Source organism: Bos mutus, chromosome 4 (genome assembly GCF_027580195.1).
Source record: "Bos mutus isolate GX-2022 chromosome 4, NWIPB_WYAK_1.1, whole genome shotgun sequence".
Lineage (NCBI taxonomy): Eukaryota > Metazoa > Chordata > Mammalia > Artiodactyla > Bovidae > Bos > Bos mutus.
The window spans coordinates 50,122,510-50,258,933 of record NC_091620.1 but is presented as its reverse complement, the minus strand read 5'-3'; the positions used below and the strand labels follow the sequence as shown (position 1 = coordinate 50,258,933).

General features: G+C 50.8%; 11 protein-coding genes and 3 long non-coding RNA genes across 22 annotated transcripts; 11 read left to right on the top strand and 3 right to left on the bottom strand.

The window, feature by feature from the left end:
* The first annotated feature begins 15,692 nt into the window (after nucleotides 1-15,692).
* Nucleotides 15,693-17,578, top strand: HOXA13 (homeobox A13). The gene is made up of 2 exons (XM_005903679.2): nucleotides 15,693-16,614; nucleotides 17,334-17,578. The coding sequence occupies exons 1-2, from the start codon at nucleotides 15,693-15,695 to the stop codon at nucleotides 17,576-17,578; spliced, it is 1,167 nt and encodes a 388-aa protein (XP_005903741.2).
* Nucleotides 17,579-30,540: 12,962 nt separating this feature from the next.
* HOXA11 (homeobox A11) lies at nucleotides 30,541-34,210 on the top strand. The gene is made up of 2 exons (XM_070368791.1): nucleotides 30,541-31,336; nucleotides 32,753-34,210. The coding sequence occupies exons 1-2, from the start codon at nucleotides 30,616-30,618 to the stop codon at nucleotides 32,983-32,985; spliced, it is 954 nt and encodes a 317-aa protein (XP_070224892.1). The 5' UTR covers nucleotides 30,541-30,615; the 3' UTR covers nucleotides 32,986-34,210.
* Nucleotides 34,211-41,593: 7,383 nt separating this feature from the next.
* Nucleotides 41,594-44,214, top strand: HOXA10 (homeobox A10). The gene is made up of 2 exons (XM_070369465.1): nucleotides 41,594-42,560; nucleotides 43,764-44,214. Exons 1-2 carry the CDS (start codon nucleotides 41,594-41,596, stop codon nucleotides 44,201-44,203), a joined length of 1,407 nt encoding a protein of 468 aa, XP_070225566.1. The 3' UTR covers nucleotides 44,204-44,214.
* Nucleotides 44,215-46,562: 2,348 nt separating this feature from the next.
* Nucleotides 46,563-53,463, top strand: HOXA9 (homeobox A9). The gene is made up of 2 exons (XM_070369466.1): nucleotides 46,563-50,995; nucleotides 52,074-53,463. Exons 1-2 carry the CDS (start codon nucleotides 50,416-50,418, stop codon nucleotides 52,310-52,312), a joined length of 819 nt encoding a protein of 272 aa, XP_070225567.1. The 5' UTR covers nucleotides 46,563-50,415; the 3' UTR covers nucleotides 52,313-53,463.
* Nucleotides 53,464-54,842: 1,379 nt separating this feature from the next.
* On the top strand, nucleotides 54,843-61,239 carry HOXA7 (homeobox A7). Its single transcript, XM_005903682.2, is given in 5 exon segments — nucleotides 54,843-55,400; nucleotides 58,537-58,828; nucleotides 59,075-59,662; nucleotides 60,630-60,946; nucleotides 60,948-61,239. Coding segments are annotated over 3 exon segments (717 nt in total). The 5' UTR covers nucleotides 54,843-55,400; nucleotides 58,537-58,828; nucleotides 59,075-59,283; the 3' UTR covers nucleotides 60,969-61,239.
* A 758-nt stretch (nucleotides 61,240-61,997) lies between these two features.
* On the bottom strand, nucleotides 61,998-65,642 carry LOC138987614 (uncharacterized). Of its 2 annotated transcripts, none has more exons than XR_011463993.1 (3): nucleotides 65,572-65,642; nucleotides 64,125-64,233; nucleotides 61,998-63,556 (listed from the first exon to the last, which is right to left on the bottom strand). It is a non-coding gene; the product is annotated as an uncharacterized lncRNA (long non-coding RNA). The 2 variants fall into 2 exon arrangements; XR_011463994.1 differs by lacking the exon at nucleotides 65,572-65,642 and adding an exon at nucleotides 64,662-64,864.
* HOXA6 (homeobox A6) lies at nucleotides 64,888-70,181 on the top strand. Its single transcript, XM_005903684.3, has 2 exons — nucleotides 64,888-68,546; nucleotides 69,922-70,181. Exons 1-2 carry the CDS (start codon nucleotides 68,105-68,107, stop codon nucleotides 70,179-70,181), a joined length of 702 nt encoding a protein of 233 aa, XP_005903746.1. The 5' UTR covers nucleotides 64,888-68,104.
* Nucleotides 70,182-72,225: 2,044 nt separating this feature from the next.
* On the top strand, nucleotides 72,226-84,860 carry HOXA5 (homeobox A5). 2 transcript variants are annotated; one of them, XR_011463991.1, is made up of 4 exons: nucleotides 72,226-72,790; nucleotides 73,795-74,106; nucleotides 75,682-75,785; nucleotides 84,335-84,860. XR_011463991.1 is itself a non-coding variant. In XM_070369463.1 (2 exons), exons 1-2 carry the CDS (start codon nucleotides 72,229-72,231, stop codon nucleotides 74,043-74,045), a joined length of 813 nt encoding a protein of 270 aa, XP_070225564.1. In that variant the 5' UTR covers nucleotides 72,226-72,228; the 3' UTR covers nucleotides 74,046-74,829. The 2 variants fall into 2 exon arrangements, 1 of the variants encoding a protein (XP_070225564.1); XM_070369463.1 differs by lacking the exons at nucleotides 75,682-75,785; nucleotides 84,335-84,860 and having other exon boundaries at nucleotides 73,795-74,829.
* Nucleotides 75,768-107,211, top strand: HOXA3 (homeobox A3). Of its 5 annotated transcripts, none has more exons than XM_070369458.1 (4): nucleotides 75,768-75,785; nucleotides 93,185-93,267; nucleotides 104,326-104,971; nucleotides 106,395-107,211. In XM_070369458.1, exons 3-4 carry the CDS (start codon nucleotides 104,446-104,448, stop codon nucleotides 107,195-107,197), a joined length of 1,329 nt encoding a protein of 442 aa, XP_070225559.1. In that variant the 5' UTR covers nucleotides 75,768-75,785; nucleotides 93,185-93,267; nucleotides 104,326-104,445; the 3' UTR covers nucleotides 107,198-107,211. The 5 variants fall into 5 exon arrangements, with proteins under 5 accessions (XP_070225559.1, XP_070225558.1, XP_070225561.1 ...); XM_070369457.1 differs by lacking the exon at nucleotides 75,768-75,785 and adding an exon at nucleotides 88,904-88,959; XM_070369460.1 differs by lacking the exons at nucleotides 75,768-75,785; nucleotides 93,185-93,267 and adding an exon at nucleotides 93,940-96,508.
* Nucleotides 85,031-87,323, top strand: HOXA4 (homeobox A4). The gene is made up of 2 exons (XM_005903683.3): nucleotides 85,031-85,722; nucleotides 86,275-87,323. Exons 1-2 carry the CDS (start codon nucleotides 85,107-85,109, stop codon nucleotides 86,619-86,621), a joined length of 963 nt encoding a protein of 320 aa, XP_005903745.3. The 5' UTR covers nucleotides 85,031-85,106; the 3' UTR covers nucleotides 86,622-87,323.
* LOC138987613 (uncharacterized) lies at nucleotides 93,620-101,301 on the bottom strand. The gene is made up of 2 exons (XR_011463992.1): nucleotides 101,166-101,301; nucleotides 93,620-93,915 (listed from the first exon to the last, which is right to left on the bottom strand). It is a non-coding gene; the product is annotated as an uncharacterized lncRNA (long non-coding RNA).
* Nucleotides 107,212-111,657: 4,446 nt separating the features above from the next.
* HOXA2 (homeobox A2) lies at nucleotides 111,658-114,963 on the top strand. 2 transcript variants are annotated; one of them, XM_070369462.1, is made up of 3 exons: nucleotides 111,658-112,008; nucleotides 112,757-112,973; nucleotides 113,609-114,963. In XM_070369462.1, exons 1-3 carry the CDS (start codon nucleotides 111,997-111,999, stop codon nucleotides 114,346-114,348), a joined length of 969 nt encoding a protein of 322 aa, XP_070225563.1. In that variant the 5' UTR covers nucleotides 111,658-111,996; the 3' UTR covers nucleotides 114,349-114,963. The 2 variants fall into 2 exon arrangements, with proteins under 2 accessions (XP_070225563.1, XP_005903747.1); XM_005903685.3 differs by having other exon boundaries at nucleotides 111,658-112,973.
* On the bottom strand, nucleotides 114,953-118,932 carry LOC106701232 (uncharacterized). The gene is made up of 2 exons (XR_001351719.2): nucleotides 118,692-118,932; nucleotides 114,953-115,311 (listed from the first exon to the last, which is right to left on the bottom strand). It is a non-coding gene; the product is annotated as an uncharacterized lncRNA (long non-coding RNA).
* A 114-nt stretch (nucleotides 118,933-119,046) lies between these two features.
* Nucleotides 119,047-121,841, top strand: HOXA1 (homeobox A1). Of its 2 annotated transcripts, XM_005903687.2 has the most exons (3): nucleotides 119,047-119,513; nucleotides 119,717-119,811; nucleotides 120,327-120,463. In XM_005903687.2, exons 1-2 carry the CDS (start codon nucleotides 119,166-119,168, stop codon nucleotides 119,774-119,776), a joined length of 408 nt encoding a protein of 135 aa, XP_005903749.1. In that variant the 5' UTR covers nucleotides 119,047-119,165; the 3' UTR covers nucleotides 119,777-119,811; nucleotides 120,327-120,463. The 2 variants fall into 2 exon arrangements, with proteins under 2 accessions (XP_005903749.1, XP_005903748.1); XM_005903686.2 differs by having other exon boundaries at nucleotides 119,047-119,811; nucleotides 120,327-121,841.
* The last annotated feature ends 14,583 nt before the right edge of the window (nucleotides 121,842-136,424 follow it).

The window sequence follows — 136,424 nt, the reverse complement described above, 5'->3', positions numbered from 1 at the left end:
AAGAAAGAAAGAAACCCTCAGTTTCATGTGAGAGAAAGAAAAATTACATTCAAGAGAGCAGAACAGGACATGTGCCCTCCTTCTTCTGTAAGCACTGATTTTGGACTAAGGAAATCAGCAGAAACCATGGCTTTTCCCCTCCCTGTTCCCTTCTGCTTGCAAAATTCCTGCTTAGCTTCTCAGGCAACCAGGAACCTCTGGGTTAGAAGATGGCATTTTTAGGCTCTCCAGGTCACAACCTTGTGGGACACTGAACGTGGTTAAGTTTGTAGGGTTTTTTTTTTCGAGGGTGGGGGAATAGGTTGTGACCACTTCTGGAGTCTCTGAGGTCTGAACCACCAGTGAGAGACCCCTCCTCAAACTTCCCAGTCTCTCCATCTCATCCAAGTAGGGTCTGGGAGCAAAGTCACTTGTACCTGGAGGTCTGACCCTCTTGAGTGGAGTAAATATAGGAGAGAGCAAGGGAGACACAGGAAGAACAAGGAGAGTCTGAAAGCTTCTGTGAAAGCGTCTATCTGCACCTCCTGCCAGGTTCTTGCTGTCCCCAAATTTCTAGCTGTTGCATCACTAACCAAGTCTGGGAGTCTTGACGACTTTATTATGTGGAGGCATCCAAGTCATGGAGTTTATTTTGGGGTTGCAGCCACTCAGGACCCCCACTAGGCTTTTCTTCTCCCTTCCATCTCCCTTAGCAAGAGCCTGTACCCTCAAGGGAGAGGTGGGAAGCTCACACCTTGCCCAATATTGGGAGATCTAAGGACCCAAACCCCTGAGCTCAAGTAAGTGCAGCCCAAAGGGATTCCTCTTGGATGATGCATTTGAAGCAAAAGGAAATCATGTATGTCTCCTGGGTTTTGTTTTTCTTCTCTGTGTATTTCCCCCCATGGGATTACATCATCCTTCCAGATCCTTCCACACCCGCCTATTCTCCATGCCCCGGGGCTGCGGGGCAGCAGCGCTGCCAGGTCTTAGAAAATACACGCTGGATCCTACACGGATTTTCTAACGTGTCCCATAAGATGGACTGAACGCCCAATATTTTCGTTTTGTTTTAAATCAGCGGCCAAAAATGAGTTTCAAAATCTGGTTTCCGAAGGAGAAATGAGAGGACACAAGCCCGAGGTTGAATGTTGCACTAACCGAGCCGGGACCCAGTGATTCCCATAGGGTGTCTGCCGGCCTCCAGCAAAAGAGGAGCCTCCTGCAGCCGCCCCCGCCCGCCTCCCAAAAGGCCGCTCTTCAGGGGTTTCCGGGGATCGCGCTGCCAGAGGTGCACCCAAGCCCTGGCACTCTGGCCAGAGCCGCTCCTGTTGCTCCACACGGCGGCCTTGTTTTTGTCCTAAAAGCCTGAGCTGAAATAGAAAGCTGGGGAATCGAGGCTGTGGTTGCCTTGCACATGTGCGCCTTGGTCCCTCAGGGGGCCGGTCCCCGTCCTGGACTGCAGTCCCTTGTGCTGGTCACTCACACTCGGCTGGCGGAGCCGCCTACTGGATATGGGGACCGAGATGTACGTGTCGCGCGGTGGGAGGTGCCAGCACAAGCCCTGTACCAATTTCCCGGAGAGCCCTGGCGCCACCGGGCCGGGTGGGGATGGGGGCGCGGACGTGCCGGCCCGGGAGGGGGCTCCCCCATCCCAGCTGTTCTCTTGGCCCCGCAGCACCCGGGACCCAAAATAGCCAGTTCACGCCGGGTCAGCCCGATGAGAGCCGAACCCGCACCGCTCCCCAGCAAGGGATAACGGGCCCAGGGCCTCTGCCCAGCGGTCACATTTCCACACGGAGCAGTCTCGCAGGGGTGTTGCGGGTGCGCGGATCGCGGCCTGATGGGAAGATGCGGAGAGTGCGGATGAGACCCGAACGGCCGGGAAGAGAGGCAGCGCTCGCTCCTGCCCAAGCTGGGGGCTGTCCGCGGCCGCCAGGGTTCCAGGCCACCAGCCCAGCCCCCTCCGGCTGCTAGGCCCGCGCGCCAGGCCCGGCCTCCAAGGGCCCCGGGCTCCGTACACCCGCGCGGGCCGCTCCGGGCGCTCCTCGGCCGGCGCCTTCTCTCTGGCGCGCCCCTGAACTTGGCACAGAAGTCGCCGCCCAATAGACACTTCGAACAATACGGGAGAAAAAGAAAGAACGAAAGAAAGAAACCACTTTGCCGGCATAAACGCTACGAGGCACTCTCCAAGTTTTCCTGGCTTCTCGTAAAGGTGGCTGAGGCCGTTTACAGTAAGAGCAGAATAATGTTTGCGACTGTACGACATAATTATCTCCAGACTTGCCTCTCCCCCGCTCCCAGCTAGGGTTTTCACCAGCGAAAGCGGCTAATGCATTTGCACACATTAAACATCTTGAACGCATAATTACAGGCTGCAGACAGCCTGAACAATAAAATATCTCGGCTCGATATTTTTGGAAGCCTTTTGCGACTATGCCTGGAATAAATAACGACCGCTTTCTATGTCCTCAGCCATCTAAACTGCAGCCACCGTAATTTTAGAGCACCCCCACCCCATCCCTTCTGGTGCTTTTGAGAAAAGGTGCCTGAGGTGAGTGGGGGTCTGTGTATGGGAAGGAGGGTGCAGCCTCCTGGAGAGGTGTCCCGCAATGAGGGAGGGCTCCCAGGGCTCTGTGCCTGGACAGGGGTGACTGGAATAGGGAGAAGAAAATAGGTTCCCAGCCGGAGGCCACCTTCCTCATTTGAGGGATGTAAGTGGGGCCCTCTAGGCCTTACAGCCTCTGGACACTGCTCTCGCCATCCTTTTCCTCTTCAGAGGCTAAACATTTTGGAGAAGGAGCTGATTATCACCTCCCCCATCTCGCAACCATCCTGAGAAGGGTGTCTTTAGATGGGACTGGTTACTGTTACCTGAGAAATCTGCTGGAAAAGAGCTCCCTATTGAAGCAGCAAGATTGGGAGGAGGAAGCTGGGAGTGGTTATTTTCTCGCACCGAGGCCAGGGACGCTCTAGCTTCCCTTGAGTCTTACTTGCTGTGTCTGTAAAATGGAGATGATTATAATAACCACGGGACCTACTTCACAGGTTGTTATGAGGAAGCACTTAAAATTTTTTTATTGCCATATAACTTACATATATAGTGAAGCATAAAAATCTTAAGCACCCAGCTCACTGAATTTTTATATGTGTATATAGTTGTATAACTACTACCCAGATCAAGATACAGAGAATTACTAACCCCCAAAAGGCTCCATGAAGAAGCACTTTTAAAACTAACTTTAGTCAGCGATAACATTATTGTCTCTAACTCAAGAAGTCAACACCCTGGTCAAGTATGTGGAGCCTGTTGACCCTCAGCAACAAAAATTGACAAACCAAATATACACAGAAAGGATATTTACTATTCACACCATGGTTAAGGGCTGTGAGAATCTCTGAACTGAAGGAGCATGGATGGGTTTTTGTCTACAAACCCCCAGGCACACGGAGATTTGGGGGAAAATTGAAGATAAGACTTCAGTCCGTTTTGAGACCATGGGGTTCTCCTGTTGCTATGTGCAGCTGGGACTTTATATCCTGGGCTGGTATGCTCAATTCCAGGTTAGGGCAAGCCCAGCAGAGAAAGGCCTGAGAATCCCTCCCAAGGGATAGGAATCTGATTCCTATAAGGGTAAGGTCTAAGTTTTGGGGTGTCTTATTTCAGTGTCTCCTCTGAGTACAAATCTAGGTTGATATGTGGAGGGAATTTCCTACAGACATGTTTGGCCGTGAGATGAACAGGGCACCCTGTTTCCTGACAAGTGCTATCCCACTGGCTAACACATGAAATTGGTACAAATTGCAAACAATACAAGAGAATTTACAGCAAAAAATGAATTCACCATCTGACCCTCTGACCCCCAGTTTACTCCATAGGAAGCTGCTGTTATTGGTGGCTTGACTATCCTTCCAGCTCTTATTACATACACACCTCCTTTTTTAAACCACACTGGTAGCCCTCAATATGCATGCTGCCCTGGCCTTGGATTTTTTTCCCTAAGTAACTGTCCAAGACAATTCTCGATGACACATGTATTGGTTCAGAAAGTTATGTTCAGCCCTGGTGACTCAACCCAGCTGACATTCATGCTAACCTTGTGTGGCCTGGCACGGGGGAAGGGTCATTATAGCCTGGATTCTAGATCCTGACATACCTCTAAAGGACTTGGCAACCTGCAAAACAGTCAGCTAACTTGGCTCACCACCCATCATTAGCAGCAACCCCAATCACTCCTTGAGTGACCAGAACCATGCTGGGGGAAATAGTTAAGGCACTGACCATGACTTTTGATCTACAACTATTCTCTGGAGTCAGGGGAAATTGGAAGTGCCTCTTGGAATTTTTAACTATTTTGTCTAATAGCTGTAAAAACTGTGCTCCCGTCATTAGCCCACCCTGGGTGTCTGCCTCAATCGATCCTATTTCCTCAGTCCTCCTTGGGGCCCAGTAGGATGGCTCTCATCCTGGCCCTCACCCAGGCCTGAGCAGAGGGAGGAGGGCACAGTGGGACCTCAGCCCCAAACCTTGGACCCCACAATGTCTGCCAGAAGACATCGGAGGAAACGCATTTACCACCTGGGCGACCTTGACGGCAGCCGATTAAACTTTAATCCGGGGTGTGTCCTCAACCTTGCCGTGTCATTTAAACACATCAAAGGTCATAAAAGGATTCCAATGCCATGAGCGGGTCCAACGCGGGCCTGCAGGGAGTCAGCGTTTAATTCTGATGGATTTCCACAGCCAGGATTGGGAGCACGGGGCATGGCAGGGGGCCATAAGAAAGAAAGAAAAAGGTTTGCTTTCCCAGCGGAACTCCAGACTTCAAAAAGCGGCGGGGGAAACCGAGTCTCGGGCTGGGGAACAGACAGAGCCCTACAATTCCGATTAACTGGGAAGACATCTAGTGGGAAGAGGTCGCAACTGCAGCGATGTCTCTCGAGCATCCTCGGCCTCTGCCTGCCGCGGTCCTGACTACTGTTTAATTGTGAGGGTGGGAGGACGGAAAAGAGAAGACCCTTTCTCCCTGGCCGTGCCTTCGAAGCAGGCGACTATCTCAAAGTTTTCCAGTCAGGGCAGAAATCCCACTGAGTGCCGAGACACTATTTCTACCTCGGAGAGGACAGGTCCAGCTCTCACTGGCTTTCCAGTCTCCAGGTTCTGGTCCTAATCAGCCAACTGAGGCCACTTGGACCCAGGTTCCTCTGATTTTCATTCAACCCTTACTAGGGATCCTGAACCCAGAGCCAATAGAGTGGTGAACTGCACGTGTGGGTTCTCCTCCAGTGTACTGAGTGACTCTGGGAACCACAGACAGCGGCAGAATTCATGGGAGGCAGATCCCCTGAAGGCCATCCCACCCAGTTACCTGTTTTGAGCTCTCATCACCCTCAACACCTGCTGGTGGTGGCCAGGCACACTGCAAAACTGAGGAGCCCGGCTGCCCAGGTGCACAGCCAGATACAGTGTGTTCTCACCACATCTGTGTGGTGGAGCCATTGCACCTTGCTCCATCTTCTTCTTCTTGCCCAGACTGTCTCATTTCTATGGAGGACCTGGTGCCTTTAAGGACCCTGGGAGAATGAACCACACTATGAGTGCCATCTCTTATATTAGCTCTCCCAGCTGCACCAGTGCCTCTCCCTAACGTGGATGTGGGCAGAAAGACAGGCAGATCCTGGGCAGGCCTCCTCCTCAGAGATGCCAATTACAGCTTCTCTGTTGGCAGCTTCACCTGTTTAAATCAGGGTCTTCTCCTCGGGCCCTCATGGCTGACCACTTTAGCTGGATCTAAGTTTCCCTTTTGTTCCACTGATTGTGGCACACATCATCTAAGAATCACTAGGGAGGAGGAGCCTCAGGATACTTTCCAATGATACAGAAGGACAAAGCATGTGTATGTGTCACATTTCTATGTGTGAATCCTGGGACTTCATGGATCCACTGATAGACTTTCCAGGCCCTCTGGGGTGGGGCCTGAGAGGACAGTGATGATGCTGAGAGTTGCCCTCAATAGGAAGACCCCATCTTATGCTCATTCCAGGGCTGTTAGAAATGGCCTCCTCCCTCCTTTTGCCCATCAAGTTGCCTTCTCCAAACTCAGTCGTGTCCAACTCTTTGTGACCCCAGGGACTATACAGTCCATGGAATTCTCCAGGCCAGAATACTGGAGGGGGTAGCCTTTTCCCTTCTCCAGAGGATCTTCTCAACCCAGGGATCGAAGCCAGGTCTCCCATATTGCAGGTGGATTCTTTACCAGCTGAGCCACAAGGGAAGCCCAAGAATACTGGAGTGGGTAGCCTATCCCTTCTCCAGCCAATCCTCCAGACCCAGGGATCGAACCAGAGTCTCCTGCATTGCAGGCAGATTTTTTTTTTTATCAACTGATCTATCAGGGAAGCCCAGCTTACTATACTCCAGGGCTTAACCACTCCCTGATTCTCACAGGAGGGCTTAGGGAACCCTGTTCTTTTTTGTGTTACCCTACGCCCCCCACCAAATGAAAGTAACTAGAAACAGTGGATGATACCATCATAGGCAAATGCTTTGAAGCCCTTTACCAAGGTGTTAGCCAGCCCTGTCACACACTGAAGTGCATCTTCTTCCCTGAAGTGCATCCCCAAAGTAGTATAAGAGGTATGGTTCTTTCTGCCTTCTCCTCTTCATACCTCTTAGCTGGGTGAATCTTATTCCTCAGTAGAGAATCCCTTAGGTTTTATTGAAACTGATACAGACCATTAGAGCAGTGGTGAGTGGAGTGAGGTTTAGGGGGAAGGACTGCTGATATAACCAGCCTTAACTTTAGGGAATGAAAAACTGAGACTTGGATCCTGTAGAAAATGAACTTAGGATCCAAGGGCCTGAAACAATCTGGGTTCCATGCAAGCTCTACCAGCTAATGTGTGTGCTTGGAACAGAGCTGACCCTTTACTCCCTGCACCTACATGAACAATTCAGGCAGCCCCCCTCCCAGCCCACCTGGCTAAGTCAGCACTAGACCCATGGCTGGATCCCACAGCCCCAGCTAGCCCGCTTTGCTCTGCTCCCAGCTCAGACCCGCAGGGATGTCTATTCCTCTGGGTGACAAACGAGTCTGTTTGCTCTCAGTGACATCAAATTACTTTGCACCAGCCAAGGGTCCCATGACCCGACATAACCCCACATTAGGTCCTAGAAATGTAAAGAAATATGGCCTTTTTAAAAGTAACTGAGAGCACGTAATTGCTAGCAGGCTCCGGAGGTTGTCCCAAGTATGGCTCAAGTCCTATGACGGGGCAGCGGAGACCAGCCAGAATTCCTTGCTTGGGCTCCCTATGGTCAGAAGGTTATGCCCACATTTAACTCTGGACTCTAATCAGTTTTAGAAAGCTCAGATTATTTTTGTGAAGTTAAAGAAATTGCAGGGAGACTTGCAACCTAAGCATCTTTTCCACACCAGTGGCTATCGAGGTGGGGTGTGTGTGGGGGGGGGAGTGGGTGTCGGGGGAAGTCAGGCTTCCACAGAGAACCGGTTTCTGTGGAGCTTTAAAAACACGGGCCTGACTTGGGCGGCCATGGCTTGACTTTTTGATGAGAATTATGGTTTCCTTGGAGAAGGAAATGGTGATCTACTCCAGTATTCTTGCCTGGGGAATCCCATGGACAGAGTCTGAGCCTGGTGGACTACAGTCCGTGGGGTCGCAAAGAGTCGGACATGACTTAGCGACTGAGCACACAAACACACATGGTTTCCCTACTTTTTATTTTGCACCCTCCTATCTCCCCTTTCCTCTGTCTCCTGGCTTTGCTGCAGTAGCTTTCTTCCCTTCTCCCCCTTCCTCTGAATCTTCCCATTTCTGCAGTCTCCACCCTGACCCTGGCCGGAACGTTAACCCCCATGTTGAACTCCATCCTAGAATCAGGAGATCAGGGAGCCCTGAAGAAGCTGCCCAGTAGACCTGGCAGGGATTGGTCTTGCTAATGACCTTCAGGCTGCAGGAAAGGGACTCGATGTCAGTGTCCCCAGGGGCTTCTGCTAGCTGTAGTTGGGGTTGTCAGAAAGTTATATAAAAATCTGTGCACATAATTTCTTCTCTTGTTTAATTTACACATCCCTGATGAGTTTACCCAAATAGTTCTTTTCTAATGTAATGAGGAGTTGTTTTAGCATACATTAACATTTTAGCATCTATTATTAGCATAAAAATATCCCCGAGTAAAAGTGTCCCAGATATTTAACAACTCCTCAAAAAGCATTAAGGAGCCATAAACACTCCAAATGCAAAATAACCCAATACTCTGCCACAGAAAGGGTGACTGATATCCACTGAGAAAAGTAGGATTAGAATTTATTAAGTAACTGGTTGGTGCAGGATTTTCAGATTCAACGGTTTGCTGGTTTCCATTTTTACCTTCTTGCTTTCTAAAATTGCCAACTCTTTAAGTTAAATCATGTTTCAGAGGAGGATCACGTGCATTGTCAATTAGACCACCAAATTAAAACAAAGCAAGCTACGACACCACTAGTACTTCTTTTTAAAAAATATTTTACTGTTGAGATTTTTATAAAATACACAGAATTGAATTTCTTCTTGAAAACTGTGGTTACTGCGATGATGTATCAACCCAGAAAACCTTTCCCTTAATCATTAGAAATCGTTCTTTGCTTTCTAAAAGGGGAGGAGGTGTGTTGAAATGAGAAATGGTTATTTGCCCAATAAGAAGGAAATATATGTCAATTGAGGACATAGAAAGGACGGAGGCATGGTTTTTATCTCTCCCCCAAATCCTGATGCAGCAGTAGAAATCTTCAATTAAAAGATGACATGCTTATGGAAAAGGGTAACAAGTGTCTACATACGCATTTTTGATGAAGAGACATAAAAATTCAGGCGAGATGCCACACTCCTTCTTTATCTAGATTTCTCTCTGGTGGACCCTCAAGTTCTTTCTAGATTGTAATCAGAACAATTCAAGTTCAAACACACTGACCCCTTACCCTCAGACATAGGAAGGATTCCTTTTGTTAAGTAATTTTGTTCAACTTGAAATTTATTTTCAAAATCCTATGTTGGGAGTGGAATGATGTGATGTCAGGGATTTACTTTAAAATACTCCAGGAGAAAGAAAAGAGTGGAAGTGAACAGTGAAACATGAAAGACAAAATGATAATAGGGGTTGAAACTTAGAGTTGGGTATATAGGGGTTCATTGTACTTTTCTGTGTGTTTGGAAAATTCCATAATAAAAGTTTTTTTTTTAATGTGTTAGGCAAAGGTGGAAAAATTATCCCTGCCAGGGGGCTCAAATAAAAACGTAGTCCATCGGGTAGCACCTGGAGTTACCCTTTTAATCTTCGTTTTTCAAGAATGGTAAACGACCTTGCTCCCTTTTTCATTTCTCGGGAATCAGCCCGCCATCCCCACGCTTTCTTTCCGGCAATCTTCCTTTCTCAACCCATAAACTGAGCATCCAAACCCGAGGTTGGGGGCTGATTAATGGAGCTTCCGTACTCAGCTCCTCTGAACAGAGTGTAAATACCCATAAAAACTAATATCAAAAGTTTTTATTGAGCTGCTTCGTTTCCCTGAGCGTTGGGCCGAGCGGGGCCAGAGCAGCGGGACAAAGGAGCAGCAGCTGAGCCACAAGAAATGTCGGCGTTTTTGGTTGGCTTGGCGCGGCCCCCAGAGCCAGCCGGAGTTTCTGGGGAGAACATCCAAACCAGGTAAATGCCAATCGGGGGCTTGCCTTCCCCTGGGGACAGGTGTATTTGGAAAACGGCGGCGGGTAAAGGAATGGTGAGTGGATGGAAAAATCAGCAAAGGTAGGGAGACGCCAGCCACCCCGAAATATGTCACCAGACTGGTCTGACAGGGTGAACTATTCTTCCTCAGGACTTGGTAGGATGCCTGTGTTTCACCCACAGGACGTTGGATGTCCGTGTTCACTGATGGCGTGAATCTGTGAGTGCCTTATGAGGCACACGCATCCTTATGATTACCGCATATCACTTGCCTGTAAAAGTCTGATCACACCTCTCTGTTCTAAGTTCCCCTTTCTCTTGGCCGCGCTAGTGAGTTTCATCCCTTCCTTAGTTGACTGCGTTAAGAATTTGCATCCCGGGTCAGGGACCTGGGAGTCTTTGGGGAGGAACGAACTCCCGTGGGCCCAGGCCGCGTGGCCGCTGGTCGTCTGCACCGGTTTCTCGGCGAGAAAGCTGGGGGCTCCGCGGGGCCAGGTTTACTGTCCAAGCCCCTGTTTCCTTCAAACGTTCGAATGTCTTCAGTGTATTTGTTGACATAATGAATCCACAGCCCCCCCACCCCCCCGCAAGAGCCGATTTCCTGTTTTGTTGTGGGGCCTGAGTGAGCATCGAGCGAGGAAGGGGGTGGGGGCCGGCGGGTGGGACTTCTCTTGGGCTGTGGCAGGGCCGTACGGACAGCGTCGGGACGGAGATCTCTCGCCTCTTTCACGCCCGCCGCAACCTCCCGGGATTCCTCGGCCGTTCTGCGCTCTCCCAGCGGCCCGGCAGGGTGACGGCGAGCTCACTCCCCTGGTGGCGTGAGTCCCGGAGTCCGCCAGCCAGCTGAGGACAGCGCGAAGGCGCTTCCTCCCTGCGAGGAGCGCTTCTCCGGGTTCCCTCTGCTTCTAGCGCAGGCTTCGGTCCTTTAAGCCGAGGCTGAGTTTCCAGGTCCAGTCAAGAGCCGGGCAGCGGCGGCAGCGTCGGGGGCAGGCAGCACTCAACCTCATCGTCACCCAGGCCACCGCCACTGGCGGAATCACCCACCCATCCTGAGCCCGAAGGCGGCGGGTCTCAGAGGCGAGAACTCCACCTTCACTCCCAAGTTTGCACCAATCTTGCGGAGTCTGGGCGCCGCTGGCTGGCTGGCGCTGTGCAGAGGGTCCTCAAGGGAGCTTGGGAGACTCGGGACTAATTGTTCTAAAACGGGGATGGCGCCCCTCTCCCTGCTCAGGGACTTTCTGTGAGAACTAGGAAAGGGCAGTGCGGGAAGTGGGGTCCTTCCTGACGCTCTGGTCACTGGTGGCCTTGAAGGTCTGGTACCAGAAAGAACCCACCAGGCAGAGCTGCTGCCTCCAAAACCTTACTCTCCTCAAAATTCACAGGATGAGGGCATTTTCAAGACAAAGTAGGGGTCTTTGTGGATTTTCTTAGACCTTGCACACCCTCCCATTTTCACCATGTTAGCGTTTGGTCACCATAATGCCAAGTGACTTCCCACAGCCAGACACTGTTCCTATCACCTTGGGCCTTGTGCTGCCTTATTCATGTGTCAAATACAAAAAACAAACAAAATACACAAACAAAAAAACCCTAAAGCTTGAGCAAGTGACTCAGGACATGCTATTTCTTTGCCTAGTGGCCAGCATTGGCCCAAATTTCTTGAAAACCTACCCTTTCTCCTTAAGTAAGAGTTCAGCTTCCACAAAACCCACCATGAACAAAGTTGTCCCTCACCTGCATCCCAAAATGTCCAGTTGACTACAGTATTGAAAGTGCTGTCCTGTTCAAGTGTTTTTCCTTTTCTCTCTTTCTCTCTTAGCTAGCCTCAGCTCCTCAGCCCTTTCCCATTCTCTAGGTCTTTCTTCCTTTGCCATTATCTCTGAGCCCCATATCCCTCGTGCCCTGGGAGAGAGAGGGTTAAGATATTCTGCAAATGCAGCTCGTAAAGCTGCTTGGATACATTAGAAACACATGAATATCCTGAAATACAAAGTGTCTTTAAAACCAACCCAGGAATGTTTATCCTAATGCTGGATGGATGCAGAGAAATAGTGCCAGAGAGCAGTGCTGACAGCCTCCTCCAAGTTAAAGTGAGAGCAGGTAAATTTCATTTGCTAGTGAAAATCAAACTCGATTAAAACCTGGGTTTCCCTTTGTCCTCTTCTCTTCCAACCCTGGGAACCCAGGGCTTCATGGCCAGGCTGGCAGTGAGTACCCCCCATCACACCTCCCCCAAAATAACACCCAGCCAGGGTATTTTTCTTCGGCTCCAGAGCAACCAAAACCCCTCAGGGCACCCCAGCCTGCCCTAGAAGGTCTGAAGCCATGTCTGCCAAGGGGCTGGTAAGAGAAAGGATCTGGCAACTTCTGGAACAAAAGCTGCTGGCCTCTGATCTTGCCATTGCTGCCCGCTGAGGGCCCCTCTAAAGGAAAGCAGGGAACATGGGGCAAAACCCACCTCCACTCTGCCACCCTCTTGCTCAATGGGCCATGAATCTGCTGTTTACAGAACCCAATGGGTGCCATGGCTTCCCAGCCTAGCCTACAAAGGGTCTGAAGATAAAAACTGTCATTGCCAGGATTCAAGTTGAGGCATCTCCCCGCAATCCCACAGGAATTTCTGAGCCTGGTAGATGCCCACCCCCCCCAAAAAAAAAAGCAGAGGGACAGTTCAGAGGGTCTGGCCCAAGAGCTGGGCAGGCAAGGGAGTCTTGACCTTGCCATTGGAAAGAGTCTGTGCTTGCTTCCCAGAAGGCTCTCCAGTTCTTCACTGCCCTCCGACCTTTCCTTTTCCAGCAAGCTGGTTTAGTGGCTGCCTGGAGGACTAAGAGGCTAAGAAACAATACTGGGAACTTACAATGCATCTCTTAGGTCCCTCAGCAATGGACAAGAAGAGGGAGAGAAAGAGGTTTTCTTCAAAGTAAGAAGAAATTCTGGAAAACCAAAATTATTCACAGAGTTAATCCAAATTCTGTAAACCATCTCCACTAGATATAACTCAATATCTAACGGGACCTGCAGACTTTTAAAAACAGTGAAGGCATGCCAGGACATCACTAAGTTGTCTGGTAGAAAAATCACTTCATGTAGATTGAGATCTAAGACAAGAAGGAAACAGGCAGGCTGCCTCCCTGTAAGTAATCACATCTCAAGAGTTTTCAAAAGTTGATACAGATATTTAGAAAAAAAAATATCCCCATAACCTGATCACTAAAGATCCACCTCAAAGCGCAATAAATAATTCAGGCCTGCCTGAAGCCCTTCCTTAGCGGGGTCACCAAGCTTGGGTAGCAAAACCTAATTCGAGATGCAACCCAAAGTCTTCCCCTCGGTGCCGTCCCTCCCAGACAAACCTGCTTGGGGCTCCTCAGCAGACAAAATGAAATCTTATCTCACCATTTTTGGTGAGGAGGGACCCAGTTGGCTTTGGCAGTCTGTGGAGCTGGGGCCCTTCCTCTGCATTCAGGGCTTGGTCTCCGGCGAATTGGGGAGAGTGAGGGAAGAATGTGGAGCTGGCCTTGGCCGCGGTGTGCACCGGCAGGCAGCTGCGCCATGCCATGACCAGAGGTGAGCTGGCACAGGCGCCAGCTGGTGGGGGCTCTCGGAGCAGTGTTTTCGTTTTTCCGGGTCTGGCTAGAAAACAGAAGAGGCACGAAGCTCGGGCCAAGAGCAGGGCGGAGGCAGAGAAGAAGAGTCTGTAAACACTGCCCCCAAAACTCCGAGAAGGCAGTAAAACAAAAACAAAAACAAACCTGGGTAACCAAACGGAACCAGAAACAGGAGGAATTCTAAAGGAAAAAGGAATCAGGAGTGAGGGGAGGTGGGCGGTATTCCTTGAGAAGCGTACGGAGTCTCCAGGCTTGCAGGGCAGTTCTCACCATGGCTAGACTGCAACTTTCAACTTGACCTTGGCCTCCAGCCGTGTCTGACCTGTATGTAAAACAGCCCTCAAGTCCTTGGGAACTGGGGCCTCAAACCCTACCCTGTCTCTTTGTCATCATGAGTTTTACAATGCCACTTGGAGGAAGGAAGGGGGGTGAACGGGCCGGAAAGTAACACAAAAATCAAGTCCCTACAGGGGCTGGTTCTTTAGGCTGCAAATGGCCAAGTCAGGGAAGAGGTAAACTGGGGGCAAATCAATATTTACCCGGAGCTACTAAAAAGGCAGGAGGGAAAGGGCACACTGGCTATGTGTATGGTAGGGAGTGGGGGTCATAGAAGGTTTTATTGGGCAACACTTACATTGGTCCGGACAAACCGGGGATCAGGGTGGATAAAAGCCGGAGCTCAGCCTCCTTGGTTCGGACACTTCAGGAAGACCAGAAACTTTAGAGAGCGCACTAGGGTGGGGATGTTCACAGTGCCTTGAGCTTAGGACTGAGTCTGCAAGCTGAAACAGGAGGCAGGTCCAAGCCTGGCTGCTCACCAGTCTGCCTGGGATGGGAGTCCAGCACTCTTCCCAACCCTCATGTCCCGATACAATGCACCCACTTTCACTTTGAACGCAAGTCCCCTTTCTGGGTATCTGAGCAACTCACAACATTCACAATCGGAGATGGAAGTATATGATCCCAAAGGCACAGGACCCCAGAATTTCTCACCGAAATGTGGCGGCCGCTTGGCTCTTCCAGCATCAACACCCCACTGTGCTCTCAGGAAAGGGCTGCATTTCCCAGGCACAGAGGGCAAAAGGCTTCTTCAGCTGGTTCATGTACAGAGGAGGGCCAGGCATCCTCTCTGCCGGCTGGAGTCTGTGCTCTTCCCCAGTACTACCTGGGGAAGCTGGGGAGGGAGATGTGAAATGGCCCCAAAGAGTCTCTTTCTCTTGTCCCAAAACAGAGTGTGATAGAGAATGCCCAGGTGCCTGGAGAATCAGCTCCGGCCCAGGCTCTGTGAAGCCTCATTAAACCCCAGGAGAGAGTCCCAACTCAGCACCCAGCTGGGGCCTGTTCCTCTTAAACTCCTTCCAAGACAGGCCAGACTGTTTGGAGACAAGGGAGCACTGAAAAACGATGCTCAGAAATGGGTCTCTCCATCTCAAAGCTTCTGGAGGAAGAAGAGTTGCTACTGGGACAAAGTGAGGAACAAAGTCTGCATATAAACGTGTGAGTGTGGCACCAAAGTACACTTGGCTGTGTATGCGCTTATGTTCGTGTGTGATTGTGATGGGTCGTCCTGAGCCTATGGGCCTAAGGGCGAGTCTAGGAGATTGCCCACCAACACTGTGGACAGAGAAGGGGAGAAAGCTTCTACATGCAGTCCGAGCTTTCCAGTGTAATGTCCTGGGACTCATGAGCCAGGCGCATCCGCAAATGCCCCACCACGGCTCCCCGGAAAGAGCCAAATCGCGAAGCTGTCGAAGCCGACAGCCGAAAGCGCAAGTGTCGGTGCAGGCGTCTCGCCGCAGAAAGGGGTGCGGATACCTGTAAAGAAAACGGCGCCAGAGGCCCCAGGAAACACCCAGCCTGGTCTACGGCGCGATACTTTACCGTCCCCAGATGGCCGCAGATTTACCTGACCTGTCCCCACCGCCTCAGGTCGTCACCCAACATCTCGCCCTGTCCCCTCCCCGCCGTACGCCGCTCCGAGCCCCACTGGGAGACGGGAAGGGAAAGCGAACTGCGAGGAGGTCGCCGTTGCCTCCCCTCCCCGCCCGCCATGTCCTTCGCCCCCACCCTACCGCACCCCCCGCCTCTCCCCTGGGTGAATGGTGCGCGGCCGCGCTGCGGGCGCTGGCGCTGAGGACGGCGCGGGCGGCGGTGGGGACGGCGAGTGTACAGGGCAGAGCCGGGCTTGGAGCCGCCCGCTTTGCATACGCCGTGGGCGGAGCGGGAGGAAGGGGGGGCCGGGCCAATGGGCGGCCGCCTGGCGCGACCCCGCGGGGCGCGATCCGCCCCCCTCGCTCGGGCCCCGGCCCCGCGCCGCGCGCTCTTCACTTCTTGGGGGCTTTTTAAAACAGCGCCACTGGGGTCTTCTCCATGCGGCTCATGCTATGACAGCCTCCGTGCTCCTCCACCCCCGCTGGATCGAGCCCACCGTCATGTTTCTCTACGACAACGGCGGCGGCCTGGTGGCCGACGAGCTCAACAAGAACATGGAAGGGGCGGCGGCGGCGGCGGCGGCGGCGGCAGCGGCGGCGGCTGCTGGGGCCGGGGGCGGGGGCTTCCCCCACCCGGCGGCTGCGGCCGCGGGGGGCAACTTCTCGGTGGCGGCGGCGGCCGCGGCGGCGGCGGCGGCCGCGGCCAACCAGTGCCGCAACCTGATGGCGCACCCGGCGCCCCTGGCGCCCGGCGCCGCGGCCGCCTACAGCAGCGCGCGCCGGGAGGCGCCCCCGTCGGCCGCCGCCGCCGCTGCCGCCGCCGCCGCCGCTGCAGCAGCTGCGGCGGCGGCGTCGTCCTCAGGAGGACCGGGCCCCGCGGGCCCAGCAGGCGCCGAGGCCGCCAAGCAGTGCAGTCCCTGCTCGGCGGCGGCGCAGAGCTCGTCGGGGCCCGCAGCGCTGCCCTACGGCTATTTCGGCAGCGGCTACTATCCTTGCGCGCGCATGGGCCCGCACCCCAACGCCATCAAGTCGTGCGCGCAGCCCGCCTCGGCCGCCGCCGCCGCTGCCTTCGCGGACAAGTACATGGACACCGCCGGCCCCGCGGCCGAGGAGTTCAGCTCCCGCGCTAAGGAGTTCGCCTTCTACCACCAGGGCTACGCACCCGGGCCTTACCACCACCACCAGCCCGTGCCTGGCTACCTGGATATGCCGGTGGTGCCGGGCCTCGGGGGCCCCGGCGAGTCGCGCCACGAGCCCCTGGGTCTTCCCATGGAAAGCTACCAGCCCTGGGCGCTGCCCAACGGCTGGAACGGCCAAATGTACTGCCCCAAAGAGCAGGCGCAGCCTCCCCACCTCTGGAAGTCCACTCTGCCCGGTAAATGGCGCCCCCTTCTCAGCCCCGGTCCTCCGGTTCCGCCCCAGCTTCTCCTCCGCTCGCTCCTGGGTCACCCTCGTGCCCCTCTGCTCTCTCCCTGGCCTGTCCTAGTGGTGCTGCACCCCTGGGAGCCCGACCCTGGCAGGCTGGCTCTACCCTCACTGCCCTGGAGTTGGGCTGGTCCTGGCTCTCCCTGGGTGAGGGATGGCTGGGAAGAAGCTCGTGCGGACCCTCGCTGGCTTCCTTCGCCCTCTGCGCTCCGCCCTCGCCAGCCCCTGACATGGACTTTAAGGATGGGAAATTGACCTGGAAATGGTTTATCAAATTGCCCGTATTCATTCTCTCAAAAATGTCTTCAGTGTAGAAGCATCAAGTGTTGGGGCTTTGGCGACATAGAAAGGAATCAGGAATGGAAGTGTTGTCCCCTGAGCCTGGAGGCTAAGATTTGAGCCGCTGGGCCAGGAGATCAAGCGAAGCCCCGCCGCTGTGCGGGCAGAGTGGCCCAGGCTGGGGTAGTAATTGGATTTCGGCGATTTCATTTCAGTGCAGAACTTCCCATCCTCCCCACTGACCCTCCAGGTTTTGGCAGAAGGGCTGGATTGTACAGCGGTGGCAAAAGGCAGCCAGGCACTGCAAGGCGGTGGCTCAGAGAAAGCTGTCGCCTGTGTCCTGGCCTGGATCCGATCCCTCTTTAACTTGCCTTCTTCCCTATCTTCCAGACGTGGTCTCGCATCCTTCAGACGCCAGCTCCTACAGGCGGGGGAGAAAGAAGCGTGTCCCTTACACCAAAGTCCAATTAAAAGAACTCGAACGGGAATACGCTACAAACAAATTCATTACCAAGGACAAACGGAGGCGGATATCAGCCACGACGAATCTCTCGGAGCGACAGGTTACAATCTGGTTCCAGAACAGGAGGGTCAAAGAGAAAAAAGTTATCAACAAACTCAAGACCACTAGTTAATGGATTAAAAGTGGAGCTAAAGGGCAACTTGAAGAAATGCTTCAGAACTCGTTGCTTTGCTCAGATAATGGTTATAATGCTAATAATAATTGAAGAATGGGAAAGAGAAAGAGAGACACTGGCATTTTGCTTTTCTAAGGGGGATCTCTTTCTCCTGTGGAATCTACAACTCTTTTAAAACTTAAAGAAATGGTAAAGACTGCCAGTTCTCCCGCCAACTCCGACAGACCATTAAATGACAAACTCTAGAGTCAAACATCAGCCCCCCAAATACGCAATTTCAGATAAGTTTACCCTTTTACTGAAATCTTGTAAGTATTTATGTGACCGTTGTATTTTAGGACACTATGTTATGTGATAATGATCAATGATCGGAAAGTTGGTTACAAATGCAAGAGGCTGTTGTAAACATCTGCTTGTCTTCTGGGTCACCATTACCATCCCCTTTGCATGTTAAGTGACTGCTCAGGTAAATCTTAGTGAAATTCCTACCATTGTTGTATATTCTGCAAAACACGTCATGTATAGATTTAGAAAGGAAAGGAGAAGAAGGTACTGAAATAATGATCTTGGACTATTTACTATGAAGGGGCAAAGGGAGAGAAAGTTCTTCTGAGGATCGAGGATCGTTTGTCTTGGGAGTAAATACAACCATCGGAGTGAGCCTTTGAGGCCATAGGAGAACCCCGGGTTGGGAATGTCCTTCTGATAATAATTTTTAATTGCTTATGACAAGTTCTTTTTTGTGACATTTGGACAATATTTTCTGCCCCAATATAATCTACTTTTCAAAGGATTTGATACATTTAAAAATATTTAAAGCATCAGATAATTCACAGAATTCACTTTATGTCAGATCTTCTGAGAGGTCCCACCCTAACATGGTGGCCTTTGGTTTGAATACAATTAATGTTTCACGTAAATTGATATTTCCCAATATTTACAAACATTGGCTAGAGAAATAATTTTTTTTTTATTTTTAGAAAACTCAAAATGGAAATCCATTCCCCTAAAACATTTAGATGTTTACATTCTATATGTTTGATCTGTTAAGGGATTAGTATTTTTTCCTTGTTTGTTTATGTTATGAGACTGCATTAGAAAGTTTAGGGGTTCATCTTCACAGCACATTTTTAATCAAGCAGTTATTTCAACCAGCACATTCATTTTGTTCATATTCACTATAAAATGCTATCTTGTAAATAAAGACATTCAGCACACTGTGAAAATGTATTTGTGCACCTGCTTTTCAAATATTTCTACTAAAAATAATAGTTTAAAAAAGCCTTAGACCTGTAGATAGTTGATATAGTGGTATTAATTATGTTAATAAAATAGACACTGTCATTAAAATCTGAAGGAAATAGTCATTATTTTCCTATGCTAAGCATGCACTTCACAGAAAGAAAAGGAGCCGGTGGTTTGTCCTATACAAACCAAGGACCATTCTTTTCTATTATTATTCAGCTTTTTTTTTGCTACAAACTTTTTAAGCAAAGGGAGAAATCCCTCACAACTAAAATCCTAAAAATTTAGATAAGTGCTTTAAGAAGGTTAAAGTGTCAGGTATTCTGAAAAGAAGAGAAAAGAAAGGAGGAGGAGATAGTATAAATTCCCAGGCTCCCTGTGGAAAATGAAAACCAGTTGTTTAGTATCAGTGATGCCCAGGCTGTCGTATTTTAAAATCTGCTGTTGGGTCTGCATGTATCTGAAAGGGCAGGTTTTGATATTTGTTGAAATGACAGGACTAGGAAAGGCCTTAAACCTTGACCTTGATGAAAAAAGACAATTTGTGACCTTGACTTTTGACAGCTCATGAATTGGCCTCAGCTGGATTAGTAGATCAAGGGCGCCACCTCGCGTTGACAAGCTTCCTTGTAATTCTTCAGCTTCAAGGGAATCAAAAGGTCTTACCTCCTTGACTCCTTGTTTTAGAGATTTGGTACTCATTTCTTTGGCACCAGATGGAGCAAATTTGAATATATGTAAGTTATACATGTGCCTGTATATATGTGAATATATATCATATGTGTATACATGTATACATTTGCATATTACTGCTTGTGTGTGCTTGTATATATATTTGTAGAATCTGTACAGATAGAGTATCGTTAATTACTGATGACCCAAGATGGTGTAATTTAAGGTGATTTGAGTGTTGAGGTCCAAAATGTACCTTATATGATGAAGTTTTGCTCCTTTTCTTTAATGGCCGAGTTTGATTTGTATTCATAGCAGCTTCCCCTGCATCAGATTTCTGCAGATCTGCTTTAAAGCTGTACATTTTTGTTACAGTCTAAGAGGTGTTCTTAAATAACCTTTCTTTCTTGGCCCTCACCCTCCAAGGTGGTCTACCATCCTAACTAGAGCTGTAAGGGATCTATACGGTAAATAAAAAGTTTTAGATGCCTTGCTAACTCTAGAGCTCTAGAGTTACATTTCAGAAATTCAAAGAAACTCACCTCTTAAGAGGTCAGTATGGAGAGCTTAAAGATCTCATATCTATAAAATGACCATAATATGGATGCAGAAGGAGAGTTATCCTGGATAGCTCCGCGTCGAGTGCTGTGCCTGGGTGGTGTGCAATCTTATACTGATGTTTTCTAAGCTGCCATTTGATTTATGGAAGAAATATATACATTTAATATTAACAACCACCATCAAAACTATACTGACAATAACAATCATATTTACTACTTATTGACCCCTAATGACACATTGGATGCTGTATGTAGACTCATAACTAATACATATGTATGTTTCTATATTTAATATACACATAAGGTGATGTTTTTGTCAAAAACATGCTATGCTGCGCATATATGCATTGAAATGTTGGTGGAACCAAGATCTTTAGGATGCAAAATTTTGAGATGAGGTGAATTTTATCTTTATGTTAAGACGAAAGTAATTGTGAACTGAGTAATCTTATTCATCATTTTATGGAAAATAATATCAGTTGATAACAAAGTTGGCTGACGCCGACAGAAACCTCTCCAACCTGAAGACTTAGAACTCCTTTATAGATGGAGAATTATAAAAAGAATCTCTAAAGCTGTCTAAAAACAGCATGGTCTTGAAACGTACACATGGAATGGTCTTGTGAAGTGCAATCTAGTTTTGCTGCCCTGAGGATTTTCACTCCACTTGTGGGAACAAATGAAAATGGTGCTTCAAGTCAACCTCCCCACATCTTGTTCTACAGCACTCCGTTTCTAAACGAGCTGCCACCAAGCCAAAGTAACAACTTTCTCCCAAAATGTTTAAAGTGGTGGAAAATCCCCTCAAAGCTGGATCAAACTGTGTGTTTACGAACAGCTCCAAAGGGGACTCTTCTGTTGATGGGGGATATTTTTCTTTAGATGTAAGAAATATTCTGAGCCTCAGGCCTAGGAAGAAGGCCAACAGCAGCTCTGCAGCAGGAATACCACCCTTTTCACAAGCCATCGCCACTGCAGGAACTCTGGGTAAAGTAGTTTTCTTTTTTTTCTCCCTTCAGTTTTTGAAATTAATGACAGAAGATATTTCAGAGGTTGTTTTTCTCTTTCTCTCTTTTCTGAAACAGTTATTGATAATGTTGATTTTACCTTTTACTTAAAATTATCATGGATCTACCAGATAACCTGAAGTAAGCATGGAGTGTGATGGTTCCCTAATACCCAAATAGCAATTAATCTAAACCTTTAGAAAATAGACATCCAGGAGGATGCCAGCCACCATATAGGAATAATAATGCCAGACACTGGGATAGTGTTGTTGAATCCCTGATTCAAGTATATTTCTTTTCCCCAAAAGGGATACCCTTTCAGAGTAAGAAATTATAATATGGAAACAGCTACACACCATTTCCATCTATCAAATTAACAATGATTTTTAATCCTGTAATGGACTGTCATGTTACCATTTTTTAAAATTGTAAATATGGGACTTAAAAAAAACTACTCTTTCCATCTGCTCTTAATACTGTCAAATTTATTAAGGTATTTTAAGTGGATGATTGTAAAGTGCCACTTTGCTTTTCACTACTATTTATGCCTGATACAGAGCTTAAGCCATCTATTTAAACTGGTTTTCTTTTTTTAACAGAAAACTAAAATTTTCAAGAAAGGGTGAGAATTATTCTTTTTAAAAATTCAACCTATTTGAGATATTTTCTTGAAACTTCGCGAGGCAGCGAAATTCAGCTGAGGATGATAACATATGTGTGCGGGTAGCTAATGACAGATTTCACCGTATAATATATGTGCGGATTACATCCTGCTGAGTGTGTTTGGAGGGTTTGGTGAGGGTGCGGGTTCTCGCTCCCGTCTGCGAATTCCCGAGTTTCTTTTGTAGCGGAGACGGAGCCTGCCCGGGACTGCTAAGCCCCAGACCGGGTGGGTTCAGAGGCGCCCTTCCGGATTTGCGAACTTCTATGGAGGAGACGCTAGGGGCTCGCTGATTTATGCGCATTCTTTTAAAGTTGATCGAATGCGTGTCAGCAGCCCAAGACCTGGAGAATCAGAGAAATGTGCAGCAAGTTGCTCACATCCCATTTTTCATAAGCAGAGATGTAGCGTTATCCAAGAGGCCTGGGGAGATTTATGCTTCGGTTTAGGACACGCACAAAAAAATTAAGTTTTCATCCGCCAGGCCGCCGTGTAAATAACAGCCGGCTTCATTCTTTATGAAAATACCCACTTACTGATCGGCTGCTTCAATCCTAGCGCATCTACCTAGCGCCCGACCAATGTCTGAAAGGTGTTTGCTATTTTTAATTTGATTTTCAAGGGAAGGGGAAAAAAAAAAAAAGGCTGGCACAGAAAAACTCCGTGGAAGCAGCCAAGGCCTCGCCACAGTTGATTTCATTTCTGCCTGGCTCCGTCGCGCCGCCGAAGAGCTGGATCTACCGGGAAGCGGTCATCACGGCGAGGCCTTGGGGATGTGCGAACCTTGGCGAGCAGTCGCGCAGTGGCGCGGGGGCCGCCCCCTACCCCTCAGGGACCGAGGACGCGCGGGAGAGGCGCCGCAGCGGACCCGGGAAGCCACCCGATGCCGCGCCCCTCGTGGGCCGAGAAGGCTCAGAATTCTCCGCGCGTCGCTAGGAACACTCTCCTCAAAATGGAGGCGCAAAGCTTTAGAGAGCCTGCCTCTCCCAGACGGCCAGTGGCCGGAGGGGGCGTGCATCGGGACGCTAGCCGAGGTCAAGGCCCAGGCCCCCCAGTCCCGCGCGGCGCCCCGCAGCTGCAGGCTGACGTCACCGCCGCCCGCGCGGGCCTTCGCGGGTCTCGCTGGGCGTTATTTGATGCGGACAAACCGAGTCCAACGAAAGTCTTGGTGCGGGTCCCTCTTCTCCGCTCCCGCCCCTAACTCCCCACGAGAATAATCGGGTATTTAATCTCTCCCGGTCTTAATTCTTGGCAGCGTGGAAGGTGGTTTGCAACGGGAAATAAAACTTGACAGGAGCATTTGCTCTAAAAGGGGTTCTGAGACGGGCTTAAAAGAAACCGTGTTTTTCTCCACCAAATACTTCCGCTTTCTGAGCCCCGGCCTGATGGGTGGGGTGGGATCCGAGGGAACCCAGAGCGGGCCGGGCAGGTTGCGGACCCAGGCGGCCTAATTCGGGTCTCCCGCCCCGGGGCCGGAAAGCAGGCTCGGCCTCACTGCGCCGGGTGCCTCGGCCGCGCTGGACTCGGCTGTAGGTCCGGGGCCGCCCGCAGTCCGAGGCCAGGACGGGGCGCATGGGAGGTTGGCACGGGCAGGGGTCCGACTGGCATGCAGAGTAGTACCCTGGCTCTGGCTGAGGGCGGCTGGGGCTAAGGGAGAGAAGAGGGCGCTGGGGTGGGAGGCGGTGGAGGGGGTTGGACTTAGACCGCTCGACTTAAGCTCCGAGCCTTTTGGCTCACGGGAGATAGGGACAAGAGCTCGCGAAGGCGATGGAGAGACCACTGCTGGGGGCTTTGTTCTGGCTGCGGATCTGAGGACAATGCACAAAATGGAGGGGGAAACCGGGTTGAGGGGCATGCGTGGGTGTCTGGGCTGCTATTGGGTGGGAGAGGTTGGAAACCTCAGAACCCCCCTCCTGTCAGCTTAGAGAGCGCTCTCCTCTCGCGCCATCGCCGTCTCCACGGCCAGGGCCGGTCGCCGCGAGAAGGCACAGGACACGCAACCGGCCGGCTGCAAGCGGGTTCTGATAACCGGAGATCGCGGACTGGAGGTAGCACTTTCCTGGTGATCAACTCCTTCGCCTCCAGCCATATTGAAGCGGAGTTCGCACAGCCAGAGGTGGCCCAGGCTCTGTTCCCGTCGAGTCCCGAAGAACTGAGCCCGCGGAGGCCTAGCCGGGGTGAGAGGCAAAACCTGCAAGCTCAGTAGAGTGGATGCGGCTGGATCTGAGTTCTGACCTCTGCGAGAGACAGGGAACCTGGCAGGGGCCACCAGGCCCGGTGGGCGGAGAATAGGATGGGGTAGCAAGGAGCCTGCTGGGAGCCTCTCCTGAGGCCCCTGAGGCCAGGTCTGCCCCCTCAGTACATGGCAGGCCTTTGGTGAGAACTTGCATGTGCTTCTTCTCCTGCCTAAAATATGGGCCACGAAGTGAGGTGCACTCTGCCAAAGGTAAAACTCTCTGACTCCCAGCCCGACCCCCCACAATCCCTTCACTGTGCTGAGGAGGGTGGGGGTCCCTTCCCTCTGTCCATTGCCTGCTTGCAGCAGGTCATGACTTCAGGCCTAGTGGTCAGTCACTTAAATCTGGTCCTCCTCTGAGCTTATTGCTCCAGATGAATCAAAGAGGCCTTGTAAATGACTGATTTTGTCTTTTTTTCACAGCATATAGAAAAGCAGGGCTTTATCCCTAGGGCTGCATGTGTGGAGCAGGGTCTTCAGGGGACAGTAGGCAGAAGGATTGTCTGTGAATAGGTACCATCACAGAACTGAGTATTAGGGCCCTTGGGGGAAGACTCCTAGGGCAGAGTTTGAGGAGGCAGGGGCTAGCTCTTCTCCAGCCTGGAATATGAGCCATGGATTCAGGCTGAGTAGAACCAGAGGAGCCTGGGGGAACTTCCCTCAGTGGTAGCTGAAGCTTGGGGTATAGGAGCTTCCTGTGAGCCACAGCGATCAAGACTAAGACACGCTCCCACCCCCACCCCAGGACCAGAGCTGGCCTTTGGGTTGGGCTGCCCTCTGCCTTTTGTCCTCTTTATTACAGATACACTTGGCTGGGGAAACCCCGTTTGGGGCGAAGTTGCAGGGAGAATGGAAGGCCGACACTGAGAACCAGGGCTTTGCCCTTCAGCCCCCACCCCCTCATCTGTTCCCACTCAGTAGGGGAAAAAAATCTTTAATGAGTCCACAACAATAAAAATAAAAATAGTTCTTCTCAAAGGAAGTAACCCTCTTTCTCCCATCACTTTGGGACACACTAAACTAAATAGTAACCAGATTGCTTGGTTGTCTGAGACCCTCTGCTAAACCTGATGCCTCAGTAGCCACGGGAAGGATGTGGACTTCTTCAGATGTTTAAGGACCTTGGAGATTTAAACTGTGAGTCAGAAAAGAGTCAACTGTAAGTTCAAGTTCAAGGCATTACCTGTTCCTGTGCTTTAGGGAAGGGACGAAGAGCTTGGGGGAGGGGGGAACAGGTGCCTCTCCCAGCCAAGGAGATAAATTAACCCCCGCATCCATAGTGATAGAAGGAGGTCTCTTGATATTTTATTGAAGCCTCAGTGTCTCCTCTAGAGGGTGTCTTGAAATGTGATAAGTTGGCCATGATCTGCCAATAGACCATTTCTTAAGAACAAATTCTAGGAGATCTCCTGGGTTTTACCAAGAAAGACAGATGTGCCTCCAGGGTATTTCCCACTTGGACACAGAAAGCCCTCAAATGGGGACCTGGCCTCCAACCCTGTGAAGGGCTTGATAGCCATTTTCATCCTGGGTCCTCCAGCTGGCTCTTGCACCTGTGTGCAGTGTGCAAGGGTTGCCACAGTCATTGCTATGGTTTTCTAGAAACAGGTGTGACATTTGGGAACAGAGGACAGTAGGGGCTCAGGTCAGAACTAAAAAAAAAAAAAGGTACCTTATGTGATCCACAAACAAACAGAGATCTTTGGGAGTGAATTTTGGTCTGTCAGGTGGGCCTTGCCCCCTCCCAGGCCAGCTGCCATCCAAGATTGCCAGGCCTAGAAAATCAGGAGCTGAGTTCCAAGAAGAGAAGAAGGGACTGTTGATGAGAGAGGAAGGGAGAGAAAAAGAGCCTGGTAGGGCCTTGGAATAGAATGTTCAGAAGAAGGAGGTGAGAGGTCCAATTCAGACCCCTGGTGGAGGCCTGAACTGGGAGAAGAGTCAGGAACCTAACCAGCTTCCAGAGAACCTGTGTTTTCTGAACCGAGTGCCCTCCAGTGGCACCTCAGCTCTGGCTCAGCATAGGGGAAGTATCAGAAGAGGCTAGAGGCCACAGAAAGGGAGACTTGGCTGGAAAGGGGCAGGGCAGGTGACTGGCAAGCAGGAGCCGCAGAGAGATAGAAACAGACGATGGTTAGAGAGGAAATGGAGTGAGCGGGCAGTCTGCTGTTGGCATTCATTTTAAGGGGTATGCACTGAGCAGTCTGAGGGCTGCCAGTGCAGGTGCTGAGACTTTGCATTCTCAGATTCAGGGACAATGAGCCACTGCCAGAGTCCAAATCAGCCCCAAAGAGAGAAGGCAACGTAGGAGCATGATCAGTTAGGGATGAGAGGCCCAGAGTCTGGAGGCACTCCCTGCCCCCCAGTTCTATCCTCCCTTGAGTGAACAGTTAGGCTGCCTATCAAGTCATGGTCCTTTCTGCTCATCTCCCTTGAATGACTATGCTGGAAATGATTCTCTGCCCACCCCCCCAACACACATGCACACACAGGATAACTCCGGTGAAAAGGCTCACTTTGCCCTGGTGCGCACTGACCATGCCAAGGCTACCCAGCTGCTTCCCAGGCCCCTCGGCTGCAAGAAGAAGGGGAGGCGGCAGTGCTGGGTAGATGCACCTGGACACACTTTATTCCCATATCCCGCCTGGGAAGAGGCGTGGAGTGGAGTGCAGAGCTCAAGAATCCCCAGCAAGGCACGCACTCAGCCCGCCTGCCGAGGAAGGTCTGGGAGGCGTTGCAGAATCCCCCAATCCCTGACTTTTAGGGCCAAATCAAATGAAGTTTGGAAAGACTTGGTCTGCTCTGCTGAGCAAAGTGCCTCGTTAGCCGTTTCCGCCTGACGAGGCTGGCTCGGGCGCCAGCCTTCTCCTGTCCGGGTGGCCATCTCCAAATGCTGCACTGGGAGTGACGGGCCGGCCCTGCTAGGGCTGCCTAGACCTTGAAGTTTGGAAAAACAAGAAGAGATTGAAATGGCTCCCTCCCTTCTCCGCAGACACACACGCACCGTCAGGCTGCCGCCACTTCCTGCCTTTGTTTTTCTTCCTCCAAAACATTTTCGGCCTCTCACATTAGCTGCCATGGGGCTCCGGGTTGACGATAAAAGGAAATACACGCTGAAGAGTGTCCTGCACTGTGGAGCTTCTGAGAAAGAACAGCTCGTGGGAAATCAGTCTCCAGGGCCAATGTCACAGCCGTGCCCATCTTGGACTCCTCAAAAAAAAAAAAAAAAATACAACTCGCACTTGGCCTTCCAGGGCGGACTTATACCCCATCGGGTGTTCTCTCGAGCCGGGTGGGCTCAACTTGGCTGTTGGGCCTCCTGCAAAGTGGAAGAGTCAATTAGGCTCAGAGCAAAGTTAAAACCAAGGACCCAAAGCTCTGCCTCCCCAAGGTTTGGTCTGATCCTCAGAGCTGCGCCCACCTCCGAACACCTCCCCCCCAAAAACATTCACAGCATGAGTATATTCCAGGCCAGAGGGGCAGAAGCAGGCAAAGCTGGGAACCGTGGACAGCATTGGGGTTCTGAGCACCCTCTCCTGTCCCTGCTGCAGAACTAAAAAGCATTCACCGCTCCAGGCAGTTTCCCTTCTTCTGGCATCAAAAGCTTTAATTCTCAACTATCTTCACAGCAGCGCCCCCACTTGCCCCCTTCCAGGCTGCAAGACCCTACCTGCACCCCGTTTCAGTTCTGCCAGCGGCTCCCAGAGCACCTTCCCTACCCCCTGCCTGTCCTCGGGAATTCGCCATTGTCTCCTGCAGACACCCATGGGATCCAGACTGACCAGCACCCTCTCAGCTCGGCTCTCAAGAAAGTGGGAGGCACTGGTTCTGTGGAAGAGAAAGTCCCTATACCGACTTTTCTGCGATGACCCCCGCCCTCCCTGGCATCAAGGGGAAAACTGATCTAATTGGGAGAGGGGCTTGCAGCCAGGGTTGATAGCCTGGCGTCCCCCGCTGGCGGGCCACCGCAGCCGGTCTGCTCAGGCACAAGCTGAAGTTGACTGCCAACACTGCTATAAAACCCCAGGTCTGTCTAGAACTGTTTTCGGTTCTCCTAGACGCCCCCGGGCTCAATTATAGTCTTAAAAGCCCTAATACAAGTGCAAGAATTTGTTTGCCTTCACCCAGGGGCGGGGCAAGCCCCGCAGTGGTGGCGCCTTTGTTATGGCAAAGTCACTGAAACCCCTCAAGCATTCCTTTTGTTCGAGGGTCGGGGTGGCGGGGACTGGGTGGGCTGCTGGGAGAGAGTTGGAAAGAGCCAAAATCAGCCTGGGAATGACTTAAACACTGCTGTTTGAAAACCTCTCCTTCTCCCTTTTATATTCAGTCTTCAAGAAAGAAATGCTGTAGAGAAATAAATATTTTGCCTTGTTGGTCACCGATGGAAATAGAAGTTTTTTTTTTTTGCTGCAGGGCAATCCTGCAACTGTGATTCCCGGCTTTAGGAGGTCTCAAGCTACCCTTCCCAAACAACCTTCTTTCCCACCAGAGCTTCTCACTCACACTGATACTGCCCTCTGCACAAGCCACTGTGGACAAATATGTCAAGCTGAAGATGCACAAATAATTTTAAGTTCAGCTCTCAGGGATTCAAGGGGCATGGAAGTTCTTGCAGCAAATCCTGAATAAAGAGTTCATTAAACCAATGTGTCCCAGTAGTTTGATTTGTGATACGCAACCCCTGTAAAGGAGAGGGGTAGGAGCCACATAAACATGAATGCTAATAAATTAGTTTACTCCACTACAGAGTAATTACCTGATATTATTGATATTTACAGCGGGTATTCAAATGCAATGGTGGCCATCATTTGGAGAAAATACATAATGAGAAATTTCTTTTCCAGTGCAATACATGATTAGATTTGTTATTGAGTCAGTTACAGTCAGCTCAGCAATAAATAAATAAATCGATGTTGACACTTAAATACCAAAGATCTTAGAATTTATACTCTAAATCTCCCCAAGATATATAAATACCTTCAGCTATTTCCTGGATGGGGAAAGGGAAAAGGTTATCCTTTTTCATTTTTCAACTTTCCTTCAGCGGCATCCAGTTCCTTCCAAGAAGATAGATGTGGGGAGGCCTCAGAGCTGGGCCCCTCCCAGCTCTTGGCCCTGCCTGGCTGCTCTATGCCCTCCTCTTCTGCTTCTCCCGAATATTGTTCATTCAGTCCTGAAGGATGGCAAGCAGTTTTCACCATCTCAAGTTTCTGTCTTTCCTCTTCCCAAGAAACCTAGACTCATCCTAGCCGCCATGACCTCTGTATCTTTAGTTCAGACCTAGCCTTTTCAAAGCGTTCTTTTCATCCAAGGTGCTGGGAGTTTCGGAAGGACATCTCTTTTCTTTGGCATTGTGTCCCTTCCGTGGGATGAGTTGCAGGAAAGGCCTCGGTCCTTTTGAGTTTCTGCCCTGCACATCCCTGGCCCTCAAGCTTTGCAGAGGAAAGGAGGCGCGTTACCTCTTTCTCAGCCACGGCTCCCGGGCCCTCGCCCCCTGCTCATTGCCCCCAACTCTCCCTGCAGCTCTGGAGCTCAGATGTGGGCTCCGGAAAGGTGCAGCATACCCAGGAGTAGTCTCCTCGGATGTCAGCGCCTGTGAAGCCGCCCAAGGCTCGCCTCAACCGCATGGTTTCCCGAGTCCTCAGCTCCGGAAGACCCGGAGGGCGGATCAGTGCGCAGCGGCGCAGCCCCCGCGTCTCTGGCTCTGTTGAGTCCCTCCGAACCCCGGCAGACAGCGAGAAGGAGCGGGTTTCTTCAAGGGCAGGGCGTGGGGGTGAGGAGGCCGGCAGGGAGAATGAAAGGGAGGTGGATCCCGGGTGAGACGAAGGCCCTTCCGGGACCTGCGGATCCCTGACAAACCGCGGGGGAAGCCGCCCTGGTTGTTGGCGGTTTAGGGACGGAAGGCACTAAAGCGCTTCGGAAGTGACCATGAATGCGAGCGTGTAATCAAGTCACCGTGCAAATCGGGCAAGCCACGAGGCAGTCACATCCACGGCTGCGAACCCTGGCCCCGAAGGGGGTCCAGCCAGGATCGGAGGCAGAGGTGGTTTCCAGAGCAAGCCTGTGGGAGGGGGACAGCGCAGAAGGAGGTGCGAACGCGAGCCTCCTGGCGGATAGATTCCAAGACCACGCACGGGCCACGCAGCGACGAGCTCCCACCCGGCCACCCCCAGCCTGTGGCATCCCTCACCCAGGGAGAGGTGGGTGGCAGTTGAGCTCTCTCACCGCCCTCGGCGCACTCAAGGGCCAGCACCGTGCAGCTGAGCTCAAGCAATTGGCACGGGGTAGCACCCAGCCTCGCCGCGCGCCGGGAGGCCCCCCAGCCAACATGAGTTACACCGGCGATTACGTGCTTTCGGTGAGAACACCGAGTGACGATCTGTTGCTTCCCCTGAGGTGGCTACAAAGAAAGGAAGCCGGGGAGGGAGGGGGGGAAAAAAGGAAAGGGGAAAAAAAAAAAAAAAAACCGGACTCGCTCGCAGCTTGTCAATTTCAACATCGGGTCACATGACCAGCACCTCCCTGCTAAGGATGGGGATAGATTTCCACGTCAGCTTACGTCTCCAAATTTCTACTTCACGGATCCGCTTCAAAGAGGCAGCTGCAGTGGAGAATCATGTTAAGCTCGGCTACTGCGGAGAGCCCAAGGTAGCCCAATGATGGATTTTGATGAGCGTGGTCCCTGCTCCTCTAACATGTATTTGCCAAGTTGTACTTACTACGTCTCGGGTCCAGATTTCTCCAGCCTCCCTTCTTTTCTACCCCAGACCCCGTCTTCGCGCCCAATGACATACTCCTACTCTTCCAACCTGCCCCAGGTCCAACCCGTGCGCGAAGTGACCTTCAGAGAATACGCCATTGAGCCCGCCACTAAATGGCACCCCCGCGGCAATCTGGCCCACTGCTACTCCGCGGAGGAGCTCGTGCACAGAGACTGCCTTCAGGCGCCCAGCGCGGCCGGCGTGCCTGGCGACGTTCTGGCCAAGAGCTCGGCCAACGTCTACCACCACCCCACCCCCGCCGTCTCGTCCAATTTCTATAGCACCGTGGGCAGGAACGGCGTCCTGCCGCAGGCTTTCGACCAGTTTTTCGAGACGGCCTACGGCACCCCGGAAAACCTCGCCTCCTCCGACTACCCCGGGGACAAGAGCGCCGAGAAGGGGCCCCCGGCGGCCGCGGCGACCTCCGCGGCGGCGGCGGCGGCGGCGGCGGCAGCGGCCACGGGCACGCCGGCAACTTCAAGTTCGGACAGCGGCGCTGGCGGCTGCCGGGAGGCGGCGGCGGCGGCGGAGGAAAAGGAGCGGCGGCGGCGCCCCGAGAGCAGCAGCAGCCCCGAGTCGTCTTCCGGCCACACTGAGGACAAGGCCGGCGGCTCCAGTACGTATAAAAGGCAGCGCGCCCTGCGCTTTATGAAAGGGGAGTTGGAAATCTAGCGCAGCACCGCTGTTAAATTTTTATATGCTGTTTTATAAGCATATAAGGTTTATGAAGGGCCTTTAGGTTTCCCCCCAACAAAACTTTGTTATAAAAGGCGGGATCACGTGGCGAGTGCTGAAATTGGCCGTGAAATACCCACCGGCCAAGGCATGCCTACAAAAAAAACCCCAAAAAAACAAAAAACCTCCCTTTTCCCCTTTTTTTCCCTTCTCGGCTCCCAAGCCCAGCAGCTCGACCCCGCTCGGGGCCAGCTTGGGGCTGGGGAGCCGGAGGTGGGCGCCTGTAAATTCTCCCTGCAAGGGTTCGGGAGCCTTTGATAGCGAGGTAATCCGGAGATTTTTATAAAAGCCATGTGTTGCGCCGGGACTCCAGTCCCGGCCGGGATTCAAAGGCATTGCTGTTTAACGATGGCTCTAGGAGCGTGTTTAACAGATAAAATAGCCCGCTTAGCTCGAGCAATATATTAAAAGAAACAAATTAACCCAAAGTTGGCCTTTTTGTCCAAAGGAAGCCATTTTCCTTGGGCGCAGTGGCAATTACGTGTGCTGCCTTCTGTCCGACTGCATGTTACAATTGTTATTCAATCTGTCAAAAGCGGGTTTTTTCTTTACTTCTGGTGGCGTTTTATTGAAAGGGGTGCAAATCGAGCCTGCCCGCAGCTCTGGGAAACCCCTCTGTCCTCCAGCCTATCGGGGACAGCACCCCAGCCCTGCCAGAGCACCAGGATGGCTGGGTGGCCTTGGTCCTTAGGGAAGGCCCGGGGTAGGGGGCTTCCGCCACCCGCTCCCCACCCCGCGGAAGCCAGGGGGCTGGCCGGGGAGGCAGGAGCTGATGACCAGGACTTAGGCTGACAAAGACCCGGCAGCTGCCCCCAGATGTTAACGAGGGCCGAGTCCCGCCGAAGCCGGTAAAGTCTGGGGCTGGGGCCGCCTTTACTGCCTCGGGACTCGGCCGCCCAGGTGCTGGAAGGTGAAATGGTCGCGGGCGGCTGTTTGTTTAGTCTGGCCGGGCTGGAGGCAGCCAGCAACCCCCACTCGCTGCTTTGAAAGCGGTTTCCGCGGCACTAACTCGCCTGTTGCAGTGAGGAACCCTCCTTTCTGCTCCGGAGCAGAGTAAGCAGCTTCCCTGGGGGCCTATCTAGGGAGCTGGCTTTTATCCGGAGCTGAGCCTCCTCCCGCAGCCTCTCCCCCAGCCGGCAGTAAGAGCCTGAAGGCAGGGACCTAGTCGGGGGACCTTGCTTGGGCTTGAGGCAGGGCTTCCATTCCCTGAGGCCAGCCCTTTCCCTTCACTTGGGGCTCTGGGATGGATTGCAACCGTCACACCTGGCTCACTCCCTGCCTCTTTCGGCCTTCACAGGTGGCCAACGAACCCGAAAGAAGCGCTGCCCCTACACCAAGTACCAGATCCGGGAGCTAGAGCGCGAGTTCTTCTTCAGTGTGTACATCAACAAAGAGAAACGCCTGCAACTATCCCGCATGCTCAACCTCACCGACCGTCAGGTCAAAATCTGGTTTCAGAACAGAAGAATGAAGGAAAAAAAAATTAACAGAGACCGTTTACAGTACTACTCGGCCAATCCGCTTCTCTAAAGGCTCCAGCCAGCAGGACCTGGGTGGGGGGCTTCATACACAGGAGATTATATGCAGATTTTGCCCTTGACAAGGTCAAGGCACATGGTGACTTTTCAAGAAAGGAGATGTGCAAGAGAGGAAAGGCAATACATGGAGACAGCCTGGAAGGAGGTTGCCCGGTGGTGGTTAAGATTTCTAATGATTCAGAGAGTTGTGCATCAACGAGAATGAATGGTTTAGGGCCTCTGGTGGTTCACCTTTGAAGACTGCTAGAGCTATGGGCTGGGTGTGGTCTCCATCAGGGACTGGGCCCCCTTCCTGGCCCCCCAGGGAAAATGATCCCAACCCAGGACCCTTCACATGAAGCCTGGTCACCTCTAGGACCCCTGTGTCAAGATCGCCATACCCAATTCAGTTTGGGAAAAGGAGCAGAAGGAAAGGGGAGGATTCCTAGATGTCTGGATCGGGGCTGCTTTCCAAAGCTAATGTGAAAAATGACTGGATTAAGAGGTCGATGCAAGGTGGGAGAGAGCTGTTGATCCTTGAGGGGAAAACTAATCTACCATCCCAGGTGGCATCACTGGCTCTCCACTCTTCCTAGCCACTCACCGAACTGTCCTAGGCCCGAGCTTCTAGCAGTCGACTGCCTTCTGCAACCCACCTAGTTTTTCCTACCGACGAGGGTCTTCGTCTGGCCTGCCACTTTGGGCCTAAAGCCTGGTGGCAGAGCAGACCATTCCCTGAGGTGGAAGACATCAAAAAGCCCAGAGGCTGCACCCAGGCCGCTGGTCCCCGGATCCCTGCAGGAAATGCCTGTGGAGTGCGGCAATTTGGCAAAGTCTATGCCACACTTAATTCAAGCTTGGATTTGCTCAGTGAAGCGGTGGGCCTGGCCAGCAGTCCCCAGCTATGAGGGGCTTGAGTCCCCCAAACACCCAGTTTCCACGCCGCACTCTGCCCTTCGCCACCCCAGAACTGAGCTTGGAAGCTTTCGGTGACCTTCCAAGAGCTCAAGAGTGATTTGGAATTATTTTAAAAGATAAATATTATATTATATATATATATTTCCCTGCAAGAACCAAAGTGAATTTTAAAAGATGCAATGTAGAGGGGGGAAAAAGATGATGAAGAGAATATTTAAAGGCTCTATCTGTTTACAGTGTTCCACGGTTAAACTCACTCACTGCTAAAAATATTTGAATGTACGCTTCATACAGGGATGGTGTTCAAAAGACTTGTAAATAAAGGAACCATAACCTATTTTGTTTGATTTTTTTTTTTTTTTTTTTGCCATTAGTTGATTGCCTTTGGGGTATTGGAGGGGATGGGACAGGTGTTGGGAATGGTCTTTTTAATTTTTTTGCAATATTTGAAAAGCATTAGGGAGATACTCTGAGGTAGTTCAGCCAGTCAGGGTCTGGGGACCTCAGCTGAGAAAGGTAGACACCCTCCCATTAAATCTCCTCTGCCTCCCCGTGTGAAGAAGTGTCTGGTGGCTCTGCGTGTAAAGGGAGTAATGCCCTGTCCTCCGTTTTAGCCCACCGCGTAAGTTGCAGCATGTATATAGGCAACAGGGCACAAGGAAAATAAAGACTGTGGAAACTTGAGTATTGGGTCCTGGTGTGACATTCCTCTCCCTACTCGCCTTTTACTGCCAAATGTCACCCCCACCCCCAACACCACTACCCCCCTTAGGAAAGAGGCAAGTTACTAGGCCCCTGAGGAGGTGGGGAGGTGGCTTATTCAGGGTTTAACTCCATTAGAAGCCAGGCTTAGGAAGTCAAGGTGAATGGCCAGGTCCTTTGGGGAAGTGGAGTCTCAGGAATGGGGTATCCCAGGGCCTGGAATATGGGGCTTCATCCCCTCAGACTGACCCAGCCCTGGGAGAAAGTCTTGGGACTTGAGGTGGCCAATGGGTCTGATCCCAGGCTGGCCTCACTCATCTCCAGACTAGAAGGCCTGAAGTGGAAACACTCTAGGGTGCCCTGGGGAGCCCTTCAGCAAGGGGGGGACTGGTCTGGGTACAAAGAGCAGACTCACAGGAGTATCTAAGGGCACTTTCTCCCCAGCTCCCAGCTGAGACTGCCTTTTCCCTTTGGGGAAAGAAAGATGCTGGTTTTCTTTGTTTCCTGCCTTTGAACTTCTGCCTTAAATTTGGACATCACCCATAACCTTGAGGGGCAGGGTGAAAGGCCAGTGCCTTTTGTTTGTCCACCCCACCCCCACCCCACCCTCCACCCCCCATCCCACCCACCCCCACTGCCCCCCACCCAACCCCACCCCACCCCATCCCATCCCACCCCATCCCATTCTCTCTCCCTAGCCACCCAGGCAGGATCAGAGAGAGCTGCAGAGGGGATGGAATTTGGAGAGAGGCCCCATGCCCCAGACCCCCACTTTGTTTATTTGTTTGTGTGTTTGTCTAACTGGCGCGACTGGGGAAATCAAGCTCAAAGGGGAATGGGACAGACCCCGAGATGAATGTCTAGGTTGATAGACAGACACACAGAGGTGAACAAGGACTCTCCTGCGGGGCAGGGAGGGAGCGGACAGGGAAGCCTAGGATTTAAGGAAAGACTTCCTTTGGGACGGTTAAAGATTAACCAGTCTCACAAGTTGCTAGGGAGAGTCTAGCCAGGAGGACTGTTCGAGGGCGGGCGGCGGCGAGCGGGCGCGGGTTTGATTTCTGAGCCCTATAAAAGCCCATCCTCCGATGGCTGTGACAATGTGGTCGTAAACCCGTCCGGGGCCGGCCAATTTGCATATTTGGAATGCGCCGCTATAAACCCGGCTGGGGTTTTGCAGCAATTTCTTAGATGTAAAAATGAGATCTCTTTAGCAGCGGGCTGGGCACATTCTCTCCTTCTTGTCTCTGCCTTGAGACTACTCTCCTCTCCCGGCTGCGGGCCGGAGTTTGGGCCGGGTCTAGGCGCTCGGTCGCCACGAGATGGCGCACTTCCGATCAATGTCAAAGCCGCCGGGGAGCGGGGAACCCCAGCGCGATTCTTGGCCTTTGTTCGCTTCTGATTCTAAGAGCAGCACGTTACTTTATTTCACTTGTCCCGCTCTCCTCCGTATCAAAAAAAAAGGGGGGGCTCACCTTCAAGAAGTGGTTGGTGTTGTAATTTAAAGCAGCGCGCCTTCTCTAGGCCTCGCAGGCGTCGCGGCGCGGAGAAGCCAGCTGTCCCTTGGCAGTGATTTCGGAAATGTGTCAAGGTAAGAGGCCACAAGTTTAGCAATTTCAATCTGGCTGTGGCGGGAGCGGGGCCAGGTATCTGAGCAGGGCTGGGGAAAGTGGCTGGGTGTGTGAGCTCGGGGTGACGCTATAGGCGCTCAACTCACCCCACCCCCCTTCTCCCATCGCTCCCTAAGGTTGGAAAGCAGGGGAGGCCCCAGTGGAGAAGTTGACGGTTTTAACTCCCTGCGCCAGCATTTCACTTGAGGCGATCTTTAGATTTTGTAGAAATACTCAGAACGGGATGAACCAGGGATGGGGAGCATCCTCCTGGCTGTGCTGGCATACCGGCTTATGGTGGTTAAAAAAAGGGGGGGGGGGGAGGAGATGGCGGGACTGGGGAAAACAGAGTTTCTCCTCGAAACAATGAAGTGGTCAGCGACTGTGGTCACTGGGGCAGGCTTATTCCCTGGGGCAGAAGTCAGGGAAGTAGCTGATTTCCTACTAGATGCGTTCTCTAGGTTTGTCCAACAGACTGGAGGTAATCTTTGTTTCGAAAAAGGCCAATTCGGAGAAGTCGCATTATATTTTTGAGGCTGCCAGAGAAACCTGTGTTGCTTATTTTGACTGTACTGCTATAAACCTGGCTGGAGGTTTGCAGCAATTTCTTAGATGTAAAAATGAGATATTTTGCATATTCTGCAAACATGCAAAAATTGTATTGGTAAATACCTATACATTTCCCCAAGGCTAGCAGTGAGGATAAACTCTGATCAAACAATCTCTCCATCAGAATTGTCATAAAACAAGTTTAAAATAATCATGTCACTTACATTTCGGAAGCCAAACTCAAATTCCCTATTTTTCTATATTTAAATTTTTCATTCCAGTGTCTTTTCATTAGTTTCTTGAAATGGTTATTTTCTTTTTACAAATATACTGTGCATGGGTGAGTGGGGTGGGGAGAACCTCAGAGAAAGTAGATGCTACCGTGTATGAGTGTATAATTTTGCCGATCACAGTCACCAGTCTTTGTTGAGTATGGTCTCTCAAACTCTGCCAGAGTAAAGCAAGAAGTGGGCGCCCAGACAGTGCTCTTTGCAGCCTGAGCCTTTCCTAATATCGTTTCCAGGCCAGAGGCAGTTTATGATGGACAAAACTGAGGATACTGCAATTGAGGGGTGTATGTGAGGCGTGTACGAAAAAAGTCTCCAACACTTCCCCCATCAGGAGAGAAGGGCCAGTTCAGTGGTTGGATTTAGAAAAAACTTTTAAGCAGGTTGCTTAGGGATAGACTGATTCTAAGAAGACACATCAAATACTGTATCCCTGAAAATGTTGACATTCTTAAAGACGAATGGGAGAATCAGGTCTTTGCTCCTTCCAAAATTTAAACTATGCTGTAAATACATGAATTGAAAAAGTCCAGAATTTTTGTTAAAGCCGAATATGTCAAAGTAGCATTTATTTCCCTCTCCGGGGCTGCATCTCCAACTCCACAGCCGATCAGATAATACTGCGCCCAGAAAGCACTGAGAGCAACCTCCAGATACGAATTGTTTACTGGCTATCTCAATCTCAGTACCTGGTATTCTTTGTAAGAATTTTTTTTGTAATAACAGTTTATTATTTCTCGTAGTTTGCAAGGGCCTACTCGTAGGAGAGGGAATGCACTATTTGGTAAACTGCAGGGTAATTCTCAACAGAGGGCTTATTTCACTAGCCTGGCATTTACTTCAGCTCCATAGCTGAATGGGGTGTAATGAACCAGGTAGAAATGAGCAATATTTACTCCTAAATAAAACGTGGGCCCCGGCAACTGCACAGGCCTGGTTGAAGCAGGCAGACACTTGAGAGTTTTAGGTCAAAGGCATTCTGACCACCAAGAGAGAAATTCGGCAGCTGGGAAAGAGGAGGAAAGAGAGAAAAAGAAGGCAAATGGGTGAGAGGGAGACACTGTCCAGAAGCCGACCACTGAATTGCTTTTCTTAATTTCTTGGGGGTGGGGAACCCTGGGAAAGCTGAGATGATCAATAAATGGAATATTTTATTGAGGAAGCTAACACCTCGGTGTTACAGTCTGGGGAGTGTGGAGCCTTGGGGGCGGTCGGGGATGCTGGGAGCTCCGAGACTAACTGAGAAGGTAGCAGGCATTTGACTTGAGCTTCTGCTGTGTGGATATCTTCTTGTCCAAACCAGCGGGGCAAGCCAGTCTGTGTCCCAGGTGCACCCATGGGCTCTCCATTCACTCTCACTCTCGGCTCAGCAGTGGAGGGAGAGTGGCAGACCTGGGCCAGAGAGAAGATCCCACACTGGCTTATGTATTCTGTTTTGGTTTTTTCCAAGCAAGAAACAGCACAAACTCAACATCCCATTTGGCTTATTAGAAGGGGGTAAAAGATGCTAGGGAGAAACATCCAACTCTCCCCAAAGGTCTCTGAAGACCCAAGTGCCAATGCCATGGTCTGTGAGCTCACAGCCGGCTTTCCACCTTCTCTACTCTTCAGCTGCGGTGGCCTTATCATAACAGACACGGCACCAAACTGATATTTGTAACCTTGGTTGGAGCGTGCATGCTCTTGGATCCCATTCAGCCTAGAAGGCCATTTGGCCACCCTACAGAGCTCTGACTAGACGGGGCCTGAGCTGTCTACGGCCCGGAACCCAGCTTGTCTTACCAGTCAAACTGGCAGGGCTACTGAATTCCCAGAGTCTTGGAACATTCTGGAGAGGCCAAGGAAAAGGCTTTGAGGGGCGGAAGGGGGGGGGTGTCTGTGAATTCCCTGAAAATGACTGGGTCAAATTGTGGGAATGCACAGATTTGCATTTTTCACAGGGTAAGTCGGAACATGCCCTTAGATTTACCAAAGGGGGTCCAACTTTCAAAAATATTGAGAAAGACAAGTTTAGATCATTGTCTTTCACTTTATTTTATTTAGCCTCCACTATCTTAAGCATTTTTCTCCTGTGGCCACTGGCCCTTCTGAACCTGTGGCCTGGGAAGATGCTTTCTGCATCAGTTTAACTGAAAAAGCACCCAGTCCTGGCCCACTTGCCTGCTGGGGCTCATTCTTCTCAAGGGACCCTCTCCTATGCTCGGAACCTACTTCCGCCTGGGCAGAAATTTCCTGATAGGCATGAACAGTACTAAGGGGCAAAGCCCCCTTCTTAGCCAGTCCTTGGCTTTGTGGCATTTCCCAGTAGCACTGCTGAACACAACAGTCCCAGTCAGTTTCACTCTCCTGACAAGCTGGGTAAGGACCAAGCTCATCTGGGGAAAGGTCCTAAGCTGCCTTACTTTCAAACTTCTGGTCCTCAAGTTCGTTGACCTCATGGGCCTAGCCTGATGAAAATTTGCCTTGGCCTTGTGCGTTTGAGGCGTTTAAGCAATATGGAGAGCGAAGGACATTTCCTGATCTCGGCACCGACCCCTCACTTGATTCGGCGGCGATGCTACTGCCACCTCAAGATCCTGTCGAATTGCAGCGAGTTAGCGCTCTCCTTTTCTACCTCTCTCGCTTTTCTTTCCCTCTGTCTTCTCCTCTTTTCCTTTTTTCTTTTTCTGTTCCTCTCTTCTCCACCCCAGAGGCCCAGTCCGCGGAGCCGGTCTCCGCGGGGCGCAGAGGTAGAAGTGGCTGGAGCGCAGCGCAAGCGGTGGCGCGGCCTCCGGGTGCTGCGCGCCGAGCCGAGCAGCCGCTGCCGGCAGAGACCGCAACTGCGTGCTTTACATCTCAGAAGCCAGCGCCGGGGCTCTGCCGCCTGCTCTCCCGTAGGCTCTCTCTAGGTCCTCTCAGGCTCAGCTTCCTCCTCCGACTAGGTTCGTGTTGGGAAGAACAAGGCCAAGTGCCTGGCAAATCACTCGGGATGCAAGGGTCTTTCCCCGCCGCCGCCCGCCGAGGCCTGAGCGGTCTGCTTCTCGGGATGCCGGCGTCAAGCCCGCAGCAGGGGCCGGAGCTGGCGGAGCGGGCAGGCCTGGGGCATCCTGGAGAGCTCTAGCCCTAGCCCTCAGGCCCGGGACAAGGCAGCGACCACCTGGGCTCCCTGGATCCGGCCGGAAAAGGTCGCGTTTCCTGAGACATGTATGAGGCCCACACTTGGCGGGTAGTACCCTAGGCCGGCCGTTTCCAGTTCATCAAGAGCGCGGTCCCTACGACCAGGGAAGGAGAAGGCCTGGGTGTCTGTTGAGCAAAGGGCCTGGCCTCCGAACGCGCCTATAACTGGGCCACAAGCCCAGCCAGGCCCCACAGGGAACGGATTTCCTCACCGCGGGCCTCGTTAAAATGCTCACACCACGGGAGTGAGGGCTGCCCCATCCGTGGGTTTGGAGGGGAGGGGGGAGGAGGGGAGGGGACAGAGACAGGAGTGTGGTGACACTGGTTCTTGTAGCCTCCTCTGCGAATGCCAAGGCTAAAGGGAGAATTCGAGAATTGGGTGGCAGAGGTGTTCGTTGGCCTACCCCACCCAAGTTTCCCCCTCCAGGTCTTCCCCTCTGGGTAAGCCAAAGACCCTCAAGATCAACACTTCTTTCACTTCCCCCCAAAGGCGTATGAGCTTGGAGGCTGCAAGGGTGATGTGGCTGTGGGGTGCCTGGACCTGGCTCTGGCCTTGGAGTAAGGGTGGGGAAGTCTTTCAGCCAAAGCTGTCAGTCGCCTCAACCCCCTCCCCCCCGCCCCCACTGATGCCAGCCCACCAAGGTTCACCAACAGGAGCTGCAGAGAAGGCAAGCCAGGTGAGCACACCATGGGCAAAGATCCTAACTGGATCTACCCACTGGCAGAGGAGGAGTGGAGGGTTTGGGGCTGAGAGGCCAGGGCACTGCATTTTGGGGGAAGTTCGGTGAGGGATGCTAGAAAGAAGTGGTGATTGCCAGCTTCCAATCTCCTCTGGATTTCGGAAACTCTGAAAATCCTGGTGATTTTAGGACTAGGTCCCCACCCTGGGATAGAGCTCCGGGTCTGGGGCTGAATGGGAAGAACTTGAGGCACTGAGGCCTCCGCCGCTTAGTATTTTAAGAGTGCACCCAAGTCTGGTGGCTGATTCGAAAAATTAAAACAGGGAGCCCCCAAAGAGGGCCGGGGTGCGCACCATAAACACCCCACTTGTTAACTGCATGGGGCCCAGGGGCCCTTCAAACAGACCCCAAAGGAGGGCGCGCGTCCGGGCATGGGCGGAGCGAGCCCAGGGGCCAGGCCCCCCACCAGCCACGTTGGGGCAGCCCCCGTCGCTTCTGGCCTTTGGGTTGAGGTATCGGGTGTGCGTCTTGCGGCCCATCAATACAGATTACATATTTATATCAATCGCGGGCTCGGAGGGCGCCCTCGGAGAGCGGCCCCGCGCCTACGAAACCAAACTGGGAGTGGTCGCGCGGAAACTCTGGCTCAGGATTGGCTGCGGGCGCCCGCCGCGGTGCGGGGGGATTGCTAATCGTATTCAGCATGTTTTGCACAAGAAATGTCAGCCAGAAAGGGCTATCTGCTCCCTTCGCCAAATTATCCCACAACAATGTCATGCTCGGAGAGCCCCGCCGCGAACTCTTTTTTGGTCGACTCGCTGATCAGCTCCGGCAGAGGCGAGGCTGGCGGTGGTGGCAGCGGCGCTGGGGGCGGCGGCGGCGGCGGCAGCTACTACGCCCACGGCGGGGTCTACCTGCCGTCCGCCGCCGACCTGCCCTATGGGCTGCAGAGCTGCGGGATCTTCCCGGCTCTGGGAGGCAAGCGCAATGAGGCGGCGTCGCCGGGCGGCGGTGGTGGCAGCGGGGGCCTGGGTCCCGGGGCGCACGGCTACGCGCCGGCGCCTATAGACCTGTGGCTGGAAGCGCCCCGGTCGTGCCGTATGGAGCAGCCTGAAGGGCCGCCGCCGCCGCAGCAGCCCCAGCCGCCGCCCCCACCGCAACCACCCCAGCCCCCGCCACAGGCCACCTCGTGCTCTTTCGCGCAGAACATCAAAGAGGAGAGCTCCTACTGCCTCTACGACTCGGCTGACAAATGCCCCAAAGGCTCGTCCGCCGCTGCCGAGCTGGCCCCCTTCCCGCGGGGCCCGCCGCCCGACGGCTGCACCCTGGGTACCTCCAGCGGGGTGCCAGTGCCCGGCTACTTCCGTCTCTCTCAGGCCTATGGCACCACCAAGGGCTACGGCGGCGGCGGTGGCGGCGCGCCGCAGCTCGGCGCCGGCCCGTTCCCCGCTCAGCCCCCGGGGCGCGGCTTCGACCCGCCACCCGCGCTCGCCTCCAGTTCGGTGGATGCAGCCCGGAAGGAGCGAGCCCTCGATTCGCCGCCGCCCCCCACGCTGGCTTGCGGTGGCGGCGGCGGCGGGGGCTCGCAGGGCGACGAGGAGGCGCACGCGTCGTCCTCGGCCGCGGAGGAGCTCTCCCCGGCCCCTTCCGAGAGCAGCAAAGCCTCGCCCGAGAAGGACTCCCTGGGTAAGCAGGGCGCGCTGAAGGGCTCCGCAATCAGGCTGGCTGGCAGACAGGCAGACCCAGAGAAGGGAAGGAGCAGAGAGCCAGGAGTCCGCACAGCAGCCGGCCGGCCTTGGCCCGAGCTGCAGGCAGGCTGACCTTGTGAACTTGCTTTTTTAATATTTGGGCGTAGGGACTCAGTAAAAAAATTCATGTCCCGGCTTAGCGCCCCACACCGCGACGTTCTCTGCTCTCGCCTCCCCTCACTCCGACTGGAGCCGAGGACACCGGCGAGCAACTCCCCTCTTGTGCATGCCCTTCTCCGTGCCCCAGAGCACCCAAAACCGAGTCTGGGCCCAGCCTGCGAGGCGCGGCCCACGCGGGGGGGAGGGGGAGGGAGGGAAAGTGGCTCGCCCGCAGATAGCGCGGATGTTTGTAAGGCATCCAAAATAAGCAGCCGCCAGCACCAATAAATAAGCCCATTAACCGGCGAAGTTCGAGTTTACGATCCCCCTTGCTTTTTTCAAACTTGCTTGAGGGGCGGGAATCCTCGTTGCGGGGAAAGAAAAGGCAGATCCGTCCCGGACGCCTGGGCCCTGATCTGAGAGTCAGAGAGGGGTCATTTCGCTTCCCCTGGAACTCGAAACCGCCCAGATTGCACGTCCCTGGCTCCTCGAGAGACGTGAGGGAGGGCCCTTGACCCCAATCAGTTTTTTGTGCCTTTTCTAGCTCCCAGCTATGCCCTTCTCCCTCTCCTCAACAGGCCTTGGGTAACCACGGGGCTGGAGTGAGACACAGCCACGTTGCCTACCCCCCCCTTCCAAGTGAGCACCCCTGTCCTCCCAGCCTGGGGGTTGCAGGAAATGCTTGTCTGCCTTGGGGCGAGAGGCAAAAAAAAGGCGTTAAGTTCAAGATATACAGCCTGCCCTCCCAGTCCGTTCCTTCTGCAAGCGCATGGCAGCTTTGTGCTAAAACAGGTGTTTAGGGGGGAAAGTGGAGGAAAATGTAAGAGAGTAGGTGTAGATAGGAGGCCCACTCGATTTTACACATAACTTTTGGAGGAACTGCTCTCCCTGGGCAAACTAAAAGGGGCGGAGGGCGGAGGGATAACTCTCTCTGGGTGACTTAGGACATCCCTCATACTGTAGAAACGACCCGAATTCCCCTCTGCGTGCAGCCCGCATGGCCTCGATTTAACCTTCCCCTCTTTATTCTCTCAAATGCCAGGCAATTCCAAAGGCGAAAACGCAGCCAACTGGCTCACTGCAAAGAGCGGCCGGAAGAAGCGCTGCCCCTACACCAAGCACCAGACGCTGGAGCTGGAGAAGGAGTTTCTGTTCAACATGTACCTTACTCGAGAGCGGCGCCTAGAGATCAGCCGCAGCGTCCACCTCACGGACAGACAAGTTAAAATCTGGTTTCAGAACCGCAGGATGAAACTGAAGAAAATGAACCGAGAAAACCGGATCCGGGAGCTCACAGCCAACTTTAATTTTCCTGATGAAGCTCCAGGCAATGTGGTTCATTTCGTCCAGAGAACCCTTCTCCTCCCTCTTGTCTTCGGCTCTGCCCAGGAACTCGCACCTGTGCGGGAGCCCCCCCATTCTTCCCTCCCACACTCGCCATCTCGCTGGCCGTTACATCTGTGCAGGGCTGGTTTGTTCTGACTTTTTGTTTCTTTGTCTGTTTGCTTGGTGCTGGTTTATTTGTTGTTTTCTGGGGGAAAAAGCCATATCGCGCTAAAATTCTATAGAGAATGCTGTCCTAAGTGTCAAGTGGTGACTGGGATGGTTTGCTGTCTCGGGGTTCCACTGCTTGAAATGGCCTCTGTCCTCCGGGTGCAGCTGGTTTCCTGCGGGGCCAGCAACCTAGCCGGAAGGCGGAGGTCCCATTGTAGGCAGCTGAGGTGTCTGGCCTGAGGTCAATGGTGCAAGGAGCCGCCACCGGGCTTGCCTGCCTGGAGTGCAGGGCTGTCTTTAATCAGGGGGCACAGGCCCCTGGGTTTCTTTTCTCTTTTTTTCCTTGGCAAAGAGAAGGGCTTGCAGAAATGTACATGCAGGTTGGCAAAAGGGTTGACTTTGGCTGATTGGTAAAATTGAGAAAGTCAGAAAGATTCATTTTCCTTCCCCTGTAAGATAGCTCAGCTTTAAAAGAAGAAGAAATGACCAGGAGAAGGAAACGTCTCTTCCAGTTTGTGTAAGGTCTTGCATTGTGGGACTAAATTATTTCAGTTACTTTGAATTTCCATGTCCTTCTGGCTGTAGATAAATAATAGAATGTAGTTTTGTTTATACATGCAGATTTAGTGCATTTTTTGTCATTAAATAATTGTTACCACTGGTAACATAAGACAAGCACACCACAATTCTCCCTAGTCTGCAGAGGTTCCCCCCCTTTCCCCCCCTTTTCTTTCCAAAATTCACAGAAGCCGAGGAGGGCTGGAGCAAGCGGAATAGACTAGAGAAGGGAGACGTTGCTGGGTTTCCTTTATACTGTGAAGTTACATGCATAAAAGGGTCAAACCTGTAGGTGCAGAAAAAGAAAAAACTATAAAATACAAATCTGTATAAATGTCTATTATTATGAAAAATTGCCAATCTTGTTTTATGCAAATGCATTCTATCATTATTATAAATGTTAGTTCTAGTTCTATTTACTTCTAATCTTAAATCAGAATAAATTAATATTGTAATGCTGCTGTGCGTGGAAAAAAAAAGATGATGTTTATGTTCTTATAGAAGAATAAAAGCTGTGGAATGAAGCTTTTTAATTTTACCTCTTTTTTTGACTTCTTATCTTCACCTTCCACTTTATCCCGTCTACCGCTTTTACAACAGGAGGACTAGCCCGCGCCCTCTGCAATTACTTTAGGCATCTATTTAAATATTACCTAGACGGTCGTAATTTGTCTGGGCCCTATAGCCCTGGTGCCGTAAGGTTTGTCGGCTTTTGTTCAGTTTTATGACTTGCTAGTATATCTGGATTGTGGCTGTCTTGGACCAGTGGTTTCAGTTGAGAGGGGAGCTGCATAGACAGAGGAAGCCAAACAGGATTTGTTTCTGGAGCCCCCTGGGAGGTTCGCAGAGGCTGGCTATTTCGTGGGTCTCTTGGTCCTCGACGACCCCCAGCCTAGGATTCCAGGGAGCAGGATGGGCCCACAGCGGGTCACTAGCGTCCGCGGCAGCGGTTAGGTAGACCGCGGCGGGGCTGCACGGGTCCTCCCGCCCCCAGCACGGCCTCCCCCACCTGGTCGCCCTCGGCGGGGCCACGCGTTTCCTGCTCGCGGGAGGCGGGGGGCGCGACAGCATGGGGGAGGGGGCGCGGGAGCGCGCGCCCCGGCTGGCTGGCTGGCGGGGAGGGAAAGAGGGGGAGAGCAAGTGGCGGGGAGCGAGCGCGGGAGGCCGAGGCCAGACAGGGAGCCGGGCTCCGAGCTGTCCTTGGCGCTTGCGAATCGCCCTGGGCTGCCGCCGCTCGGCGCCGCGCCGGCTCGCTGAGCTGCAACATTTGGGAAACAAGCGCGCACGCTGCTCTTTCCCTCCTCTCTTCTGGCTTTCTCTCCTCCTTGCATTTTCCTCTCTCCTTTACCTTCCTTCTCCCAGGTTTACCTTACCCGGGCCGGTGGCTTCTTCCTCCTTGATGCGTCAGCGGCAGCGGCGGGCGCAGGTTGGCGAGGGGCCAGGCGCGATCGCAGGGTTCTCACTTGGCGGCGGTGGTGGCGGCGGCAGTAACGGCGGCGGCGGCGGGCGAGGCAGCGCCAAGCGGGCAGCAACAGAACTGGTCGGTGATTTAGGTAGTTTCCTGTTGTTGGGATCCACCTTTCTCTCGACAGCACGACACTGCCTTCATTACTTCAGTTGAAATCGTCTCCAGGTACCTGTGCGCGCGGAGGCCGGGCCGGGCCGGGAGGGGCATCCAACCCCTGGTCGTGCCAGGCCTGCGGTGGCAACCTCGGCTTATCCCGCACAGGAGCCTGGACCCTGCCTCCTCAACGCTCTGCCAGGCTGCCGGCCTCATCCCCGCTTCCACCCCCCCCTACCTGGCCTGGAGCAGGTACAGTCAGGTTACCTGCTCCTTCGCGGATGCCAGGGGCGTGGTAGGAATTCTGAGCCCCGGGCCTTTCAAGGTCAGGGGCGCACGCCTCTGTCCTGGCTCTCTCCTGCTCCCGGCCTGCGCCTGGCCAGGGACTCTGCCATCCTCCTGCAAGGCCGGGGCACCTCCAGCCCAATCCGGGGCACCAGATGAGGAAAGATCGCTTTGCCAGTGGAGATTCAGCCTAAACTAGGAAGCGGACAGGGCTGACAGGGGCTGGGTCACTGGCCTTGTCACTTACCCTTCTCTCTGTAAACCTCTGTCTACTCCCAAGAGTTGCCTTTGACTCTTTCTTCTTTCTTACCTTCCCTCCTTCCTTCCTCTTTTTTCTTGTTTACTCCTTCCTTTTTTCTTTCACCTTCAGTCTGTGTCCAGTTTTCTTTCTTTCTGTCTCCTCCCCAACTATTCCTTTGGGAGGAACCCGGGGGAGAGATACAGGGCTTGTTTGGGGAGAGCGGGGTGGGGGGTGTCTTATTTTTCCATGCGCCTTCAATCAGAGGTGGCAATCTGCTGAGGAAGAGCTGGAGGGGCGCGGCTGTCTAGGGCTATGGATCTGGGCCTGGTGTGCCGTGGCCCAGGCAAGGCCTCGGTTATGATCACGACCGGATGGCGGCGGCCTGGCGTTCCTACTCCGCGGGTCCTGAACGGCAGCCTAGGCGTTCTGATTGGGGGGAATTCACGTCGTTTTTGTGTGCCCATTCCGAGGGCAAGGAGGCCTCCGCTGACTTCATTGGGGAGATGAGGCTGAGTCCTGGGCTCAGCCAGGCTCGATGGAACAACACGCAGGGAACTGCCACAAAGCTTCCTCTGCTTTCCCGGCCTGCTGGTCCAGGCTCCGGCTTTAATCGCGATAAGGGAGCCCCGCTAGGGCCAAGATTGGCTGTTTGCTTGCCAGTAGTTTCTATCAGGGTCAGAAGATGTTAGATATGACATCCTTGTGGGGACAGTACTACAGAAGGGAACCGTTCCAGTGCCAGTGTGTTTCAAATAATAGGGGAAAGGAGGCCTAAATTCTAGACACTGAGTTGGCGTTCCAAGTTGTAGGCCACGGTTTGAAGCTAGTGGGGCCATTCTCATTACCGGAAACTGAAAACAATTTCCACCCCTGGGAATCCAACACGCCTACGGGCCTTCAGGCTCAAGCACACCGAACGGTGCTTCCCTTCCCAGCTCCAGCAGCTCAGAAACTATTTTCACTGCCCAGCTTGACCTCCTGTTATCGGAGAGGCTGTCACAGGGCATTCGCCTCAATTCCTCTCTGCCTCTCAGGACTTGAGTAGTGGATTCGTTTTGGAGGCCAAGGTTTTTGAACTCTCAGGCTAGAAAAGGCAGTTTGTAATTACACCCATTTAGTGTTTCTTTATGCACACATAATCTCTTTCACCTCCAAAATAAAAGCAAACACAAAAGCCTGAATATTCTCTCTCCAAACCTGTGGCTAAATAGGAATAATATTTAGTTTTGTGATTTCCCCCTTTTCCTGGCACCAGTAAGGACTGCTTAATTCTCAACGCCGGATAATTATTTAGAAGCCATTCTATTTGGAAAGTCTAAGGTTATTTAAAGAAACATAGCCTGTTTTATTTTAAACATTACTAACAATAATTGGTGTCTTCTCTGGTTACCAAAAAAAAAAAAAGGAAAAGGCAACCAGGCGTGTCCAGCCTATTTGCAGACAATTACAATTAGGAGTGAAGGTTTCCCCCAGAGTTAATTTTTCTTAATGAAAATCTAAGGGGTCGATATTTAGGACACCCTGGGCTGCGGTGGGGGTGGGGATACGGCGGAGGAATTTACAAGGAAAGGAAAATATTAGGGAGGAGGGGGCTGAGGCGGCCTGGACCGGCCACGTCGGAGTTCATTGTGTCGGCCACTTCCCTCTTCCGGCGCGAGCAGAGGAAGGGGCACCCGGTGCCTCTCTGCGCGGCTCCGCAGCCTCTTTCTCCGGGAGAGCCTGGCATTTGCGGGTTTTCGCCTGGGACAGGGATGTATCAGGGTTTGGGGGGATTACTGGAACTGTTGGGGAGGATGAAGGAAAAACAGAAGATGGAAGCGACCGATGCCGCCCGCCTGCCCTCGCCGCCAGGGAAGAGGGCTAATGAGAAACACACTCTTGCAGGCACAATGTTCACACGTGAATTTAATTACCCCCTTTTAGGGGTCGCCTCTTTCTGTTCGGATTGGGGGTAGGTTTTGTTTTTATTTTTTTCCCCAATTAACATACAGGCCGAGGTCTTTTACCTCTGTAAGACTCTAAGGAGTAAGAAATACCTTCCTCAATTTGGCCAAGCTAAGAAACAGGATTAAAAGTCAATGCCCTGTGCCCCTCCCTGTTTTAATTTCTAGCCCTGGACTTGATCTGCAGCCCCGAGTTTTAGGCCTTGTAACTGCCGAGCCGAGGGTCGAGTGGGTAACCTAGGCGGGTCCGGGATAGTGGTCAGAAAGGAAGGAACCCAGAAGGACTCATACGGGGGGCCCAGAGGCTAACCGCTCCGGAGCCGGCTTCCCAGCTACTAGAGCCAAGGGGTCTCTTAGGCGGAGCTGCTTTTTCGCCAGCAAACTCGCCTTTCATTGATCCTGCCTCGTGTTTTTTCGCAGTTCGGGTTCAGGGAATGCGACGAGGCTTGCAGAGCTCAGCGTTAGGGCCTCCAAGGTCGGAACACACGGCTGGGACGCTTGTTGGGTCCGCCCGGGGTGTGGATAGTGATTCCGGCGGACCGCGAGCTGGGCGCGCTGGTCGTGCGTGTACGCGGAGATGGAGCCGAGCGCGCGGCACAATCAGGTCCTCAAATCCGTGGCCCCAGGGAAGACTGGCCACTCTCTCCCTGGCCGCTCCTCGGTGGGGCCCTCGCTGGAGGCTCAGCGGCGATTTTGGGAGCTGCCCGGGCGCCCTGCGCTCCAGTCGGGCAGATGCCGGAGGGGAGTTCACAGTTGGTGCTGCCTTCTCTGTGGCCTGTCCCTGTCCAGCGCGCTCCGGAAGAGGTGGTGGTGGCTCAGTCTGGGACGGATACTGCGTTGAATTTGACTTTTCTCGACCAGCCCCGGGTAAACTCTCATCTCTAGGGATCGCAAGGATTATTTACAGGGAGCTCGCCAACCAAACACAACAGTCTAATTTAACCTTTCCAAGTCCTCGTAAATTTTTACAGCTGCGAGTCACGAGGAGGCAAACGAATCTGTTGGTCGTTCCCAACTTCCCACCAGCCTGTGTGGCTTCTGAACAATAACTCCTTATGAAATATCATAAATATAGATTTAAATACAGTAGAGCGAGAATGCGATTTGGCTGCCTTTTTATGGCTTCAATTATTGTCTAATTTTATGTGAGGGGCTCTGCTGGCCGCACTCGCGCGCGGGACCCGCGTCTTGCTGATGGCGTGATTAATTGTGATATAAAATAGTCCGCTTAAGAAGTGTGTGTCTGGTGGTGGCGGTGGGAGGGGAGGGAGTACAGAGGCAAGGCCAGATTTGATCTTTTAATCTTCGTTGGCCACAATTAAAACAAACCCGATCGCGGAGCGCCACGATCCCTTTGCATAAAAACATATGGCTTTTGCTATAAAAATTATGACTGCAAAACACCGGGCCATTAATAGCGTGCGGAGTGATTTACGCGTTATTGTTCTGCCGGGCGGGCACGTGACGCGCGCGGCCAATGGGGGCGCGGGCGCCGGCAACTTATTAGGTGACTGTACTTCCCCCCCCTTGGTGCCACCAAGTTGTTACATGAAATCTGCAGTTTCATAATTTCCGCGGGTCGGGCCGGGCCGGCCGGGCGCGGGGCACGGCGATGGCCACCACCGGGGCCCTTGGCAACTACTACGTGGACTCATTCCTGCTGGGCGCCGATGCCGCGGATGAGCTGGGCGCGGGCCGCTACGCACCGGGAGCCTTGGGCCAGCCCCCCAGGCAGGCCGCGGCGCTGGCCGAGCACCCCGACTTCAGCCCTTGCAGCTTCCAGTCCAAGGCGGCGGTGTTTGGCGCCTCGTGGAACCCGGTGCACCCGGCGGGCCCCAACGCGGTGCCCGCGGCCGTGTATCACCACCATCACCACCACCCCTATGTGCACCCCCAGGCGCCCGTGGCGGCGGCGGCGCCGGACGGCAGGTACATGCGCTCCTGGCTGGAGCCCACGCCCGGCGCGCTCTCCTTCGCGGGCTTGCCCTCCAGCCGGCCTTATGGCATTAAACCTGAACCGCTGTCGGCCAGAAGGGGTGACTGTCCCACGCTTGACACTCACACTTTGTCCCTGACTGACTATGCTTGTGGTTCTCCTCCAGTTGATAGAGAAAAACAGCCCAGCGAAGGCGCCTTCTCCGAAAACAATCCTGAGAATGAGAGCGGCGGAGACAAGCCCCCCATCGATCCCAGTAAGTGTCTCCTCCTTCCAGGCCGGCCACCGCCTCCACGCCGGCCACCCGGATCTGCCGGCCCTCCAGCTTTCTCCGGAGCCTGCCTTCGCCTTCGCTGGGAGCCTCCTGAGCAAAGGCCGGGAGCCAGAAGTTGCTGTTTAGGAAGCCTCCTCGGATGGGGCCCCCCAAGTCCAGAAAGCAGTGACAAGCCGGCCTGCCGGGCTTCGGGGGAGGGGAGGCGGCGGCTGCCTGGAGAGGGGGCGGGGCAGGCGCTGCGGGACGACCCGAGACCTGGTGACCCTCTCCTTGGCTTGCCCGGGACCAAGACAGAAATACTCTGGGCGAGATTCTTCGAAAGCAACGCGTCAGAGAAAGCCTTTTGTGCGGCTAGATTGTCCGGGAGCGGCGGTAGCAACTGCAGCCCGGGCAGCCTGACCCGGGACTCTGGGGAAGACGGCCGATTCTCTCCACTTCTTGCTTCAGCCAGTGGCGGCGTAAACCCTGCCCAAGATGCGGCTGCAGGCGACCGGGACGCGAGGGTCCCCGTGCTAGATTATTCAAATAAACTGGAGAAGTGATCTACGGCCTTGGGGTGCCTAGGGCGCCATACCGGCCTGGCCAGCTCCCACAGCCTTCCAGGGAGGTCAAAATAAGGAATGGGGAGAGTAGATGGAAAGGTGGGAAGGAAAGAGTCAGTAAGAAGGAGAATAGAATATTAAGCTTGCTAAGGAACACATGGCAGCGTGGTTTCCTCCTGTGTGGCAAGAAAGAGATCTGTTTGTAAATTTCACTTCTTACACAACGTGTGGAGAGTGGGAGGAAGCAGAGGAGGGGAAAGGAAGACAGAGGAGGAGAAAGAAGGGTCTGGGGTGGGTGGGGGGAGCCGAGGTTTTCTGGCGTGCAATTGTAAGTGACCGTCCCTGCGTCTGTCTGCCAGGGTTCCATTGTATCCGAGGCTCGGCTGCCTTCCCTAACCAGTTCAGCAGCGTCCTGCACTTTGGCTGAAGACCCCAGGAGTTTTCCTAGCCCCCAGCGGAGGGGGGTGGGTGTGCTTATTCACCTCCTAAATCCCCCCCTCTCTGTCCCCCACCCGCAGGTAACCCGGCTGCCAACTGGCTCCACGCTCGCTCCACGCGGAAGAAACGCTGCCCCTATACAAAACACCAAACGCTGGAACTAGAGAAGGAATTTCTGTTCAACATGTACCTCACCCGGGACCGCAGGTACGAGGTGGCCCGACTGCTCAACCTTACGGAGAGGCAGGTCAAGATCTGGTTCCAGAACCGCAGGATGAAAATGAAGAAAATCAACAAGGACCGAGCAAAAGACGAGTGATGCGACTCGAGTTCATTTAGAAAAGAGAGAGTGAGCTAGAGAGAAAGAATTGCCCGTCCTCTTCTCCTATCCCCACCCAACCCCACCCCACCCCAGCCTCCACCACCCTAAAAAGGCGGTTGGAAACTCCAGGCCTCATGTCCTAGGCAAACCCTGTTCAGGCTGGTTCCTTGGCCTGCCACTTTGATGGAGGAGGTATTGTAAGCTTTCCATTTTCTATAAGATTAAAAAAAAAAAAAAAAAAGGCGGGGGCATTAGCGCTGATGGCTCTATGTGCTAGCTTGTATATATTAAAAAAAAAAAAAAAATCTACCTGTTCCTGACTTCAAACAAACAAAAAAAACTACCTTTTTATAATGCACAACTATTGACGGCGGGCTGTATAGTTTTTAGACTGTGTGTAGTTAATTTAATTTGCTCTTTGTGCGGCAGAGCGATCTGCCCAGATACTTGAATACTGTGTTTTATTGTGGTAATTATGTTTTGTGACTCAAACTTCTGTGATGGGTGATGCACCCGTTGTGATTGTGAAAGCTAGAATTCAATTTGAACTCAGGTTGTTTATGAGGGGAGAAAGCAGTTGCATAGAGTATAGCTCTGTAGTGGAATATGTCTTCTGTGTAACTAGGCTGTTAACCTTTGATTGTAAACTAGCTGTAAGGATTTCCCAGTGACATAAAATTTTAAAACAAAAAAAGAAAGCGTTCTCTGGGATGCATAGATTCATGATTTTCTCCATTCTTGAAATGCGGATATTTTAGTTTCTACATGCTCTCTAGACCTATCTCGTCCATTGTATATATATAATCCACATATTAAAGAAAAAGTAAACAAGCTTGAATATTGTTTTTGCACCAGTGAGGAAATTTGGAGCTATACTACGTATGTGCAGATGGTTACTACCTATGGTTTACGTTTAATTTTAATTGGGGGAAAAATGAATGCTTATTGTAATGGAGTTAATTTTATTGATAATAAATTATACACTATGAAACCGCCATTGGGCTACTGTAGATTTGTATCCTTGATGAATCTGGGGTTTCCATCAGGCTGAACGCACACTGTATATTTTGCAATAGTTACCTCAAGGCCTACTGACCAAATCGTTGTGTTGAAATGATATTTAACTTTTTGCCAATAAAATATATTGATTCTTTTTTAATTTTTGCGGGTCAGCTCTTTGCACCTTCTTCTCCGGGGCAGGGGAGCCTGGGTAGTCTGGGGGGTGGCAGACGGGCTGAAATGAAGGACAGAGCTCAGCTGTGTCTCTGGCTTGGGAGTATGAACCTGCTGCAGCCAGACCCAGGCGGCCCTCCGCTCTGCCTCCCCCGCCGGCTGCCTGCCGACTGCAGGCAGCGAGCAGAGGAAGGGTGAACAACAAGAGGCGGAGAGGCCCTGCTCCCGGCTTTGTGTCCGGTTGCGGGACTGCGGGGAGGCTTCAGAAAAGTTGGTCGGTCTGGGATGTCGCTTACGGCTGTCCAGTGGCTGGGAATGGCCATTCTTTCGTTTTGGCGCCCCAAGAATTCCCCAAACCCGGGTCCACCGCGACTGGAGGGGGCCCTGGATCTTCCCTGGCGGGGTGGGTAGGGGGAGCTGGGAAGGCGGTGGCAGGACCGAGAGCTGCCTCCTAAGGCCTCTACCAGGAGGGAATCTGGAGCCCGGTCGCCCCAACGTGGCCGCGGGCACGGACAGTTGGTGGCTCCCAGGGGACTGGATTTTGCCTGCGCCCCCGCACCCCGCCCCCCGCATCCTGCCAGGCTGGCCCGCCCCGAACACCTCTCCCAAGCACAAGTCCTGACAGAGGCAGAGCCCAGGCAACTGACCAGCCCCGAGCGCCATAAAAGAAAATGAGGGCTGTTACCGTTTATGGGGTGTAAAGGGCTGCGGGGGGAACGGCCACAACTTCGGAGGCCCGAGCGCCTTCTAGATGTGGCGGAGGGTTCAGCCTCCTACCCCACTTTTCTTTTCTCGCCTCCCCGCCCCTCGCCCTCGATTTCTGCAAAGTTATCTGTGTTTGGGCGCGGAAAAGGGGAACGGGGACAACGGAGGATGGGGCGTCCGCTCACCCCCACCCCCACCCTGCCGCCAGGTTGGGACGCCCTCTGTTGTTGCAGACAGAGGAAACTTCAAAGAATGGGCAGTGAGGGTGTGCCATAAAGGCCGGGTCTGCGAACTGTCTGGAATTCGGCCCTTAATGGGTTTACAACTGTCCAACCCCAATTAAGATTTTCCACCAAAGCCCTTTCATTTGTTGGCTCTGTCTGCCGCCGATAAACCAGCTGCGGAAACAGCTCTTTTTTTTATGGGCACTGCCCTCTCGGCAGTGTAGATTCCGGGCTCCGTGCAGACCCCCCGGGGATGGGCCCTTGCCCGGCTTGGAAAGTGGTACCCCCGACCCGCGGCGGCTGCTGACGAAGTTCAGGCCGGGGCTGGGCTGCAGTGTCAAGGCACGGCCAGCAGATGGCAGTATGGCTCCACGCAAGAGGCACCGGCGCCGCCATCTCCCGCCGCCGCGACCCTGGGAAGTTCCTAAGATGTCGACTTGATGCAAGCTCTTCTGGAATGGGAGCCCCAGATTTGAACGAACGGCTGTCGTATATTTTCGGTGCCGCTCACGCATGGCCAGAAGCCTCGCTGGGAAACAAAAAAAGCAAGCGGCGGGGTCTCGCCTGATCGGCACAGGTCGCGCCCTCTTCGCTCCGCTCCCCATCCTGGGCAGGGGGCCTAGGGCTGCGGTGCTGCCGCTGTCCCGAGGCTGCGGGGCGGTCGCGGGGACCGATCTAGGGTGACCGTTCCCACCCCGGGACAAGCCTCGGGGCCTCACGACACTCGGAGAACGCGACCGACCGGCGGACAGACACCAGGACTAAGGCCTACAGCCCGTGGACCTGGTGACCCTCCAGAGGGCGCGCAGAGGGCATACACAGTGGCCAAGGGTCCTGTGGCGACCCGAGAGACCCCCCGAAGGCTGCGTCCCGGTGCAGGGAGAGTCAGCACTCGCAGGCGAGCCAGGACCCCGGGACTCGGCCGCCTTAAAAACGTCACGGTACAATCAGGCGGCTGAGAACTGGGCGTAAAGGCATTCTTGGTAATTGTCTAGTGTGGGTCTGGAAGGATGGGGAATCCTGGGACCCGGACCAGAAACTGCTTTGGTTATTCTAAAATACATGATATTTAAAATAATTATATTTACATCCCAGCTCCAGGACAGGAGTTCACGTGGTGAAAGCCGCCCTTGCTTTCTCTCGTCTCCGAATTTCCTGGGTAGTGGAGGCACCAAGGCTACTCTGGCGTCCGTCCCCAGCTTAAGAGGCGAGGAGGGGGAGAGAGGGAACCCCAATCCCATTCGAGCCTACCCTCGACCCTGGGCGGGGGTATATGCCTTAGACCCTAACAGGAGGAGGCCGGGTGCGTTCCTGCGTTTTCGAGGATCAGCCCCGGGTGCAGAATAGTTTCAGAAGGAAAATGCAAAAGCAAACAGGGAACCCCTCCGAAGCACTCCTGAGCCCTGTGAATACGCCACGCGGTGCGTTTATTTGGGTTGTAATAATCTCCGCCAAGCCCACAAAATGTTTACAACCTACATCTCGGCGCTGTACACGCTGTAAAACCCAGTACTGCGTTTTTTTGGCTGACATCTCCTGGGCGTCACTACCCGTGTGTCTCTCTCCCCTCTCTTTTCTGTTTATATACACACGTTGGTATTACAGACACACGCCTTCATTATATTTCCTTACTTAATACATAAAATTTCACAGCCTTTGGTGAAAGAGGTTTTATAGCTTCCCCAAGAGTCGCCCGTGGCCGTGTCTCCAAGCCGCAGATACAAAGCTCGATTTACGTAACTTTAAATAAACGGCGAAGGAGCAGATCGGTGGTTACCGGTCACGGAGGCCCCAGGTAGGTCCAAGCCTGTCGGGAACTCAGAGGCCTCGTGGACTGCCCGGGGTAAGGCCTCTCTTGCCCTTGGCCGGCGGGTGTCTGGGAGGCGCGCAGATGGGACCCCGCGTCCTCCGGAGCGCCTCTGCACTCGTCAGGGATGAGTCGCTGTTCGAGTTGCGATGGAAGACTGAGCATTGGGTGCATAAGAGGCGCGCAACCCGAGCGCGGGGTGCCTGTGGCAACGTTTATAGAAGCAAATCTTCAGCCGCCCGACTCCTGGCAGGCTCCACTCACCGCCCCAGAGCTGGGTTTACCTTCTTAGCTGGATTTCAATATCGAGGACTTTTTGGTAAAGAGAAGCAAGGGAAACACTTTGCTAGGTAGGTAGGACCCCAGCTCCAGGAGAGCCCTAGGAAAAAGTCTTTATCTAAAGACCACTCGGCTGATAAGAAACCCGCCTTCACGTGGCCTGCTTCAGGTTGAGCGTCAACGAGTATTTGTATGAATATTATCACATTTAATCCAGCGCATGTGTCTGTTTGGCCAAATAAATAGAAAACCGGAGGCTCAAGAACACGCGTTTAAAGAGGCCATATTTGAAAGCCTGGTGTTGTCTGGCTTTTACGTTTTAAAACCCCGCTGCTGAAGGCAAGAGAGGAGAGAGAAGCTCAGAAACGAAAGAGAGGTTTCAGCACCCGTGGGGCTCGGCCGGGTTCGCTGACTTGGGCTCAAAAGGACTGAAGTCTTGCTGGCAGTATCTGGATCCTCTTTGGCCCAGGAGGAGGATCAGTGCGTTCTGCCAGGACGGCTTGGACCTACTCCCGACAAAACTCGGGCAGGGATGAGCTTGTGGCACGGGCTCCCAGACCCCTTGGCTGGGAACGGGCCCTTTCCTGTGCTCCCAGAAATCGCTCCCCCTCGGTCTGTCGGGTCGCCCCACTAGGGCAGGTTCTACTACAAACGCCATAGCTGTTGGCTGCTCCAGCCCCCGGAGTCTAGACAGACGGCGGCGGCAGAGCCGGTCTTTCTCTTTGCATCTTGCTCTGTGTCACCCGAGGAACAATTTATTGGTCTAAAGCTGTCTAATTCCGCTTCTTTGATCTCCTAGCCTTTTTTGTTTGTTTGGTCTTTCTTTAATTTTCTTAGGTTTTTATTTCCTGCCAGAAAGTAATGTTATTTGGAATATTTTTTTTTTTCATTCCTACCAGTCTTACTCCCTCCATTCCCCAACGGGGACACACTGTCACCCTGGTCCTCCATAAAGGGCATCCCTGGATATTGCCACACCATAGCCCCTGCGCCCCCAGGGGGAACCACCAGGCACCCACCTGCTCAGACAGCCCCCACTGCCCCACCTATGCCTCAGGCCGTCCACTAGGCCAGAGCTGGGACTCCGTTTTCATCCAAGCGTGAACCCTCCTGCCACCTTTTGTGCTTCTGGAACCCCCTGAGAGCGAGCGGTGAACGGGATGGCCTGAACCCTCTGAAAGTGATGGGAAGTGCTTTGTACACAAGGAATCAAACTCTATAACTCAGAGGAGAATTTCCGGGGCAATTCCATTGTGAGGTCGGGTTTATGGTGTGCAATCGAGCTGAGCAGTAAAGGCGTACTGACCCAGCCGCTGGGCTTCCATCGCTGTCTGGGCAGTTTATGAGGCATATAGGGGAAGGGTCGCCCCACCACCCTCTAGGGTGCTCCAACCCTGCCCCAGAGATTGGAGGCTTGGGAAAGTAAGGTCTTAGAGTGGGGGCCCTGGGTGGGAGTGAGTGAGACTACTTTGTGCTTCAGTCTTGGAAAAGTAAAGCTAGTCCTTGGAAAGGTGAAGCTGCCAGAGCTGGGTGGCCTTTTGGAAAAGGTCTGAAAGGGGAGGGGGGGTCTCCTCTTTTGTTTGGGGGTCTCCAAAAGAAATGGAGAAACGTAGGGGTTGTGGTCCCCAGGCCCCTGGGGCCTCTCTTCTCTTCAAATTGGCTCTAAAGCATGTTTGGCTCCCAGGCATCCAGGCCCAAGAGAAGGTAGCCGAGGCCCAGGAATGTCCCCAGTGAAGGTTACCAGAAACCTTATAGTAACATTGGCACCTGGAAAGGTGTGGGCCTGAGGTCCCAACAAGCTGGAGGAAAGAGATTTGGTTCCGTCTGAGCGAAGAGGAACCAAGAGTTGCAGGGAGGACAAAAGAGTGTCCACGCATGTCTTCGGCTGCTAGAGGCCAGCCAGGTGCCCAGGAGAGAACGCACAGAGCCTGACAGGCCAGCGGTGTTCGGGAGGAGGGAGGGAAACCTCACGTTAATAAATCTACTGGCAAATGAGGCTCATTAATAGATAAATATTTCACTGTTTCCTTTAGGCGGATAAACAGTGCGCCGCCGATTAAAGAAAGGAAGCTGGGAGACCTTGACTTTATTCCAACCACATGGTTCCAGTCAGCGGTGGCCTTCTTGCTGCAGCAGAAAGCGACGCTGCGTTGGCCCCATCTGGATCGGCCCCATCTGGATCGGAGTCTAATTCGGCCTCTGGCCCACTGGACTTGGGACGGGGAACGTAGGCAAAGAGTCGATTTGCCCAGAGCTGAAACTTGTCCGCTTGGCCACCGAGTAGAGGGCCGGTACTTGGGAGCGCAGAGACCTTCCCTGGGTTGGGTGAGTGGGCAGAAACGAGGGGCAGGGAGGACCCGCCAGCTTGGTTTAGCGTCCGGGAATAAGCAAGGAAGGGACTGCGCCCGGCCGGTTCCACGCGGCCTCTGCCGGCCAGGGGTCCGGGCTGGCGGCGAGCGGAGCCTCCACGCAGTGCCTTGGGAGTTCCTTTTCCCGCGGGATGCGCCAGGCCGGCCGGGCGCGAACAGATTCGTTGGCCACAGATTTGAACCTCTTTCCCTTCCATTCTAGGCTGCCGCGGGCCCAGCCGAGCGAGACCACCTGTGAGGGCGGCTGAGATTGGCGGAGGCGGTCATGTGGGCGGTCACGTGCTGCGGCGAGCTCCGTCCAAAAGAAAATGGGGTTTGGTGTAAATCTGGGGGTGTAATGTTATCATATATCACGCTACCTCGTAAAACCGACACTGAAAGCTGCCGGACAACAAATCACAGGTCAAAATTATGAGTTCTTCGTATTATGTGAACGCGCTTTTTAGCAAATATACGGCGGGGGCTTCTCTGTTCCAAAATGCCGAGCCGACTTCTTGCTCCTTTGCGCCCAACTCGCAGAGAAGCGGCTATGGGGCGGCCGCCGGCGCCTTCCCTTCGACTGTACCGGGCTTGTACAATGTCAACAGCCCCCTCTATCAGAACCCCTTCGCGTCTGGCTACGGCCTGGGTGCCGACGCCTACGGCAACCTGCCCTGTGCCTCTTACGACCAAAACATCCCGGGGCTCTGCAGTGACCTCGCCAAAGGCGCCTGCGACAAGGCAGACGAAGGCGCGCTGCACGGCTCGGCCGAGGCCAATTTCCGCATTTACCCCTGGATGCGGTCTTCAGGTAGGCGCAGCCGCTAGGCGGGCCGGGTGGGCGGGCGGACTGGGAGCTGGGAGCGCCGGGCTGGGGGAGCGGAGCGCGGAACGAGGCGGCTGCGAGCCGGCGGCCCCTTGACTCCTGGCGGCGCTGCCTTTCTGGTTTTAATTAGAGCCGAGGCGCCATAGCAAGGAGAGCTCCTAGCATTGTATGTAAATGAGGCTCATAAAACTTTTTATGGCCCAATTAATGGGTTCGATCCTCGTAAATTTATTTAACTCTATTTGCCTTGGAATCTCAACATTAAGTTGGTTTGTTCGCTATTCTCGTATTCTCTTTCTCCCTCCCTTTCTTCTCTCTCCCTCCTCCTTTTCCTTTCAGCCTGGCTTTTCTTCTCAAAAGCAGGGAGAGCCAAACCCTTTTGGGTCCCTTATGCGCCCCTGTGCCAGGGGCCATTTAAAGGCAGGGAGGGACGGATGAGTGGGAGTGGAGACAGAGAGCCCAGTGCCCTAGGAAGGTCTGGGGATGGGGGCGCGGGCTGCTGGGGAGGAAAGGCGCCCTTGGAGTGAGGGCCGCCGGAGAGGGTCTCCCACTTGCCTAGCTAGGCGGGGAAGCGGCTGGCTCGCCTTTGAATGGCAAAAGCGCAGCGTCTCCCACTTGCCCACACTCTATATTTACAATTTGCCTTTGTCAGGGGAAGCAGGACATTGTGGAAGCCTAGCCGGCTGGAAAGAGCAGTTGTAAAGTTGGGATTCTGCGCCTTCCCCCCTCACAGAGCTGCCTGCGCGTCTGGCACCGCAGTCGGTGTCTTCCGCTAACACTCCCGCTCCTCCCCCAGCTCAGGTTGGGGGCGCAGGGCGGAGGGGGACTCGGACCTGGGTCAGGGCCCGGATTGAGGTGCGCGCTTCTGAATGGCAGCCGGGTTGATGCCCTGGCCTGTGTCCCTGTCGGCTTGTCTGTCCGTGTGTCCATGTGTCCATGTGTCTGCTCGCAGGGCCGGACCGAAAGCGGGGCCGCCAGACCTACACGCGCTACCAGACGCTGGAGCTGGAGAAGGAGTTCCACTTCAACCGCTACCTGACGCGGCGCCGCCGCATCGAGATCGCCCATGCGCTCTGCCTCACCGAGCGCCAGATCAAGATCTGGTTCCAGAACCGCCGCATGAAGTGGAAGAAAGAACATAAGGAGGAGAGTCCGGCCGCTTCCGGCGCCCCCGAGGGTGCCGCGCCCGCCGCCTCTGCAGCCGCCGCCGCCGCCGCTGCCGCGGACAAGGCCGATGACGAGGACGACGACGAGGAGGACGAGGGACGACGACGAGGAGGAGGAGGAATGAGGCCCGGCTGCCCCCGACAGTTTGGAAAGCGTCTTTAGAGACTGATTTTATTTACAAAAGTGAAAAAAAAAATAAAAAGAAAATGTAAAAAAAAAAAACCCTACTCCCCAACCTGCACCCAATCTACCCCATTACCCACTCCAGCTCCCAATTTTTTTTTGACCGAGCAGTCACCAGACTGGGTCCCGTTGGGGATCCCCTCTGCCTCTGAGGACCCCCAACAGACACCCCCAACCCCAGGCCGACCAGCTCTGCGCTGGCACGGTTAAAATACTACCTAGCACAGGCCTCCTCCGGGAGAGGCACTCCCAAACTACCTAAGGGCCCAGCCCCAGAGGGCCTCCACTCCCAGGAAGCCCAGAAGTGTCCCAACACTGTCAGACCCCCAGCACCTCCCCCGGAACCGGCAAGGACCTGATTCTCAGTACTACCTACTCGCCCCAAACTACCTATTTTGTGCTCGCTGGCTCGCCTGCTACCTAGTGCCGAACCCTACCCCCTCCTCGGCCAGGCCTCTGCTGCTTCCGGCTAGTAGCCTTTGGGGTCCCTGAGGCTGCGCTGAGAATGCGCTGGGATCCGGGGACCAGGGCATTGGCTTCTATTTAAATGGAAAAATAATATATTTATTCCAAAGCATTCTAAGTGCTACAATCTAGAATCCCTCGTTCTTTGGTCTGGGCACCCCATGTTCAGGCCCATCATCCCCTCCTTCTGGAGCATTCCCAAGCTAGCTGCCTGGGCCTCTGGGTTCGCTTCTGCTTAGTAGGACCGCAGAGATGCTCCCAGCCTCCCTGCCCCTCCCCTGGCCCCTGTGTCCCACTGTCCAGCCATGTTGAATATGTGTATCCTGACTTTTCCTACAATGGCAAATATTGTATATTTGAACACGATTTTTTTTTTTTTTTTTTTTTTTGGTCATTTATATAGTCTTGGAGCTCATTTGTAAGGCAATGTCCTGACTTGGGAAGGATGTGTTAATGGGGTGGCTTTGTAGCATGGTGTGTTGTCTTGAGCTAACTCTATAGCTGGTGAGGGGACTGATGCCCTCGCCAGCGCTCTTCATCTCCTGTGTTGTCCTGTGTCCCCCCTCATCCCTCTCAGCTCTAGCCTGGGCTTCCAGGAACGGGAAGGTACATTTTCCTACACTTTCCGTCTTGCCCAGTTAACAGTGTTTTATGTAACAGAAAAATAAAGATGCTTGATGACAAAGAACTGTGGACTGCCTTATCTGGGAGTTGCAGTGTGCTGGGGAAGAGAGGGTGAAGCATGTCTGGAGAGCAAGCCCTGGCTAGGTCTGTATGGCCAAAGGGGCTTTGGGACAGCAAAAATGGAAGGAGGGATAGGGTTCAAGTGCTGGTTGCCATGTATTAGTGTATATGCCTGTTGAATCCCTTTTTGCGTGGATCGCTATGGAGATTTATATAGGTGTGTGTGTACCTCTTTGTGTGTCTATTTTTGTGAGTCCACAATTGTATGTATTTCTGTGTCCATAATTGTGTGCACACATTTCTGTGTGTCCATAATTGTACATGTACATTTCTCTGTGTGGAGATTTTTGTCTGGTTTGGGTGTGTATACAAACATCTTCCAGATCCCTTGAAAACGGAAATCTTCGACTGATACATTATAGTCTATTCTATGAACCTCCCCCAAACCCTCCATGGATTCCACCCTTTCCTCTAAGGTTATAGAGCGGGTTCCAAAAGGTATATCGTCCTGCGACTGTTTCCGAATTCCCCAGGAGCCCTGAACCCGGCCCGGGAAAGGACGCAAGATTCAGGGCCTCTGATGCCGCCCCCAGCCCCACATTCAGGAAAAGCGAGGTGGCCCCAGAACCCAGCACTGAAGCTAAGGGGTAGAAGGGGCACTGGCCGCAGACCCCGCTGCGAAACCCTGGCAAGGGCGTCTGGATGCGGAAAAATGAGGAGCTGGGGAAGGGGCGAGGGGCGGTGGGGACAGCGCAGAACAGTGGCAGCTCGCAGGCGAAGACCTCGACTCCCGTCTCCTGCTTGGGTTGGACCGGCTTCTTATTACTCTTTTAATAAACCCCGGCACAACTGGGTCTGTAAAACCTGCGGCCCCAAGTCGGGGCCGCCTCGGTGGTAAGATGGCGCCGGTGTAGGAGCTGCCTCCTCTTAGTGATGGGGAAAGGGTCATAAATCCGTTGTTGTTTATGAAAATTTACAACTTTGCAATACAACTTTATGAGTTGTTCGGCCCTTCCATTGGCCGCTGTCGGTCATGTGGATGGGAACCGTGAACATGAACTTTTTTATAATTTCCCTTGCGAGAATAGAGCCGCATTCTTTTGCTCCGCTCCGTCCTGCCTGCTTCGGAGCTCAGCCTTCCAGCCAGGCTCGGCTGTGCTTTGTCCAGCGATGGCGAGCGAGACGAGGCCCCGGCCCGGCCCGGCCCGGCCGCTCCCGCTGGAGGTGGGGTGTGCCCAGTTCCCGGCGCCGCGGCGGTCGCTTTGCAACTCGCAACCTGGCTAATTTCCTGCGTCCTCTAGCACCACGAAGGACAATTCGTCTCCCCGGGCTGCCCAAGCGACAGCTGTCAGAGGGACTGGAGCTTCTGGGAACCGCCATCTGAAGGTGAGACACGTGGGGAGATAGGAGCAAAGGTGGTGAGAAGGCAGCGGGCGCCGGCGGCATTGGGGGAGGGCACCCCAGGGCGGCGCTGAAAGGGGGCAGACCTAACCCTCTCCCACACACTCACCTGATCACACACGCACCCCCCATCACACACACACACACACACACACACACACACACCCTCCCTCTCCTTTCCCGCGCGTGCTCACCTTGGCAGTCGGTGCCCTCCTTCCTTCCATGCCATAGCTCCCTGGCACGGGGCAGCAGCAGCTGAGGGCTTCTCTCTCCCATTCCCCAGCGACCTCGCAGAGCCCCCAAAAGGAAATGACCCTGCACCCTGCGTTCCCCGACAGCCTCCCGGGTTTGGATTTTTTTCATTCATGACCCAATTGGCCGGATTGAATCCCCCCAATAACTGGAGACAGTTCCCGAGGTGGGAAGATGGTAAGAGAGGAAGGCAAAGTGAATTCATCGACAGGAGTTTTTATCATAGTATCTTCTATTCCTTGGGAAGCGGTTTCTAGAGAGTAAAGGTAGAATAAGCAAAAAACCAAAAACTTACTAATTCAGCCAGAGTCCTCTGCTGAGTGCCTGCTTCGCTTCGCGTGGTTTTCCGATGAGAGAGATGTCAGGAGCGCGCGGGGAGAGGGAACAGGTTCGTGGGTGGAATTCTGTGTTGAAGGAGAGGATGGGGTTAATTGTTGGGTGTTGCTTGGCGGGAAGTTTCGGTGCAGAGGATGTAGTGGTGTTATTGTGAGTGGCAGGGGCCGCAGCTAAGGTTGAAGGAAGGACACAAACCGAGTCTGGGCGATAGGGGGACCCTCCCACCCCCAACCACCTCGGCGCAGCGGGCTGACTGGCGACGGCGCTCCCCATCTCCAGAGAGAGCTGGGAGAGGACTGTGCAGCCGCCTGGGATGAGGCACGGAGGGTGCGGCGGGCGTGGGCTTGAAGGAGCCCCGTGGCGCAGAGCTGACTTGGCCTAGGTGAACCTCGGCCAGATTTGTCCCGGTAGCTTCCTGGGACAGCGAAATGACCCTGTGGTTCTGGGCCCGAGTTCTTTTTGTTTGTTTGATTTTGGTGGTTATTGTTTTCCCCACCTTAAGATAATGCCTTGGTATGCATTCGATACTTGAGAAGGGTCTGTGGACCTTGGGGACTTCCACTCGCGCCGGGGGTGGGGCGGGACGCGCTGGGGCGGATAAAGCGGCGTATTTGCATCGCGGGGCCGTGGGCTGCCCGACTGCGGCTGCCGCGGGCAGATAATTTATTGCGACCGTGCCGGGCGCTCGCTGCTGCCACGCTGTGGCCATCTCCGGAACCGACGCCAATAGCAGTCCCGCGTCTTGCAGCCTGGCGCGACTGCTGCGCGGGCCCCTCAGAGATTTCCAAGCAACCCTAGGAGAGGGGGGCGAGGGAGGACCTGAAGGGCGGCCTCCCAGGGCCTGACTGGCCGGGAACCTCCCCCGCCTTGACCGCCCTTGACGGGAGCTGGACGCCTGACTAGACTCGGGTCCTGCTCCCACCCAGCAACCATGGAGACTGGTCGCACAGGCCGCCTGGCACGTCATGGCTGCTTCTCTCCAAACTGCGCGTTCCAAGGCGCCCCAGGGGTGCACGCTGGTTTCGGGAAACGCGCCCGCTTTGGGATTTAGAAATTGGAGCTATCACTCGTAGTCCTGGGGCCTGCAGGCCTGACTGGCTATGGCAAGGAAGGCGGGCTTTGGCTCCACGCGAGGGCCTGTGACAGGCAGAGGCCGCACCTGTGTGCTATGGGCTCTGGCCTGGGCCAGGGAGTCCAGTGGACTCGGGGGCCCCGAAGGAGCCCCCCGCACGACAGCAGGCCTCCCTCCACACCCGCGGAGGTCGAGGAGCTCAGTGGGCAGCCCAGGAAAAGGGCGAAATGTGAGGCTCTGCTCACCATCCCGTCCGCCTTGAAAAGCAGCTGAAAGGTAAGTGGGTTTTCTGTGTGGCTTTGACCGAGGAAAGAGCCCTGGTGGCCATTCTCACCTTCCCAGGAGAGGCTCCCTCCAGCGTCTGGGGCTTCTATTCTTGCCTGAAAGGAGCGCTCTCGGGCGCGCGCGCTCTCTCTCTCTCTCTCTATATATATATGCAGCTAATGCTGGTTGGAGAAATAAATTGGGCAGCTGCCAACATGATATGTACTAGCCTTGGCTAACATCTAGAGATTTCAGTGTAATATATTTTTTCCATCTTAGTGCCTATAGAAGCTAGAAATACGCTGTTTTGCTGTTAGCTGACAGATCAAATATTTTGTTGACCGAGACAATGATTAGATCGAGAATCCAGGTCAAACCATAACAGATACTAATAATAGTAGTAAATTGCTCCCAGCCCCAACACTATGTGGAACCTAGAGGAATAAAGCAGACATTATGAATATAAACATTTATCAACATCTCCAAATGATTATTTTCGTCTTAATAACTTGCTTGAAATCACTGTCATCTGATGGCGTTGTTTAAAGAACAACTCAAACGTTTTCTTCTAACACAGCTTTTTTTTAAAAATTTCAACTCTCGAGTTTTAATTTTCACCTATCAGATCCTTTTCCTAAAGAAATTTGAGGGCAAGTTAAAATTATATCCTGTCTTACCAGGCCCTTATTTATATATGCAACAGAGAAACTTTCCCAGGTTCAATTGATTGGGGCGCAGGCAGAAGGCATCTGGGTGCAGCCCCCATTCAGTGGGCAGCAGCTGATTTCAGGGATGCACCATAGTCTCTGGGGAGGCCAATCAGAGCCCAGTCTTTTCTCAAATTTTTTTCCTTGGGGGAAGTGAGGGGAAAAAATTGAAAAGCAAGAAAGAGATTAAGGAAGTCGTTGCCAGATTCCTAGGGGGCCCTTACCACCCCCCCAAGTTCTGAACCCCATCAGCCTGCATTCACCAGTTTTACAGATCTTATAAACACCCTCCGGAAATTCAACTAAATCATATAAATAAGTCTTTCTTCAAGCTGCACAGAATTGAGGACTTTAAAGCTAATTCAAGGGTTTTACAAGCCTAACAAATACAGTTGTAAAAATGCCACTGGAATGATACCACATTTTACAAAATGAGATTGATCTATGCACTGTAAAAGTCAACTATCTTGAAGGCACAGCTCTCAGGCAAGAGAGCACAGCCCAGGACAGGCTTTTCATGTCCTGTCTGGGGAAGGCCAGGCCTGCGACTGTGGTGAACGCAATTCAGATAATTTCTGGACCTGAGGAGACAACTGTTTCTGGTTCTGGAGCACAGTGGGTGGCAGGTTCCCCCAAAGTCCCAGAAAAGGCAGGAAAAGGGGATATCCCAGGACAGTGCCCTTTGGACAAGTGGCCCAGAAACCAATCACATTCGTTATTGCCACCACCTTGGGCCAGCAGAGCTGCCCTCTCTGCTGGGTTGAGCCAGGCACCCTGGGTCACGAGCATCTCTGAAATGAGGGCAGAGATTCCACATCTGGACCTGTCTCATCTCTGCCACCCACCCCGGAGCACGAGAGGGGAGCAGGTCCTAGGGCTGGCTTTGGAACTCAGTCTCACAGCTATTCCTCTGTAGATTCCTTTCTCGTTGAAACCAGTGGTTTCCAGCCTCTGCGTTCCTGGGTTCAGAGGCACCCAGAGTGGGGCTCACAGCTTGTGTGTGTGTGTGTGTGTGTGTGTGTGTGTGTGTCTGTGTGTGCGTGCGCTTTGAGGCCAGGCAATAGCTGGCCATTGTAAGGAGGCCTCTGGAGATGCAAAGGAGACATGTTGTACGTGGGAGTAGGGGGCCGGCAGGGGAAGAGACTAGCCTGATCCTAGTCCTGGTTGGCTCGAGGTGAGCCTTTCCCTTTGGTGGTGAGGCCCAGGCCCTTGGTGGGAGTGGGGAAAGAGAGAAGGAGATGATGCACCGATTCCTAAGGCATAGGAGAGAAGAACTGGGGCGAAGGCCTGGTTTCTCAGATCCCTTCTCCATCTCGGTAACCCGCACCCACGGGGAGAGGAGTGCAGGGGGAGGGGCAAACTCAGGGCCCTGCCGGTAGGGCAGGCCCGCCGGAGTAGAGCCATCCTTGTCACCGCCCCTCCCGGCGCGGGGCTGTCAGGTTTCCTGTTTGGAGAGAAAAACCAGCAAAATCCAACAAGGCAAAAGGGAAGGAGCAAAGAGCGGGCCTGTTGGGGCCTTTGCGGCCGCCGGGACACCAATGCCCCTACCACGGGCCGATCCGCAAGCCCCTGCCCGGGCTGTGCCCGCCGCCAGCGTTGGGGGAGAGAGCCGGGCGGGTTGGTTGTGCGCGCCCATTAATCTGCCGGGCGGGCGGGCGGCGGGCGGGCGGGCGGACTGGGGGCTGTTTGTAACTTTGCTGCCTCGGTCGCCGCGGTCCCCGGGGAGCGGGCTCCGGCGTTCGCTCCCATTGGCCGCCGCCGCGTCAGCTGGTGCGATTTGCTGCTGTCGCTTTTGGCGTTCGGCCATCCAGAAACAAACCAGTTCGATGACTACTAATAGTTATAGCCAGATGTACTAATACACAACAAATCACAGTCCTGCAGAGGGGCGCGCAAATGAGTTCCTATTTTGTGAATCCCACTTTCCCCGGGAGCCTGCCCAGCGGCCAGGACTCCTTCTTGGGCCAGCTGCCCCTCTATCCGGCCGGCTATGACGCGCTAAGGCCCTTCCCGGCCTCGTACGGGGCGTCGAGCCTCCCGGACAAGACGTACACCTCACCTTGTTTCTACCAACAGTCCAACTCGGTCCTGGCCTGCAACCGGGCATCCTACGAGTACGGGGCCTCATGTTTCTATTCTGATAAGGACCTCAGTGGCGCCTCGCCCTCGGGCAGTGGCAAACAGAGGGGCCCCGGGGACTACCTGCACTTTTCTCCCGAGCAGCAGTACAAACCCGACAGCAGCAGCGTGCCGGGCAAAGCCCTCCATGACGAAGGCACCGACCGGAAGTACACGAGCCCTGTTTACCCCTGGATGCAGCGGATGAACTCCTGCGCGGGTAAGGTGTTTCCCTGCAGCCCCTCAAAGAGTGTGGAGGGAGACGGGGAAGGAGGCAGGGAAAAGAAGGAAGGAAGGAGGAGACAGTAGAAAGAGGACATAGAAAGAAGGGAGGAAAGAATGAACAAAGTTTCTTTGGTTTTTAAAAAAAGAGTTTTTTTTTTTTTTTTTTTAAATAAAAAAACCCAACCCATTCCCAATGGGACAATCAGGCTGTGAAAGAGTGAAGGCAGGGCCCAAGTGCCCATGTAAGGTGACACCTTAGGGGAGCGTGGGTGGGGGTCACTCCACGCTGTGTGAAACCCAGTGACAGGGGCAATCTGAAGAGAGAGCAAGGCTGGATGGGAGAGTGCGCCTGCCCACCCTGCACCCTGGTAATACCCTGCTCAGTCCCCTAGTCCTGATGGCCTTCTGCACCCGTCCTGAGAACGCCTCTTTCCCTCACTGTCTCCTCACCTTTCTGCCCTTCAGAAACCCATCTAGAAAGAGGCCCTCATTTGGCCCCTTGCAGTGTCTCCCCAAAGCCTTGGAGGGCCACATCCCCGGCCTCAGGATTTTTCCGCTCTCTCCTCCCTCCCCTCCTCCCCCCTCCACTCAACTGCTCACTCACAGCCAACTTCTGCCTCCTTCTGAGGCCCTGCCTGAGTCTCACACACCCAACTTGGGGGGAGCCCCCAACCCATGGGTCTTTTTGGCATCAGAATAGATAGCCCATCACAGCCCTACATTCTAGAAGCCCCAGATGGCCCATATCTCCATCTCTTTGCCCCTGATTTCCAAAACTCCACAGGGAATTCTTGGAGAAGGAAGGAGCCTAATGCGGATTTTAAAACTTACAGTCTTTTGCTTTAAAATTCATTTGTGTTTTCAAGAGCTCTGCTTTTCTCAGAAGGGCCATACAATGGGAAGGCATTTGCGAAGATCTAAGAGGGCTGACCATTTAAAATTTTCCAAAAAGTATATTGTGTCCTGAAGTGCTGACCACAGTAATAACTCCACAGAGGTCAGTGTGTGAATTCGGAGTGTGTACCCTACTCACAGGGTTCCATACCCATCATTTCCAGACACACACACTGTACCCTCACAAAACAGGCTCAGGTGCCCGGATTTAAGAATGCTGTTCTATTCTTTTTTCTTGTAATATTTTTACTGACCAGATTTTGCAAAAACAATCATTTCCCACCCTAAGTCGTTTTAGGTGGAAAATATCTCGCTTGGTATGAAATAATCTTCTCCTATCCAGTCCGCTTTCGGCCCCAGACATAGTGGGAGAGGCGGGTGGTTTCCAGCCCCGAGGCCAGAGCGTGGGGCTCAGGGCTGACTGGTCAGGGTGCCTGGATCCTGGCTTACTGGCGTCCGGCCATTTCTGCCCGCAGGTGCTGTGTATGGGAGTCACGGGCGCCGAGGCCGCCAGACCTACACGCGCTACCAGACGCTGGAGCTGGAGAAGGAGTTCCACTTCAACCGCTACCTGACGCGGCGCCGCCGCATCGAAATAGCCAACGCGCTCTGCCTCACCGAGCGCCAGATCAAGATCTGGTTCCAGAACCGCCGCATGAAGTGGAAAAAGGAAAATAAACTCATCAATTCCACACAACCCAGCGGGGAGGACGCTGAGGCAAAGGCAGGCGAATAGACGCCTGGGCAGGACCAGGCCCGCGCCGCAACCTCCCTTGGCTTTGCCCCCTTGCCTTCGCCTGCTCCCCAACTTTCTTCCCGCCTGCTCTCACCCGGGGGGCTTTCGAAGCTTCAGGGGAGCCCGGCGCTTTGCAAACGCCTGAGCATTTATTTCTTACAAGGAAAAAAAAAAAAAAAAATCCCACACAGCCAATCCCAGCGGTAGAACGAGGCGCACTGCACACACAGTCCCGATCTCCCAGGCTGCCCAAGCCGGATCCGGATCTCCGGGCCCGCCCCGAATCCGTCCCGGGCTCTTGTTGTTAGCGCCTCTGCACGTCCCTGAGCTCGGGTCGCAGGGTTGCTGGAGAGGAAAGAACCCGGGGACCGAGCCCGTTTTGGTGTCTGGGCGTTTCCGCCTCAGTTCCTCGCCAAGTCCCAGAGATCTTGATCACTAAATCAACCCCGACCACTGGGAAGAGGGGGCCTAAAGTCTGGGGCCCCAGCTCTGCCGTGGCCTTCCAGGCCGTCCCCAGACAGGAAGACGCGCGAGGAACAAAGGGAGACGGAGAGAGCCTTGTGTCTCGGCCCTGCGCGCAACCGTCCGTGGAAAAGAAACAGCCTCAGCCCAGCCGAGCCAACCTGGGCACGGATGGAACTTCACAGCCCTGGAAGCGACTGGGCTCCCCGAAGGCTCTGAGCTCCGGATTCCGGCTCCCCACCTCCGATAGCGCCGGCGCTGCCACCACAGCAGCTTTCAGAACCTAAGGAGACGGCCCAGAGCCATGGGAGCAGCGAGAGTCCTGTTTTTCAAATGTGCCAGAGGTGCCTGAGATGCTTGGCCTCCATCGGGGAGACTCCCCTGCCTCGCCTTTAGGCTATATTTGTGATTTACTTTCGTCTTTCAGAACCCAGAAAGATAACCACGGAGGTACTAGGCACTGCCACAAAATGCTTTCATTAGCGCCCTCATTTTACTCCTGGAGGTCTAAGCAAGACCCTAATAATTTGACCCACGTATCCCCAGCCCCAAACAGCTTCTGTGGCTGTGAGGAGCCTGGGCCCACTCTCTGGGTTCACGGAGAACCCTTCGACTTGGGGCCGGGTTGGCTGGAGGAAAGGGACTGGGTGGTGAAGATTCTCCAAGCTGGATACTCAAAGCAAATCAAATAGCAAACTAATGACAGGAGAACCATATTTACACGCAAGAAAAATCGACTCTGGTTATAAAAGTGTATGGAATTTGACCTCGCCTCGGAGAAACACTACACAAAAGCTATCTTTAATAGACGCCTGTCATTTAAGAGCGGCAGGGACACTGCCCCTCACGCGCTCGAAAAAACAGAGCCATAATTGTAACTGCTGCTGCGGGTAGGATTTATTTCTCCAATTGGCTAAATGGCCTCCCCCCCTTCCCCGAAGGTGATATCTGTGTTTTCAAATTTCAGAGCTGTCGGCACGATGGGCAGAACCGACCCCAATCTCGCCACAAAAATAAGAGGGGCTACACAGCGGGGAAATAAAGTTGTTGTAAATAAAATTCAAGTCACCATCTTCCCCCAGTCCTCTGCATCCTCGCCGGGCACGCGATCGGCAGCTGACGGCCTCACAATTGGTACATCCTAATGGAACTGCGAGGGAAATGCAATAATTTTGCCATAATGGGCTGTAACCTCAATTCGACCCCGGCCCTCGCAGCCCCGGGTCGGAAGCGGAGCGATGCGCTCTGCCTCCAGCGGGTGGCGCTCGAGTCCGACTGAACGACGGCGGCGGGCGGCGGGCGGCGGGCGGCGGGCACGCGCCTGGGGCGCGCGCGCCACCCCTCTCGCCTCCACCCAACTCCCCCATTAGTGCACGAGTTTACCTCTAGAGGTCATCAGGCAGGATTTACGACTGGACAACAAAAGCACGTGATTCGAAGTCGTACCCCATATTTGGGTGCCTACGTAGGAGGGAACCAAGTACATGTCCCAGTCATTTCCATAATTCATCATAAATTGTGCAAGGGTGCTATAGACGCACAAACGACCGCGAGCCACAAATCAAGCACACATATCAAAAAACAAATGAGCTCTTATTTTGTAAACTCATTTTGCGGTCGCTATCCAAATGGCCCGGACTACCAGTTGCATAATTATGGAGATCATAGTTCCGTGAGCGAGCAATTCAGGGACTCGGCGAGCATGCACTCCGGCAGGTACGGCTACGGCTACAATGGCATGGATCTCAGCGTCGGCCGCTCGGGCTCCGGCCACTTTGGCTCCGGGGAGCGCGCCCGCAGCTACGCGGCCGGCGCCAGCGCGGCGCCCGCCGAGCCCAGGTACAGCCAGCCGGCCACGTCCACGCACTCGCCTCCGCCCGACCCGCTACCCTGCTCCGCCGTGGCCCCTTCGCCCGGCAGCGACAGCCACCACGGCGGGAAAAACTCCCTGGGCAACTCCAGCGGCGCCTCGGCCAACGCCGGCAGCACCCACATCAGCAGCAGAGAGGGGGTTGGCACGGCGTCCGGAGCCGAGGAGGACGCCCCCGCCAGCAGCGAGCAGGCGAGCGCGCAGAGCGAGCCGAGCCCGGCGCCGCCCGCCCAACCCCAGATCTACCCCTGGATGCGCAAGCTGCACATAAGTCATGGTAAAGCCAGCCTTTTCCTAAATCCAGCCGCGGGGGTGCGACTCTCGGTCCCCCTCCCATCTCCTTTACCGCCCTCTCTCTCCCGGTCTCTCTCCTGGTTTCCCCTCTCCCAACCCGGTGGAGCCTCTCCCCGCCGTTCTCCTTCCCCTGCCTTCCTTCTTCCTCCTTCTCTTTGAAGCGCTGGGCGCTCACGAATTGGGGGTTGGGGGGAGAGGGGCCGTTGGCCAGGCAAGTTTAGACGTTGAAAGAGGGGGAAAAGGAAAAACAAAAACATATCGAACCCCAGCGCCTCAGAACGCACTGACGGGTCAGGCCAGTCAAGCAGGGAGCAGAGGGGTAGAGGATGGCAGTAGGAGCCGTGAATCGGGCTTGTCAGGGCGGATAATTTATGAGGAGGGCTACGCTGGGGAAACAGCGTTACTAATTAGAGTCCCCGAAAAGGGGCTTGGTGGGGGGGATCATCGAGGCGAGAGCTGGCGAGATGCTGAAATTTGGGCGCAGGAGGAAGAGCAAGAAAGGAAAGGGAAGAAGAAGGGGGGTGAAAAAAAGGCAGGCGCCCCAAGCGTGCAGGCTGGAACAGGAGGCGCCTCGCGGGGCTGGAACTTTGAGGGTGACCTGGAGGCCACTTGGGCGCTCAGAAAAGGGCCTTGCTTTGGTGGGTGTCTGAGTGTCAGGCAGCCTGAGAGGGCTGTGCCCTGCCTCGGGACGCCAGAGGCAGGTCCAAAGGGCAGGAGAGGGACGGGGGAAAGCCGGGTGATCCTCCGGGGAGCGGCTTCAACCTCGGGTGGGCCGATTGTTCCCAGAGTCCAAACCGTATTGTTTTCTCTCTAGGAAGGAAGAGGGAAGGAAATTCGGGAGGGGTGGGTGGGCGGGCGAGGAGGGAGGACTTGTTGAGCATTTTTCCCCTGTTCCCTGTCCAGGACCCTGGCAGTTCCAGCTGGCAGACTTTTTGGTAGCCAGAGGCTGAGGAGTGGGTGGCTAAACCCCTGACTTTTCTGTTGCAGACAACATAGGCGGCCCGGAAGGCAAAAGGGCCCGAACGGCCTACACGCGCTACCAGACCCTGGAGCTGGAGAAGGAGTTCCACTTCAACCGCTACCTGACCCGCCGAAGAAGGATTGAAATAGCACATGCTCTTTGCCTCTCGGAGAGACAAATTAAAATCTGGTTCCAAAACCGGAGAATGAAGTGGAAAAAAGATAATAAGCTGAAAAGCATGAGCATGGCGGCGGCGGGAGGGGCCTTCCGCCCCTGAGTATTTGAGCGTTTAAAGTACTGAGCAGTATTAGCGGATCCCGCGTAGTGTCAGTACTAAGGTGACTTTCTGAAATTCCCTTGTGTTCCTTCTGTGAAGAAGCCCTGTTCTCGTTGCTCTAATTCATCTTTTAATCATGAGCCTGTTTATTGCCATTATAGCGCCTGTATAAGTAGATATGCTTTCTGTTCATCTCTTTGTCCTGAATGGCTTTGTCTTGAAAAAAAAAAAATAGATGTTTTAACTTATTTATATGAAGCAAGCTGTGTTACTTGAAGTAACTATAACAAAAAAGAAAAGAGAAAAAAACACACAAAAAGTCCCCTTCGACCTCGTTTAGTGCCAATGTTGTGTGTCGCACTCGTTGTTTAACTGTGCATGTGAGTGGAAGTGTCCCTGTCTCAATAGCTCCAAGCTGTTAAAGATATTTTTATTCAAACTACCTATATTCCTTGTGTAATTAATGCTGTTGTAGAGGTGACTTGATGAGACACAACTTAACTTGTTCGACGTGTAGTGACTAGTGACTCTGTGACGAAAACTGTGACTCTGAGCGGTGTGTCCCTGCGTGCCTTTGTAGGACCCTTTGCACGAACTCTGGAAGTGGCTCTTATAAGCGCAGCTTCAGTGATGTATGTTTTTGTGAACAAAGTTACAAATATTGTCCAAGTCTGGCTGTTTAAGCAAACTGTGATCAGCTTTTTTTTTTTTTTTTTTTTGGTATTTGTTTTTAAGGAAAAAAATACTGACTGGAAACAAAAAATAAACTTTCTATTGTAAGTTCTCTTGGTCTGGTTTGTGCCAAATAGCAAGCGGCTCTTTCTGCTCTTCTGTCTGTTTGATGCGGGGAGGCAGTGAGTCTGTGGCTACCTGAGCAGCCTGCTTGTGCAAGAAGGACCTCAAATCAGCAGCCTGACCCGCGGCCTCCCTAGCTCTGACCCAGCAGAGTTCAGGGCAGGAGGTAGAAAAGCCTTAGGTGCTTGCAAAGCCTGAGTTTAACCTGCCCATTTCTGAGGAAACCAAGTTAACCGGCTGGGTACAAAAAAAAAGAAAAGAAAAAGGAGAAAAAACCCAGGGCTTTGTTAGCGGCCCTCAGGGGCCCACACAGTTGCTGCCTCTCTCTGAAGGCCATCCTAGGCCTCCACTTGCTGAAAAGGCTGCTGTGTCAAGTTGTGGCCCTTTACCCCTAAACCACCCAGGCACCCTTTCCCACTCCTCACCCTCCTGAACCCAGTTGGCTTCTTTTGCTACAATTAATTTGCTACAAATGGAAGGTACTTACCCCATCCTAGCTTGAGTGGGAAACTCCTCAGAGCAGCTAAAGCAGCAACTAGAGATTTGCACATTTACCGACTGCTTACACTGATGCCGTCTTTCCTTTTAAAAGTTATAAAACAGTAAACTTTATAAGCCTCAGTTCCGGCTATATGACATTTGGGTGCCAAATGAATAGGGTTTTGTCTATGAATTAGATCGTAAAATCATCCATAGCACAGACAGATCGGCTCACTGGCTATAAAACGTCACGTGGGGCCATTAAAGTAAGTTTTATGGTTTTGGGGAGTTGACATCCAACATTATATACCACATAACATATAATCTCACTGACGCTGGACTCCATTTGACTCTTTTGCAGGCTACGTGTGCCGCCTGGTCATTCAAATTGTCAATTTTAGGTCCAGAAGTGTCCACACCACAAGTTCTCAAAACTCTCTGAAAAATGGCTACCTCCGAGTTAAGGTAAGCTCTTCCCCTGAGCGCTTTCAAGTTTATTTGTACTCTGAAAACTTTCTTTCTCCATCTTTCTTTCTCTCTCTGGTTCAGTTAACTCTGGGGTTGCCTCAGAATTCCGAAGGGGAGAGCAGACTTTCCCTCGGCTCAAATGAGAAGAGCCAGGAGCTAGCTTCGGAGGCACCACGGTGCAAGGCGCCTGTGGCCGCGCCGCATCCCCAGGCCTAACTTTAATTGCTGCACCAGCGCGGATGTTAATGACTTCCGCTGCTCTCGCCGGCGTGCAAAAAGATGATTTTTGTGTGTGAGTGGGCCTGCATGTGGAGACTGGGCAGAGTCGCCCCCATCCCGGGACTGGCGGGCCGGGCTCTACGGGGTCTGCGGAGCCCTGGGTGGGGGCTGGGAGACCCGGGGGGGCGCGGGCCGCGGGCGCCGAGGCCGCGCTGCGCCCGGGCGCGCTGGGGAGTTTGAAAGAAAAGGCCGAGCAGGGCCGAGGAGGACTCTGGCGGGATTCCTTACGGGGCTGTGGCAATACGTCTTCGCGGGCCGGGGTCATTTGGCAGCATTGAATCGAGGCGACGGCCTTCAGGGCCGAGTCGCAGGCCGGCTCGGTAGAGCCCGAGCGTGGCAGGGGCCGGGGGCGGGGGCACACCTCCAGGCTGGGCCCCAGGGTTGCCAGGCCGAGTCCAGGCCGCGGGCACCCGCGGGACCCTGGGGACCACAGGTCCCCACCTGAGGGGAGGGCTCAGTATCTCCCGCCCCCCCCCCCGCAACCCGGGATGAGGCCCTGAACCTTGTTTGCCTGCACGTTCTTTTTATTTCGGTGAGATTGTTCTCACCCGCCTGTGAGTCTGAAGCAATAAACTTTATGGCCGGATTTAACTTTAGTCTTTGAATCCCCAGTCTAAATGAAAGGAGTTACAGAGCTTTCTTTTCTTCCGCCGTGCCTTTCTTCGCCCTCTCTTCTTTCCTTTTCCTCTCCTCCTCTGCAGAATTAAACCATCCAGGCACGGGACCCTCAAAAGGCAACTTAGCCATCTCCCTAGATAACACTTAAGATTAGAGAAATTTATTCCCCCTCAATATACAGGCAAACTCTCTGTTGCAAACTGTGCCCTGAAGTTTGGGGGGAAATCGAAGTGTCTTCAAGGCCCAACTTAAAAGCCCCTAGAGCCATTAGGTTGTTTTTCCTCACACATCATAAAGGGTACTTTAGGGGAGAAATTGGTCGTTTGTCAGTAGGAGACTTCCGCCTTTCTTTTGTTAGCTGCTCTTTCTGTTTGATCCCAGGAAATTTACATAATCTATGGTTTCCAAAACAGTTCCCAATATTGCACCAATGGGTGAGATAAATTTTTCCTGGGTACAGTTGCAGCTTGGTCTCAGCCACCCTTTCTGGACCCAACCCCCTACATTCTTCAGTGGCAAAGACATGACTGGGGACCCTGTGGCCTGTCTTGGGTCCTTTCTCTGAATGGGTACCCACAAGGGATTTAGCAGATTTTCCCCATCCTGGATGAAGAACTAAGCCAAATCCCCCAGTCCAGAAATGAAACAGAAATTGGGATCTTCTGTCTCCAAATGCTTTTCTCCTTAGGGAAATTTTCTGCAAGTGCTGACTGTAAAGTCCTTCAAGTGGAAACATTTAATGTGTAATTTGGAATTTCCACAAATTTTATTGTGCAGAGGCCACTTTCACTCAACCTAAGTCCAACAGATGTCCCCAAACTCAGAGGTCCAGAAAGCAAAACCTCAGAAGTTTTTTGAAAAATTGAAACCCTCCCACAGGTCCCACTCCTTTTGAGTAGTGGGAAGGCGAATCTCTGAAGTCCTTTCGTGTAATCTATTAAAGTGAGCATTGATAGTTAAGCACTTAGGAAGATGGGTCTGTATCTTAGAACCAGGATATTAACTTTATTTGGGTTGTCTTTTATTATATTATGTGTTTGTGAGAATTCTGGTGTCTTTGTTCTGCTGCTGTGAGTTTCAGGTTCTTTAATGGAAAACACTGGGTTAAGGTTTTACTTTGGTTACTCATTTGGTGATCCTGCATGAGTGATTTCTTGGTGACTAAAACTAGTGGCAGAAAAAAGAGGGATAGTGCTCCTGACAGGTTCATTTAGGTAACTTGCCTGGAGAAGTGTTCATACCACTTTCGTGATCACATCCCACCCTGGGGTGTGGGAATGGGCAGAAAGGCTCTGGACCAGTATCACACAATATGGGGGAATCTTTCCCATGCATTAAAAAAATATATGGGCTATAAATATTGTCAGCTTGCTTAATTCTGTCTATTGTAATTATCATAAAACTTTAGAGTTTAAGAGAGCAGGCCAACGCACATGGGGTTAAACGACTTTAAAAAATATAGCATCCAGTCAGACCTATGTGAGCGGTATTGGAGGAATTTTTTTTCTTCCTATTTTCATAGGAAGCATCATAAAGAGGATGGCTGGTTATCTGCTTGTTTTGTAGATAAAGTTGTTTTTTTCTTGTGCATTCTTTTGGGGTTGTTTTTGCAGAGGAACTTACCTAAGAAAAAAAATCTCTGTCACACTGAGGGCTTTATGAAGACATCTAGCCTCAGCCCATCGGCTGCAGTGTCTGTCTGTGATCCTAGCCTTGTAAAAGGAGAAGGCATCCGAAATGTGCCGGGGCCCATTTGTTTCTACAGGCTGAAGAGACAATATTTCCTGAAGTATAAATATAATAGGAAGCTTCTGGTCACACTTACTTAGGGGTTTGTTAGGGTTTCCATGGTCTAATTTCACAACATTATGCCAAGATTCCTCCCCCTCCCCAACTCTTTCCCCCTGCTTCATTGTTGGCGTTCTGAGAGAACAACACAGAAATTTCTACTAGAAACGGAATCATGTTCAGTTGTTGAGATGTGAAGAGTATTATATCCAAACAATTAATGAGGGAGAGCAAATTACATCCTAAAAGATAGGCTATTAAAGAGGAAAACAATTCTTTTAGCTTAAAAGGTGCCCTTCAAAGCCTCTCTCCCACCTTCACTCTGGAGTCTGTCTGAGGTTTGCCCACCATGGAGAGTGCAGAACATTGTGGGCGCCATACCTTTGGCTTCTAAGGCAGAACGTTTTTCAAGACAATGACAAAACTATACACGGGGCTTCCAGACTGGGCTGAGGGGGTCTGCCTAGGCTCCCACCCACATAGGAGAGGGGAGCCACAGTCCTAGCCATTCGAAACCCCAGGACTGGAAGGTCTGCCTAGGTCTGTTTTATTTGGTGTTTTTCCTGCAAAGAAAGCTGCCTTTCCCCCACCAGTTCCCCTCCCCACAAACCAGTCTTTTCAATAATAATATTTGTTATGAAGGTTATTGGGTAATTATTGCGATTTTGTGAAGCAGCCCTTGCTGGAGGTGAAGTCTGTCATCGCCTAACAAATGACGCCCGTGCAGTTCACTGCCGGGTTAAGTAAATGCAGAGAAGATAAATCTGCACACCCTAGGAATCGCCAGCAGAGCACGCTTTAGTACAAGTTCACAGTCAACTCTCCTGCCTGGGCCAGCTCTCCCAACAATTAGGGCTGCGTCTTTATTTTTAAATAAAGGAAAAGTCTCCAGCTTCCATTGCCTGTTTTCTCCCCATCTTCTTTTTTCTTTCACTTTTTGCGAGGGTCCCCTCGAAAAAGTCTTCTGCTCCAAATTTTCCTAGTAAATGAAATGATGAGTGATTTTAAAATAATCTCATTCCTATTTAAGTGATGACAAAAGGAGGCAGGAGGCTGATTCGACAGGAAATACAGTTAAAAACACACAAAAATATCCAATTCGCTCTCTTATTCCAAAAGGCAGTGGCAGAAGCAGGGCGTCCCTGGGCTCCTCCGGTTGTGGGGGCGCTTCCCCTTGAAAGAAGAGGCATAGATTTGTGTATCTTTGTGGTTGTAACAGCAGGTCAAAAAGTTGAGGGTCAAAAGTTTACATTGTGCAGCACTCTTAGTCATCTGTCCAGACAGAGTTTGATGTCAATGTTAGAGCTGCGATCTTGACTATCAGCACAAAAGATAAAATGGCTCGGAGTGACGCGTGTATCACGGTATGGACTCCAGGTGAACCCTAGTGGTTGAATGACCTCAATTACGAAGGAAAGGATAGAAAATTCCTCTTTTCAAGAGTAATACGTGCTGTTTTTCATCTTGAATTATCACTCCCATTCTAAGGGAATAGCAGCAGGTAAATAGGCATAGATTATTGAAACACCAACACTTAGATGCTGGAGAATCCAGGAATCTGTGGGTTTGTCTCAAAACAAAAAAGCTGAAAACTCAGTGGACCTTTAAAAAAATTATGTAGGAAGTTGCCAATGTTCCATCATACCTTCAGAGGGAAAAGAATGGAGAAGGAAACTTCCTCTCTTTGAAAACTGTCATGTTGATGGGCTAATTTTTTTTCCTTTTTAGTACCTATAATGATCCCTAAAAAGTGTGTGAAAACAAGGGCAAACACAGGCACTGATTACAAAATGTATCCTTTGCCATTTTCAAGCACAGAATGCTTTTTTTCTGAAACTTCCACTCACTAAATGCTAAGGGAAGGGGAGAAAGGAAGTGGAAACCCTCTACCTCCCCACCAATGAGAAAATGCTTATTGGTACCAGGAAAATATTCCTGTCGTCAAACGTTTTTCTTTATGCTTATTGTCAACCCTACACTGAACGGAAGAGAAATGCTACACTTTATGGGTGAATAAACTGTAAATAATATGCCATTTGGAAGGTGGAATCCACAAATGCCAGATCGCTTCATGAGACCACTGTGACAGACTTCTGTTCTCCAGAAAATACTCCTTAAAAATACATTTGGAGTAAAAGCTAAGGAGGGGGAAGCAAGCTAAGGAGGGAGGGCGGGAGAATAGGAAAGAAAGGGAATAGTGTGCGAGGGAAGCCAACTGGAACCATGCCTCGTGTGTGCGTTGCAGCTGGAGAGCTAAACAATATTTTATTTTTCATGCACCTATATTAACCTTAAGTGCTGGTGCCATTAGCATCTATTTTCTGGGGGACATGGTTTCCTTTTCTATGTATTGATCTTCAAGTAATCTATGAAGGGAAACAGAAGAGAAAGATGAAATTTTTTTCCCTAGGTTTTTCTTTTAACTTTGGAGATAAGCTAATTCAACTACTCAGAATATAGATCTTTGCAGGGACATTTAAGATCATCCCACTATAATCTGGTTGATTGGATTTGCTGGTGCCAGGTAACTTCAGTGGTATAAAGCAAATATTTCCCAAACACTGCCTTCCTGGAAGTAGTCAGATTGTTTCCACTGTGCAATGTGTAAAGTTTTCACTCTGGCCAAGAGCTTGAAGCCAAATGGGGGTGTGCCAGATGAGAACAGAGGAAAGGGAACAACTGTGGTGGCTGCTGTTACAGCAGCGAACACTTCACCACATCTGGGCCAGTGAGATGAAGAAAGCAGAAACCCCCTGTATTCCTCACAAAGACAGTTATGTGTCTCTTAGAGAAAACCTTGTTATTGGTTAAAAACGTTCCACACCTTAGGAACATGTCAGCTTCAAAAAATCACAGACACCTCTTAGCTAGTTTTTCAAGTCAAAGAAAAGGTACCTGCAGAACTTACCACATTTAGAGTGCTTACTTTTTTAAATTTGGACGATTTTAATCTTTAGGCCTCTGGCACAACCCTGCTTAAAATTGATATCTAATCCAAATATGAGTTTCATATGCCTTACGCCTGGGTTGTGTTCATTAGTATAAACTACTGTTAAGGAAATTACCCCCAAAACAATTGATTATCAAATGGCTGATAAAGTATTGCTTCTCCAAAATCCTATCGAGTATAGGTGGGGGGTGGGGGGAGCCCTCAAATGCCACCATCAGGCATTCTGAAATTCAGTACTCCTGAACGCTCCAGAGACGTGCTTCAGATAGCGAACAGTCAGTCTGAGGGACTCTAGCTCTAGAGAACAAAGGACAAATACAGTCAATACATTCCATAACGTTTACATTTCCTTTGCTTCCTCCCCACCCCCGCTCCCGCCTTGATTTTCCCTGAGAAGGAGTGACCTGGGCAAAGCACCCTGCTCTCTAAAAGGCACTGTATAGACCTTTTAGAAGCGCAAAGTCCAAGGCCGAGGTGAACTTCAGGTCAGCGCGTCTAACAAATATGAAAATGTCGGCTGGTGAAGGGCGCGCCTTGTGATTTAACAAAGACTGTCAATGTGTAAGATTAATAAGAAACAAAATGCACACGGTGTCACTGTTCGGTCACTTTGAAACTTGGGACAGGGTTGCATTCAAGAGGGAAGGCTGTTCCAAATATATTCAAAATAATTCAAATCAAATTCAAACTAAGCAGCAAAACACTGACTCCCTCTCACCCTCCCTTCTCCCTGGGACTCCCTTTGCTTTCCTTCTCCATTTGGGATTTGAGGACATGATGAAAAGTTATTTCACTTAATGGGATTTTAAGAAAGCTTTCGTTAGGAATATATGTTATCCTTGCACATGGAAATGAGGAACTATGCTTACCAGTTTCCCAAGAAAAGGATAACGCTTTCACCGTGCTTGGGACTGGAGCCAGTTGGTGTGCGAAGATTAGTATGCTCCCACTCGGCTTGATTTCAGGGCATCCCATCTTTTTCTGGGCAAGATTCTGCTGGTAAACTTCAGTTTATTTATTAATTGAGTTAGTTTCTTCCTGGCTTTATGTTGGTGTCTTGAATCTCATGTGAAAGCAAGAGATTTTTCTGTTTGTTTGTTTTTTCAAAAGATTATTTCATTCAGTGGAATGATGCTATGGCTTGCAAAGAGAGATTGTGGAAGGATCAAAAAAGGTACTGAGATTGTTTATTACAGCCATAAATCTTGCAGTAAAATGTCAAAATGTCGGTGTGCGAGATAACACTTGGTGGTCCTGGCTCCGTTTGTGTTTATGATAGGAACCACAGAGACAAGTTACAGGCCTTGGGGGGATTCTGTGTAAGCCCATCTTCCTAAAGGAATAGAGCCACACAAACACAGGCACAGTTAACTCGTTTAGGTTAACCATATACAAAACAGTGCCTGAGCCTCCTTAATACTTTTAAATAGAAACTGGGTAGAAGGTTCTGAGGCTAAACAACATGAATTTTGTGTTTTAGTATCTGTAAATAATATTGAACAGACATGGTTAAACCCTAGTCTGATGACACGAGGAGGGAAGTCAACATTTCCTTGTCAGGTTTTTTCTTCCCTGAAGCTTAGTGAGCAGTTTTGCTAATTACTTTATGTATGTATATATTATTCATGTTATATAGTATACATATGTATATATTATTTTTCCTTGCAGTCCAGAGATATTGGTTTAGGCAGTTCTATCACAGGCTAGATATTTCCCTTGAGTCTAAAGAGGATGTCTCAAGATTACACTCAGTGTTGATTTCTGTCTGTGGCTTAGGTTTCACTTGTAAAAATTTTTTAGGATGCCCATGTCGATGGACAACTCTCTTCAAATGTGGAAAACCCCTTTGTACCACTTCAGGATGACTGCAGCTAGAAAGCTAACATGGTCCCCTTTTAAACCTCTTTCCCTAAGTTAGTTTAAAGATTAGTCCCATATAATAGGCTTTATGTGGCTAGGCATTAAAGACTATCCATCAAATGGATATATTCCAGCATTTAGTAACTCATATGAGTAACCCATATAAATGAAAATAGAATTGAGATTCCTTTTTAAGTGTCTCCAGGCTTAGGCTGTAACTTTCCTTGTCTGCGTTCCAGACTGTTGTGAGAAGGCTGTTTATATTGCTCTTTGAAAAATCAACTAAGGTGCACCAGCTGAAAAATACTTGCTTTGCATGCCAGTATGAAAGTATTTTTAGAATGGTGACTATGGTACTTTGCACTGCTTTAATCTAGGTTGAAAAGAGGATCTAGGTGTGTCTATTACTCAGAACTATTACTCAGAAAAGGAAAGGGAAAGTATATACTGCGAGTAAGGCATCAGTATTTACTTCAAAGATCAACATTAGGTGGAATTAATAAGTAATTTATTTGTTAATAATGGCGTAATTAGTTTACCCATCAAATTTCAATTACCAAATGGCAGGCAACAGCCCTCTCTCTCCACTTTCCAGAGCTACTGACATCGTTAATATGCTAATTTTCAGCAATTCAGAAATTATAGATTATCTTTAAATATAACTTTAACGTCAGATACAGCCTGGAAAAGCAACACCCGAAGACAAAACAAAATTCTTAGCGGGAAAAAACCTGTCGGCACAATGCCTATGCTATCCTTAGCTTGTTTTTGCTTGGAGATTGTTCTGAAGTAGGAAATTGGTGGTCTCAATGGTGGATTTTGTGAAGACATCGTCGCTTCTATCTATCCCCACCCTTGGGCCACTCTCTCTCTCACAATCGCACCTACTACATTCGAGCATATTTAATTCTGAATCGACACTTCCATCAAATGAGACGCTATTAGGAAATTCTTGTTTTTCTTAGGAAATAACCAAATCAATTCTGCTTCTAAAAGGAAAAAAAAAACAAGCTAATCCGGTTGTACTGGAATAGTCTTGTTTCAAATCTAGGGGCCGATTTCCTTCAGCTGCTTACCCACCCACCCTTTTTGGCTCCTGCCTGACTTCTCAAACAAGGTACAACGGGCGCGGATGCGGTGAGCACGATGTGAGGAAGGAATCAGTTGGTGAGAAAACCGGTCTGTTGGCTCCATTCGTTTTATTCCGGGGCCAGGATGAAAAACGGAATACCACCCCCCTCGCCTTGGTCCCCACGCCATTCCCTCCCCTAGGCGGCCTCGAACTCTGGAGGACTCCAAACCAAGCTAGGCTGGGGCCCGAGGTCAGCGCTGGGCCGCGGCCGCATGCCTGCCCCGAGGCCTAGACCAGGGCAGGCGTAGGCTCGGTCCCGGCATGCGAGAGAACCAGAAGCCTGTGGGCCCCGAATTGCCAGCGGGACTCAAAGTTGGGGGGTTGGAGGACCAAAGCACCAGCTCCCTCCTTTCGGCTGAAGTGGGACAGCAGTATCCATCACCCGTCCGCGCGCTTCCTGATCCGGGTCCGCGCGCGCGGCGCGCACATTGGCGGGGGCGGGTCACGTGGAGGTACGGGGCGGGAGGCGCGCCGGCCGGGACAGAGGGCGCGCGCGCGCGGGGGAGGAGCGGCGCGAACTTCGGTGGCGTCGGCGGCGGAGGGAGGGGGAGGGGTGGGTGCTTGACAGCGGGGGAGGGGAAGGGAGAGGAGGAAGGGGGGATGGGAAACGAGGCAGGAGGGGGAGGGGCCTCGGCGAGCCCAGAAAAACGACAACGCGAGAAAAATTAGTATTTTTGCACTTCACAAATTAATGACCATGAGCTCGTTTTTGATAAACTCCAACTACATCGAGCCCAAGTTCCCTCCCTTCGAGGAGTACGCGCAGCACAGCGGCCCGGGCGGCGGAGACGGCGGCCCGGGCGGGGGCCCCGGCTATCAGCAGCCCCCAGCGCCCGCGGCCCAGCACCTGCCGCCGCCGCCGCAGCAGCAGCCCCAGCTCTCCCACGCGGGCGGCAGTCGCGAGCCCCCAGCCTCCTACTACGCGCCGCGGGCCGCCCGCGAGTCCTCCTATCCCGCGGCCGCGCTCTACCCCGCGCATGGGGCGGCCGACACCGCCTACCCCTATGGCTACCGCGGTGGCGCCAGCCCGGGGCAGCCGCCACAGCCCGAGCAGCCCCTGGCGCACGCCAAGGCTCCTGCGCACGGCCTGCACGCGAGCCACGTCCTGCCGCCTCCTCCCCCGCAGCATCGTGCGGCGGCCCCTGCGCCCCAGCGGCGCTGCGAGGCTGCTCCAGCCACCCCGGGCGTCCCGTCAGGGGGTAGCGCCCCCGCGTGCCCGCTGCTCCTGGCTGACAAGAGCCCGCCGGGCCTGAAGGGCAAGGAGCCCGTGGTGTACCCCTGGATGAAGAAGATCCATGTCAGCGCCGGTACGTGGCGCCGCTGGGGAGGCGCGGAAGGGTGGGCTGGGGCTGAGCCGGGTTCCAGGGTCGGGGCGGGGATCGGGGGAGAGGCCCCTAGGGGAAGAGGGCCTCGGGAGGGGAGCACTCAACTGGCCCAAGCTACAGTGGGATGTGGGTGTGTGAGCGCCAGCCAGCCGCCTGATTCCAGTGTGAGAACCCTTTTGTACCCGGGGTCCCTTTATCTGGAGATTTACGAGACGACAAACTGTTAGGGCAGTAATTATAGCCCCCATAAATTTAATTGCCCTGGCAGAGGCTTCAGGCCATGTGTCTTTGAAGCTTTTCTTCAGCCCCAATGCCCAGCACTATTCTTTATGGCTCTCGGGTGTTTCCCGTTGTCAATAGCCTGTGAAACATTTTCTTTGCCGTTTTATGTATCTTGCGTGAACTTGGTGTCAGGTTATTATATAATGATGATGTCCAATTGCTCTTCCCCACCCCACCTTCTTTTTCCTCCTCCTTTCCCTCTCCTCCACTCCCTCCTCCTTGGCTTTCTCCTTCGGGGTTATGGGCTTTCAGTCAACCCCAGTTATAATGGAGGGGAGCCCAAGCGCTCCCGAACCGCCTACACCCGGCAGCAGGTCTTGGAGCTGGAGAAAGAGTTCCACTTTAACCGCTACCTGACCCGGCGTCGCCGCATCGAGATCGCCCACACGCTCTGCTTGTCTGAGCGCCAGGTCAAGATCTGGTTTCAGAACCGAAGGATGAAGTGGAAGAAAGATCATAAACTGCCCAACACTAAGATGCGATCCTCCAACTCCGGCTCGGCTTCAGCAGGCCCACCAGGAAAACCACAAACTCAGAGCCCGCATCTGCATCCTCAACCCCACCAGGGCGCCTCCGCGCTCACTCCTTCCTCTGTGTAATGTTCCAGAGCTCCAGACCAGTTCTGTCCCTCACCTGCTTTTCTCCTCTCTTCTGCCCCTTTTCCCATCCACCCGTCCCCATCTGGACTACAACAGACCCCCCAAACAAAACTCAACTTGGAGAAAAGGATGATAAAACGAAGATGTTTTGCGGGTAAGAAAGTGTGTGAACTGCTTGCCACTGAAGAGAAGACAATGACCAGGATGCTGGCTGGTGGAACAACCTGCTGGCCTGGACAAGGCTGCCAGGTTTGGGTACCTGAGAAGGACCACTTGGCATTAAATACTTTTGAGATGGCTGAAGCCAGTCACACAACTCATGTTGACTGGGAACATGTACATTTGTTGCAAGCAGAAGAAAACAGACCCTTTTCCTACATTCCTTACCTTCCCCTCCCTCCTTAAGGCAGCTCATAAAAGCTTGTACTGAACTGAATAAATGAGTAGCCACTGTGGACCTCACAAGATTATTTAATTCTCAAAAATGTATAGACCTTGATGGTAGATGTGACACATGTTGGTTTCCCTTCCTTTCATTTATTTAAAATATTGTTATGGAGATATTGTCTAATTCTGAGGCACAATCTTGGAAGGGAGAGTGCATTTAGTCCCATGTGCAGCTGTATAAATTGTGGTATGGCTCTGTAGAAAGCCATGTGCTAAGAATAAACTCTGTTTAAAAAACAAATTTCTAAGACATATTTGTGTGTTTCCTACTTTTAATTAAAGAAAAGTTCTCTGAATTGAAATGGTTGACCTTTCGTGTAAAAATCCTGTAGATGGTTTGGGTTGCATTCACTTGGACTGACTGCTCACATAATTTGTTCAACTTGAGCTGAACTCTTGTCAAGTTTGACCCACTGTGGGAAAAGTTCCAAAGAGCAGGAAAGCTCTTGAGCTCTGAGAGGGCTCCTCTTCTTCCCAAACTTGGCCAGGCTTTCAAGCTTCAAGTCTCTGTAAGGCATAGAAACGTGTCCTTCTCTGCAATGAAAGGTGAAACCATGCAGTGCTGCGGGCCCACGAGTTTCTGCAGCTGTTCTACATGCTGAACTCTGAGCACACTTGGAAAGAAGTGGTCCCTTTGGTATTTATTGCACCTTCACACTTAATCTGCCTGTTTCCCTGGAGATAAAAAATAGTTTGTGCAAAGAGTTGAGATTGCTTTTTGTCGCTTGGCTGTTTTTAAGGTTCCCTTCACTAACTGCAACTTGGGATTTTTGTTTGTTTTTTCATTTCTTCTTCTTCTTCTTTTTTTTTCCAAGCAAGACCTTTAAAAATAAACTGAATTTTTCTGGTATACCCTCCAAAGTTTCTTGGGAGGAAAGAATAATGACACCTTAAGCATAATGACACCATAACCAAGGTCGATCTGGGAGTATTAAGTGTTGGAAGAAAGCCAAACTCTGAACCAGGGACATCTTCCTTAAATATCACCAGATCGCACTGTGCAACCTAGAGATCTAGATTCAAAAGGCTGAAATCAAACCCCACTTCTCAATCTTCATAGCCCTAGTATCTGCTTACTCATTTACAAATTAGCAAAGAGGATTTAACTTCATTGTCACTGAAGGGAGTACTCTCCAACAAGACTGAGAAAACCAACAGCCCCTAGTCCCAGAATATAAGAACTATCACCTGACCTTGAATGAGTATGGTTTTTAGTTCATGTAATAATTTTAGCAGAGATGGGAAAGGGGTCTCACCCACCTCTGCAGTATCAAAGGAGTTGTAACCGCATTTCCCCATCAGAGGCTAACTACACGTAGCCAGTGGTCAGTGCTGTTAGACCTTCCTCCTCAACTGGTCTGTGTGCCAGAGGCAAGGGTGATCCGTTTTCTACCTGGGAACAAACCAGATCTTAGAGGAAAGTGGACACCAGTCTCTGAGGGGCCTCCTCATCTCCCCAAGAAAATTCAGGAGCAAACAAATATATTCCTTCCCAAGTCAGGCCAAACCTGGCATAAAGTGCATTTTATAAGGTGTGAACAGTGAACGGGTGCCAGGGAGCTCTGGAAGCCCTGCAACTGCCGCAAAAACTTATTAACCCTCCCCCTACTACATGCACTTGTAAAACGAAATTAAATCATGCTGAAAATAGCAATTTTCCCAGGAATCATTAATCACCTCATACAATAAATACTTCTTTGTAATTCAACAGCAATTCTGAAAGGCATTCTCTGGGAAAAGTCTGTGGAGAAGCAAGGGATCTTCTTGCAAATAATGTGGTCTCGGGCAAAGACTCAGCATCTTGGCTGTCTGCTCAAAAAATGCCTAGCCTCTTGGTGGAAATTGAGTGTCGAGCTGCAAAACCTCAATTGGCAGATTATCATCATTTAAGGTAAATTCTTATATTTCTCCTTGGTAGGAAAGGAGGGATATGGGGGCATTCATTAACTTCATATGGAGGCACTTGTTTGGGGGTGGAAGGAGATTTTCTTAATCTATCCGAGAAAAGAGAGAAGATCAAGATTGTTTTTCTAATATTCCCTGACGGAATGTCAGTTTTTGCCCAAGCTGTCTTGATTATTAAGGTATTGGTAAGGTTTACAAAGCCAAAATTACCCACAATGATCCAAATGATTATTTCATTTTTTCAAGTGATTTACCTGCTTCAGATTTGGTCTTTAAGGGAGCTTGTTATAACAGCTTAGAAAATCTCACTTTGTGTTTCAAAATCCTGCATTGTCTGCCCCTTGCTAGGGCAACCATAAGAGTTCACCCAGAGGACAAATTTTCTATCTCATTAATTGTTTTTTTTTTTTTTACGTGAACCCTATGGGCCCCACAAACCCTTGACCTTTAAAGACAGTATTTTGTGTAAGCTCTGTAAGTTTCCTACCAAAATGACCCTTAAACATGGTCCTTCTTCTTTTTCTCTTTCCCCCTTCTTCCCTCTAACACACACTCATCAGTTTTAGTCACAGAGCCACACTATGCATGACTCCTAAGATAAAAGTTTTGTCAACATCTGAAATCAACCTAAATCGGATTGGAGACACTTTAATGGTCACAGTTTGAATTAAGTACTTAACACTATCCCCCCCTGAAGAAAAATGGCACTTTGCAGGCTCTCTTTCCTAGTTTTGCTGAAATCTACAATATACCCGGTGTTTTATTACAGCAGGAATTCAACTGTGACAGGCATAGTAGAGTACTTAATACCCAGGATGGAGCTCCTGGGAAGATTACCTAGATATATGGTGAGTAGGCCCTCCAGACAGCATCTCTGACTTTATATTTAGCTGTCCCAGGATGCCCACATTCCCCCCACCTCTCAGCCTCCTCCCCTTGGAGCGGGTATCACTCTCTCTCCCTCTATCCCTTTCCATACCTTGAGCTTCCAAACTGTGCTGCTTTTCTCACCACTGCCTGTCCTACCACCCTTTCAACATAGAAACAGATCAATGGTTCTTTGAAATGGAAAGAAAGAAAACCCCAAAGAATCTATGTAGCAAACAGAAACCTAGGACTTCCGGTGTGGGTGAGTTGGTTCTTTGTACTTCCTTAGTCTCTGCATCCCTAGTTGTGGTCCGGTATGGAAGAACTCAGTCTTACCTTTCCCAACAGCTGCTCCTGTTGCCCCTTTTCTGTACTATACACCAGCCTGAGAATAATTCTGCTTCCTCTCTCAAAGAGTATGGGCTGGGAAGGAGGAGGAAGAGAGTGTGTTCTGACTCCTTGACAGTAGCAGTGAGGCTGCAGGGGCTGCTGTGAAGCATTTTAGCCTGAAACTTCAGTCTTGGAACTCTGGCATCTCTTCTTCCCAAGGTCCCAAACTCCAGGAGTAACCACTCTCCCCTATCCCCACTTTCAGGCCAGCCCTACTACTTTCAGGCCAGCCCTACTCGCTCTATGATTGATTCCTGGGGCCAAAAGAGATTCCTTGATTGAAAGAATGTCCAAGGCGAAAGAGATATGGATGCCATTTTGGTTTAGTCTTCTCAGTTTACCAATAAGGAAACTGAGGCAGCTGAATGCTTCCCGTTTATGTTCTTTATGTTAATCAGTATGTAGCTTGAATAGAGTCTTGGGTCTCATCTTGGATGGGGTGAGTGTACAGACATCTTTTCTCTGCAGAAGCCTCTTCTGCCTGGAATAGACATGTGCTTCTGGGCTTCACTTGAAACTGAGGGGAGGGCCTCAGGTGTCCAGGGGCCAGGGAACAAGGGTGGCTTCTTGCCTGATGAGCCACCAAAGCAGTTGGGGAAATTATATAACCAAACTACTGTAGCCAGTGTGCTAAGACAGGTGGGTTGACCTCTGGACTCAGGAGGGAACGGATGTCAGGGCATCTGACTGTCCACAATTCTCCTAGTCCTGGAATGACTATTTCTAATATGCTAGCCCTGAGATTTCTGTAGGTGATTGCTGCCTCGGAGCCTGTCAAGGGCGTCTGGGTTCTGGAGGCCTGGGAACTAAAAAAGCCAAACAAGGACCCTGGTTGCAGCAGATAAAGGTGTAGTGCCTGTTCCAGGGAGATATTGAAATTGCAATCTTTGTGGTCACGTGACTCATTAAATAATTAATGTGGATCGTCAGGAATGGATCGGAGTCGTCAGGGCCTCACTAGGAATGAATCTCAGAAGTGAGTCCCCCAACTTCCTATTTGATTTTTAAAAACACACACCCTCAGATTTATATCCAAAAGCTTTTTAACTGCTTCAGGAGGGGTGGAGAGAGGCCGTCAGCGGGCAGGACCCGGAGCTGGCCGACCCACGCTGGGTCGTGGGCTTTTTCCGTAGGGTTTCTGCGAGTTTGGGGAGCGCGGCGCAACCGGGGAAACGTGAGTTCGGGTTCGGGATTTCTGCGGTCACGTCTTGGCTTTCGTGATGAAGTGGGACTGATGCTCAGACAGTTGGTAATGTTCTGATTCACACTGGGGAAGGCTGCAGAGATATCACAGGACGGGCGCGCGGCTTTGTTCAATTTTCCCGGTGTTCATAAATCACCCGCGCCCGGCGAGCGAGGGAGCAAGCGAGCGCCAAAAACGCCGGAGAGAGAGGCCGCAGCGGCAGCGGCAGCGGCAGCCATTGCAGGGGAGAGACCTGGGCAGCGTCTCTTTGTGACTCATTAGTCTGAACGATTTATGGTGGAACTGCAGCCATGAATATTTGACTTGGGGATAAGGAAACAGCAACAATAATAATAACCATAACAATTACAATGCTCCTAAGAGTCAGGGGGTGGGTGGGTGGGTGGCGGTGGATGGCGGCATAGTGGATCTTTCTGGGACTATGTTGAGTGGCAACTGCAGGGTAGCTAAGCCCCACCTTGCTTAGGGTCAGGCCACTGTCCGCAAGGCCAGGGGGCACTCCCTTTGGGGACACAGAGGACAAGTTTGAATAGAGGAAAGGGGCCCAGCATGGATTCCGAGTTCCAAGTGCTTGATGGACACTGGGGGCTGCAGGTCGAGGTGGTGGCAGAGAGCAGTTAGGGGCTGGTGTGCATCCACTTGTTCAGTGTGTTAGGGGTCCATGAAGCCTGAGGGTCAGGGGACTTGTGGGCTATTTGGTAGCCCCTTTTGGCACTCTTAGCAGGATTGCATGGATGCAGGACAGCCACTGGGGCTGATTTGGGCAGGCTAGAGTGTGGGACAGGAACAGGGCTGTGGAAGCAACTGGACCTCAGAGTCCCAGCCCAGCAGAGAACTTCTCTAAGCCAGGGACCCAGCACCCAGGAGGATTCTTTGCCCCTCCTCAGTGTCTTCACCCTATCCCCCAAAAGCTGGCTGACCATTTGCCAGTTAGAGAGCAAGAGAGGGCTGCAAATATCTGGAGGGAGGCGGCAGCAACAGAATTAGGGCCTGGAGGGACTGGCCGCTGCTGTGTAAAGGGAGGCTGGATAGGGTCCCCAGATGGGGTATTGTCTAATACCTGCATCCTCCCCAACTTCCCCCACTTCCAGCAACCATAGCTAGCCTACTCAGAGGGACTGGGTGCTGTGGTGATCCCGCCAGCCCACTGGGGCCGAGAGAGAGGACGCCCCAGGGCTTGAATGAACCAGAAGACAAAACCTTCCAAAACTGCCCCTGGCCCATGGACTGAGCCGGAGTCTGATTTCGCGCCAAACAAAAATGAACACTATTAGTGAGGTTTCAGGAGAGCCGGTGATTGAATGCTCCCAGGCAAGGCTTCCCTTTGTTAGCAGAAGAAAATAAAGCGTGCATTCACACTCCCAAGTTGAGGTGCGAGAGCAGCTCTTGCAGCAGAGGGAGGGCACCAACAGAAAGCCTCTTCCACCTTCCCGTCTTCCTCCGCCTGCACCCCCGCCCCCCACTCCCCACCCCCCCGCCATAAAAAGAAAGAAAAAAAAAAAAAGTGTGGGTGCGGAGATGGAGTATGTATTTATTTTACAAAAATAAATCACCACCTTCAGGCCATTTGTAGACCGGAACCTTTCGAGCAATGAGTGCGCCACATGGGCGAGTGTCCTGGCGACTCTTCCGAGTCCGCGTCACCCCGGGGGCCACCCGGGCACCCGCATCGCCGGCGCCTCCAACTCTGCTCCTCCAAGTCCCTTCTTCCGCGGCCGCCCTTCACCCTCTGCTGTTTGTTTGTCCGCAGAGCCGCCGGATGCCGGAAACGGGGAGTCCCTGAGCGCCCGGAGCTAGAGACACTCTCGGCTTCAGCCTTGGACATCTTTCGAGGTAAGCGCTGCGTCCCCGGTAAGCGCCGGCCCTCGCACCGGTGAAGAAGTTTACTTTCCCTGGCAGCTGCCACCCCTTGCAGCTAGCTGGTCAGTATTGAAAGAGGTGCTGGTCAATATATAACTTCTGAGGAGTTCCCCTCAGCTGCGCGCCCTGCCAGCGAGGGCTTCGGCGACAAAGCTCTACCCCAGACCGGCTTCGTGCAGGAGGGGCGGTTGCAGAAACCAAAGATGTGTGTTCGTCGGGGGCGGGGGCGAGTGGGGGGCTCAGAAGGGCGTGTGTGTTTCTTCGGGCATGCCTCAGACGAACCGAACCGCTCCACGGAACAGCAGGGCCAAAGCCTACTAGTAGAGGCCACGGGCGCGGCGGTAGCCGCGTGGGCCGCTCCTTGTGGACTGTTCACGGCGCCTGCGGAGCCTGGGAGTTCAGCCGTTGTGGTCAGCCTCAGGTCTGCGCGCAGAAAACGTGCCTCGACGCCTTGTAGTTTCTCCTATCGTCTTGCCTTTCCTTGGCAAGAGGGAAGTTGCTGTATTTCAAATGTGTAGACCATCGTTGGCAGCTGGGCTTCTCGGTTTCTTTAGCCGGACTGATCCACTGATCTTCCTGTGGGAAAAGCACGGGTTTTCTGTGTCTCGTCGTTTTCTTTTCCTATTTAGAACAAGAGAAAACTCTTTAAAATTCTTTCCAAGTTCTGGCTTAATTTGTTCTCTTAGTTTAGGATGCAGGGAGGTAGTTACTGTGGTTTATTACCTTGTAAAAGATCCATAAATTTCGTGCCTATTTGGGGGAGGGGCCGCTGGAATAGCTTTCAAAAGCGTGGGATGAAGGAATGGATTTGCTTTGTTCTTTTAGGAATTATTTATTTTTAAAAGTTTGCTGAGATTTTTTTTAAATCTTCTATTCCCTAGGCCTCAGTCTTCCCTAAAATCTGCTCCTACAATAGATATCAGGTTGTTAATTAATTGAAACACTATTCACTGATGCTCTAGGGCTGATAAGGTGTTCTGGATACAATTATTACTTTATCAGATAGGAAGTAAACAGAGTAATAGTAAAGCTGGTACTTTCTCAGCTACTGTATGTTTATTTATCCCAAGTATAGATAGAGCATTTCAGGAATTTGTAACTCAGATGTACTTAGGATTTGCATTTCAGAACATAACAGAACCACCGCATGTGTAAACAGTTGCAGAGGTCTGTGGCCAGGGGTATAAAATGATAATACATATCCAAGAGAACTTGGAGCCCATTTGTACTGTAGTTGCACCCACAGGAAATATCTCATGTTAAATAATGATCTATAACCTGCCCCCCCAACCCCCCCCCCCCACACACACACAGTGGGCTAAGGGCCTTACCTGACACTGAATAGAAAAAACCACTACAGTTAAGTAAAGGGAGAAAAATGTTAAGTGTATTTTTGACGGAGAAATCAGATTACAGTGTTTGAATACAGATATAGCTAATCTGCCAACAGCCTTGCAAATATTGACTAAAGCTCTGTATCCTTGGTCACTTGCTCCTTCTAAGACAACTTTGTGCTATTTTGGCTCCATTGCATGGATCTAGGGCTTTTGTCCGAGCCCTGGCCAGGTTGAGTGGAGGAGTCAGTAAAGGGGGAATTGGCAGCTGGGTTTCCCAACCTGCGCCTAGATACTTGAGCATCTCTATTCTTGTTCTCTGGAACAAAACGGAACCATAAAAGGCCCATAGCCTTGCTTCAGGAAAGTGGGTTTCAGAGTGGTGAAGGAGGACTCTCAGCTGCTGGTTCCCTGGGGGCTTGGCCAGACCAAGATCTCTCTTAGGGAAGCCATTTTCACTTCAAAAGTTAAACTTCCTTTGACTTGTTCAGATTTTTCCCTTCACATCCCACCCAATCACCCCATCCCACTCCAAGTCGTTAATGTTAATTGTTAAACAGCAGTTGAAGCATTAACTGGGCTGTTAATAGAGGTATAGAGGCTCCTAGCTGAAGCTGAGATGCTGCTGGGCCTTTCTGGCGTTAAGGCATTTCTCTGAAGCAGGACCAAAGACTTCTCTCATTGATTTATCGCCTCGGAATTTCGGTTTGCTCCAGACTGCTCTGAGAGTTCTAAAGGGGGCCTCTTCTCATTTTTGAGTTGAAGCCTATGCAGAAACTTTAGTTGGCAAGGAAGGGAGTTTGCCAGGCTATCTGGAGAGCTCAGGGTGAAATTATACGGATGGATGGGGTAAGGGGAGCAGAGGCCAGTGTATTAGTTGTCTGAGTCCTTGGGAAACCAGAGAGTGCTTTTGAAAAGAGCCTTTGGGCCTGACCCCTACCCCTCAAACCTGAGAGAAGCTGGTTTTCGATTTGGGTTCTCACTTTGTAGCCTGTGACTTAGGTCAGAGCTGGGAAGGTTCACATAGGGGTTCTCTCCTAGCTATCCCATAGACAGAACTTTATCCAGCTTAGGCCGGGACTTACTTCCAAGGAATTAGGCCTCCTCCTTTTTTATTGCCCTTCTCATTTGGACACCCCCATGACCAGGCCTCTGCTGAGGGCCTTATTTTCTCACCAGGCGCCTTCTGTCCCTCTGCAGGGCAGAAGGGGAGGGAAAGAACCATGCACAGCTTTCTGCAGCTGCTACAAGTGAGCCCTCATGCTTAGAGAGTCATAGCCAGCTGAAGACCCACTCTCAAGGAACAAAAGAATATGGCATGAGGATCTTACCACCACCTCAGAGCATTCCCCAAGTTAGAAACAAAGACCTGAAAAGAGGGAGTTTTTAGATGGCTTCTGAGAACGTGAACTGTTGAAGTCAGTGGACAGAGCCCCCAAGCAGAAGGCAGGAGTTGGAGTGGGATGAGGAGGGGGAATGCCAGGTTCCTCATGAGCAGAGTTGGTCCCGTTCAGTTTCTGATGGTGGACACAGAGTTGTCTTTGAGGAGAGTGGACACACTTGTCTGCAGAAAGGGTCTTAGGTTGTCTTGTAGGTTATTTCAAGGGATGCCAGCCAACATTGGTTCTTTTTTTTTTTCCCCTCTCTTGCAGCGACAATTAGATCATTTCCCCTTACATTTTTCATCATTAGAAGCCTATAATTTCATGTATCACTCAGCTATGCACTAAGGAAATGTGTAAGTGCAGATTTAGCCTGGACACTTGGTCCCTCCAGATTTTGCAACCCTGACCCACCACTCTAGAGCCAAGCATCTCTCTTGTAGGGGGCTCCTATCAAAACCAGCTGGACTTGGAGGAGGTGCTTCGGCCTTTTGTCAGGTAATTATGGGCCTTTTGGGTTTCTCCAGTGACTGTGGTGTATGGTGTGGGTGTTAGCAAACTCCATACAATGGCAGGCCATTAGGGAGTCCACTGAAGAGGCCAGTTAGTACTGGGTTTTCTTCTGGAAACAGGGCCAGCACCTTTTGCCTTTTGATATACTGGCCAGTTGGCCAGGGGAGACTGGAGTGCTTGGGTGTTTTGGGTTCAGCTTGTGTGTAAGTGGGAGACTATAAGGAAAGTTCTTCAGACTGTGAGAATGGGGACAGAATTGCTCTTCCCTTGTGCTGACTCATGTGTACAGAAATGTAAGTGGAGCTAAGTGGCCTTGTGTGATGAGTGTTGGGATGGGGGGAGATGCCCCAGTGTCCTACTGTCCTGGATAAAACTTCCCCATTGCTGGTCAAGGTCCCCCAGTTCACCTCCCTGAAAGCTAAATGTTCTGATTGGAAACGTAGTTCCTTCAGTGATTCCCTATTTCAAATAAAAGGATTTAAGTTGACGTATGACCACGTGAGCACATAATACAGCGCATTATTGTGGCATTTGGAGCGGAGACCCAGACGGGCTTTGCCTGTGATTACGTTTTCTAGATTCTCTACAGAGCGAGAGCTTTCCCCCACCCCCACGCACCCACCTCCTCCTTCTTCCCCTTCTCCGGAGAGTGCTCTCCTAGCGGGTTGCAGTTTTCAGCGCTCATGGAGCGGTTCTGGGCGAGCTAGCCGATGGGACTCCAGGCCACACCGGGAGAATGGAATTTATTTTAAGGTATTTCTGTTGATTGTTCATATCTGGAGTGAGTTATGGCTGTGAGAGAGACAAAGGTCAGGCGAGGAGACCCTGGTTCATGGACAGGACCCTCAGCGCCTCTCTTCCTTTGTTTCTTCCTTAGAATCGAAAGCATTTGAAAGATCCCCAGTGGCGCCTCAGACTGCATTTAATTCCCTGGCAAGTGTTGGGGGGTGTAAAGGAAAGAGCATTTGGGGGCTACTAGGTGGGCCTGGTGGCCTCCAACACTCGAGTGGCTTTGTCCACTGCAGCGGGAATTGAGTCCCAGAAGCTGAGCCCCTGGTGGATGCGAGTGTTGGAGCACTGCCGGCTCCAGCCAAGGTGGCCTGAGTGCAGCTCACAGCTTGCTGGATGGAACTGCCTGGAGAGGGTGGGGGCTGAGTGAAGGAGAAGGGGAATTGCTCTGTTTAGCCGTGTTTGCTGGCTAGGATGGAGGGTGAAGGCTGACCTGGACAGCCAGAGCAGCTGGGGGAGAGAAATCAATGAGTGTCCAGATGCGCTGCCATTTTATTGATGATGCTTCGGGCCACTTTGTTCAGTGTTAGGTGGTTGCACGCGCTTTTCCACTTGCCAGACTGAAGGAGCCAGACCCTGAGGACTAGCCATTGTTTGCCCGAGTACCCTTTGCCTGAACAGGGGTGGAGAAGGACAGCTCAAATCTAGGAGAGGCTTGGGCTGGGGGCAAGCATGCTGAATGCCCAGAAGCTCTGTTGTTCTAACATTCAGGAGACAGAGAAAGGAGGGAGCTGGAGCTAGCTGAGCTTCGTAAGACACAAGGCTGGGGCGCCCCCTGTTTCACCCCCAGCCGGCTAGGAGAGTTGGAGAACTGGCCGGTGTGCCCTGGGCTGGAGGGAAGTCTGAAAGCAAAGTCTGCAGAAAGCAGAGGCAGACATCTTCAGAGTCCCAGGAGCGGTGCTGTAGTCAGAATGGGGGCAGATGAGAGTTAAATAGCTTCCAAATTACTGGGAAAGCCCGAGCTAATTGGGCTTTAGGGACCCCATAGGAAGGATGGAAACTCCCTAAAAAGGTGAGGGAAATTTCACTTTCCTCTGCTGAAGTTCTTGGAGCAGAGAAAAGTGATGCCTACAAAGGAGCTGGGAATCGGATCTGTGTCCTGACTTAAAAACAAACAAACAAACAAAAAAACCCCAAAACTTTCCTCACTGGGGGAAAAAAAAAAAAAGAAATCAAATCAGATTTCTCCTACTTGAGTGAGATTTACTTCCCCAGACAGAAGGGCTGCTTCAGCCCTCCCCGCTACTGGCCCAGGCACTAACCGTGTTTAACTGAGGCCGTTTCAAGTGCTCTAAAACACCCCTTGGAAATAAAATGTAAGCTTTAATTGCTGTTCAATTACTTGTCAGCATTTCATATGATTTATGACCCAGTTCTGGTGCATTTTTGACCCAGTTAAAGACTCATAAATAATATAGTTTCACTAGAAAGAATGAGAGAAGGAATAGAGGTTTGTTAAATGCATCTTTTTATTGTCGCTTCAGTGCCAGCAAGTGGAATAAATATCTAAGGATGGACTACCGAGCTGGTTCTGTATAAAAGTGTACACAGACAGAAGCCAGTAGAGGTGTTTATAGAGAACTGGTTGGTTTTTCCCACATGGAAAGAGCCAAAGCCACTCCATCATAGCTGAACTATAGCCATTAAAAAAATAAAGGCTAGTCTCCCCCTTTACCCTCAAAATGCCAACCTCACCCTCAGAAGCAAGCTTATTTCCTCATTGATTTTCTTCCCCAACCTGGGATTTCTGTGCCTTTTGTAGCCAACAGTTATTCCCCACCTTCCTCCCTGGCTGCACAGCCACCCACAGGCTCTCACAGATAAGTTCATAAAGATACTTCTGTAAAGGATAGAAAGGCACCAGGGCACTTCTGATGTTCCAGACACTCTTCTAGTGCTGAAAATATGTTTTCTTCTAGTCTTCATGGGTGAGAGATGGGGGCAGGGAACAGGGCTTAAGAGTACTGGGGGAGCCAAGGGGTCCTCTCCCCAGAGAGAACCTCAGTGGTTTTGGTGGAGCCGGGTGAATGGCTGCGGGATTTACTTAGGGCGCTTGGGTAGGGGCTGAAATCGACAGGCGATATTTTCCTTTTAAAAAAGCAGTAACAAACAAAAATCCTTCAGCTATTATACATTATTATTTTTAATCAATTCACCCATCTGGCTCCAAAGATCAGTCCTTTGGATTTTAGCAGAGAGGCCTGGGGCCCAGCAATCTGCGTGCCAGGTCGCCAGACCCTAGTCTTGAGGTCCGAGCCCCACTTCTGCCCGCTGCCCAGAGGAGGTCCTGGCCCAAGCTCCCGCCCTATCTTTCCCTGGGCTCCCTGCTCGGCGGCTCCCGGCCTCTCTGGGCGCCGGCGGAAAGGTATGCGTCCCGGGTCCCCCAGCCCTCACCTCGGCGCCCCGGGCCGTCCCCTCCCCTGGCAGGTTCTCACGGAGAGCGGGCCTTCCCGGCAGCTGGCTTAGCTGAGAAGGCGGCGAGTCGCGTCAGCAGTTTGGAGGAGAAAGTGCGGGTTGATTATTGACCCACGCCTTCTTTCTTCAAATGCTACATCCGACCCAGCCGGTTTGAAGAGAAAATGCCGCCGAGCGGATTTTTGCGGCCGGCTCTTGCCTCCTACGCTGCCTCGCTCCCCCTTTCAAGTCGCGCTGCAGCAGTATGCCATAAGGAGCAAGTGTTTGCTGTTTTGTGCTCTGTTTACAGCTTTGGGGCGCCGAGTCATAAATCTTGCCCAGCCATAAATGACAAAAACCATTGGTATGCATGAGGCCACCCTGGCCCGGAGTGCTTTTTGATTTCTCCCTTTTCCCTTGGCTTTGTTTTTGCTCTAAGGTGACACTTTGGCTCCCTGACAGTTTAAACATACTACTTATATTTTTAACACCTTCCTTTGAGAAGGACCGGCCGTTGACACCTTGGAATTGCACGAATGCTCCATTTCTCTTTTGCCACACACATATCCTGACAGAGTTCACTTCCGAATCTGGAAAGTTGAGGGAGGCATTAGGAGGGAGAAAGACTATCCTCCTTAAAGTTTTGGCAAAATCGCTGGGCATATTGGGCCTTTCCTCTGCTCAGCGTCCCTATCTGCCACTAATTAGGGCAGAAAATATAGACGCGGTTTCCTATTGGGGTCAGAGGTATCTTAGCCCGAGAGTGAGCCGCGTGTTTGTACTGTGAAATGGGTACAGAAGGGTTGGACACCTAGAATTCTAACACCTTTGTGTGTACCTGAGCCCAGAGCGGCCCGTTTTACTGCCTGGACAAACCATATCTCCCCCAGGCTACCTCCCTCCCGGCCGCCAGGATTTCAAGGATTTCCACCTGAAAAAATATAACCAGAAAGCCCAGTTGGCTCTGGGGGAGGACTCCCAAGAAAGGAGGCCCTGTCCCAGCCCCTAGAGACTGGCTTTGAGGTTCTCAGCTTGGGGGTGGCAGGTGAGGTAAACTGCCCAAAGTCTGGGGAACTCTCTTCTCCTGGTTCTCTGCCCCGCAACTGGAAATGTTTAGAGCATGGGGTAAGGTCGTTTCTCAAACGGATTCCAAAGAAATAGAGCCCAGGAAGAGAGCCCCTTTGTGAGAGCCGTTTGTCCTCATTAGCATAATTTTCCTGGACTTTAGTGACGCTTAGGAGCGGGGAGAGGGAGGGCGTTGGGGGTTGGGGGGAGACTGCCCTCCCCCCCCGCTGCCGCCGAGCTCCCCCTCTCGCTCGCCTCCGCCCCATCCCCCACGCCGGCGGCGTCCTCCCCCCCAACCCGGCCGCCTCGGCCTCCCTTCCCGCCCGCCCCCAGCACCCCCACCGCACCCCCCGACCAGACGCTGCTCCGCGTGTAATATTCATAAGAAACATACCCAAGTCGGTGCCACTAGCCCAGGCAGAGCCCCGCGCCGCGCTAGCGCTTATCTCCGGGCCGCGGCTGCTGCCCTCGGGAAGGGCAGGGGGCGGGGGTGTGGGGGAGGGGAGGGTGGGTGGGGTGGGTGGGAGGGGGGGTCCGAGCCGCCCCAGTCCGCCCTGGGCTAGCCGTGCCGGAGCAGCGAGGCGGCCAAGCTCTGCACCGCGACGTCCGGGCCTCAGGGTCTCCCTCCCGCCCGCCGTCTCGGCCGATGCTGAGGGTCGGTGCCCATCCCGCGCCGAGGGGACCCGGCCGGGCCGCCGAGCCGGGCCGGGGGCCGGAGCCCGAGCCTGCGCCCGAGCCCGAGCTCGTCAGAAGTTAAGGTAAGCAGGGCTCCAACCGGCCGCTCTCAGCGCTGAATGGTGGAGTTTACGTCTCGGTGATTTATGGCTGCAGACTTAAATCTCGGTTCAAGAAGAGTTCACAAGCCGGAGCTTCCTTCCCGGCAGTGACTGATACCCTTACACTTCGAGTTCAGGCCGCTTTCCCATCCCCGCCCCCACCTCTTCCCTCTCCCAAGCCCAGCCTGAACTTTTCGGGGTTAGGAAGGAGAGGAAGGGGCGGGCGAGGGGACGCGGGGTCTCTTACCCGCCGTTCCCGTTTGAACTCGGGGTGAGGGCAGGCCGAGGAAGGGGCGGGAGTGGAAAAAGAGAGCGGTGTCTGAAGGAAGGAGGTTGAATTTGGGCAGATCTTCCAGAGAGACAATAGGGCTTGCTTCCTGCACTCAGTTTAGCCTCAACTCTGTTTCAGTTCTTGCACCTGGGGGTTATTCTCCAGAAACGGAGCTTTTCAGAGGAATCTCCTCCCATCCCCAACCTTTGCTTGGGGGTGCCAAGCAAAGTTTCCTGGCTGGCAAATCTCCAACTTCTTTACCAGGTTGCAAACTTTGGGGGCTGGGTTGGGGTAGAGAGGAGGTTTGTGGATTGTGTGGGCCCCAAGGTGGGCCTCAAACAATAGGAAGGGCTTTGGTGGGTGAGTTCACATTTTGAGATTATGGAGTTTGTTGTTTGCTCTTAGAGGTTTAAAGGTATTTTAAATTATTTTACAAGGCAATGCATAACTTGATGAAAAGACTTAAGTAAGCCGCAGGCGGGTGTAGCCTCTGATAATGGATTAGCAAGTCACTTGAAATATTGCATGTTCAAGATCAGCTTAATTTTGTTTTATCTAATATCTTTCTGTTCAAGTGTCTGGAGTAATTTTCTTAACCTGACGTTTTATTTTACAAAGATACAAGCCCAGTATCTTAAAAATTTATAATGGCAGACATTAACACTGCCAAATGTAATTGGAACTATTTTCAGTGAAAGAACAGGAAACAGAGACATTAAATTGCTATTCTGTTTTAAATTTTATTTTATCCTTTATTTACTTTTGATCATGGGATCTGTAGCTTCCTATCTATTTCCAAAAGAGAAACCGTACAGGCTCAAGATCACATACAATAACTCCGGATAAGGGATGCTGTAATTTTTAATTTTGGTTCTGGAAAATTAATTGTGCCTGTTTTCCAGATGGTGGTCAGATTGTTGGTTTAATAATGAAATCCAAAAGAGTCTATTATTAAAACCAAAATTATAATCATTCACTGGTAGATGCTTATTACACTAATTTTTTTCTAGTTAACAAAGGGTCTGCTATTTCTGGAAATCTTTAATAACTCCAGGGCACAAATACACATAGTTGAGGTATGAAGTGTAAACCCTTTTCTTCATGAATTTGTTATTGTAATTTTCTTAAATGGTCAGAGACTAACATTCTGATTGCGTGGTGGTGGTGGGGGTGACTATATGAACTCACATGAAAGTTTTCTGAGCTGAGAGCTAGAGGTTGACCATGCAAAGGTGAAAACATAAAACAGATTTCACTTTTACAACATGCTTTCTAAATGAAAAGGGATTAAGAAGGCTTTCAGTTGCTTTTTAGCTTTCCAGGTTTGTCCTTTACTTTGTATTTCTGAAGCAGGTAAATAGGCCAAGTAGCACATAACAACAATAACAGCACACAAAGATCAGAGAACTCTAGCAGGATTTTATGGCTTGTGCTTCCATCCCTCGTCCGGAGCCAAATGACCCCCATACATCAAATTACATAGCAGTTTCTAAGACAGAACCTATTATCGTTAAGTTGGAAGGAGAGTTCAAGCGGTGGTCATGGAGATGACGCTGGTTTTTCAGGTTCCTGATGTTTTTTTTTTTCTCTAATCCATCATGTTTTAACAGGTAGAATTTGATAGTTGTCCTGAATAACAGGACCTCAGAAAGTCCAAGGCAGAAAGTCCAAGGAGGGTCTGGGGACTTCTGTAACAGGGGGAAAGAGGTGGGAGTGGCTTGCTGGGACCTGCCTGAGAAATAGGGAGAGGGAGGAGTAAAGAACTGTTCAAGATTTGAGTTTTACTTTTTGGAGAGGGTCTTGTTGTCTGTCTTTTCCCACCCGGAATGTTCCAGCCACCGTTTTCTCTCCCCTTCTTGACCACAGAGGTCTCATTAGGAGGAGGTGGGTCATATCCTTACACAAGGGTAGATTAACTGTCTAACAAGCTCAGCTTCTGAAATCAACAAGGGTCCAGTCGGGCTATTGCCTGAAAAGATATTGTGCGTACCTCTCTTGGGTGCTGAAAGGTCCAAGAAGGGCCTGGATGGGAAGTCACCCCGCGTCATGGGTTCTTTTGGCATATATTAATCTTAAAGAAAATACTGGAGGAAACGTTGGTGACCCAAACTCTCCTTTGCCCCTCCCCATGATCTCCAGAAGGGAGGAATGCAAGGAGGGGAGACCCCAAGTTTCTTCTTCCCTGGAAAATAAGGGATTCGAATCCTGTTCTTTTCTAGCCCATCAGGCCTTTCTCCTTTTGAACTCCAGCCCCGGCTTCCCGACCTCTTTCTCTCCTTCTCTCTCCCTGGAAAACCCCCCAACTCCAGACGCAAGTTAAGCAAATATTTGTAGCTGCCAGTAAATTCCAGCGGCTTTTTATAGCGCGGCTCTCTGCGCCCGGGGCCAAGTCGTGCTGCTAAATATTGCTGACCACTTTTTCTTTTATGGCTTTCATGTCACTTAGCTATTGAGAGTAAGATGGATTTGCGCGGAGCCCTCACGGCGCTGCGATTCTCGCCCCCCAGGTCTGCGCGGGGCGGCCATTGGCTGCGGAGCGTCACGTGACCGCGGGGGCGTGCCAATGTGCGCCCTCACGGGTGTCAAGCCTCTGTCAGAGCGTGCGATCAAGATCGTGAAACAACGCGATGCAAAAAGCGACCTACTACGACAGTTCGGCGATCTACGGTGGCTACCCTTACCAGGCAGCCAACGGGTTCGGTTATAATGCCAATCAGCAGCCGTACCCGGCATCCACAGCGTTGGGCGCCGATGGCGAGTACCACCGACCCGCCTGTTCACTCCAGTCGCCTGCAAATGCCGGGAGCCACCCCAAGGCGCACGAGCTGAGCGAGGCCTGTCTGCGCACCCTGAGCGGTCCGCCCAGCCAGCCTCCGGTTCTCGGCGAGCCGCCCCTGGCCCCACCGCCACCTCAGGCTGCGCCCCCTGCCCCACCGCAGCCTCCAGCCCCGCCGCAGCCCCCTGCACCCACCCCTGCCGCGCCCCCGCCCCCCTCTTCAGTCTCCCCACCTCAGAATGGCAGCAGCAACCCCACCCCCGCCAGTGCAGCCAAGAGCCCCCTCCTCAACTCGCCCACCGTGGCCAAACAAATCTTCCCCTGGATGAAAGAGTCTCGGCAAAACACAAAGCAGAAAACCAGCGGCTCCAGCTCAGGTAAAGAGGTGCCTTGCGCAAGAGGGCCCTCCGTCCTGGCTTCCAGCCCCCCAAACCACCTCCAGCCACAGCCAGCAGGGTCTGGGAGCGCTGGAATATTTCCAGAATTCACTGCTCCTCCTTCCCCCAACCCTCAAAGGTTTCCAGAGTCTTTGCAACTAGGGAAATGATTGGACTCTGTGTGCCTGGGAAACCCTAGAGGGAGACTTGATGAGAGTCTTTCTGGATCTAAGAACAAGTGGGCCCTAGTGACTTTGGAATACCTGCTTGTAGAGTTAGGACCTTTGGGCAGAACAGACATGGGCACCACTGTTTCTCTTTTTAGCACAGCTCCTTATTTCTAATGAAACGGTGGTACCTACCCCACAAGGAAATGTGGCAGAATAAAAGCAGGCCTCCAAGTCAGAATCAATGGTCTGCCTATAATCAGAACCTATTTTTAATTTTTGCTCCAGCAGATGGAGTGGCTGCCTTACCTCTGGGAAGGCCCTGCTCAGACTTAGTACAATGAAGGTCGCCAGGGATTTCCTGGGGGAGGGGATTCAGCCTTGTCATCCTAATGGGAACCACATGGTCCTCCTGGAACCAGATTCCAGGACAGACTCTGGGTCTTGTGCTTCCCAGCATCTTGGTTTCCTATGCCACTGCCTTCTCCAGTTGCTAGAGCTCTGTTCTGAACCTGAGCATCTGGAGCCATCCGGAGCCAGGAATGGGGCAGGGCAGGGGGGGGGGTGGGTGGGGAGCAGGGAGAAAAGGAGGGTCAGGATTAGTGGGCATAGCTGGGGCATGCTGCTTGGTGACATGAAGAACCCTAATTAATGGCATCCAGCACCAGATGCCTGGGCCTCCCCACCAGAAACGGGATTTCTTTTCAATGGGATCTCCTTCTTTGGCCAGAGAAAGCCTTCCAGATTGGAGCTTCCACTCCAGTCCTCTTTACTGGACAGAGTAAATAAGAGGCCAGTGGAGGCAACTGTCCAATCCTTCAGTGAGATAGTGATGGAGGGAAGGTTTATTGAGTGTATATTAGGTGCCCCACATTCCAGTTACTGTAAAGGGAATAAACAGAATGAGACCTGCCCACGCAGAGCTTGTAGTCTGATAGGGCAAAGGATAAGGAGATGAACCAGAAACTGAATAGCTCCAGAAGGGAAACACAGTGTAGGAATGCAAACAGGGCGTTCTGCTTTTCTGTTCCTTGCCCGCTTGGAGAGGCTTATGACTTGCAGCTTTAGTCAGTGAGAAACTGCTGACACTGTTTCCCTACCAGGACAGAAAATAGTACCTACGTCCTTCTTCCTCTTTCTGGGCCCTGATAGATGGAGGGATCTTTGGGGCCTGGAGGAAGGAGGGGCCTGGCTAGGTCAGGGGCTGGGCGGGGCAGCCCCTGATGCCACTCTTCCTCTCTCCTCTGATCTCGCAGGGGAGAGCTGCGCAGGTGACAAGAGCCCACCTGGGCAGGCATCATCCAAGAGGGCGCGCACGGCCTACACAAGCGCGCAGCTGGTGGAACTAGAGAAGGAATTTCACTTCAACCGCTACCTGTGCCGGCCGCGCAGGGTGGAGATGGCCAACCTGCTGAACCTCACTGAACGCCAGATCAAGATCTGGTTCCAGAATCGACGCATGAAATACAAGAAGGATCAGAAGGGCAAGGGCATGCTGACGTCATCAGGGGGTCAGTCCCCAAGTCGCAGTCCCGTGCCCCCCGGCCCTGGCAGTTATCTGAACTCTATGCATTCGCTGGTTAACAGCGTCCCATACGAGCCCCAGTCGCCCCCGCCTTTCTCCAAGCCCCCTCAGGGCGCCTATGGGTTACCCCCCGCCTCCTACCCTGCGCCCCTGCCCAGCTGCGCACCGCCGCCTCCACAGAAACGCTACACGGCGGCAGGCGCGGGCGCGGGGGGCACACCTGACTATGATCCACACGCGCATGGCCTGCAGGGCAACGGCAGCTATGGGACTCCACACTTACAGGGAAGCCCCGTCTTTGTAGGGGGCAGCTACGTGGAGCCCATGAGCAACTCTGGCCCGCCCCTCTTTGGCCTAACTCACCTGCCCCACACAGCCTCGGCTGCCATGGACTACGGGGGTGCTGGGCCACTGGGTAGCGGTCACCATCATGGGCCCGGGCCAGGGGAACCGCATCCAACCTACACGGACCTTACCGCCCACCATCCTTCTCAGGGAAGAATTCAGGAAGCCCCCAAGCTCACCCATCTGTGATGGTGGGCTTGGGGCTCTGCCAGAGAGTCCCCCCCGCCGCCCATCTTTCTTCATTTGCTTTTTTTGTTTTAAGGTTCTTTCTGCACCTCCCTTTCCTCTCTTCTCCACCCGCCCCGCTCTCCCCCGACCCGTTTTGTTTTCTTTGGTAACACGTTTTTATGGTTTATGTGACGTAGCAATCTTGGTTGCTGGAATGGCTGTTGGTATCAGTAGCGATATGTATCTGCTCCCGCCCCTCGCTGGGCCGTTGGCCTCGCACCCTTTACCTTCTCTACTCTTTGATCAGAAACAGGGTATATGAACAAATTTTCTAGCCGAGTTGTTCAATGTGAATTTGTTCGTACATTATGGCTCCCGAGGGGAAGCAATTAATTTTTTTTTTTTTTAATTGCACTTCTTGTAAAGAGCGAGAAAAAATCAAAGGCGCTTTGAGACAGGGGCTCCCTGTACAAGGATGACTAAGTGTACGTCTTTCCGTGTGTGTATGCTGGTGAAGTCAGATTTATTTATATTTTTTTTGCAAGCATTGAATAAGTTTTAAATATTATTTATCCCCATCCGTCTGTATTTATATTAAAGAAATTCTGTACCCTGATTGTTCAGAAGGTTTCTTGGGCCTTTTGTTCAATGGTGTATTGGCATACATAGAAAAAAATTTTATTCGAAAGGGAAATATAATTCCTTTATAAAGATGGTAATGATGCAATAATACCAGAGAGGATCCAGCTTTTGAAAACAGTGATTTAGGTTTGTAACATCCGGCGAAACTGAAAAAAAAAAAATCTGTAAACGCGAAAAATGCTAGATTTGTTTTGAAAGTTCTACATTCCTTGCTGCTCACATTCTGAGAAACAAAACAAAAAAAAATAAAGTTTATTCTGAATAATATCCGTGTTCAGAAGAGATTCTTTGGCCAAAGAGAAGGGTCTGCATGGAGTCCAGGCGGAGGCGAATTGGAGGAGCAGGCCGCGGCAGCCCTCCAGCTCCGGCGTGAGGCCTGGCTAAGCGGCTCGCCCGGGAGCGCGGCGAATTCTCGGGGAAGGCAGCCGGAGCTTCTGGCGGCGGCCGCTCTGGAAACGCCGAGCTGCCAGCCCGCTGGGCTGCCCGGTTCCCAGCTGCCACCGTGGCCAGCCGCGGGCGCAGAGGCGGCGGAGTGCTGAGTGCGGAAGGAACAAAGGCGACCCCGCTGAGACGCGGAGGGGGGCGCACAGGTGACCCGGCAGCCCCGCCAGGGAGTAAGGTAGGGCTGTCTTCTCCACGATCTTTCTCGGATCAAAGCGGACCAGCCAATGCCTTAACTCGGGGAATCACCGGCTGCGCTGAGGATGCATTTTCTAGGAGCAACCCAACGTCCGCGGATGCTTCGCTGTTCCTTACCGCTCCAAGAGGAAAGAATCACAGCTAATATCGCCCCTGGGAGTGGGGCGGTTCGAAAGAGACTATGGTTCACCCACGACTCCAGCAAAAGAACGGCTGAACTCCGAGGAGCCTCCTCAAGTCCTTCCATAGACTGTTCCTAGCATTGGCTTCTTCCCGGAATATAGGATTTGGCATTCTCTGGATTTATTTCCTCTCCTTCTTCCCTCCCTGTTTTCCTTTTATGGCCCAGGGGGAGGGGGAGAGAGAGAGGAGATTGGTATCTTTCTAATAAAAATGCAGTTTTACAAGTACTTATTTTATTTGATGCTACAGGAGCTAAACATTATATTTCTATTGCTGGATTTAAGGAGGGCTGCCTACTGACTGGCTGGCAGAGGCAAAGGCAGGCACAGGAAAGGGAAATACTTTCATCTTCAGATTAAAGAATTGCTCAGAGAAGAAACCAAAATCAGAAAACGCAAACCTCAGAACTGCATCCCCATCAGCAACTGCCCCCTCCAAAGCAGAAAGTGAGGAACCACCTGTGTCTGGGTATCAGGAGCATCTGATGTGAGAAATATAACCCCCATCTCCCTGGATTGTATCTTTCAGAGGCAGAGATGGGAAATGTCGCCATTTTGTTTGCAATCCAAAATATACATCATCATGGCCTCTATCTTTCCCCTAAGAAACTCCTGAAGATGAGCTTTCAAAACAGGCAATGGAGCCATTTTAGGGGTACCTACTGGGCCTGGAGGAGCTGCTTTTAGGGAACCTCCTGAAGTCTAAAAAAAGAAAAGAAAAAGACTGGGAAGATGCAAAGCCAGGCAGCTGTAAAGCGCTGGATGTTTCACTGCTAGAAGTGCTTCCCCCAAATCTGTCCTGGAGCTCCTGCTATATTTATTTTATTTTTTTCTTTTCAAAAGAGTTTAGGATGTGGAAGAAGTAGATTTTGCTCTCTACCCAACTCCAACATCCCTGCTGAAATATGGCGCAACTCAGAAATGCAAAGTTGGAAAACCAGCCTTTTCTCCAGTTAGGACTGTAGCTTCCACCCTTTTGCTTGTTCATATATGAATACAGTAGGCTGAGCAGACAAGGGAGTCTTCTGTTAAGTAATAATTTTAGAGAAGTGTGTAAAATTACCTGGGAGAATACAGGACAGTGGGGGGGAGGGGAGAAAGAGAAGGCAGAGAGAGAGAGAAAGCTACCCATCCAGAAAGAAAAAAATCTTTCAGGGATACCACTATTTATAGTTTCTAAAATCTACCCTTTAGCTGAGGAAGAACTGGTTTGGAGGTGTCCACCTTCCTTCAGGGCAGATTTTTAAAGTGAGATTCCAATATGATTTCCCATATCTTGCCAGTCAAGACATTCATTTTGACTTTCAGAGAAAAAATATCAATCTCAACCCCCGTTTTCTAGATATTAAAAAGAAATATGTATTAAAATATCTCCTGAGTTAAAGTAATAGATTTGGGGAAGATTTCAATGTTGAGTGGTTAAAAAAAACTGGGGGGGGGGTGGTTCTTCCAGATGGTATTTGAATTAAGGCCGCTGAGGCGAGCAGAAAGCTCTCACCCACGCAGCCCCTGACAAAGCCTCAGCGATATGGGGGCAGCGTTGCTTCCTCTCCACACTCCCCCTCCCCTTAAACTCCTCAATATTTTCTGGTAAAAGCAAATGCCAAAAGTCACCATCCCAAAGTCCGCAAAGCACCTTTCCTAAAAGCAGCCCTCTAACTCTGTTGCCAAAAATATCTTTAAAAAGACTAGTTTTCCTTGTTTACTTGCGTTTCCTGCTCTCCTCTTTGCTCGGCCACATTTGATCTTGGAAAGAGCTCGAAGCTGAAATGTGTTCTTAAGGGCCAGAAGCTGTCAAGGCTTTTGGTGAGCAAGATTGATCGCACCCAGACTTCCTTCAGAGCTTTGTTTGGAATAAAAGCAAGAAAACTGAAAAAACCTCACATTTTCCAAAATAGCTTCTCTATCTGTAAGGCATTGCTCTGGGCTAGTCAATGACGGAGGCCACTTTCTATCTAATTTCCAACCCAAGCCCTCTTTGATGCCAGCCTCAGAGATGGAGTCCTGTCCTTGTGGCTTGGTCAGCCTTTCTTGTTTTCTACGTAGATTTTTCTCCCCCAACAATCTCTCTCTCCCTGGCCATCAGAATGATTTATTTTCCTGCCACTGATGCCTGCCGGCCAGGGGGAGTCTGATCACTTGGTCCATTTCAAAGAAGCAAAAGCGAATCATCATCCTCGGTGTGGGGGAAAAGAGATACCTTCAGATTGCTCTCTCAGCCTCCTTCCCTTTTTCTGCCTTGGTGGATTTTTGCAGTTATTGTTTGGTATCTAAAGGTGTTATCTTTTGAACCCTCCAGCACAGTCCAAGATGCGCTCAGTCTCAAGTCTCCGAGTTGGAAAAAAAGACAGTGAACAGAGAAACAGAACCTTTATAATTCCTCCTTGGGTCGCCCTCTCTCACCCGCGGTGCTGTTTCCAACAGACCCTGAGTGCAAACATTCCTGGTGGCCAAGAAGCAGGACAGTTCAGGAGACAATTCTGGCTGCCAAGGAGCACTCACTGCATCTGAATCAACAAGCCCCATCAGAGCGACAAGGATGAGAAGAAGGGAAGGAGAAGAAAAAGAAAAAAAGAACAAGCAAGCTCTTTCTCCCTCCGTGCTGCTAACTTCCAACAGACTTCCTCGAAATCAGAAATACTTACCGCACCCGAGCCCTACGGGTATGAAACCCAGAATGCCAGGAGCCGCACGCGCCTGCTCGGGGCGGCATTTCTTTGGCTGGCCGCCGCCCTGGCTACAGGGATTTGGGCACATGGATCTGGGGTTGTTGTCTCGCTTGGCACATGCTTCTATCTTTCTCGAGCCACTCCTGAAAAGTTGATGGCGCAGGAGGGTCGGGAAGCCAGGAGAGCCGCCTCCCGTTTTCCGCTTCCCGCTGGAGCCAGATGCGAAGCTGTCGTGGAAAAGCCGGCTAACAATGGGCCGGGGTCCGGGGTCCGGGGGGCGCGGACTACGAGCTGGGCTTTGGGAGGGGGGGGTGAGAGCCTGAGGGAAGTGGGGGGAGGAGAGGTGTACAGAGGGGAGAGGGAGGAGGAAGACGGAAGAGGGAAAAAAGAGGAAAAGAGGGAAAGACGGGAAGGAAAACAGAGGCAGATCAGTTCTGAGATCCAGGAACTGGTTTTAGAAAAAGCGGAGGAGGAAAACAGAAATAAAAGGGGGGAGCCCCCTAAATAATCCTTCTCTTTTTCTGTCCCCGACGCCCCTTACTCCGTCTCATCTCCCCTCTCCCTTTGCTTCTTCCTCTTGCCTTAGCAGAACTTGTGTGGCTGGGATGCGTGGCCCTCGGGTGTCAAAACTTTGAAGATTAATGGATTACTTTGTTAATGACTGCAGGCGTCAGACTGAGGTGCTTAAATGATTTGTGAGGTGCGAGGCGTCTTCCCGACAGTCCCAAACAATGCGCGGAGTGTGCGGGGGAGGCAGAGGGCGGCCGCCGGCGGGACCGGCAGCGGGGCTCAGCACTCGCACACTCACACACACTCCCAGGCGCACACACCACCTCCGTGTGGATCAGGAGGCAAGCAGGCACCTTCGCCCTCACGCACTGCCACGCATCCCCAACCCACACCCACATATATGTATTTTTGCCCTGAAAAAAAGTGTAAATAAAGCCTCGCTGGCCCCCAATGAGGCGTTCCTTCCCGACTTTTTTGGATCAATCAAACAGACAGTGGCTTCTTTTGATTAAAGCCCAAATTGTCATTGGGCAGAAGCAATCATGTGACAGCCAATTCGGTCCAATTTCAACCTTGTCTCCATGAATTCAATAGTTTAATAGTAGCGCGGTCCCCATACGGCTGTAATCAGTGAATTAGAAAAAAAACACCCCAGCAGCGATCTTCTATGATAGATTTTTTTCCCCCTCTGCGCTCGCCTTTTTCCTGGGCCTTGCCCCCCCAAACCCCTCCAGAAGAGGGAACTTTTTCTCCGAGGGGGCTCCAAGGAGAAGGCCATGAATTACGAATTTGAGCGAGAGATTGGTTTTATCAATAGCCAGCCGTCGCTCGCTGAGTGCCTGACATCTTTTCCCCCTGTCGCTGATACATTTCAAAGTTCATCAATCAAGACCTCGACGCTTTCACACTCGACACTGATTCCTCCTCCTTTTGAGCAGACCATTCCCAGCCTGAACCCGGGCAGTCACCCTCGCCACGGCGCTGGCGGCCGCCCCAAGCCGAGCCCCGCGGGCAGCCGCGGCAGCCCAGTGCCCGCCGGCGCCCTGCAGCCGCCCGAGTACCCCTGGATGAAGGAGAAGAAGGCGGCCAAGAAAACCGTGCTGCCGCCCGCCTCGGCAGCCTCCGCCACCGGCCCTGCCTGCCTCAGCCACAAAGGTCAGTCCAAAGACTTGGCCCCAGGTCCTGGGACCCTCTTCCCCTTCTGGGTTGCCCTGAGAGCGGTTATGGGGGAGGGGAGCGTGGGCTGGGAGAGAAGGGGGAGAGGGAGAGATGCTTGGCTGCTTTCCCTTCCCCTGTGGGCTCAGGAGTGGGTTTGATGTGGAGACAAGGGATCCACAATGAGACATATATATATTTTTAAGAAGGGGGTGGGGGAACTTTCCCTAACTTGTGTAATGTGGGATGATTTATTTGAGTTGGAACTGACCTCCTCTTGTCTAGTTGTCCTAGAGTTTGGCTTTTTGACAGTAATGAAGAGTGATAGATCGCTCTTGCTCAGCTAAGCAGCTGATGCATTAATTATAAATTGTGGTGTGGCTAATATAAAGTTTGCTCCCGGATGGAGAGGTTGGGGGGAGCTACAGGCAGGAATCTGATGGAGGTGGAAGAGATGGGGTCTCCCCAGGCTAGGCTCCCAGGAAGGGCAGCACAATAGCTTTACTGCATCCAGGGGCGGCCATTTTGTTGCAGTTGATCTTTTCTGCTATATTTATTCTCCAGTGGAATAACCCCGCTCGGACCCCTCCACCTCCAACTGTGCGTGTGTCTCTTGTTGGTTTCCCTTTCCTCAGAATCCCTGGAAATCGCCGATGGCAGCGGCGGGGGCTCTCGGCGCCTGAGAACTGCTTACACCAACACGCAGCTTTTAGAGCTGGAAAAAGAATTTCATTTCAACAAGTACCTTTGCAGACCCCGAAGGGTGGAAATTGCAGCGCTGCTGGACTTGACTGAGAGACAAGTGAAAGTGTGGTTTCAGAACCGGAGGATGAAGCACAAGAGGCAGACCCAGTGCAAGGAGAACCAAAACAGCGAAGGAAAATTTAAAAGCCTCGAAGACTCTGAGAAAGTGGACGAGGACGAGGAAGAGAAGTCGCTCTTTGAGCAAGCCCTGAGCGTCTCCGGGGCCCTTCTGGAGAGGGAAGGTTACACTTTTCAGCAAAATGCCCTCTCTCAGCAGCAGGCTTCCAATGGACACAATGGCGACTCCCAAAGTTTCCCAGTTTCGCCTTTAACCAGCAATGAGAAAAATCTGAAACATTTTCAGCACCAGTCACCCACTGTTCCTAACTGCTTGTCAACAATGGGCCAGAACTGTGGCTCTGGCCTAAACAATGACAGTCCCGAGGCCCTCGAGGTCCCCTCTTTGCAGGACTTTAATGTTTTTTCCACAGATTCCTGCCTGCAGCTTTCAGATGCAGTCTCGCCCAGTTTGCCGGGTTCCCTCGACAGTCCAGTAGATATTTCAGCTGACAGCTTTGACTTTTTTACAGACACACTCACCACAATTGACTTGCAGCATCTGAATTACTAAAAACATTAAAGCAAAACAAAGCATCACAAAAAAAAAAAAAAAAAAGACCCCTTTGACCAGGTGGTTTTGCCTTCCTTTATTCTAATTTTTATTTTATTTTCTTCTTGACTTACCCTCTCCCTCTTTTAAATGTTGGAAGATTTTTCTGTTTAGTGATTCCCTTGACCCAGTTTCAGAGTCATCTTTTCTCCAGACTATTTTGGAGTTTTAGTTGTTTTAAATCTAATCCAACAACCCTCTATGTGATTTCCTGAAAGCAATATATGAGGCCTGCAAGAAAGTGATCATATAATTGTATCTTCACTTTCTTTTTATTTTTGTATTACGTTAGGGTGCATTGTCATGCGTATTTTTGGTAGAATAAATTCTCCTTTGCTATAAGTAGCTTTCTTATTTTTTTCCTCCCCCTCTTTCTCAAGGCTCATAACAGTTTCTTTTTCCTCTTTTAGTCTAACTTGGTAAATAAAATTCTGGTCACAATCCACTTTCTTTTCCAATTTTAATATATTTATTGAATGGGCATATTCAAAGTCTTCAACAGACAGAAACAGCAACAATAAGGAAAGCCAGAAAAGGGTTAGGGCTTCTGAGAAGTGTGTTTTGCTTTTTGTTTTTGTTTTTTTTTTTAAGGGAATGGATTAGGTTTTCAACATAGAGGTTCAAGCCATAGATTTAAATTGGCAATAGAAACAGGATTGGGCAGCCTGAGTTGGGCCAAGCCCAAGCTTTTGAAAGTGGAGAAATAAAGTGCCTACAGAAACCTCCAACTCCAGGAAGGAGGAACATGGAGTTTCTTTAACAAGCTACCAGTCTCCAGGTCAATAACTAAGTTATCAACAATTCATTTATTTATACATGTTTGTTTCAAATATCTACATCCCAACTCCCTCCCCCACAAATGCCAAAACATTTTCAGTGTGGTTGATTAGTCTCCCAGCTGTTGATGGGTCCAGGCAAACAGGTCTAAAACAGAAAAACAAAAATAAAACAAAACAATGGTTACTAGCTGGAAAATGCACTTCAGAAAGGCTTCTTTCCAATCCTCTGGTTCAGTCATTCTAGGATTCTTTTTTTTTTTTCCCCAGGGTCAGAAAAATCAATATTTCATTCTTAAATCTGTTTACATGGCAAATAATGGATCATTAAAGCTTTGAAGTCAAGTTAGCAAGATGAGATTTAAAGTGGAGTGTTTCTACACCCCAGGTTATAGATTAACCCAGTTTCTAGAGAAAGAGAAAAAGCACTTTAAATGAAATATCAATAAAATGTGATCTAGGGATGTTGCTGGGTTGTTCTGTTTTTTTTTTTTTTTTCCTTCTTATGTCTCCCCATGTTTATTTTTCCCTTACTGAGCTCTGTTCTGATGGCTACTTACCGTGAGAAAACGCAGAGTGTAAGCAACATGTGTGGGGGGTGGGTTGATTTAAGAACCCGGCTCTTAATAGCAAAGGATTGGAAGTTATGAGGAAATCGCGATCTTTCTCCACGGATTTACTGCCTACCTCCCCCACCTTTTGCCCCCTAAATCCTGGCAGCGGCGGAGGCGAGTGAGGACCCGGGTAGGTCTCCTGCCCTCCGCGCGGAGCGGAGCGGAGCGGAGCGGAGCAGGCGGCCGGGCCGCGGCCAGGGCTAAGCCGCTGCTGTTTGCGATTCATCCTCCACTCATAAATCAAACGCTTTCTATGAATGAGAATGTCATCAAAGAGATCAATTGCAGGAACACATGCACAAATAAAAATCCTCTTACGTATTTGCCGGGGATCCCCGTCCGAAAGCATTAAGTTAGAAGGCGTTTAGTCATAATTCATTTTTATTGCTCTTTTAAAACAACAGCAGCTTGGCTGAGCTGCGGATGCCATGAACAGCTCCAGGCCTCGGCGGCGTTTTGTCTCTTCCTCGCTCCTTCCCTTTCTAGTACAGCCATGAAAGGCGCTTTGAGCCCAACAAGCGGCTTGCAAGGGACCGGGCTCGCCTTTCATCCAGTCTTCACGGGCGGTTTAAGAGATTTTGGCTCGAGTCGTGGGGTGCTGGCCTACATGCCCCACGGACCTCGGGTCTCCTACCCGGCGGAATGAGCCCTGGGATTTCGTGGGGGTGGGGAAGGAACCGCGCTACGAAAGCCCCCGGGCTCGAGGCCAGAGGAGGCTGCCTTTGTGAGCCGAACGGGGAGAGCGGCGCTCTGGGCGACCAGCTTGGGCGGAGTCGGCTCAGCCGCGGGAGCCTGCCTGCCCCGGGCGGTGCGCGGAGGCGGGTCGGTAGCCCGCCGCTGTGCAGCGGACTTGTGTGCGAGCGAAAGCTTATGTGTGATCCCAAGAAAAACATTCCACCCACGAAGGCCGGGAAAAGAAGCCCGGAGGGGGGAAAAGAAGCCCGGAGGGAGGAAGAGAGGTGCAGAGAGAGGAGCTCAGAGGCCCAGAACTAGCAGAGGAAGGAGAAAGGTTGCAGACTGGGGTGACTTTGTGGTGTGAGCCCTGCGGTGGAGGGGGTCGTGCAGACCCGGGCCGAGGAAGCCAACAAAGGGACAGGAGTGAGGCAAGGGCCAGAACCTACCGACGAGCTTTGGCTGGAAGAGCAGGTCGTCCGCAAAGCCAGCCTGGACCCCCTAATGTCCTGTCTCCTTCCCCCCAAGAGCCCCTTCTCTCCCCCCTGGCTGGACGCCTGGCACTCCCAAGGAAGCCACCTCCAGGAGGGCCTCCTTGCCTTTTCTCTTCTTCAGGATGAGGTTCTCTAGGTGCTGAAATGGGGGGCGGGGGGGAGACAGGAGTGACCTTTTCGGGCCTCCCTCTTAACTATGATTGGGGATAGGTCACAGGTCACAGGAAAATACCTTTCAAAAGGAAATGTTTAGGGGAAAATGCGCCTTTGCTTCTGAAGGAATCCACAGTCAAATGTATGTCCGTTTTCCCTCTTGAGGAGACAGATTAGGAGGGAATTTGTATAGGTGGAGAACAGAACACAGAAACCTGAAAGGCTAACGCCTCTGAAATGTGCCTGCGTCAAGCAAAATTTCCTTCTTTTAACCGGGGAGGGAAAGCTGGAGGGGAGTGGGAACCCCAAAGCCACACACGATCAGATAAATTTGATCCGTTGGATCCCCATGTGGTGAACATGGTCAGAGTAATATATGTACAGCATTGGCTGCAAAATTCTTGTATGATGTCTGGACTTCTTTTACCTAAGAATGCATCAATTCTTTGCCTCTTTTTGGCCTTTTCTCTCTACAAGCTAAAGGCTGACACGAGGCCTAATAATAAAGAGCAGTTAACGACCCCGTGGGCATCGGGGTAAGAGGAAGGTGATGGAGAACAGGAACGCTGTCCTGGGATGACGCTCAGATTTGCACGTGTCTCTCTAGGGGTAGACTTGCAGGTTTACACAAGGAACTACACAGTCAGTTACAAAAGGGAGGAGGTGTTGCTGGGGAAGAAGAGAATGTCCCGTCCACCATCAGCCATCTGTCCCCCGCCCCTCCCACCTGCCAGCTCCCACCCCCACTTGAATGGGGGGGAGGTGTAGATAAAAGAAGCTCTACCAGTTCTAACGTCCCCCTCCAGAAAACAAGAAACTTTGCGGGGGTGGGTGGGGGTGGGAAAGAGGAGTTCATCGTACTTCGCCGGAGCTGTGGTCTCACCCTTTGAGACCCGGGTGGGAGCCTGCAGGCTCCTGGTTCGTAGGGAGCCGGCAGATGGCCTGCAGCGCAGGGCCCGGCCCCCACGCTGGCCACGTCCGCTATCGTCATCTCTCTTCCCCCTCCTCCTACCCCTCAAAATCCAGCGGCGGAGTTGCTCCCCGTAGGGCTCCCGGAGCAAAGCTAAGTGGGGAGGAGAAAGGGGCGGAGAGCGAGGAGAGAGGGAGGGCGAAGAGCCGGGCCACCCCCAGCCTTGGCCAGCAAGCCTAGCTCCCAAGGCTCACCCCCTCTCCCAGGCGTTGAATTACAGAAGCTCCCGGTTGCCACACTAATAGCCAAAGGGTGGGGAGGTGTGTGTAGGGGGGGGAGCAGGGGGCGGGAGGAAAGGAGGCTTCAGGACTCTCCTTGAGGAAGGGAAGTTTCCTTTCTTGCCCTCGTTCCCTCCACGCCCACTCGGGTTCCTCCGAACCAGCCCTCTGCGTACTTCCCTCTCCATCCCGACTTTAGAGACCTAGTGGCCTAACCATGTCCTACGCCACCGTTCTCGGCCCTTCTCAAGGCACCATAGAAAGGACGAAAGGGAAAGAGCCCGGAAAGCGACCCTTTCAGTTCCTGGCTTTCCGGGCTCGGCCAGTGTGCTGGTGGCGGCCCAGCGAGCTCCTCCTCCCCACTGATTCCCAGCCCGAGAGATCGCGGAGCCCTTCGTGCTTCTCACCTTTTGCCAATTCATCTTTCTGGGCGCGGTGGAGAGGGGGGCGGTGACGGGGGATGCCTTCCAGCCCCCACCTCCCGGAGCGGGGAGGGCGATCGGAGTCGGCGCGCGCAGAAAGCAGCCTCTGCTCCCCTTCGCCTTAGCGCTCCGCTTCTGCCCCTGCGGCCGCCGCAGCTGCTGCTGCCGCCGCCCAGGCTGCCTGGGGGGGCCACTGCGCGTCACCTAGACTGAGGAGCGCCGGGGATTTAAATGCCACTGAAACGGTGATCCATCACTGCAGGAGCCAACAAACTTTCTCAGGAGGCTCCGCCATTGGCTGATAGAATCACGTGCCCCTCCCGTAGCGCCCTCCGCCCTCCCGCCCCCCCTCTTGCGCACTGTACATTCATATCATTTTTCTTCTCGGGCCCCATGGAGGAAGTGAGAAAGTTGGCACGGTCACCCAGGACTTCGCAGGACCCGGTCACTCAGTGACAGATGGACAATGCAAGAATGAGCTCCTTCCTGGAATACCCCATCCTCAGCGGTGGCGACTCGGGGACCTGCTCAGCGCGAGCCTACCCCTCCGACCACGGAATTACAACTTTCCAGTCGTGCGCGGTCAGTGCCAACAGCTGTGGCAGCGACGACCGCTTCCTAGTGGGCAGGGGGGTGCAGATCAGCCCGCCCCCCCACCACCACCACCATCACCACCCCCAGCCGACCACCTATCAGACTTCTGGGAACCTGGGAGTGTCCTACTCCCACTCGAGTTGTGGTCCAAGCTACAGCGCGCAGAACTTCGGCGCGCCTTACAGCCCCTACGCGTTAAATCAGGAAGCAGAAGTAAGTGGTGGGTACCCCTCGTGCGCTCCCGCTGTTTACTCTGGAAACCTCTCATCTCCCATGGTCCAGCATCACCACCACCACCAGGGTTATGCCGGGGGCGCGGTGGGCTCGCCTCAGTACATTCACCACTCATATGGACAAGAGCACCAGAGCCTGGCCCTGGCCACGTATAATAACTCCTTGTCCCCTCTCCACGCCAGCCACCAAGAAGCCTGTCGCTCCCCTGCGTCAGAGACCTCTTCTCCAGCACAAACCTTTGACTGGATGAAAGTCAAAAGAAACCCTCCCAAAACAGGTCAGTCTTGCCATTCCATGAATGCTCCTTTATGATTCTGAAAGGAGCTGGTATGCTTAGTTTCCAAGGAAAATTAATCATTTTTTTTTCTTAAGAAAAGTTCTGGCCTCCCACTTCTGTTATAGGATGTGGAGAGATTGCCCAGGTCCTTTGGGGGCAGAGGAGCATCTGGGACTGTTGTGTTTCCAAAGGGGCTGAATTTTAGAGGTTTAGGAAGTAGGAAGTGGGTAGGTGTGTGTGTGTGTGTGTGTGTGTGTGTGTGTGTGTGTGTGTGTGTGTGTGTGTGTGTGTGTGGAGGGCATTCTGTTAATATCTCCAGGCTCCATTAATCACGGTCTGACCATGCTAATGGTTGACTTCAGATCAACACTTTACACCTCATCACTTACCCTCCCAAGCCCGGATTAGGTTGAGAAAGTCTTGATTCCCCCCTTTACCTGAAGGTTGCTCTGAAGCATGTAGGGAATCTGATATGATTATAAACATTTTTACCTTTTCCTCTCATTGCCCCCCAGGGAAAATTGGAGAGTATGGCTACGTGGGTCAGCCCAATGCGGTACGCACCAACTTCACCACTAAGCAGCTCACGGAGCTGGAGAAGGAGTTTCACTTTAACAAGTACTTGACACGCGCCCGAAGGGTGGAAATTGCCGCCTCCCTGCAGCTCAATGAGACCCAGGTGAAGATCTGGTTCCAGAACCGCCGAATGAAGCAGAAGAAGCGAGAGAAGGAGGGTCTCTTGCCCATCTCTCCAGCCACTCCGACCGGAAGTGAGGAGAAGGCTGAGGAATCCTCAGAGAAGTCCAGCTCCTCGCCCTGTGTTCCTTCCCCGGGTTCTTCTACCTCAGACACTCTACCTACCTCCCACTGAGGCTGCCCCAGCCCCACTCAGCAGCCACGGCTACTCCTCAGGCTGGGATTTCTTACCCAAAGCACATTCTTAGCTTATCTTCCTTTCCATTTACAATCTCTCTCTTCCTTTCTGATCCTATCTGGGGAACTCCTGGCTGGGGATAATGTGTTTCCAGAGAATTCTAGATGAGAGACTTGATGGGGGGGAGGGGGAAAAGGGTGTTAGCTCCCTAATGCAGCTTGAGTGCCAGCATCAATTTTCTGATGGCCCCTAACACCCCTACTTTTAGGAGATTTCGACTGAACCTACTGCTCCTTTCAGATGCCCTTTGGAAAATAGTCTCCTTTGCCAGCAGAAATATATCAGAGGGAGGCCTCTCATCTTTTATCTATCTGTATATTTACAGTTCTCTCCTACTTTGCCCTGAAAGTAGGCTGGAGAGAGAGGAGAGTCCAAGAGCTCATGAAGAAGAGATTCTCTACGAGCGTGTTTACACAATTAATTCATCCCTTAATTTAATTTAATTCCATGTGCGTGAGTTTGCTGGTTGTAAATACTTTGTCCTGAAAGATTTATCTTTATACAGATTTTCTAGAAATGTTTAGATTAATGTTTAGATTAAAACAGGGTGGGCAAACTCTCAAAGCTGGTACAACTTTGTATGTGATTATAGGTTAAAGAATAAAAGTTCTCACTTAAAATCAATCAGATGCCTCAGAGGGTAGTCTCAGTTTGTTCTTTCAGTGAGTTAAGAAGGCCTGCAGAATACAAGGGTCAGAAACCTTGCTTCCTGGGCTAAATCTCTCCCCATCCACACCCCTTTCTTGTTTCTCTGGCCATACTCTATTTAAAATTTGTGCTGGATTATCTGGGACCTAAAAGTATTATTCAAACCAGCTTCTTCCTCCCACAGTTATCTTAGCTGGATATGATGTATTTTCAGCTCAATTGTTAATGTGATGGATGGCACAATGAATGTATATTTTGTGTGATTCGTGAATAGTCTTTTGCATGTTGCACAATGTTTTGGTGTTCCTGAAGTACCACACTGAGTTCTATCAGTTATCCTTTTGTGATATTTCCCATTTCCTGTACAATCATGAACAGCTCTGGGATCCCGGGGTGGTGTGATCCAGAGCAGAGTTTACGGGTCTTAAGATGTCTGTAATAAATATATTCAAGTTTCAGATATGCTTCAGCATGGCTGCAATTTGCTGGTTTCTCCAAAGTTGGCTCATTTCATGTGGGGAAGGGGAGAAGCGTGGTGTGTATTTTCAAAGAGGTGGGCCTTTTCTTGAGGAAAAAAAAGTAAAAGCTTTTCATCATGTAGCTGAAGCTTCTCCTATGAGTGTAATTGCACCTAACACTGTCTATGGAATAGGTTGGTTTTCTCTAAAAGAGCAACAGTTGCTGTATTATAATCAAAGTTCATCATGGGAAAAAAAATGGTGAAGAAATTTATGAAGCAGATCTATTTTTGAAACAAACATGGATACTTCCAGCAGTTGCTATATTATAATCAAAGTTCATCATGGAAAAAAAAATGAATGGTGAAGAAATTTATGAAGCAGATCTATTTTTGAAACAAACATGGATACTTCCTGGGTCAAGTGCTAACCTTTTCACCTCCAACTCAATGTTGACATATATATAAACAGAATCTCCTTCAAAAGCTGAAACTCTTCAGTCAGTCTTTCCTCACATCAGTGAACCAAGAGATTCACATTTAATTAGCTCCAGTATAAAGCTGTTTGTGGATGAGGTCCCCACCCCACCCCTCTTCCTTCTTTTTGGGTTGTCAGTGTGCCAAAATATTCCACTGTTTAAACTCAGTGTGGTCTGTACTGAGCAAACCCCGCATCCCTCTTCCAGTTCCTCCTGTCAATATCCACTCCTTCCTGTCACTTTTTAAACCCCAGCTCCCAATTCCTTCTGGGTTACACATCTCATTCCCATCAGATTCAGCTTTGATTTCACAGCCCTCATGGCTTTAAAGGGTCTACTGCTCTCACTTCATGCCATATAACCCAGAAAAAAATTTTTTTTCTCTAGGTTCAACAGGTTCTTCCAGGTGAATTTGTGGAAGCTGCCCTGAAGTTGGTCAATATTCAAGTTGCTTCTGACCAACACTTGTATCTGCTGCTCTCAAATAGAGGAAGCCAGCAAAGAGTTCTAAGTGACCCTGCTCCCAGACCTGTTACCACGTTCCCTTTACTTTCACACAGTTTTGGAGGCTGTAATTTAGCCCCAAGAGCAGAGCAGAAATTTTACAGCATCACAAACAAATACAGCCATATGACTTCCTTCCTTTCCGAAGGGTGTTTTACAAAGGATGGGTTGGGGTTCGGGGTGGGAGGGGAGAAATCCTACAAAAGCTTATAATTTGCAGGCCTCCTTGAGATTTCCTGTAGTTCCCTGTCAAAGGGAGAAAGCCTGGACTCTGCAGGCGCGGTTGCCGCGGCCATATCAAGAGCACCCGATACCCGGAGCGCCCCCCCCCCACCCCCGCCCGGCTCCTGGGTTTTGGGGTTGCTTCTAAAAGACTCAAGTGGATGGAAGAGAACTTCAAAGTCAGTCAACTCTTTCTTTCATTTCCCGCCTGGCCATATACAGTATCTTTTGTTTATTAGTATAAGACCACACAGCAAAACAGATGGCTGGTTTTGAAATACTTTAATGTGTTAAAGTGTCATTTGCATGCCACTGCCGAGATTTCAATATCTAAAAGCAGAGCCGACTCACTGGAATCCCAGAGATTCCAATCTTCAAGGTGCTGGGTTGTTTTAATGTAGCTGAGAGGAGAACAATGAATTATGGCAAAACATCCCAAGCTTTCTCTAGGTCATGGAATAAATCAGTTAACAAGCAATGCATTTAGGAAGCATTAATATACCTTTCAACGAGGAAAACATTTGTATCTTTTTAGTTGTCCCTATCGATTAAATCAAAGGCGCTTAACACATCTTATTTCAAGTTCTCTCTTTTTCTGTTTAGGTCTCTGAAGAGCACAGTTAGCTCCTTGAAAAAATGACAGCCATGGTAACTGAAATGACAGAGGATAGAACATAGAAAATAACATTTTACTGATAAATTTTAAAAGGACAAGAGTCTCAATTAGGGACTTGGGCTGATCGCAGTATAAAATTCCACTTCTCAAATGCTTTTCCTCTCTTCTCTCACCTTCATTCAAAGTACTCCAGAAATTCAGGGTGTCCTCAAATAGGACTGAGTTGAAATTGGGCTGTGACTCTGAAGTCTGTTCTCGGTTTCACCTTTGAAAGTTTACTTTTGGAGGCCATTCAGATGCCCTGGTGTTTTCCTCTGGGGCAATCAGATTCAAACCGATCAATATTTACTCAGTCTGAAAGGGTTGTTGAAAAGGCTGCTAACAACAAACTGCTTAGCTGCTCACCCCTGTTTAATCTCAGGTTCACTGAAAGTTCAAGAAGAGATGAATGCAGTGATGGGTCACTTTAGAATGAGTCCCAGCGGTTTATCTGAGCTCTCTGCTAAAGGCAACAATTATAGTTCCATCCCTCTTTGAGAAAGGGATAACTTTCCTATTATTCTTTTGCTAAACGGTGTTTACTAGAAACTTAAAACACTTTCCTCTGCCTTCCTGGCTTTTTTTTTGGCAGGGGGTGAGGGTGCAGCGCATGGAGACAGGCTTTTCAGCGGCCCTCCTGCCACCTCCTCTAGCTTTCTGCCAAGCCACTAGCTTTCATTTCACTTAAAATAAATTACACTGAATATTTAAAAAATGTTAAATTAGCCTGACAGAAGAGATCCGATTTATTTCAGATGCCACAAGCTATGAAATGAAACTCTTTGGGCCATTAGAGTTTATCTTCTTTGCGAAAGTACAGGGCAAGATTGAATTGAAATCCATTTGCGTTTGAGTAATATCAACGATCAGAGCCCCAATATCCATCTGAGATGGCTGTTTAGACAGGAGTAGGGGGAACAGAGGGGGAAGTGACTTGAGCAGAAGCAAATACCTCAGGTGGAAAGTCAACTTTAAAACTGTATGTTTCCTAGCACACAAACTGCTGAGATGAGAAAGGAAGACCCAAGGAAGCCAGTGGGGAATGGTGGGAGAAGATGCTGGACACTGAAGCTAATTGCTACAGCTCTTCAGAGGTCGAAGTTCATGTAATCACTGCATAAATGCATACTAAATAGGGATTTATTAAGCTTTTCTAATGGCTGATCACGTCTGTGAAGAAAAACGGTCACTGCAGATTGTGTTTCTTCCTGAAGAATAATCATCCTTGCAGCTGAAGTCTGAGTAGGAGTCTGAGTCTTTAATTTACTATTTTGAACGACAGGCAACACTTCGGTTTTAAAATTTTTAAATTGGTACATGAACAGTATCTTTGTTTATATTGGTTGGGACTGAATAATACCTCTCTCAGAAATGCTATGGTTTTTCAATACACACAAGAACATGAGTTAGCATGCCCCTATCAGATAAGCTACTCACTAGACAGCTAACTTTGGTGACCCTCTGCTGTAAATAATCACCTTTTTGCCTGAGTTTCTGAGTACACCTAGAAGTTCTGTCTTAGGAATTCTTGTACCTAGGTGACCAGAACAGAAAGAAATCCATCTACCCAAACTCCCATTTTATGAATCAGAGAGATAAATCACCCAAAGGTGTATTGATTTGCCACAGAGCCCATAATATCAATATTCTTACTTCTTAAATGAAAACCAGAGTGGCTTAGCACCTGAGGTCAGTGCTCTGAATTCTAAATTCCTAATTTTGTTTCTTCCTATTTTATTCAATATGATTAGTTTCAGGCTGGATATTGTTTAAATTTTTTTACTTCTGGCTTACTAACCACACACTCAGTCAAGTTTTTTATTTTGAGGCCATCAGGATAACAGAATCTTTGAAACAAATCTCCCAGTATGGCAGATGGAATGTTTTTGCCATCTTGTTTGAACAACAAAATGTTGGGCTACTTGCTGTTAAACACACGTGTTCTTAAAATATAAAAAATAGAGGTAGAGCAGGCAATGTTCAACATACGTATATTTTTGTTGTTTTTAAATCTATACTAGGGAAGAGTAAATGAAAGAGGAGTTGCCTGAACCCAAGTTCAACCTCCCTTAAATTGCAAGAGGTATCACTCGAAAGGGCTTAGAGATGCAGGAACATTCCAGGGGGTGTCTTAACCCTGACTCTTTGTGCATGTGTGTGTGTGTGCTTGTTTGTTTCTGTTTGTTTTGTGGCACAGCATATCCTCCTAAACGGTTCTGGTCCAAATTTCTTAATTTTCTCCAGGACTCACTCATGAACCTAAAATTCAGACACAGACACACACACACAAGCACACACTCTAAGACCAATTAACATCAAGTTTCCTTGCATCACAACATGCCTCGCTTTCCTTCCTCAGTGGGGTCCTTGTGATCTCAGCAGAACTTGCTGCCCAAAGAGACATTTATGCCTGTCAGTGTTTGAAGGACTGAACTGGAATCCCTAGCGTTTTACAGCCTTATTTTAAACAAAGCCAATTATCCAATATAGCTGCCTTTCAGGCTGCAGAACTGAAAACAAGTATCAATCAAGCGAAGCTACTCAGTAGACTCTAGCCTATGGTCCGTTATATCATGCAAAATAGTCGAGAAAGACTGTGTTTTTAGCTTATTTCAAATGAATGAAAAGACCAATTTTTTCCAACATTTCCAGACACATCTAAAATGTCTCCATTTTAAAACATCCCATTATATTTTTCTTGTTAAAAATGTGTTTGTAAAACGTCTAGTCACAGGGCTAATCAATAGAAATCAGATTGTTTTACGTTTTCCTTTTAGGTTTGGGTGGTTATTTGGTTTTTAAGTGTTTTTTGTTTTTTTCTAAGCACTGAGTAACTTTGCAACAGAAAATAAAGGAAAAATTATTGAATGGCTTTTTTCTTTTTAAGTCGGGAAACATTATAGCTGCGCTTGACATTTCACAAATTACGACCTGCTGCCTTTTAAAAGAAAAATCGCCCAGACCCATAACGTAAAGGCAGAAAGCAATGACTTAAGATGGTAGGGACCCTTTCCTCGCCCCCACCCAATGTCAGTAATGTTCTTGGACAGGAATTTTCCATTCTGAGGAGCAAATGGGGTCCTTGCTTCAGCGCTTACAGGGAGCAGCTGCCTGAACCTCTGGGAGAGCATCGCGGGCGCAGAGACCTGGCCTCCGGGGACCGGGTTGGCAGAGGCGGGGGAGGTGGGGGTTGCCGTCTGGTCTCCGCGGGCCCGCGGCGGGTGGAGAGAGCCCATACATCACGGCTACTACTACTTTCCGCCCTCGGCTTCCCTGCCTTCTCGCTCTGAGATCCGGAGCGAACGCCGCGGCTGCCTTTCGCGTCCTCGCGGGACCCACGCGGATCAGGAGGCACCAGCAGCCGGGTCTCGGGGTGTGCGGGCGCTGCCGATCCCGGCCGAGCGCCCGCGGGGTTGACAGTGAACGCCGCGGGAGTCGGGGCGCGTCCCCTGCGGCGGCCGAGAGCCCCGCAGTGCCTCTAGGGACCATCCCGCTTCCAGTCTCCTCCTTCTTTCCCAGCCAGCACCCCCGAGTCTGGGCTCCTGGGAGCGAGTCCCAGGGGCTGAGCTGCGGCCTACGATGCCGCAGGCGGCCGCCTAACTCCTCGCGGCCTAGGTGAGGGCCTTGTGTCCCTCCCGCGAGCGAACCCACCTGGGGTGCTGGACAGGACGTTCTCCCCGAGGAGAAGAAACCCAGGTCGGAAGCCTAGGCTTCACCTTTTTGATTTGAAAGCGGAGGGAGGCTTTACTCCCGGCCTGTCTCCTCTTTCCAGATTTTCAAAGTGTATTTAATTGAGTAATATATTAATTCCCCTTCTGGTTCAATTCAGATGCTTTGAGGGTAGAGGTGGGGGTTGCAGGTGTGGTGAGTTTCTAAACAGTTCCCCAGTAGTGAATGTTCCTAGAGAGACAAGTACTTCTCTGCTCAGGGAAACATCCTGGGTTCTCAAATGTCTTCTTCTCATTAAGTTGTAGAGTCAAACCCCGCCTTGCTTCTAGAAGGTTCCCTGAACCACTTCCCACTCTTTCAGCTGAGTACCTTAGTACTCCATCTTTTGTTATAGAACAACTAACTAGAGTTGTATGTTAGTCTTGACTCCCCCTAAGAGTTCTTAAGCTTCCTGAGGGCAGGGCTCTTGACGTTTAATAATGATGAAATAGTCTCTTCGGAAAGTGCTCTTGACTGGAATTCAAGACACCTGTGTTTACTCTTTTCTCCTTCACAGTATAGGGTTAGATAGGATACTTAATGTTTCTGTGCTTTGAGATTCTTAAATTAGAAAATAAGATGTACGTTTTTGTTGACTTGTAAGTTATTCTGTAAAATTTATGTGATTTTTCAGATTTTTGTAAATCTGGTGTTTATTTGTGGTTACCCTGAGCCAGGTCCTATGTCAGATACTTTACAGACAATAATTCATCTAATCAGCCCTGAGAAGGAAGTATTTTATTATTTTGATTTTCAGATAAGGAAATGGAAAATTCTAAGATGCTAAGTGACTTGTCCACTGAATCCAGAGCCTAAATTCTTATCCATTTTGTTGTATTGTTTCTCCAGATAGCTAACCACATAAGTCCTCTACAAAGAGTTATCAGATTATCAACGTTTGATACAGGTACTAGCATGGATGATTGCTCACTGGTAAAGAATTAGAGAGTTGGGAAACTTTAATATCAGATGTATATGCAAACTGTGGCTGTACATGCTTGGGAAAATTACCAAATGGCAAATATTTAAATGAAAGCAAAGCTAAAGAGAGGTCAAAATTAACAATTCAGTCAGTGGGAGGATTGATTTAAGAATAAAAGATTTTTTTTTTTTCATATCTTACAGTAATTGGTTAAGGAAATTATTTGCAAGGAAAGATACCACTTGTATTCACAAATTATGTCTGTGGCATGCCTAACATGTGGACAAAATTCAAAATATTTAATGTAAATTATAGATGTACTGTCGCTATGAAAGCTAACATCCATACAGCTGGAAACATTTGAATGCATGATGTCCCACACCCCAGTTTGCATTTGTTTATTTTATATACCGAAAATCCAGTCACAATTTCCATTAAAGAAAAAAGGAAAAGAATAATTCATCCTCACCCATAGGGGTTACTCCTCCTGTTATCTTACCACTTAACACTTGCTGACTGAGAATAACAAGAGGAACCAGATTCAACAAGAACTTAGAGGCATGAATTATGAAGCCTAAAGAGAGCCAATCTTTGGAAGCCAGTTATTCTCAGACCTCAATTTGCATGAAGTCGGGCTGAGTTGTATGTAGAAAAGTGCTACATTTGCTACAATTTACTTCCTCTTACTTTTCTAATTTCCAAAACTGAGCAAGGGCTTGGCATAATTACAAACATTACAATGTTACTGATGTTATTTAGTTTTGAATCATAGAATATAAGGTAAGAAGAGACATTGCTGCTGCTGCTAAGTCGCTTCAGTCGTGTCCGACTCTGTGCGACCCCACAGATGGCAGCCCACCAAGGCTCCCCCGTCCCTGGGATTCTCCAGGCAAGAACACTGGAGTGGGCTGCCATTTCCTTCTCCAATGCATGAAAGTGAAAAGTGAAAGTGAAGTCGCTCAGTCGTGTCCGACCCTTTAGACATGTAACTTGGTTTTTCCACTTTCAGGTGAAGAACCCAAGGCCCAGAAAGGTGCTAGCAGTGCTACTGGTAAGAAAAAATATTTACATATATCTTTAATATGTACTTAAGTGGGTATTAAAACTGGCAGGCAAAAGTTAATCTCAAGCTAGATATATTTAGTAACATTAATGATTACTCTGTTAAGTATTGTAATTATAATAATTAATCTCAATAATAATTAATTGCTGAAGATCCCAAAGTTATTAAGAAGTAGGTTTGGATAACTAGATATATGGCCAGAGGGTTTCTTCCTTCCTACTTACTTCCTAGAATCCTACAGAAAAGGTGACTGCTCAGATCCTTCCTATCCCATGGATAAAGAACTGGCGGATCCATTTCAGAAAATTTTTATTGAAACAGAGACAAAATCAAGAAAATATCAGGCTTCTTAACTGCCCTGCCCAAGCCACTCAGATGGTTCGTTAACTCCTTGGTTGTTCCCTGATTCAGGCACCATGGAAGTTGAGAGCATTCTGGTTCCTATGAACCATAAGGACTTCATTTGCAGTTCATTATCTTATTAATATATATACACTCCTTCTATGAGAGAGATCCAGACTTTAGCAAGTTGTGACAACTTATTCTTTTTATGTTAATATTTATTATTCATTTTCTTAGTACCAGATGCTGAGCTAAGAATTTTATTTGTATTATATCTAAGTTAGTCTTCATAACAGCCTTGTGATGTGGGTTTTTAAAATTTCTTTTTAATTGGAGAAAAATTGCTTTACAATGTTGTGTTGGTTTCTGCTGTACAACAATGGAAATCAGCAGTAATTATACATATATTCCCTCCCTCTTGAGCCTCCCTCCTTTCCCTCTCCTCCCTCCATCTCACCCCTCTAGGTCATCATGGGGTGCCAGGCTGGGCTCCCTGTGTTATATAGCAACTTCTCACCAGCTATCTATTTTACACATGGTATATATGTCAGTGCTACTTTCTTCATTCACCCCACTCTTTCCTTCCCTCTTTGTGTCCACAAATCCATTGTCTGTACCTGCATCTCCATTCCTTCCCTGTAAATATGTTCATCAATACATACATCAATACAAGCTTTTCTAGATTCTATATATATGCATTAATATACTGTATTTGTTTTTCCCTTTCTGACTTCACTCTGTATAACAGGCTCTACCTCACTAGGACTGACAAATTTTTGTTCTTTTTTATAGCTGAGTAATATTCTACTGTATATATGTACCATATCTTCTTTATACATTTATCTGTTGATGAATATCTAGGTTGCTTCCATGTCTTAGCTATTGTAAATAGTGCTGCTATAAACATTGGGGTATATGTTCCTTTTTCAATTATGCTTTTTTCAGGGTATATGCCCAGTAGTGGGATTGCTGGGTCATGTGGTAGTTTTATTGCTAGTTTTTAAAGGAATCACCATACTGTACTCCATAGTGGCTGTTATCAATTTACATTCCCACCATTAGTGCAAGAGGGTTACCTTTTGTACACGTCCTCTTCAGCATTTATTGTTTGTAGGTATATATATACCTACTGACTGGTGTGAGGAGATACTTCTTTATAGTTTTTCTACAAAGATACTTCTTTGTAGATAATCATTTTTCTATGATTATCATCTTTCTCTTTGTTGAGCATCTTTTCATGTCTTTATTGGCCATCATGATATCAGTTTTATTATCCCCATTTACAGATAGAGAACAGGCTTTCCTGGTTGCTCAGATGGTAAAGAATTTGTCTACAATGCAGGAGACCAGGGTTCAATCCCTGGGTTGGGAAGATCTGCTGGAGAAGGCAATGGCAACCCACTCCCATATTCTTGCCTGGAGAATTCCATGGACAGAGGAGCCTGTCAGGCTACAGTCATGGCATTGCAAAGAGTGGGACTGAGTGACTAACACATACACAGATCAAGAAACTGAAGCTTAGAGAAGTTCTCTACATTTCTCACCATTACGTACTGAGTGGTGGGTAAAGTTGAAATTTACAGCCCATGGTTTTAATTCTCCTGTGTTGAAGCCTCATATTACTCTCACACATGACAGTAATAATGTAATGGTGGCACAGAGGTTAAAGCATTTGCCTGCAATGTGGGAGACCTGGGTTTGATCCCTGAGTCGGGAAGATCCCCTGGAGAAGGAAATGGCAACCCACTCCAGTATTCTTGCCTGATGAATCCCATGGACGGAGGAGTTTGGTGGGCTACAGTCTATGGGTTGCAAAGAGTCGGACACGACTGAGCGACTTCACTTTGACTTCCTCAGCGATCAGTGCAAAGAAATAGAGGAAAACAACAGAATGGGAAAGACTAGAGATCTCTTCAAGAAAATTAGAGATACCAAGGGAACATTTCATGCAAAGATGGGCTCGATAAAGGATAGAAATGGTATGGACTTAACAGAAGCAGAAGACATTAAGAAGAGGTGGCAGGAATACACAGAAGAACTGTACAAAAAAGATCTTCACGCCCAAGATAATCACGATGGTGTGATCACTCACCTAGAGCCAGACATCCTGGAATGTGAAGTCAAGTGCACCTTAGGAAGCAGCACTATGAACAAAGCTAGTGGAGGTGATAGAATTCCAGTTGAGCTATTCCAGGTCCTGAAAGATGATGCTGTGAAAGTGCTGCACTCAATATGCCAGCAAATTTGGAAAACTAAGCAGTGGCCACAGGACTGGAAAAGGTCAGTTTTCATTCCAATCCCAAAGAAAGGCAATGCCAAAGAATGCTCAAACTACCGCACAGTTGCACTCATCTCACACGCTTGTAAAGTAATGCTCAAAATTCTCCAAGGCAGGCTTCAGCAATACATGAACCGTGAACCTCCAGATGTTCAAGCTAGTTTTAGAAAAGGCAGAGGAACCAGAGATCAAATTGCCAACATCTGCTGGATCATGGAAGAAGCAAGAGAGTTCCAGAAAAACATCTAGTTCTGCTTTATTGACTATGCCAAAGCCTTTGACTGTGTGGATCACAATAAACCGGAAAATTCTGAAAGAGATGGGAATACCAGACCACCTGACCTGCCCCTTGAGAAACCTATATGCAGGTCAGGAAGCAACAGTTAGAACTGGACATGGAACAACAGACTGGTTCCAAATAGGAAAAGGAGTACGTCAAGGCTGTATATTGTCACCCTGCTTATTTAACTTATATGCAGAGTACATCATGAGGAATGCTGGCCTGGAGGAAGCACAAGCTGTAATCAAGATTGCCAGGAGAAATATCAATAACCTCAGATATGCAGATGACACCACCCTTATGGCAGAAAGTGAAGAGGAGCTAAAGAGCCTCTTGATGAAAGTGAAAGTGAGAGTGAAAAAGTTGGCTTAAAGCTCAACATTCAGAAAATGAAGATCATGGCATCCGGTCCCATCACTTCATGGCAAATAGATGGGGAAACAGTGGAAACAGTGTCAGACTTTATTCTGGGGGGCTCCAAGATCACTACAGATGGTGACTGTAGCCGTGAAATTAAAAGACACTTACTCCTTGTAAGAAAAGTTATGACCAACCTAGATAGCATATTCAAAAGCAGAGACATTACTTTGCCAACAAAGGTCCGTCTAGTCAAGGCTATGGTTTTTCCTGTGGTCATGTATGGATGTGAGAGTTGGACTGTGAAGAAAGCTGAGTGCCAAAGAATTGATGCTTTTGAATTGTGGTGTTGGAGAAGACTTGAGAGTCCCTTGGACTGCAAGGAGATCCAACCAGTCCATTCTAAAGGAGATCAGCCCTGGGATTTCTTTGGAAGGAATGATGCTAAAGCTGAAACTCCAGTACTTTGGCCACTTCATGCGAAGAGTTGACTCATTGGAAAAGACTCTGATGCTGGGACGGATTGGGGGCAGGAGGAGAAGGGGACAACAGAGGATGAGATGGCTGGATGGCATCACTGACTCGATGGACATGAGTCTGAGTGAACTCCGGGAGTTGGTGATGGACAGGGAGGCCTGGTATATGATTCATGGGGTTGCAAAGAGTCGGACACGACCGAGTGACTGAACTGAACTGAACTGAAATTAATTTCAGATTTAAGATGTTTATATTTTAGAAGCCTAGTGTCAGATTGTTATAAGCCTGCATGTACACTATGAATGATCTTAGTTCTGTTAAAATATATATAATTATGCACATGCATAGAGAAAAGTTAATTTTCTATTTGGGGTTTTATTCCTGATAGAATTAAAGCTCTCAGAAAGACAATGATTTGCTTGTAATACTCATAGCCTAGTAAAGAAATAGCATGGTTCTATAATAGCATACAGATACAATTGTTAATAAAGAAAACAACCCAGTTACCATCACATTCCTCCAAATACAGCTTTTTCCTATAGTTCAGTGTTTGACCTCATCCATACTTTACTTGTGTTTCTTCCAGTCCAGCATTTCTCATGATGTACTCTGCATATAAGTTAAATAAACAGGGTGACAATATACAGCCTTGACGTACTCCCTTTCCTATTTGGAACCAGTCTGTTGTCCCACGTCCAGTTCTAACTGTTGCTTCCTGACCTGCATACAAATTTCTCAAGAGGCAGATCAGGTGGTCTGGTATTCCCATCTCTTTCAGAATTTTCCACAGTTTATTGTGATTCACACAGTCAAAGGCTTTGGCATAGTCAATAAAGCAGAACTAGATGTTTTTCTGGAACTCTCTTGCTTCGTCTATGATCCAGCGGATGTTGGCAATTTGATCTCTGGTTCCTTTGCCTTTTCTAAAACCAGCTTGACCATCTGGAATTACACGGTTCACGTATTGTTGAAACCTGGCTTGGAGAATTTTAAGCATTACCTTACTAGCGTGTGAGATGAGTGCAATTGTGCCGTAGTTTGAGCATTCTTTGGCATTGCCTTTCTTTGGGATTGGAATGAAAACTGACCTTTTCCAGTCCTGTGGCCACTGCTTAGTTTTCCAAATTTGCTGGCATATTGAGTGCAGCACTTTCACAGCATCATCTTTCAGGACCTGGAATAGCTCAACTGGAATTCTATCACCTCCACTAGCTTTGTTCATAGTGCTGCTTTCTAAGGCGCACTTGACTTCACATTCCAGGATGTCTGGCTCTAGGTGAGTGATCACACCATCGTGATTATCTTGGGCGTGAAGATCTTTTTTGTACAGTTCTTCTGTGTATTCTTGCCATCTCTTCTTAATATCTTCAGCTTCTGTTAGGTCCATGCCATTTCTGTCCTTTATCGAGCCCATCTTTGCATGAAATGTTCCCTTGGTATCTCTAATTTTCTTGAAGAGATCTCTAGTCTTTCCCATTCTGTTGTTTTCCTCTATTTCTTTGCATTGATCACTGAAGAAGGCTTTCTTATTATCTCTTCTTGCTATTCTTTGGAACTCTGCATTCAGATGTTTATATCTTTCCTTTTCTCCTTTTCTTTTCACTTCTCTTCTTTTCACAGCTATTTGTAAGGCCTCCCCAGACAGCCATTTTTGCTTTGCATTTCTTTTCCATGGGGATGGTCTTAATCCCTGTCTCCTGTACAATGTCACGAACCTCATTCTATAGCTCATCAGGCACTCTATCTATCAGATCTAGGCTCTTAAATCTATTTCTCACTTCCACTGTATAATCATAAGGGATTTGATTTAGGTAACTTATATGCAGAGTACATCATGAGAAACGCTGGACTGGAAGAAACACAAGCTGGAATCAAGATTGCTGGGAGAAATATCAATAACCTCAGATATGCAGATGACACCACCCTTATGGAAGAAAGTGAAGAGGAACTAAAAAGCCTCTTGATGAAGGTGAAAGTGGAGAGTGAAAAAGTTGGCTTAAAGCTCAACATTCAGAAAACGAAGATCATGGCATCCGGTCCCACCACTTCATGGGAAATAGATGGGGAAACAGTGGAAACAGTGTCAGACTTTATTCTGGGGGGCTCCAAGATCACTACAGATGGTGACTGTAGCCATGAAATTAAAAGATGCTTACTGCTTGGAAGGAAAGTTATGACCAACCTAGATAGCATATTCAAAAGCAGAGACATTACTTTGCCAACAAAGGTTCATCTAGTCAAGGCTATGGTTTTTCCTGTGGTCATGTATGGATGTGAGAGTTGGACTGTGAAGAAGGCTGAGCACCAAAGAATTGATGCTTTTGAACTGTGGTGTTGGAGAAGACTCTTGAGAGTCCCTTGGACTGCAAGGAGATCCAACCAGTCCATTCTAAAGGAGATCAGTCCTGGGATTTCTTTGGAAGGAATGATGCTAAAGCTGAAACTCCAGTACTTTGGCCACTTCATGCGAAGAGTTGACTCATTGGAAAAGACTCTGATGCTGGGATGGATTGGGGGCAGGAGGAGAAGGGGACAACAGAGGATGAGATGGCTGGATGGCATCACTGACTCGATGGACATGAGTCTGAGTGAACTCCGGGAGTTGGTGATAGACAGAGAGGCCTAGCGTGCTGGGATTCATGGGGTCGCAAAGAGTCGGACACGACTGAGCAACTGATCTGATCTGATCTGATACTTTACTTGGGCTACCCTGGTGGCTCAGACAGTAAAGGATCCACCTGTAATGCAGGAGACCTGGGTTTGATCCCTGGGTTGGGAAGATCCCCTGGAGGAGGGCATGGCAACCCACTCCAGTATTCTTGCCTGGAGAATCCCCATGGACAGCGGAGCCTGATGGTCCAAAGGGCTGCAAAGAGTTGGACACGACTGAGCGACTGAACATACCACATACTTTACTTAAAGACAATTATTGTGTATCACAATTTTGAATTCTTTTCCCCCTCTTGAAGTGAAGTGAAGTGAAAGTCACTCAGTCGTGTCCGACTCTTTGCAACACCATGGGATTCTCCAGGCCAGAATATTGGAGTGAGTATTCCCTTCTCCAGGGGATCTTCCCAACCCAGGGATCAAATCCAGGTCTCCTGCATTGCAGGTGGATTCTTTACCAACTGAGCTATCAGGGAAGCCCACTTTTCCCCTCTTATGTTATATCATAAACATCTGTGTTTACGTGATATAATTTTTATTTGATGTTTAGGTAAAACAATTAAAGTATCATTACTTATTATATAAGATATTTTTCTTCCTTTTCCTTCCTCCCCCTCCTC

Bases quoted from the DNA above. Each gene is read 5' to 3' on its own strand.
- HOXA13 (XM_005903679.2), top strand. From the start codon at position 15,693: ATGACAGCCTCCGTGCTCCTCCACCCCCGCTGGATCGAGCCCACCGTC. The intron at 16,615-17,333 runs GTAAATGGCGCC...CCTATCTTCCAG, and splicing joins CTGGAAGTCCACTCTGCCCG to ACGTGGTCTCGCATCCTTCA.
- HOXA11 (XM_070368791.1), top strand. From the start codon at position 30,616: ATGATGGATTTTGATGAGCGTGGTCCCTGCTCCTCTAACATGTATTTG. The intron at 31,337-32,752 runs GTACGTATAAAA...CGGCCTTCACAG, and splicing joins GGACAAGGCCGGCGGCTCCA to GTGGCCAACGAACCCGAAAG.
- HOXA10 (XM_070369465.1), top strand. From the start codon at position 41,594: ATGTCAGCCAGAAAGGGCTATCTGCTCCCTTCGCCAAATTATCCCACA. The intron at 42,561-43,763 runs GTAAGCAGGGCG...CTCAAATGCCAG, and splicing joins GCCCGAGAAGGACTCCCTGG to GCAATTCCAAAGGCGAAAAC.
- HOXA9 (XM_070369466.1), top strand. From the start codon at position 50,416: ATGGCCACCACCGGGGCCCTTGGCAACTACTACGTGGACTCATTCCTG. The intron at 50,996-52,073 runs GTAAGTGTCTCC...CCCCACCCGCAG, and splicing joins CAAGCCCCCCATCGATCCCA to GTAACCCGGCTGCCAACTGG.
- HOXA6 (XM_005903684.3), top strand. From the start codon at position 68,105: ATGAGTTCCTATTTTGTGAATCCCACTTTCCCCGGGAGCCTGCCCAGC. The intron at 68,547-69,921 runs GTAAGGTGTTTC...TTCTGCCCGCAG, and splicing joins GCGGATGAACTCCTGCGCGG to GTGCTGTGTATGGGAGTCAC.
- HOXA5 (XM_070369463.1), top strand. From the start codon at position 72,229: ATGAGCTCTTATTTTGTAAACTCATTTTGCGGTCGCTATCCAAATGGC. The intron at 72,791-73,794 runs GTAAAGCCAGCC...TTTCTGTTGCAG, and splicing joins CAAGCTGCACATAAGTCATG to ACAACATAGGCGGCCCGGAA.
- HOXA4 (XM_005903683.3), top strand. From the start codon at position 85,107: ATGACCATGAGCTCGTTTTTGATAAACTCCAACTACATCGAGCCCAAG. The intron at 85,723-86,274 runs GTACGTGGCGCC...ATGGGCTTTCAG, and splicing joins GAAGATCCATGTCAGCGCCG to TCAACCCCAGTTATAATGGA.
- HOXA3 (XM_070369458.1), top strand. From the start codon at position 104,446: ATGCAAAAAGCGACCTACTACGACAGTTCGGCGATCTACGGTGGCTAC. The intron at 104,972-106,394 runs GTAAAGAGGTGC...CTGATCTCGCAG, and splicing joins AACCAGCGGCTCCAGCTCAG to GGGAGAGCTGCGCAGGTGAC.
- HOXA2 (XM_005903685.3), top strand. From the start codon at position 112,595: ATGAATTACGAATTTGAGCGAGAGATTGGTTTTATCAATAGCCAGCCG. The intron at 112,974-113,608 runs GTCAGTCCAAAG...CCCTTTCCTCAG, and splicing joins TGCCTGCCTCAGCCACAAAG to AATCCCTGGAAATCGCCGAT.
- HOXA1 (XM_005903686.2), top strand. From the start codon at position 119,166: ATGGACAATGCAAGAATGAGCTCCTTCCTGGAATACCCCATCCTCAGC. The intron at 119,812-120,326 runs GTCAGTCTTGCC...ATTGCCCCCCAG, and splicing joins AAGAAACCCTCCCAAAACAG to GGAAAATTGGAGAGTATGGC.